The sequence below is a fragment of the Cyprinodon tularosa genome, unplaced genomic scaffold (assembly GCF_016077235.1).
Source record: "Cyprinodon tularosa strain WSP-4 unplaced genomic scaffold, ASM1607723v1 ctg7, whole genome shotgun sequence".
Lineage (NCBI taxonomy): Eukaryota > Metazoa > Chordata > Actinopteri > Cyprinodontiformes > Cyprinodontidae > Cyprinodon > Cyprinodon tularosa.
The window spans coordinates 4746502-4890680 of NW_024039451.1; the positions used below are offsets into that span (position 1 = coordinate 4746502).

Genomic DNA, 144179 nt, shown 5'->3' on the forward strand with positions numbered 1-144179 from the left:
TGCGATAGCATCCGTACAACAGCTGCACAGATAAAGAGTGTTAAAAAGCGCTATGACAAACACAATAAAATGTTTATTTTTTCCTTCCTGCTTAGAGAGGCTGATAAGTAGTGATTATTTAGTGTTCAGTCCCTCTTATCTGGATTTCGCCAGAGCTGGGGTTATCTTTCACAGCCTCTCTGTGGGTGTGGATGTATTTCATTATCTAAAGCAGTGGCGCTTTTGTAATCTTTATTTGAACTATCAGATGGTAGAAAAAGATCTTTTTTTTTTCTAGATTCATAACAGAGGGCTTCTCTTTTAAACACAGCTGTGTGAAAATTTTGCTTTCTACAGAAACTTCACAAACTCTTCCACACATTGTAGTTCTGCAGTTCTATGACATGGAGTTAAAGAGGCATAGTCTTGTTATATGCCTATACCATCCATCCAGTCTCCAGCTGGAGACTTATCAGGGGTCGGGTCGCGGGGGGTAGCAACTTCAGTAGGGAGGCCCAGACCTCCCTTTCCCCAGCCACTTGGGCCAGCTCCTCGGGGGGAATCCCAACACGCTCCCAGGCCAGCCGAGAAACACAGTACCTCCAGCGTGTCCTGGGTCTCCCCATGGGCCTCCTTCCGGTGGGACGTGCCTGGAACACCTCACCAGGGAGACGTCCTAACCAGATGCCTGAGCCACCTCAACTGGTTCCTCACAATGTGGAGGAGCAGCGGCTCTACTCTGAGTCCTCCTCGGCTGACCTAGCTCCTCTCTCTATCTCTGAGCTTGGTCTTGGGATATATGCCTATACAAAAGACAAAAAACAATTTGATCATTTAAAAATAAGACTATACACACCAAGTGTCCATCATGATAGGGATATGATTCTGCCAGTGCTTTGAACTACCAGAAAGCCAGATGGTGGCAATATGCTGCTACATAACAGAGCCTGATTGTCCTGCATTGCCTTGTGGTAAAGCAACAGCTCCAGGTGGTTAAAGGACAACTGGTATTATTTAAATAAACTGATGCACAATCTTCCCAGGAGCCTCCTATCAGAATATCAAGATAATGTCTACAAGAGATAGAGCAGACTGTATTTCCAAAGGAAGCTAAGGTTCTTAGTTGCTCACAGCAAGATGCTATCTTCTTGGGAGAAGAAGTGGAGGACTATACAGTAAATACCTTGGTGCTGACTCAGACAACAAACTTGACTGAAGACACAAATGTGAAGCTTTTTACAAGAAGGGGAAGAGCAGACTGGACTGCTTAGGGAAGCTTAGGTCCTGTTTGCAGCAAGATGCTGCACATCTTTAAGTCTGTTGTGAAGAGTGTGATATATTCTGCTACCATCTGCTGGGGAACAGTATCAGAGCAAATGACTTAATAAAGCTCAACAAGAAAATAAAAATGGCTGGCTCTCTTCAACTAATTCCTCTAGAAACTCTCCAGATGATTTAACATAGAAAAATTCTTAATAACATGAAGAACATCATGGACAGCAGACAGTATCAGCTTCATAAGGCTGTTAAACAACAACAGAGTGTCTTACAAGACAATGCAAGACAGATCACTACAGAAAATCCTTCCGGCCCACAGCTTTTAACACCTGAAACCACTCTGAAAAAATTCAATGGGTAACTTGAACATTTGATCTCAATTTGGAAGAGAATACAGAATATTTTTTAATTCAATTGAATTAAAACCTAACATTCTTACCAAATGCAAACAGGGACACAACATCAGGAAAATAAGTATTTTGATTTGAAAAAAGAAAAAAAGAGATATAGCCTGAAGCCTTCTCACTGGAATGAAACTAAACATTAAAATACCATTTACTACATTGACAAGCCCTAAATTGAATCTGATCTAATATCAGAGATATGATAGTTCCTTTTATTACTAACAGAGCACTTTGCTCTCAATCTGCAAGTTTACTAGTGGTTCCTAGAATTTCTAAAAGTAGAATGGGAAGCAGATCTTTTAGTTATCAGGCTCCTCTCCTGTGGAACCAACTACCAGTTTTGGTCCGTGAGGCAGACACCCTGTCTAATTTTAAGGCTAGGCTTAACACTTCCCTTTTTGATAAAGCTTATGGTTAGAGTGGCCCAGGTTTTCCTCCTGATGGAGGTTTCTTCCTGTTAAAAGGGAGTTTTTCCTCCCTACTGTCGCTACAAGCTTGCTTAGTTTGAGGGATTGCATTTGAGTCAATAAGTCGATGCAATCAACTGGTTTTCCTTAGATAGAAAACTTTGAATCAATTTGACTGTATGATCTGGTGAACTGTAAAGTGCCTTGAGATGACATGTGGTATGAATTGAATTGATCATGAATAAGCTGAATTTTAGCAGCTGTGGCAGAAAACTGCCACAACCAATCTATGTACAATTTTGACTGAACTTGATCTGTGGAGAATAAGAATAGCATTTTTATCACTAGTATCAGTATTGTTAAGGAGGTCAACTCAAACATCCATCAGCATCCCAACCACATCTAAATTCCTCCACAGCTTTAGCTCCTGCTTCAGTGATATATAATGTTTTCTAAGAGCTATTTATCCCTCTTGGATTCAACAATTTTTTGGTGGTGTTTTTTTTTCCGCACAGGATTTTGGACTATAATTGCTAACTGGTTTAGACCACTACTTCCTTGTTTACAGCGTGCAGACATGCTCAGTATTATACCTCTGGCCAAGCTCTGTTGTTTTTGTAAATATATATGGAGTGTATTTTTATACAAACAAATTGAGCAAAAACAAAGTGTAATATACAAAAATAACAGTTAATACAGCAGCATGATGCAATACTGTACTATTTTAAACTCTGCATAAAACCATACATTTAAAAAGTGTCATAGTATGAGATTTTGCCTCGTAAAGTTTCTCCTCAGCTATAGCAGCTAATGTTCATCTTCTAAAATTCATCTGCTTGGCAGTCCTCATGATAGCTTTGAGACTCTGGTGTAATTCATCGATTGTATCTGCCTCTCTTGTCGATGCAAAAAAGAAAAGGAGGAAAAAAAAGCATAACCTCGAACAGCTGCTTAGTCAGCTTTCATGCAGATTAATTACCCCTCAGGGTGAAGGAGGAAATGATGCAGGAGAGGATTGGGAAAAAGAGACAGATGGAAAAACTGGAACACAAGGACAAACTTGTGGTTGATAATTGGCCCTACCTGTAAAAACAATTACCAAAATAGAGAGCTCTGTAGCTTATTTTTGTGTTAGAAAAAAATTATGCAAAGCAACACCTGCAGCTCTCAACATGAATGTAGAATATTCAGAACAGTTATGTGTTTATCTGCTTTTCTTTTTCATCCAAATGTCATATTTCATTGCTGCAGTAATTAATAAATAGCTCATGGTTCCCATATATGCAATCTGGAATTTAATGAGAAACTGTTTTAAGTCTATATGAGTCCATCCATCCATTCATATGTAAAACTGATCACTTCTAAGTGTCAAGGTTTTTGCATTAAGTACATTTTGTATATTGAGCAAATTTCACAAATTTAAAATCACAACAGCTTTGCAAATAAAACAAGAGCAAAAGCCTGAAAGATAAGGACATAAAAGAAAAGAATAAAACAGTTAATAATTAAAATCATCCAGCATTTTTATTCTTGAAACTATTGAACTTTGACATAATAATATACATATCCTGGCCGCTGATAAAGTTTTGCTTACTAATTTTGTCCCATCTTTTCAGCTTAACAAAATCGTCGTACTACTGGGAAACCTGCAGCCTTGAAGGCATTCTGCATAATTAGCTAGATCACAGCACGGTCCTACTTTATCACTTCCGAACAGTGTAAAGAGTACAGATCGGTTTGTTCAATCGTTTTTTTTTTACAATTCTACTTACCCCGCTTCAGGAGACAAACCGTCTTCAGCTGCTCATGTAATGAGGCAATTCAGAGTATACACTGAGCAGTGCATGCACTGACCAAATCATTTTAACGTGTCATTATTGGACAGGCAGCATTCAAATCAGGTACACCAATTACCCTACTCTGCATTTCTGTTTAGACAAAGAGAGGTCGAGTCAAGCAGCTTGGGGCAGAACAGAAACACATACATCTCTCGGTGACCAGCAGGATTAAACCTTCCAGCTGTGAGGCGCCCTGCTAACCACTGCTTCGGTGTGCTGCCCCTGTTCAATTACCCATAATTTATTTACATTTCAGCTCATCGTTGGCGCACAAAGAATATATAAAAAAAAAAAAGATAAACAAGTAATAATATTTATCAAAACTGAAAATAAAGAAAAATCTTTTAACCTTAAACACATTCAGTTCTTAAATAATTAAACGCAATTAAACGCTTGGTATGACAGCCATATCCATTTAAGAAGTACTTTTAATCACAGACATAGACCCTATTGATCGGAGGATTCTTGGCCAATGTCATTACAGTTTTATATTTTACAGTATACCTCTAAGGTCCTTATACATTCCTCATGAACTTTTTCCTATTTTTGTCACGTTACAACCACAGCCTTCAATGGGATTCATACCATACAGTAGATCAAAACATAGAGAAGACAGTTTTTTATTAAATTCAAAATTTTAAAATGAGATGCGCATTCATATGTTGCCCCCTTAACCCTGATGCTCTAAATGAAGATCAGTGTAATTACATTTCAACCTGGAGAGACCTACACATAGAAAAGTTGCAATTAGAAAATATTCATATCATGTATATTGGTAACACAGTCATATTCTTCAAAATATTTCCATTTAAGGAAAACCAGCTATATTCGAGGAATCAGTGACTCTGCAATCCCTTGCACTGAGCATGCATGCAGCGACAGTGGAGAGGCCAACGGGTTCAGGGAGAGGGAAGCTGATAATGACAGAAATTAAACAAGTTATTTGGCTTTGATGCTGTGAATCAACATAAGCTTGGATGAGCAACCTAGAAAAGGATTAGAGTAGTCTTCCCCCGGGGCCTGGACACTGGTGGTGGAATAAGCCAGAGGCTGAGTGGGACTGAAAATTAAAGAGGAGATGGGGTGGAGATGGGTGAAAGTTCACTGGTGTGCGGGAAACAGAAGCTGGGCTAGGAGGTGAAAGAAGGGGATCTTGCAAGATGATTGGTTTCGGAGAAGATGCATTCCCTGAATGTATTGACTGGAGGTAAATGAGTGACATCACGGGTGTCTTACAGATTAAATTTACACTTAAGCTGCATGACTGATATTTTCATTTACATCAGCACAGTAGAGAACAGACTTCATGATGACAAAGAAACATCAGACAGGTAAATGCGACATTTGTAGATGTCAAACAGATTAAGGTTATATAAAAGTATCTCAAGCAGGTGCTTTTTGCAGATTTAGCCTTTGTGGAATGCTAGCAATAACATCACACTAAGGTTTGTCAGCAAACCAAAAGCACCATAAGGTAAAACATGGTGGTTGAAGCATTATAGTGTGGAGCTAAAGAAGAAAGAGAAGCTGGATGTTGGTTTTGAGAAGGTCTACAGAACTCAACACATAGTTAGAGAATGGAAATGCATTGGTCGAAGTATTAGAACCTAAATACAATTGAGAAACTGTGGCAAGAGTTGAAATTTGTTATTCTGAGAAATTCTCAATCCAATCTGACCGTGTTTGAGTTATTTTGAAAAGAGGAAAGATTGAATTTCACTCTCTAGATAAGCAAGTCTGAAGATTTTGCAGCTGTCCTTGCAGTGGAATGGAGTTTAATAACAAAGTAGGCAAGGTTATATATGAATTTAATTTATAAAACATTATTAAAACCATGTATTATTATCCTTCCATTTCTCACTACTTTCTGTTGGTCTGTCAGGTCTAGTGCTAATATGAACTGTGGGTATAATGTGACCAAATTCTTAATATATTAGCAGATTTCTAAACACCTTTTCAAGGAAAACTTTTGAAGACATGGTCTCAGATCATCTTACGTTATTATTGCCTGTAATCTGTCTAGTACATCAGTGCTGTGGTTTAAAAATCTCTCACTGCCCTCTGTTGTCCATTTACATAGTGAGCAGATAATAGCACATAGAGAAGACAGAAATGAGTCGGCACCATATTCGCCCTAAGAGACAGCACTAGTTGAGGTGTGCATTGTTTTTATAGCACTTTTTGTAACCAGTCTCCACATGCTACAGTATGTAACCCACCGTTCGCTCTTTATTGTCCTTACAAAGCTCTACATGGCTCCAGGAACCAACTGTGAAAGTTTCACCTGTTAGATGTCTGCTGCTTTGGTCTGTCAGCGTGGAGCCCTATATAGGACGAGGTTATGGATGGCTAAAGAGCAAACCAACATGACGAAATAAAAATTCTAATAAAAAGTTCTCACCAAGTTTCGTGTTGATCACATTGTCTCTGCAACTTATTTCAGGTGATATCTTTTGGGATATGGACTGTCACAAAAATATTGGAACATGCAAAGAAATCATCAGTTTCAAGAGAAATATTATTTAATCTTAAGACTAAAGCAGTTAAAGAAGTGGCGGTTCTAGACCAAATGTTCCAGGGGGCCAGGAGGGGGCAGCAGGTTTTCATGGGGGCACAGAAAAGCATGAAATAAAAAAACAGGGCAAGAGATTTAAACATATCAAGAGCACTGAATAAAGCGAAATTTCTATTTAATTAGGTTTAATTAAAATTCTATGTCTTATTAGGTTAATATACATTCACAATACAGGAATTTTACCTATTTTTGACATAATTTAAGTTAAATAAAAAAAAAAAAAATCTGAATGAGGGGTCAAGAAAAACTGATAAATTCAGCCATAAAAAATAGAGCAATTTGTTTTGAAAAAAAAAATTTAAGAGATGAAAACTGGGATCCTATCTCAATACCAGTGAAGCTATCACCTTATCATTTTTAAATAATTAGTAAAACAGAATTTGTAAAGAAAAAAAATATATATATCCAAAGGACCTATTAGTAACCATGTCTGTTCCAGTCCATATAATCATTAGAATGATGTATTCGGTACAGGGGCCATAACAGTGGCCAGGACATGATCTACAGGGGCACTGGCCCCCATTGGCCCCTCTCTAGAACCGCCCGTGAGTCAAAGCAATAAGTTAATAAACTAATAAAAATACAGTTTCCTCCTTCACAGACACTATTTGGGGCAAATTCAACTCCTATGGTACAAACAATGGGCATCATCATATAGGAAAGGTTAAAAAATCAGCAAGCAAACAAAAAGGAAAAACGTGATATGCGGATCCATAATTGGATCACATCTGAAAGCATGGATTTCGGTGGCATTAAATTAGTGGAAGCTGGCATAAAACAAACAATTTAGTGTTAGCTCTAATGCAGACTACACAATTATATCAAGAGTTATGTTAGAAGTAGAGAAAGTTAACAGTTTTTTTTTGTTTTTTTTTAAGAGAAGGTTTTTCTTATATTCAAGTTATGAACTTCATGGGCATAAGATGTACCAATTCTTTTTTTATGTTTGTTTGATCATGATAAAAATAGGCGACGTTTTCTCTGCTGCAGATTTCAGTGCATTACTTAAACTTGATTGTATCCAGAGCAACCCAGCGGTATAGAAACCAGCTCTTAAACTTAATAGTATGCATTCTAAAAAGGAAATAAATAAAAACATGGAAATACATTTTAAAAATTGCAAGTGATTGCAGAGGAGAGCCCAAAAAAGGTAAATCTTTAGCTGAACTACAGTAAAGTTTTAATTTTAAATTCATTTAATAAAAAAAAAAAATCACATTTACAGTCCAGATTTGAAATTCTTTTTCAGTATCTTCTAGTTCTCCCTGATTATGATGCTGCAATGAAGACACACAGATACTAATTGGGCTTGCTACAGCCAATTTGGCTTCCTTAGCAGCATTGGGAATACAATTTACCACCAGAACTGACTGCAAAAGACGAGCAAAAAGAACCTGGCACAGAGTTACCAAACTATGCTCCTTCCAGTTCAGAGACCCCCACCCCTGAAAAAAAAAAAAAAAATTATACACAGATAGATGCTTACACATTCCCCTGCTGTCACCCAATAGAAGCATATATCTACAACACAGGCAGACGAGCACAAGACGGTCCCTAAAGAGTGATAAAATAGATGAGAGGATGATCCATGGTGAGTCTGAAGGACTGGATAAATATTGACCTGAATGAATGAGGTTTGTCAAAGTCCCTAAAAAAGGTTATGAACAAATATACCCCCACAAACACACTAGGTAACATCCACGCCCTCCAAGAACCCCTAAGTCTGTAAAACTCACATTTTCTACTTTTCAACTGCAACGAAACTAGGAATCAATATTTCATAGAGAACCTAAGACTTTGCTCCAAGGAAAGAAGTATGAATAATGAAGCCAGTGAGTGTGTGTTTTGCTGATTTGTGTCATTGTCTATATAAGAGTGCAAGTGTGGTTATAGCTACTTTTTTCATTAGGAGCACAGCTGAATTTCAACTACCTACTAGACAAAATCCCAAAAGGATAGAGTATTACATTTCTTTTTTTTTTTGTGCTGGCCTGAAGGGAAGTAGTTGGTGTATCATTAAATCTAAAATGGAAAAAAAAAAGCTGATAAGATCCTTTTTCCTGAAGGTTGCTGAACAAAAGTTTATCAGTGCAAGTGAAATAAGATTTCCAGAAACCATGACAGAAAGTACCCCCCCACCAACACACACACACCTCTTTACTGTAAGTTGAGGCTTTGGCAAAAGAAATTCATTGTCGTATTAAAAAATACCAATTTTTTCTCACACTGCAGAAAGTAAAAGTTTAGGGATGTCTACTCACAATCCTCTTCATTGGGTACACCTATGTGTTTCTTAGTTTCCTGAAGGTCAAAACGAGCCTCAGTTTTAGGGAGGAAAAAAATTAAAACCATTAGGATTGTTGTTTTGTACCATCCCAACCATATATGACAAACCAGATGAATTAATTACTTTTATTGAGCCTCCAACCTGTTAGAGTTGAGCTATAGTTGAAGATGGAAACACCAGGTCCAGTAGTTATTCAAGGGTGTGAAATTGAGGCTACAGTTTTTAAAGGTTTAAGAAGTTTTAAAAAATATATATATATTTTTTTTATTGTGTAATTTTAACCCATAAATATCAGTAAGGTCTTCCAAAAAACTGTTACCGACAATGTTTGTGTAACCTTTCAGCAGATTGGGGAACTTTATCAGAAATCCAAATCCTCTACAGCTGGATTATTGAACCATCAGTGATGTCACTTTTGCTCAAACAGCCGTCACAGTCACCATCATCTAAAAAAAAAAAACTTAAAAAAAATGATGTGCAGCTTTCATACTGGTGCTCCTTCTAAAATTGGGGGGCGATATAAAAGCATGTAGGTGTGCAAAACCATGCATACCCTTATGACTGCACACTTTACCTTAATACATCATAATTAGCCTGGAATTGACCTCAGCCTTGTTTTTTTTCCCACCACCTGAGAGACTGAAAACCAAAGAAAATACGTTCAAAATATGTTAATTAGGCATGAAATTTATGTTTTATGTTTAGGGTTTCCTTGAACCAGTACGTTCTATTGCTGTAGAACGGCACATTGATATGTTTTACAACAAGAAACACATTTCGCATTCAAGAAAAGGCACAAGAGGAAAAAATAACATTCTCTTAATAATGTAAAATAACAGAAACAGTATGGATTTCATTTGGCATTTATTGCAAGTTCCTAATCACATCAAGGAGGAAAGAAAATACATTAAAATTAGATCAAATTTCAGTTCCCCCCTTATTAATGCCTAAAATACACATGACAACCTTTACAAGTCATGATTAACTGTGAATGCCTTTTAAAACATACCGAACAGACTGCTTACACAGACAGTTTTTCAGTTTGGTTACACTTTCACTCCTGATCAGAGTTGTAAATTAAATTGCTATTGTCAGGTTTATGTTCATTGTGCTCTTTGTCAAAGATGGAAACCTCAATTGATCCCTTCAAAAGAACAAGAGTGTTGATTTTACCTGAAATTTCTTTGTTTGTTTTCCTGGAAATATTCATCATTAAATTATAATTTTTCTCTTATACAGTAGATGTGACGTAATTATTTGTTTCTATACATATTCTCTTCAAAATATGCAGCCTCACAATGACAGAACAAGATGCATTGACTGTGTTTACAGCTCATAGGGATTTTATTTGTACAGAAATAAACCACTTTTTTAAAGGCATCTTTTTACTGGTAGGGTTCCAAAAAGACCTTTCCCAAGGATTTAATGGGTCGTTTCACTGGCTTTTTTCTTCTTTGTCATGGTTTGCTCTCGTTTTATAGTGCTCCTCTGGAAGATTTCTTAACTTCTGAGCAGCCTGAGACAAAAACACAGAAATATTCAATCACCCAACAGAGTAATGGATGCAGACCTACACAGCCAGTTTTAGAAAAATTAAACCTAGAATTTAACTTATTCTTATATGCTAAGAGTTAAAAATTAAACTAAACAATAGGGTGTTATTGTTGTTTTTAAAAGGTTTTAGCATTTTGTCACATTTTAACCCCACATTTCCTTTTCCTTTTCTTGGTTATGACCAGAGTGCATTGTGGTAAATTAAAAAGATGCACAATTTTAACATTCCCTCAACGTCTGAATCAAGGGCCCGTTTTTGTAAAACCACCTTTGGCTGAATTTACCTCTAAAAACCTTTGTAGTGATATCACTGCTATCTTTTCATATATAATTCGCTTATTTGGAAAAGAGCATCAGTAAATATCAATTTTCGTTTCAGCAAAGAATTTCACTTGGATTTAGTCCTGGACTTTGACCCATGCTAACGCATGAATACACTTTATTCTAAACTAAACTATATCAGCATTCGGCACCCTGCATCATTCTCTGACCAGATGTCCTGCGTTCTTACATGATGATGCAACCACCAGTATGTTGTACAGTACAAGGGATATGTTCAATGTTTGTGCACCGATAGTCTTGATCCATACGATCACTGCCATCCTAATTTGTTCTAAGCTCCTGAAGGGAACTTTTTATGCATTTGTTTACAGAAAGCCTTTCTTTAGGGTCACTCTTCAAGTTCAAAATTGCCTAGTGAATAACTGGAAGTTGTCCAAAGGACAGATTCCCCCATCTGAGCGGTGGATCTCCTCCTCTCCTCCAGTTAAAATGGGCCTTTCAGCTTCTCTTACACATGCTCTCCTTGTCTGGCGTTTAAATTTAGAAAAACTGCCAATACTTTGTAGGTGTGCAGTTGTGCTTTACTTTTCCCCTTTCTGGCTAAAAGCTGAACTGTGATCTGTATGATTAAATTATGATCTTCAGAATTTCAAAAAAAAAAAAAAAATCTTTTCCATAACTATATTTCCAAACTCTGTTATTTCTTGGTCTTCTTGAGGCCCCGTCCACACGAAGTCAAAACGAACACGAAACGCTAATATTTTCCAGAACGTTTGTCGTAAAGACGGAGACGTAAAATAAATGTGATCGTCCACACGAATGCATGAAAACGCTACAAAATGTATGCCAGGCCTGTAAGTGGCGCTGTCGTGCCAACGCAAAAATAGGCGACGAAATGTTGGGCATGCGCACTAATATTTATACATGGTTGCCCTGCGGGTCCATTTTCGTGGTTCAGTCAAATTGAGGTGCTGAACTATGTCGTCGATATTGCTCTGTTCTTCCTGGAGATATTCCAGAAGAAGAAGATTCTGTTGTAAGCCCGACAGCAGGGTGAGTAGCATTAGTAGCAACCATTCAACACAGTACGGCGCCATTGTTGTTGTGATACTGTGTCGCGCATGCGTGTTTAGAGGCGACGCTATGACGCATGCGTGTAAGAAAAAAAATGCGGTTAGAGCTTAAAGATGGAAACGCGAAAACGGCGTTTCAAAATCTTCCCACTCTGAAGGCTTAATAAAAAAAAGATCGTTTACAGACCACGAAACGCTGGCTTCATATGGCTGAGAGGCTGGTTTGGTGAAAAATTTGTGCGTTTAGGCCAGAGTTTGACTTCGTGTGGACGGGGCCTGAGACTGTTTTCTTTTTTTCCCCCCATCACATCCCATCTCTTTTACGGATATAACAGGTGTCTGCTCCTTTTAAATGTGTGGTTGTAATGTGGGAAATGGTAATAATGCTCAGGAAATATAAATACTTTTATGAGGCACTGATTCCTCCTTCTATAGACAGTATTGCTATATACATAGTACAGTAGATGGAGGGTCTTCTACAATTAGAGTGTTACCTGTTCAGGAGTTAGATCCCTTTGCTCCTGAGCGAGCATCTCATACCCCACCATGAACTTTTTAACTGTGGCTGAACGCAGCAGCGGTGGATAGTAATGAGCGTGAAGCTGCCAGTGGGAGTTGTCTTCTTTCAAATGAGGGCCAGTTGGAGCACCTGAGGAACAAACAGAAGAGAGAGAGTTACATGCTTTGTTCAAACCGACTACTGGCTCTTAAGCTTATTGAGAAGGACTGAGCTTAAAGCAATTTCAAGCTATTAAAAGCATCTAAATGATTTATCGTAAATCTAATCATGCGTATTTGGTTGCTTTTTATAGACAGCATAGTTCCAAATTCCAAACAGGAAGTAAGCAAAGTGATGCAGTTACCGCTAGTTTTACCAGATGTCTAAGACTTTTTTTTTATGATGGCGAGCTTAAAAAATACTGAAATATAATTAAACATGCCAATCTGATGACTAAAGGGCTGGTTATACTCCTGCAACAGTGTGTTGCAGTGAGCTTGACGCAGACATTTTTGATTTATGCCCAGTATTGAATTGTGGTCTGCACTATACGCTGTGGGTCTAGATACAGCCGAGGCGGTGAGGAAGTGGGGTCAAGTTTAGTCCGAAAACGGAGGGACATGACGGCGAAAAATACCGGGAATCCAGGTGGGAAAAGGGTCCCAGCGTTCTCGAGAACCTCGCTCTTCTAGCTGGTCCAACTTCACGAGTTGTTTTTTCCGCAATTTCGGTCATAAAAAACAAAACAAGCCGGCCTCCTGTCTGCGGTCAGTTACAGTTTGGGAGAGGTGCAGCAGAGTGTCTGCGTAGGGGGTGGGGAAATATTTTTGTTCACTGCGACACCTAAGCAGACGACCTAGTTTCGAAGTATAAATCAGCTTTAAAGGTACAGTTAACATTTGTTCTATTCTTTAAATTAAGCAACTCTAATAGGTCACCTTATAGTGAGCTAGCATATGATTATGGAGCAGTTACACTAAGGTTCCTTTAACATTTCATTTATACAATCACTATTATGTCGGACTTACACTGTGCGATTTTTTTCCCTTTTTGGGCCAACTTTCAAGTCGTGCGAGAATTTTTCAATCGGGCTGACTTTCAGTCTGATTGTGCGTTGTATAGTGAACGCCATCCCAATCATGACCCCAATCAGGAATCATGAGGTGGGGAGAAAATCAAACATGTTTGAGATTCAGTTGGCCATCATGGGGAAATCGCTCAGTGCCCAAACAAGGATTCTTCTTCTTCTTCTTCCTCTCAGATGAAAACACAAAAGCATCGTGGGGCTGCAATGAGTGAAATGGAGTTTTCTATAAAATTGACAGACCGTAGTACCCATGTTTGCTCAGCCAATGTCTTTGTCCAAATACGCTGTCACATTTTCTTTTTAGGGCCTTCAGCACAAAATTGCACAAATTGCCAAGGAAGCACGTTTCACTCTAGTGAGCTTCATATTTCTCTTGTACTCATTTCGCTTCCGAATCGACGAGTCAGAGTAGCGCCATCTCACTGGGGTTCTGAGTCCGATGTGGTTTTTAGACGTACAGTGTGATCAGGTAGATCGCATCAGATCGTCGGGTCGCACAGTGTGAGAACATACATCGTGAGCTGTGAACTCAGTGGGGTTTCATCGTACAGTGTGAGGTGTAGCTCCTTGTAACGATTGAAAAAAATCGCAGTATCGAGTATGCCCGGCTTTAGTAGAAAGTCTCATAAAATTTCAAAATATGCATGTTTTTCAAGACAAAGGAGTGAGTGAAAAAGCAAATATAAAGCATTTTTAATGCCAAAAGATTTATTAAATCAGCCTCAGGAATTTTTGCTTCTCGAAAAAGAATAAAAAGCATCAAATGAAAAAATGTACAGATTTTCAACTTCTACATGATCAGATTATGGTCAAATGATGCACGCTCTTTGCTGTAGACACCACTGTAATATCTCATGTTTCTACATTTATTAGGAAATCTGATCTGACAGCAAAAACATTCCTTAATTGTTTCCAATTGTCCTCTCTGTCCTTTTGTGATCGGATGTCATCTGATTAGACATCAAGTGAGAGTGACTTTTCACCAACAAACGCCTGTGCCAAGCTTAGTTTTTATCTTGGCTGCTACACTAAATGCCCATTTCTCAAAGTCATAACAGAATATTCATGTAGACCAATTTACCACAATAGCATTTAAGTAGCTTTTGTTCCCACCGCAAGGTTCTAAGTAAAACAATTAGTAGCGTAGAAAAAGCAGTATATCTTTCTTAAAGCACATTGAAAGTAAAAGAAAATCCATGGAGACATTGAAGAAAGCGCTTTCTCTTGAGTCCATTTACTGACAAAGAGGACTAATCAAACACAGATAAAGGAGGAAGAGGAGCACATTACGGAAATTAATTGATAAAGAAAGAAGGAACAAAGGAAAGCCTGAAGCAGACGGATAAAGAATGAACACAGACGGACACTCCTATTAGAGGACAATTACCCAGTTTTAAATTGTCTCTGGCTTTGTTTGTACATGCATGCGTATTAGTGTACGAGTGTTTTTCCCTAGACTGTCGACCATCAATTGCGGCAGTAACCAGTGTGACAGAAAACTCCCTGAATGTGAAGGTTATCAGGAAATAGCTGTTGTTATCCAGAAACAACATTTGAGCAAAAGTCTAGTTTTCCAAATTAACATTCTGAGGAAGGTCCTGCTCTTTTGAATAATAAAGTTTACTGCCTCAAAGGTTAAATGTCATTGACGGAACATTTACCTCGGCATCGTTTAAAAAGTTCAAAGGATTACGTAAGGCTGATCTGTCAAAAGTTTAAGATGAAGTGGGTGTTGACCTTTTAAGGAAACGATGATCCAAAACACAAAAGGAGATTCTTCTCACGGCTCAACCATTAAATATCGGAAGGTTTTAGGAATGCTGGTTTTAAATGAAGAGAACTTTAATTATTTTTAGTTAGCTGCTGGTAGCTGGTTGCCCAAAAGCAACTCATTGAATACATGTTTTAATAGGAGAGATGGTACATCTTAATATTATACGGCTGCAGTTTCTTTCAAATAAATAGGCTAATAGGTGCTGTTTAAAAAAATAAATGAGTTGATCCTACAGTAGCATACCTATTTCAATCATCCTCCTTTATTTTATTTATAAACTTTACCATGCTATTTAGCTTTAATGATAATAATCATAACTACTGAAAAACAAATTGTGGCTAGTTATAATGCTGATTGGCTTGTAACTTTGGACAACTATCAGCCACAGTTGCTGGTGAGTTTAAGAAACCCTGAAGGCAACACAGGGAAACTGAAAACAGAAGTTCTGCACTAGGCAGCTGGTCTCTGCTGACTCACTCCACCTACACAAGGAGATGCTTAGACCAACAATAAATTAAATGATTTTCTTATAATAAAAAAACAGAAAATAAATAATTTTCTTCATTATAAAAGTTAATAAAAAAATAAAATAACTCATGAAAATTTGACAAAAAAGGAGTGTTCCATATGTTTCGAATCTAAAATAATGCTTTCACATTCATTTTATGTCAATGGGCTAAGGGAACGTTATTGATTTTTGTTCATTTCCGGGTTTGCATGTGTTTTGGATCCTTTTTATTGTTTGACATCTTGCCACAGAATAAATGCCTTGCCCAAATTGCCGCTTGAAGTCTGATTCACATTTTCCATTCCTTGACTATTATGATGAAGTTTTTCTTTGACCTTTTTGCTCATTTTAACCATTTTAACCAATGAGTTTCAAAAACTCATAACACACTCATTTATTTTAAAGGTACATAATTTCCAGACAGGTTTTGGTTCCAAAACTGGGATCACACATCTAGTTTGCAATGATGCAATGGAAGACATTTTGAGCTTAATCCACACTATCTGCTGTATGGTCCAAATTACAGCAGCATTCTATTCTTTTCTATTCTGTTCTTTTGTATTCTGTTCTACCAATTAAAGTTTGTTGTAAAGAAAAACAGATCTTAATCTCAAGTTCAGGCCAAAAAGAGTAGCGGACATTTTCAATGCCAAGTAAAGAACCGATCTAATCATAGCTGACTTTAATCTTTTATATCAAACAAAAAACAATACACTACTGTCACTACATAAGTAATCTAGATCTTAATATGTTTTCAAACATGAAACAGAAAAAGGTCAAAGAAGCTCTCCACTTTTTGGATGCTTTATTATTCAAATTTGCAGAAGAACATGTTGCAGTTTCGGTCTTTGCACCGCTGCTTGATGTACGGTCTGGAATTACACCGCAAGTGAGGACTCTTTACGTATGAGACATCCTGCTTTACATAATAGAGAGCTGTCTTAATGCATTACATATTCCAGTGTGTCTGGATGTGCATTGAAGTGGTAATACAGCAAGTATGAGTGTGACATCAAAGATGCGAGTGTTCTCATAAATTTATTAGGGCGGCGGTGATTGAAATGCAACAAGGATTACCTAACCCCTGAAAGATGTACACTGCACCTTAACTCTAACTATCGTTCCATAACATCTGATAACTAAATACATATTCATATGTTATACTTGTGTTACATGATGGCTGCGTTTACATCATTATTTTTGAGTGAAGACCGATGAAACATTGGGGTGTAGTGCGAAATCCTCATGATGGAAAATCATATTTATGCAACGTTATTTGCGCACATCTAAAGCCAAATGATAAAGGAAAAAACTGAAAAATAACAGAAAAATGTGATCAAAATAAATAAAAAAGGGTGACAATTAAAAAAGAGTAAGAATGTAAATTGTTTTAATTGTGTAGTTTGAACAAGTGTTGGAAGAAGAAGAGTATGAGAAGTGAAGATGAGGATGATTTTGAGCTGAAAACATGCACGCTTTGACTGCCACTCATAAAATCACATTTTCCTTTTAACCTCTTATAATTTGATGTAGCGATGGAGATACTTTAAAATTGCAGGAAAACCTTTCCCTAGCATTATTGATTAAAGTCATGGAGGAACATACTCTTTGGCTAGTGAACTGCATTTGGTTTACCTTTTGAATTTCAATTAAAGCAAGAGAAGCAACCTTTATCTGACCTATAATCATAGCTACATATTCAGACACAGTAATGTATCCCAAAAATGTGCATATTAAATTTGTGATGCACCATTTAATCTGTCTGTTTTTAAATCACTAAAAGTTATCCTTAGATATCTTCTTGCACATACTTTCATCGTCTTACCATGCCAGCCCATTGAGTACGGGAAACATACTTCAAAGAGGTTGTCATACTTGGTCAGCAGTTGCTTCATAATGGCTGCCAGACCTGACAAACATCAAAGAGAAAAAATTACAATAAAAGTTACATGTAAATATATTTATTTACAGTAAAATAAACACATGGTTTTCAAATATATCAAACTGTCCACAGGGTTGATGGACATAGGGTTGTAATGGACAAATGAAACAAATACACAGCCATCATGATTACATGATAAAATGTCATTTTTCCTTCAGCAGTTCAAAGCTTTTAAAGTTTCTATTTTTGAAGATTATGAACATTTTTTCTCAAAGAATTTGTCAAAAACAGGATTCACAGGAGTAAAATTTTTAACTAACCTTTAGGTCTATTCTTAACAGTTCCTTATGTCATGCATACTGTGTTGGGGAATCTCCTGTATATACGATTTTTGTTGGTATTTTCAAAGTATAATTCAATGAAGAGTCATGTCTGAATGTTTGTCAATTCATTTCAAGTCCTTGAAAACTTATGACTCTTATTATGTGTATTTTGAAGTTTTAGGGAGGGAGAGATATATTAAGGATAAAACATTTAGTTAATATTACCAGAGTAATGCCCAGAAAAATAGGTAGTTTATCAAACTTCCCAGACCTGAGCCGCAGAGAGAGTATCTTTTACAAGGATATTTGTTGATATTTTGTTCTTTCGCCAGACTGGATGATACAGCAGAACAAAATAATGGTAATTATATTTGTGGCTGTCTAATGTCACGCACCTCTCATGTTTCCCCCTAGTCCTCTTCTAATTGGCTGATCAGCCCTCATAACAACTGCTTCCTCTAATTCCTGTCATCTTCTGAGTCAGCTGGGCTCTGATACTCAGAAAGGCACATAAAAAGAACCAGAGACAGCAAGAGTTTCCCAGACTACATTAATAAAATGTCTAATTAATTCATCAAGGTCCAGTTTCCATTATTTAGCTTGTTTTGTTCATTTATCTAGTTATATATTTTTTGTTTTAAATTCTTACAATGTTTTATCCTTAATTTTCCTTTGTATCATTTGAGTCCTAATCCAAAATGAAACATTACCGACTGAGCCGTTATCAAAAATTCATCAAAAATAAATCATTTAATTCAATTCAATTCAGTTTATTTATATAGCGCCAATTCACAACATTTAGTATATTTTGGGCCGCCAGAACTTGTGAGCCAAAGTCACTCATCGATCTTACAGAGAGAGGAAATGCAGATGCAAAATCCCAGAGCAAAAGTGCAAACTAAATAGCTCCATCCAGAACTGGATAGCCACTCTACTCACCTGTTATCCAAGGCAAGTTTAGTATGAGGACCTGCAGGATTAGAAGTGGTTCTGAAATGTTGAACTTCTTCCCTTCTTCCCAATCTCTATATGGCCTAAATTAATATTAGTAACTAAAGCTCAATTTCTAGGATGTAAAATTGGTAAAACTTTGATGTGGTTAATATTCTAATTATTTCAGGGAAGGTTTAAATTTAAAGAAAAAAAATCCTCTTTATTTTTAATCTGTCATTTTACAAAATCGAATCATTTTAAAGTGTTTATTATTTTGATTAAAGATAGAAAAAAAATGTATTGCATGCTTTATCAACTAATGGGATTTTTTATTATAATCTTTAGTTGAAGTTTAATTACTTTTGATTGATAGTAAATCATTAAAAAAGTAAGTATAAAGAATGACCTTACCTCTGCAAAAGTGTGATGGCACTTATTGTACTGGAATTAAGTAATCTTTTCTTTGACTGTTATACTGTTAAAGGTATAGAGGACGATCTTTTATTTCCAGGTGGATCATCTAAATGCAGAAAGTGGTTCTCCTAATTGTCAGTCATTCTGGTGATATGTTTACGTAAGGTTGTCCTACGTGCTCTCCCCGATAGCTATCTTTTTCTGCACATGCAAACTTTCAGGTGTATATCTGTGGTGAGCTACAGTACGGTTTCTGACAGTCACTGAAGCTCACCTTTCTCACCGCAGTTCTTTGATAATGGCTGAGGGTTGTAAGAGAAAAAGTGTCTATGAAGTGTATGAGAGGAAAAGAAAGGCATCAGAAGAGGCAGATATCTCCCAGGATGCTTTGCGCGGAGAGCTCTCCTTGCAAAGCACTATGGGATTAGCTGTCACAGCTGCCCGCTGTCACCATAGGCTGTTGCTAAATGACAGCGGCGACTAATAAAGATGTCGCAGGCATTGCACTGGAAAAAAATTGAAATCTAGATAAGTTGTTTTTTCTTAAAATAAGTTTATTTGTTCTTGGATTTAGTAGGTAAAAGAGAGATTTTGCCAATGGAACTAGACAATTTACACTTACAATAAGAAAACACAATTGCGTTGTCTTATTTCAGTTGCATTTTATCTAATTTTCTTATTTTAAGAGCAAAAATACTCATTCCATTGGCAAACTATCTCATTTACCTACTCAAATTAAGCGTAAATACACTTAATTTAAGACATTTCGACTTATTTTTAGATACTTTTTCCAGTGTGCATGGGGGAGGAGGAGTTACATGACCAACAGAGCAAAAAGCAGTGATCATCTTCCCAAACGGTTTGGTATAAAGTCCACTATATAGTCTCTGCTGTATGTGGACACAGTAAGCATGTGTAAGCTATGAGAACAGCACAAATTCCTCCACAATATCTTTAACTAAGGCATCATTAGTTTAAGTTTGTGGTCCTGTTTTTATTTCCTTTATGACTTGCTTTTATTATGTTTATATCTTCACTTGCTTATTGTGCTTTTATTTTGCTTCTATTTTACTGTTTAATTCATGTAAAGCACTCTGGATTGTCTGTGCTGAATTGAGTTTTATAAATAACCTTACCTTTGTAGTATTCTGGAATTATAGGAACATTGATGTAGCTTGCAAAAAGTTATTAATGCTTCATACATGGATCAAAAGTTTTGAGCTGGACAGTACACTGTATTGCCAAACACGTTTGCCTGTATAGTCTATTTGCACATATATCCTAAATGTTCTATAATTAAGTGCCACTGTATTCTTTGGAAAATTATTAAGGATGAAAAACACAAGAAAGAATGTTAGAGATGATAACATTAGATGAAGTTGAGACGAAGAATCTGCTGGGGTTTTTTTTCAAATAGGTTATCTGTGGATGCTGTTACTGACTAAAGGGGAGTAAAAGTTCTTCATTTTCAATTTCAGTATGGAATTCAAAGTAATATCAAAGGATGCAGAGATGTAATAAGTTATGTAACATAAAACAGCATTTTTCCAAAATTTTCAAAGGCATGTCCAAGTTAATTCATTGCCTGACAGAGCAAAACCTTCAGCATATATAGGCTACAAATGTCAACTATGTTGAAATTCAGCTCATACCCATTTTGTTAGCTCTATTTCTAAAAATTGAAAATACCAGCTTCTGTCTTAAATAACTGTAAAAATATGCATTGCATTTGTGTTTCAATGTAACAACAACTTTATTTTATAAAAGTGGTCAAAGTCTTTATAAGTTTAAAAACATGTTTTCTGTTCTAGAAGCTTGAATGTGAATTGAAAAAACACCAACGAGTCACTCTTTCCCTCATCCTAATCACCTCCTCGCTCTTTCAGTCACTTGCCCTGTCAGTACTTTTACACACACTTACTCCCTCTTTCCTCCACTGTCAGGTCATTGATTCTGAGGACATGTCGTCGTGGCAACAGCAATGTCTGGTAGGGCCACGTTGCCCAATAAGGAACCACCACCAGCCAATCAGAATTTTCCACCACCACACGCTCCTAAAAGAACAGAAACATTTGTATACGATTAACATGTGAATTAAATTGCATCATTTAGTTATCTGTAAGTTGTGAAAGTTTTGCGATTGTTCTTAGCAGACAGCAATGTGTTATCTAGTACAATTAAACTCAGAGAGTATAAAAATCAACAGCAGAATTCTGTACAAACTGTAGTTTATTAATATTACCTCGACTAGAAGTTATTTTTCTAACTTCGTTTGGTGTTTCAATGTGGGCAACCGCCTCGGTGTGACCAACTACGGAAGCTCCAATGACACCACGTCTGTCTGTGACAGACAGATTGAGCTGTGTTTGTAGCTCCACCCAAAAACAAACAATATCACAGCCAACCCATCCTACTCAGCTAGTTCTTGCTTTCTTCCAATGTGAAGGCTACAGCAAAGCTCCATCAGGATGCTCTGAATAGCTTGGCTCTGTTTAAATGTTCTCAGATGGCCAGTAAAGTAGCACGTCGCTAAACGCAGTACCAGGAGTAGCCTAGAACGTGCTGGGTAAGACTTGGATAGAAGCATTCGATATTTGACCAAAAATCTGGATTGATAACGACGTATAGGCAAACTGTTCCATGTCATTTAGAATGAATTGTCAAAAATCCTCATTTGTGCAAATTAACACATCATGGTGCTAATTTCTCATATAAGGCTTGCTACAGTTAGCTAATGCATCACAGCAAGCAGACTTCATCAGCTAATTATAAAGCTATGGTGTTAAGATAAGTTTCAATTTAGACAATTGTCATGGCTTTGTCTCCAACTCCTACGAAATGGTCAGAAACAACAGCTAAAGATGATGTATCCCGACTGTGTCTGGCGTCGTGCGGCCCATCCCTTTCAGATATGGACCCTCACCCAAAATACAGGTGCTGGTCATAAAATTAGAATATCATGAAAAAGTAGATTGATTTCAGTAATTCCATTTAAAAAGTGAAACTTGTATATTATATTCATACATTACATACAAACTCATATATTTCAGATGTTTATTTTGTTTAATTTTGATGATTACAAATGACAACAAATGAAAATCTCAAATTCATCATATCAGAAAATTAGAATATTACTGAAGACCAATAAAAACAAAGGATTTATAGAAATGTTGGCCAACTGAAAAGTATGAACATGAAAAGTATGAGCATGTACAGCACTCAGTATTTAGTTGGGCCTCCTTTGGCCTGTATTACTGCAGCAATGCGGCGTGGCATGGAGTCGATCAGTCTGTGGCACTGCTCAGGTGTTATGATAGCCCAGGTTGCTCTAATAGTGGCTTTTAGCTCTTCTGAATTGTTGGGTCTGGTGTATTGCATCTTCTTCTTCACAATACCCCATAGATTTTCTATGGGGTTAAGGTCAGGAGAGTTTGCTGGCCAATTAAGAACAGGGATACCATGGTCCTTCAACCAGGTACTGGTAGCTTTGGCACTGTGTGCAGGTGCCAAGTCCTGTTGGAAAATGAAATCTGCATCTCCAAAAAGTTGGTCAGCTGCAGGAAGCATGAAGTGCTCTAAAACTTCCTGGTATGTGGCTGCGTTGACCCTGGACCTCAGAAAACACAATGGACCAACACCAGCAGATGACATGGCACCCCAAACCATCACTGACTGTGGAAACTTTACACTGGACTTCAAGCAACGTGGATGAAGTGCCTCTCTTCTTTTCCTCCAGACTCTGGGACCTTGATTTCCAAAGGAAATGCAAAATTTACTTTCATCAGAGAACATGACTTTGGACCACTCACCAGCAGTCCAGTCCTGTTTCTCTTTAGCCCAGGCAAGACGCTTCTGACGCTGTCTGTGGTTCAAGAGTGGCTTGACACAAGGAATGCGACAGCAGAAACCCATGTCTTTCATACGTCTGTGTGTGGTGGTTCTTGAAGCACTCACTCCAGCTGCAGTCCACTCTTTGTGAATCTCCCCCACATTTTTGAAGGGGTTTTGTTTCACAATCCTCTCCAGGGTGCGGTTATCTCTCTTGCTTGTACACTTTTTTCGACCACATCTTTTCCTTCCCTTCGCCTCTCTATTAATGTGCTTGGACACTGAGCTCTGTGAACAGCCAGCCTCTTTAGCGATGACCTTTTGTGTCTTGCCCTCCTTGTGCAAGGTGTCGATGGTCGTCTTTTGGACAACTGTCAAGTCAGCAGTCTTCCCCATGATTGTGTAGCCTATAGAACTAGACTGAAAGACCATTTAAAGGCTTTTGCAGGTGGTTTGAGTTAATTAGCTGATTAGAGTGTGGCACCAGGGGCCATCAATTTTGAACCTTTTCACAATATTCTACTTTTCTGATATGATGAATTTGAGATTTTCATTTGTTGTCATTTGTAATCATCAAAATTAAACAAAATAAACATCTGAAATATATGAGTTTGTATGTAATGTATGAATATAATATACAAGTTTCACTTTTTAAATGGAATTACTGAAATCAATCTACTTTTTCATGATATTCTAATTTTATGACCAGCACCTGTATATTGCTCGCATTGTTGCTAAACACACTGAGACATCACTGGTCCCTGTCTATGCCTTTGCGCTTTGAGGACCTAATAAGTAATGGTGAACTCAAAGCTGGTGGTGAAGAAACAGGGTGATGCAAACTCTGCTGTCACTGCTACTAAGGTGAGAACCTGGAGGAGATGAGTCGTCAGCTGGACTATGGGACAACTAACCCTAGTTTATGGGATGAAATATGTTAAATGATCTCATCCTATGCTCCTCTAGAGGTGCCGTTCAAGATTGTTGTTGTGGTGGTGTTGTCTCAGGCACAGGGCTCTGTGGCTAATCATGTCATGCCTTAGTGATTCTAAGAAGGCTGAAATCATGGATGCCACTTATGACACATCAAATGGTGTTTTTGGCCCTTCCTAGGAGAAAAAAAGGGAGATAAGTACACAGGAAACATGAGGGAGAGGCTTTTAACATTTGATTTCCCAATAATGGCGAGCTGTTATTTTTTTTTTTTTTTATAAAAAAATATATATACACTATATTGCCAAAAGTATTTGCTCACCTGCCTTGACTCACATATGAGCTTAAGTGACATCCCGTTCCTAATCCATAGGGTTCAATATGACGTCGTTCCACCCTTTGCAGCTAGAACAGCTTCAACTCTTCTGGGAAGGCTGTCCACAAGGTTTAGGAGTGTGTTTATGGGAATTTTTGACCATTCTTCCAGAAGCGCATTTGTGAGGTCGCACACTGATGTTGGACGAGAAGGCCTGGCTCTCAGTCTCCGCTCTAATTCATCCCAAAGGTGTTCTATCGGGTTGAGGTCAGGACTCTGTGCAGGCCAGTCAAGTTCATCCACACCAGACTCTGTCATCCATGTCTTTATGGACCTTGCTTTGTGCACTGGTGCACAGTCATGTTGGAAGAGGAAGGGGCCAGCTCCAAACTGTTCCCACAAAGTTGGGAGCATGGAATTGTCCAAAATGTCTTGGTATGCTGAAGCATTCAGAGTTCCTTTCACTGGAACTAAGGGGCCAAGCCCAGCTCCTGAAAAACAACCTCACACCATAATCCCCCCTCCACCAAACTTTACACTTGGCACAATGCAGTCAGACAAGTACCGTTCTCCTGGCAACCGCCAAACCCAGACCCGTCCATCAGATTGCCAGATGGAGAAGCGCGATTCGTCACTCCAGAGAACGCGTCTCCACTGCTCTAGAGTCCAGTGGCGGCGTGCTTTACACCACCGCATCCGACGCTTTGCATTGCACTTGGTGATGTATGGCTTGGATGCAGCTGCTCGACCATGGAAACCCATTCCATGAAGCTCTCTGCGCACTGTTCTTGAGCTAATCTGAAGGCCACATGAAGTTTGGAGGTCTGTAGTGATTGACTCTGCAGAAAGTTGGCGACCTCTTCGCACTATGCGCGTCAGCATCCGCTGACCCCGCTCCGTCAGTTTACGTGGCCTACCACTTCGTGGCTGAGTTGCTGTCGTTCCCAAACACTTCCATTTTCTTATAATACAGCTGACAGTTGACTGTGGAATATTTAGGAGCGAGGAAATTTCACGACTGGATTTGTTGCACAGGTGGCATCCTATCACAGTTCCACGCTGGAATTCACTGAGCTCCTGAGAGCGACCCATTCTTTCACAAATGTTTGTAAAAACAGTCTGCATGCCTAGGTGCTTGAATTTATACACCTGTGGCCATGGAAGTGATTGGAACACCTGATTCCAATAATTTGGATGGGTGAGCAAATACTTTTGGCAATAGAGTGTATATATATATATGTTAATTTTAACGTTTTATTTAGATTACAAAAATAAATTGTAATAAAAATAATCCTATTAATGATGTTTTAAAAATTAAGACCTACGACCTGATTTAAGACATTTTAATACCAATTAAGGCCTTAGTTTTATTTTGAAGAATTCAATGCCTTTTAAGACTTTAAGGACTCGCGGGAACCCTGTATTAAGGGCCTTTCAGATAGGAAGCGATTTGCGCTGCGCTGGCCGCGGGGTTCAGCGCATTTGCGCTGCGCCGGCTGGGTTGCCGGGTCTAGTCATTTGTTTGTTGTTCCAGCTTTTGGTCAGCAGCAAATATGTATCTGACCCATGCTAAGAAGCAAGCGCTAGCACTAGCCCTGCTAGTTCGAAGAAAAAGAGCAGCAAGAAAGAAGAGGCTGTGGGTGCACGAAACACTCAGGTCCAGAGAGCAGCTTGGGGAGTTCCCGCTTATGAAAGAAATTGCAAACTTGTGTCATATAGTTCGGGGAATTCAGACACACACAGTATAAGCTTTTCCTCCATTTTGCTTCCTGGTCTTTCCAGCCGATGGTTTCTATTGGCCACGCGTGCATTCGTCACGGCGCGCCGCGGTCAAAGTTCAACATAGTTCAACTTTGACCTGGCCTGCGCGCGAGCTCGCGAAGCGCTGCGCTGCGCTTGCGCTTTGCTCGACGCAGCAATAAACCGCCCTGGCGCGGCGCAAGCCATTGAAAAGAATGGGTTTCACAGCGCAGCAGTGCGGTCGTCGCAGCCTGTCTGAAAGGCCCATTAGGCAAAACAGCAATTAAAGAAGTACTGACAGAGGAGCTTGATCGGGACTTCTACTCACACTATTTTCTAATTTAAAGACAGACTGCGTATCACTATGACCCATACTTAACTTTTGTGTGTTGAACATATACTGATTCAGGTATATTTTCAGACTGCTAACACAAAAGCACAATGCTCTGTGCCATTCCATCTATCCAGGGGATTTGTTTTCAATGATCGATCTCTGACGCATCTTCATCTCGCATTTATGCCGACCACTGAAGGTTTTTTCAGAGGCATAGCTACATATTCTGAAACTGTTCTTTTGCTTCTAAATGGGGGGAGTATAAGGTTTGATTAAATGCTAAGTGAGATTTCCATATACATTCTGATTACTGCTGCATTTTATAAACAAAAAAATAATAATTTCACTGTTGTCAGCTCTTCATTCAGTGTTGAAAGCTGTATGCATCCAAATTTCGTTTTGTATACACTCTGTGTAAATAAAATGACAGTAAAGTTTGTCTGAGTCTAAGTGTTTCAACCTGGTTAATGATGTGTTGGGAGTGGCGGCCTAGTAGTTAGGGCATAGAGCTTGGAATCCTGAGGTTCTGAATTCGAGCCCCACTCATACAGACTGCCACTCTGGCTCTCTGAGCAAGACCCTTAACCCCACACTGCTCCCAGGGTGCCCAACTATAGCAGCCCAAGGAGATGGGTTAAATGCAGAGGTAAATTTATCCAATGTGAAATCAATAAAGTTCAATTACTATTCATGTTGCACAAAACATGGCAGTGCTCAGACTGCTTTGTAGTACATTTATTGAAATCAGAAAAAATCTAAAATAAAAAAAACAATTAAAAAAAGGGGTAGGCTCACGGTGAATTTGATAATTAAACAGGTCAGCAGGGAATATAGTGTCATTAACATAAAATGTTGAATGCAGAATGTATCCAAGGCAATAATTTACCAAAATGATGAGTTGGCACAAATACAACCTGACCTTCATACCAGAATCCATCAGACATAGATGTGCTTGGTGTGTGTGTGCAGAGGGAAGGAAGAGTGTGACAAAGATATGCATCTCCAGTATTATAATAAAATTAATCTAAAGAAATGAATATGAACAACTATGACTAAATGTTTCTTTTCTTTATTTATCTGTCCCAATCACGATATGTTCAATATTTTGAGGTTTTGTATTAATGCAATTAAAATGGTGTCTGTTCCTCTACTTGTGGAGCAGACAAGCAGCTTAAACTTCTTCTTTTAAATAGGGTTTTTAATCCATCTTTCCATGTCAATTTAGGTTTCAACTAACCCTCAAGAAAAATTCAAGTCTAAACATTCTATTTTTTCCTGTTCTTTGGGAGCGAAATGACAGCATACGACTGAATATGATTATTTTTGCCAAAGAGCATCCTGCTGTTGGAGAAAACATGAGCTGTAAGACTGTTGAGTCTAAACTGTCAAGCAAATGCAAAGAAAACAGATAGAAAAAATAATGAGCTACTACCACAAGTTGAGCAGCACTGCAGTAGTCCAGATATGTGTTGGTTACTGCTGGGGGTTTCTTTTTCAAATACATCACATGGGGTTTTAGGATGTTAGATTTCTATTGCTATTTTCCATCTATGTTGTAAGGGATTAAAATGGAACCAAAATTTCAGAAGAGTGAACATCTCTCAAGATAGAATCCTGCTAAAATATATGACAAGAAGCCATTAGTATTGTTAATTATCTATATATTTTTAATAACTACTTTTTCAATATTAATTTTTGTTATTCCTAGTCTAATTTGAACAGTATAAAAAATAAAATGTATTATTTAATCCTTATATAATTAAACAACATTTGAATACTTAGCTGGAGAAAGCATTACCCAATGTGATTCGAGCCTAACTGCATGAAAGCAGCCCAACATGGGACTACTTGGTGATTTTCAATTATTTTAATAGACAGAAACACAAAGATTTTTTCTGCTTTAAAAAAGCTAATAAATCCCATTTTAAAGAAAATATTAGGACACCAAAACATTTTCTTTGATGTTTGGACCGCTGGAAACACAACTCAGTTGGACTCCCAGAATATTGAGAAACTAAAATAATTTAGCTTAACCAAAGCTGAAGAAAGACCTTATAAATGTCCCCTCTAGTTAAGCAAAAACGAGCAAAACCTAAAAAAAATGGCCAAATTAACTTACTGTATTGATTTAAGTGTGCATTATGCAGATACTCAGCATTTTAAAACAGGTTTGCCCAGTTGGAGCCTTAGACATTCTGTGTGCTCTTGCCAGGGTGAATGTGAGAATAAATTAAACGGTGAGACCCATGCATCATGAAGAAGATTAAGACAGCTCTTAAAACTGAAACGATTTCTTTGAAATGTCAAAATTGTTTGAAATTGGTCTATACGTGGCAAGGCATTAGTAAATAATTAATGCATTCAGAGGAGAAACGGGAGTGTTTCAGTAACTACAGAGGAAATACGGTAATTTAACAGGAACACAGATTGTTTAGTTTTTCGGTTTAAGTGCACAACCTGCTTTGATTTCTACTATGAGAACAAAAAAGCAGCATTTAATATATTATTATATATATATAATTAACAAAAAAATATATACTAAACCCAAATGGACAACCTATTATGAACTGGTCAGATTTAGCTAAATAAAGACCTAAAAATGTGTTTTCATAAAGTAAGTGATTCTAATTTTTATATGTATATCTGTGGTCAAGTTGATGTGAAAGGTTAGTTTCCTTTACAGTCAGCCACATTTTTACATTTGATTTTATTTCAGCAGAGCCCTGTTGCTGTTCACCCGACAGGGCTTACGGCATCCTGCCACTTCACATTTACGTGCTACTTTTAGCAAGTCTATAACATAAAATTCCAAATAAATATGTTCAGGATAGTTGGAAATTGAAAAAAAAAATCTCCAAGAAATAATTCAGTAAAACACTGAATTGCACTTGTTTTATGAATTAGCTGATTTAATATTAAAGTCTATGTCTCCTTTTTCTTCTCTTTTTTTCCCTTTTGACCTTAGTTTCACTTGTGCGGCTTCTCTGTTGTTCTATTACTCTTTTAAACAGGATTAAAAAGGAGCAGGATAAAGATGGAAGAAAAGAGGACATGGAGTGGAAGCAGAGGATATCCTAAAAGACACCTGACAGACAGACAATCTCAAGTAGTTTTATTCAATTAGCTTAGAAAGTTTTTGTTTCAAAGTTGAGAGTGTCACCAGGGAACTAAAGTCCAATTCAGAGTCTTCCAACCACTCCAATGTGCCAATTTACAGCCCCTAACCTTGGGTCCGGGAGACAAGTGCAAAGAAAGGGAGACAAATTCACACACAAGCAACAAGAACTATCCAGTTATAGACAAATCATTCGTGGCTACTCGCTCACACACAAACACTTTGCTTCCAGCTTTCGCTCCGATTTTATAAAGGTCGGTGCCCATGAGTAGCTCTCTAGGAGATTCAAGTGTCTACCCTGCTTTTCTCACTGCCTTAATGTTACCTTCCATATCTCACACACATGCTCACACAGTCACGGTAGAACAGGTTAACTTATTCCCTGGTCATTCCTCTGATGACCACATCACATATTTCTCTCTTTCTGACAAATGCATCTGGAACTCCATGCTCTGCTTTATTCTCTTCTAACCCTTTAGTTTGGCCCTTCTTTGGCTCACAATCCTTTAGGTTCATTTTTATTATTTTCTAAACAGACTAAAATCTTTTGAATAAACCATTAAATTGTAGCTCTGACTATTTTCTTTCAAGTTTGTTGTCTTATTAGAAACTGTAACAATGAAAGCTTATAGCTTATAGCTATAACAATGAAAGCTTAGCTTTTTCTTTGTTGCCCTCTGTCGCCCTCTTGTGTTGGTTTCCATTTCCTGAGCTCTTTCCCTAGAAGCCTCAGTTCACACCTGCCCCCAATCAGCTCCTTAGTCCTCCCTTTGTTCAGGCAACCATACATATACTCTCCCTGTGCAGTTCCTCAGTGCTGGCTCCTCGTCTTGGTTCGTCTCTCAAAGAATAAGCTAAGAACTCAAATATATCCAGAAAACACAACAAAATAGGAATTAAACCAATAAAACTAGAAAACATGGAGCAAAGTAAAACTGAATACTCAAAAGAGAACCTAACAGAACCAAGACCATGACAAAAGATTATTTTAGGACAAATGTTAATATTTAAAAAAGAAGTCTAGGGGATCAGCCAAGGATCAGCCAAGGGCTCATCAAGGTAAGTTAGGACATTTTGAATGGCTAGTACTTCCTCACTGGCATACACAGAAAACTGTTCTTGTTGACATCAATGTATTTATCTCTTATGAGTGAAGCAATTGTAAAATAAAAAGTTTGATTGGAATCATACAGGAATATAAAAATATTTTTAATAAGGGCCTTTTATTGTCATTGTGTTATAAATTGACAATGTCAACCACAATATCTTTGCAATAAAAAGCATCTTTTGAATGGGAAAGGCTTTGGTCAATATACACAAAGGTTTAAAAAAAAAACTAATCCAATTGCTTTTATCCTAAACTAGAAGGAAATTATTATTCATTGAATTACATTTTCATTATTACAGGTGAAATCCCTCCTCTTATCCTTGCTGGGTGGCAGGGAGAATGGTATCCAGGAGGCCCAGTCACCACAGTCAACACACACACACACACACACACACACACACACACACACACACACACACACACACACACACACACACACACACACACACACACACACACACACACACACACACACACACACACACACACACACACACACAGGTTAAAAAAACAAAACAAAAAAAACAAGCCAACACAGTCCCAACCCTACTCAATTTAGAGAAATTAATTAACCTAACAGTCAGATTAAGCAAACTGGGAACTCCGACAAAACCCGTGCATGCATTTAAGGAAATGTGCAATTTCCATGCAAAATCAGCTAGCCTGCTATTAAATGCCTTAGGATGCACTGTAGAGGGATAATGATTCAATTTATTTGTTGTTTGATTAAAAGGCTAAACAAAAAAATAAAGAATATAACACCACAAAAACTAGAAAAAGATTTCAAGTGAACCTGCTTATTGTTGTGTTCGTTCCTCTAAACGTTAAAACATTTTTACCTCTTTCAGTAAATACTTTGATTGATTTTTATATAACCTTAATAAAAAAGGAAAATACAAAAATATTGCTTTACTTCTCCCATTTCTCATTGTGCAACCTTTTTTACATGCTTTTTGCATATAAATAGATCTGTATTTTACTAAGCGTATGTGTGTAGATATTAGCACAATATTCGGTACTAAAGATTATAATAGGAGTTCTTGTAGATGGAGGTGGCTGTGAGCAGAAAAGCTCTCTGGAGGCAATAACCATTTCTGCCTCTAACCGAAACATTGTTTTTTTTGGCAGTGTGATACTCATGTTTGTTTCTAATGTTCTTGATTTCATGAAAAAGGTTTGAAAGCTTGTTTATATTGCTGATTTCCTTTGTGCATTCTAATCGTTATCTTTATGATATTTTCTTACAATATGCTCAAGAGAGATTTCATATGAACCTTTATAACACTGGATCTAATGCTTTATCTGTTCTACTGCCTACTTTATTATGTACAGCTGTCCTAATGCTCAACCAAGACCATTCATCTGCAAATCTCAAAGGTTGCTGAAGCCAGATGGATTGAAATAAGTATTCGATTATTTAACATTTGAACAGAAAACCTAGAGACACAATCATGTAGTTATATACAAGTAGCTTTGTGGAAGGTTTTCATCATATTGATGAATCAATGCCACAAAGAATAAAATCAGTTTAAAAGGTTAACTAATGGGTCCAATCAAGTAATATCAAATTATACCATAAAGTAGATGATGAGAATAGATCAACACTTGGATTAAAGTATAGATATCAAAAGTATTAATGTTAATTACTCAAGTAGTAGAATCCTATGTTTTAAAAATACTTTTGTAGAAGTTAGAGTATCACCTTAAGCTTTTTACTTGAGTAAAAGTGGAAAAAGAGCAATTTTTAAAACTACTTAAAGTATAAAAGTGAAAGTAATGCAGAAATGACAGATGCTTTACTGCACTAGCCTGTTAAAGGAAAATTTTTCTACAATCCTGGACGATTATTTCCTTATAATTAATTTTCTAGATTTTATACCTAATGGTAACGGTGTTAAATTTAACTTTGTATCACCTTAAAAAACTATTTATTTTGGTAAGCAGTGAACAAAAAATTTGGTGCAGCACAACAAATAAATGAATTGTCTGGATATAATTATTTTTATGGATTTTATGGATTTATTTTTTTTAAATACCAACAGGTATAAAATTAAACAAAACTAATAAGTCTATTTTTAAAATGTAAGGAGTAGAAAGTAGAGATAATTGCAAAAAAAAAAAATTGTATGGAGTAGAAGTAAAAAGTTGTTTAACAAACAAGTACTCAATTAAAGTATAGACAGCCAAAATCTCTACTTAAGTAAGGTAACAAAGTATAGATTAGTTAACAAGATTTAAGTCTGATTGTGAACTAGCAGGTTGCCCACTGTACTTTAAAATAAATTTATTTTAATAATTACAGGTTCAATATTTCTTTCAATGGCAATATTATTAGATTGTGTTGAGTTTTCAAAGTCTCAAAGTAGCTTTCTTTGAAGTGTGGCTAAAGTGCAGTAGGTATGCTTTGAAGGTATTGGCTGGTAGTGTGGAATAACCTCTGGGGTAGAGGAACTGTTGCGTCGCTATGGTCTATACAGCTGGTTAAGTCAACATCAAGTTGAATAAAATAAAATAATTTGACATAAATTTATGAAATAATAATTTTTGAAAACCTTGCTATTCCTTTAGACCAGTAAATAATCCACATTTTAAAAGGGAATACATTTTTTACTTAAGTTTATTTGGTCTAACAGGCCTGATTTCAGCTCATTAATAAATCAGAAAGACAGCAAAAGCAAATCCTATTACAGAGTCAACACGTTTGAAAAGACTACATCAAGAATCTCATCACCAACATTTCATAGGTTTTCTGCTAAATACAAACTGACATTAGGTATGGTGAAATGAAAAGCCTTTCCCCACCAGTTAAGGAAAATATTCCTCAAATTGTCAAGTCTAATTCGGGTGTAGAGCGTGTTTTTTCCTAGTGCATGCTAATATGACATTTGGTAACATGCTAAACTCTGTGTGAGCACGCTAAATGTGCTCCCACAGTTTCCCTAATCTTCAGGTAGGATGAAGACGAGTTTGGCAGCTTTATGCTAATGAGCATCAATGGCGTCCAATCACACGCTTCGCTGACTGGGAGACAGGCACAGGATGGAAAATCAAGAGAACGAGAAAATAAAGGAAAATAGAGGTGAAAGTGAAAGGGTGGAAGTAGACGGATGAAGGAAGAAATAAAAGGTAGTAACAGCAAGAATTATTTAATTTTTGAATATTTGTACACAGTAAACCATGAATTACCCCTTAATTAAATTAAACAGGTCCTAAAAGGACACCAATATGATGTCACTTTGCTAGTAAAATACATGTACTGATTTAGACTCCATGAGTTCCCCCCCAATAAGAAAATGTGAAGACAAAAGCTAAAAAAAAAAAAAAACACTGCTTCTTAAGGTAAAGATTTTGATAAAATGAAAAATACCATTGCCATAGCAACGCTTCCATCTTTGTAAACCTTTAAAGGTCTTTCAGAAATTGCCCTGAAGGAAACATAGTGCTTTTTCAGAATAATGTAGTGAATATTGCTGCTGCTGCTGCGTGACCTGCATGCTCCTCTTCTCTTACCTTTTTGATTGTGAGGATTTTATGTACTTTAGGAGCTATTAGATCTAAAATAGCTGTTTGTGAAATTGTTTAGGCTTAAAGGTTAAGTGTAATTTTGTGATACAGCAACTCAATCGAAATATGAAACAGAATAAAATATTCCACTGGTGGTATTTACAAGCTCTACCTTTTTCTCTGCCTCTTGCTTTGCGTACTGCACCAGCAGTGGTTCTCCGTGTTTCTGAAAGTATGCTCTTTGGCAGCGGTCCGACAGAGCAGGCTCATTGGGCAGGAAGCTGCTGGCCCACACCTAGGATAGGAAGCAAATGAGAGAAACAAAATAGACTTTTTTTGCACCCTTTTGAATTCATAAATTAACATTTTTTTATGCAAGTAGCACAAAACCAAAAGAAAAAAACTGAATGTGCCTAATTTCCAAAGGATTCCAATTTCATGGCTTTAAACTGCATGTACAATTTTTCTTAGTAGGTGATGTACAAAGATTGCTGCGCAAATGTTAAGACGACCAAACCCCCCCATCCGTATTACTCTTTACATTGTCCTTCAATATTCTTTTTATTATTAAAAATGCCACAATATTTAAGTTCGGCCATTTTTATTATAACGATAATTCCAACGATTTGGTTTGATTGTGTAAAAATTGTCTGCCATCCTGCTGTATAGAAGTTATTTTCTTTATCTATATTATTCTATTATTTTTCTCGGTCCAAACATGTTTCTATGTGCGCAGAATATCTCTCCTTTTGTGGCAACAATGAGTGCAGATATTTTTGCACATCACTTTCACAACCACCAAAAAAAAACAAAAAAACAGTGGCAGCAGTTTAGCTCAAATCTGGATAATCAGTTTACACATGCTTAAGGTATAGATTTGCATTACTCCACCCATGAATTTGCGCCATTTGCTCATAAGAATGCAATCTTGATATAGCTGAAGGCAAGCACGCAAAAAAGGTTTCCACAGGGCTGGCTGCTGAAATGCAAAACAAATCACTTTTGAAGCTCTTTGAAGATCTGCTCTGCGTATCCAACACTTTTGCAGAATGCAAACCTTTTGAAGACAAGGCAGGCCCCATGTGTATTAGCATTTGGACAGGATATGTTGTTTTGATTGCTGTGATGTAACAACCTTTTTAAATATCCACTCTGAAGGCAGTCTTAAAAATACCAAATATCAGTTGGCAGCTAAAAATTCTGGACAAAGAGTAGATTTTAAATCTTTTAATCTTTTTAGAATGCCTAGATTTCTGGTTCATTACATATAAGCTCTTATCTTATGCTTTACCCACAGGTTTTGAGTTAGTTATCATTCATATATGTGGCTCTAAGGAAAAAGGCTGCTCTCTATTGAAATGCTTCCATTTTGAATTTTCCTTTCCTACATATTTTTTTTTAAAGGACCCAGTGATGACTAGTTTTAATTTTAATAGGCCATCAAATTTTTATTTGACATATCCTAGTAAAGATACAAGAACTAAAGAACTTAAAGAACTCAATGTACTCTAGTAAGGTTTACAGACCTTTCAAAGGAGTAAAAGAGTAAAAGCATCATAGATCTTTCAACTAGATTAACAGTTGGAATATTGTTCCACGTTTGTTTTTATTTTTGCTCCGGACCAAATGGTCTCATTCGTTTTGCTGAAAAGATCAATCAAAGTCATCTAGCAAAGGCACATTATTCCAGGTAAAGTCCCTTTAGAAAATCCAATTTGCAAATATTTGGCTTTGACTCTGGTCACTTCTTAAATTTGTTCTCAGCCATTTTATTGACATTCAAGATCAGATGATTGTTTCCACATGATGCCACATAGAGGTTCACCAGCTCCCTTTACTCTGTACTGCTTATTGTCCATCACTAATGCATCCGTTAAGTCATCTGAGTGTTACTGCAGATGACAGGACTCTGTCTTGTATTGGAAGTCAGAGGTGCACAGAGTAAAAAGGAATGGTGAGAGTACTGTCCCCTGTGGTGCTCCTTTGCTGCTGACTAGTTGGTTAGACAGCTGACACTTCAGTCTAACAAGCCGGTCTGTTTGTCAGGTAGGGTTTAGTCCAGCCAATTGTTGATGCCTCCACCTGAGTCCTCTGGAGATTCTGACAAAGTAAGTCAGGCTGAATTGTGTTAAATGCACTGGAGAAATCTAAGGACATGATCCTCATACTGCTGTCTGCCTTGTCTAAATGAAAGTGGGTTTGCCAAAGTAAGTGTATGATGAATCTTAAACTCCAAACTCAAACTCAACAGTAATAAGCAAACTGCAGGGGCTCCTGGTATTTGCTTATTACTGGCAGGACCCCTGACCCCAAGCCTCGGACAAACAGGAGTCTCTCTAGGACGTTCATGCTTTGGGATGTCAGGGCAAAAGGTCCATAGTCACTGAAGATTGTTGGCTGAGTCTTCTTTGGTACTGGAACAAGACAGGAGGTATTTCATCACTAAAAGAAGTGCTGTAGAATCCCACAATGCTGCTCTGCACAGGCCTTCAGGACTTTGGGGCTGACACCATCACAACCTGGTGATTTATTACGGACTAGCCTCTCCAGTGTAAATCATATATTAAGCATACCAGAGAGCTGTCTGTGAGGTCAAACTTTAAACATTTACAATAGAACAGTTTTAACGAGGCTATAATTTTTAACATTTCTTTTTTTGTTTTGTTTTTTTACATGTTTGCATTTCTAGGCCATCAAAATCCATTTTGGCTTTGTAAATGAATGTTCCATCATTTCAATCGGTTCTTTGTTTTATGATGTTGCTTTTATCTTTTCTTTTTCTGAACATGTCCTTCGCTTTGTAAACAACAACCAAACTGTTGCAGATAGAAACAACCTCCTTAGAAGATCAGTTTAATATATTTTGGACTAAGCCCCTACTGTGCACTGCAATGAGGAACAGACAATTAACCCAAACATATTTAAATATGTGATAGTGATATGAACAACTTATCAAGCTAATCTTAATGTGGGCTAAAAATGAGCATCAATACAAAAGTTTTCTAAGTTCTCTTTTGTCCTGGTGCCATTTGCATGCCATTGGTAAGCTGATAAAAAAATGATGGGTAAGGCAGACATTTTACATATTTATTATGAAATTCCTGAAGCATAGCCTGTTTGAAACATGAATACAAAGGTTAATTATGGCTGGAAAAAGGATGTATGGATGACTTTTCCGTATTATATTTCTTCTTTTTGCATTCAACCAGACCTTGAACAATCAATTATCGAATTATTATTGAATTATCAAATTCTGCTTTTCAAAGCATCGTCAGACTTTGTAAGAAATCTATTAGTATGTTTCTGTACAGTCTTAAAATGAACTAAAAATATTTGGTGGGAAAATATTAAATATTAGTCAAATATTAAACAAAGACTATTTAAGTCATTCAAACTAGTAAAACATAAAAACGATCCAAATATTAAAAAAATAAAACCACAGTTCCTTTATAAATATTGAGCTCTTACTGATGTAAGAATAACAACTGGTTGAATTGCTTTCTTAAGAATAATTATGTTATTATGATGGGGTTCCATCTGGTTTAACACAGGCGTACCTAACAAAGAGCCCGGTCAAACTTTTTTATTACAAAACCCCATTTAAATCCCATGCACACTGAATTTTTTATTTCTGTAAAACAGCAATTTTATCTCACTAAGCTACCAAAAAAAATGAATGCGGACAATGTAAAAATGGATCTGGATCTTTTTCCGACACACAAACCCTTCAATGGCGTTTTTTTTTTTTTTTTTTTTATCTACCTCCAAATGCCCTCTGTCTCTTTTTTCCCTACATCTGCTGATTGTGCTCCTCCCAGCACCATTCCCTTCCCATTTCCTCATCTGAAATGTCTTTTTCAAGCTGCTTTTGAATCTCTCCCCCAGATTAGTATTGACTGCCTGCCCACCTCCTGTCACATATAGACGTTGTTATTAAGCCCTTGCTCTATATTCTCTTTTTCTCATTCAATATGGACTATAACCATCAATAATATAGGGCTACCTAAATGTAGAAATATAATCTATATTCAATGTTACACTCATGTCTTTAGTTGAATCATTAGAGAAAACCTACATAGAAAAATGAACAGATTCTTTAAAGTAGTTCCCATAGGCTAAATAGTATCATGCATTCAGAAAAAAAAAACACAAACAGAATTATGCTCAAACTGCGATAGTAGCTCTAAAGCAACAAAGAAGTTTAAATCAGCCATACTGATTGCTTACTGAAACAAACACATTGCTCTAGCATTGCTCTCATCAGCCACCAGCTGATACTCCTTGCAGACTGCATTCACCTTAAACGAGCTTCTGGCAATTGCTCCGATTGAGCAAGTGAGCATCCCTGAAGAAAATTATGCACGACGCTTCAAAACACATGGCAGATATCTGAAAGGAAACATTCTGCTTTATTGTCTTTTATTTAGACACGCTGCTTTGACTTTTGGTGTAGCTTTACACATCCCGACATTCTCTGGGCCTCAAATGCGTTTCAATCACAGTTCAGGAAGCTTTTTATGGGCAACAATGAACATAACAGAAGACATTTGCACTACTTGCGTTGGAGCTTTATGGAGTTTTAATGGGTATTAAAGCGGAAAAGCTGTATGAAATAACCCAAAGATTCAACTAAAACTGTGGTCTGGAAGGTCATTAAAAAAAAAAAAATGAAATATATATATATATATATTATATTACATTTTGAACAAGAGCCACTGGATATCTTAAAAATTAAAATCGAAAAACATTAATGTGCTCATATGTAAGGAAAACAGGAAGCAGCACAGATAAGTACTGTAAATAGGCTGTATCTTCTCAAACTGACGTGTGAAGGTTTTGCAAAAATTTTAGTAGGTTTTTTTTGTTCTCAGGAAGAAAGTATTTTTTTTTCTTCTATTTAATGTGCTTAAAATGTGGGATTTTACTTATGTTTTGAACATTCTCCCAAAAAATATGAAACTTAGAGCTCTGCTTTTTTAGCGCTCCTTGTTAAGTGGAACCTTTTTATTTCATATCTATAATGAAGATAATAGTTCATTTATAATTTGCATTGGTGCCATTTCTATCAACTCGTGAGCTATGCAATAATCAAAAATATTTCCTGCTCCTCTGTGCAACAAAGCTACAATTTCTTTTAGGTAAAAAAAATCCTAATTAATTTTACCCAGAATTCGAATTCATTGTAATATTTTCTCCTTTAATAACCTTTTGGTTGTTTACCAAAACCATTATAAAAGTTGGCTTTTTATATTCTTTTGCTACTTAGCAAAATTGTACAAAAGAAGATATTAAATATACATTTAGTATGAGCACTAGAAAATGACAAGCTAATTTATTGAGTCAATTTTCAATGCCTTGTCAATAATAGAGCCATAAAAAATTTTTTTGCTAAAAAAAATGCTAATGCATTTGCTAAATTTAAGTGCTAAAAATAATGCTATAAATGAAATATTCCTAATACATATTTTTTTAAACTTAAAAAATGTAGTGGTAATATGACTAAAGATCATCATGCTTAGAGGATCTCATACAAGCCAGTGGCTACATACTTATGATATTTGAAGACTAAGGCACACTGTCATTAGATGATCAGTTTTTCATATAGACGATGTACTAGACTTTAAGGGGGAATTCATCTTCTTGATTCCTTCATTTCTGCACCATTGATTCATCAACACTGAATTCTCTCCCAGTTGCTATATTCCCACGTTCTACTGTAATTGATAGCCTTGAGTTTAAAGTCGGCGTCATACCTTTCTCCCTCGACAGCTGCCATTTTGGGGTCCTTACATACACACTGTAATATCATGATGAAGCATAATGTGTATTACTCTGCCATGCCCCCTGACTATGCCTGATGCAATCATGCAGGTGTTGCAGCTTCTTTAGTTTACCAAAGTCTTACTAAAACATTTTGAGAGAGCGCTGTGTACCACACAAGATCACTTCAAGGTCAGTAAGCAAAACTCTGATTAATCCATGCATAAGGCAATATAGATTTGAAGGCTCTGCTATTTTTTAACTATTTTATAAGTGCGCCTTGCAGTGCAGAATACACGGTACTATCATTTAGACACAGGCTAACAAGAAGTCTGCAGGCATGTATAAAAAATATTATTTACAAACAATGGACATTGATAACAGACCACTTCAACATTTAAACGAAATGAACTCCATGACAGCGCTCATGTTTGCATCATGAAGAGTCCAGATAACACACCAAAGAGAAACCAAAATATATTTTAAAACTAGAAGATATAACATCTGAGAAAGGTGGTTCTTTTTGATGAATATTTCAAGTCCATAAGTCTGGTAACTTCAATGTTGATGCTCAGGAGGGAAAGTTAAGCAAATGCAGAAGTACAGAGAGAACTGCATACACTGATGGCTACCGGAGTTAAAGAGGGCCATTACTATTCAAGAAGCATATGTTTCCCTTCCTCCTCTCTGATCCTGTGAGACCAACGTTATCAGCAGCCATGCCGCCTACAGAACAGGATTAACAGTTTTTGTTTCTTGTTCTTCAGAGTTTCACATCTATGCTTTTAAATTTGTGACCGTGAGGGTTTAGGTGGGGGGTGAGTACTTGTACACACAGTTTTAAATACACTTATAAGGAAGTGAAGTAATTAAAAACAAAGGAAAGAAATACCTAAATGTCCTTAGAGCTCCATCATAGATGTCTAGATTTTTTTTTTTTAGTTGTACAAATATAAGACTATTAATACCTTACAAAACAGGGTAAAACAAGTGTTAATATCAAAAGCATTATAATTTACAATCCAAAATTTGTTTAAAATCATAACTGATCATCAAAGCAGTTATTAAGAAGGCGCAGCAGTGGTTACACTTCTTGTTGGTGCTCAGAAAGGACAACCTGGACTCCAAACTGTGGCTGGCTTTCTACCGCTAGTCCATCCATCCTGTACACTATCACTATGGTAGATAGTTGTGCTATGGCAAAAAGGGAGCAGCTTCAGAGAACAATAATGGTATTACAGACCATCAGCAGCCCTCTGTCCTTCCTGATGGACGTTTACTCCTCCTGCTGCCCCAGAAGAGCTTATACTTTGCAAAGGACAACTCCCAACCTGGTTCTGTATTGCTGAACCGGCTTCCCACCGAGAAAGCACTGCAGTTGCATCAGAACAAAGTCCAACAGATTTAAAAACAGTTTCTTCCCTAGAGGAACAACTACCAGATGTACGATTCCATGTATGCCACCCGTCCCACACTCAAACCAACGGACTTTCTTAGCCTTTCCTTTGTGCAAGATTCAGTATTACTGGAAATAACCGTGCAATATCTGTAATACTTTTACTCTCACTGTGAAAAACACATTGAACCATACATGTTTGAGCAGGGAAGAAGCTGCTCCTAATACTATTGTACCTCTAATACAGGTGCTGGTCATAAAATTAGAATATCATGAAAAAGTAGATTGATTTCAGTAATTCCATTTAAAAAGTGAAACTTGTATATTATATTCATACATTACATACAAACTCATATATTTCAGATGTTTATTTTGTTTAATTTTGAGGATTACAAATGACAACAAATGAAAATCTCAAATTCATCATATCAGAAAATTAGAATATTGTGAAAAGGTTCAAAATTGATGGCCCCTGGTGCCACACTCTAATCAGCTAATTAACTCAAACCACCTGCAAAAGCCTTTAAATGGTCTTTCAGTCTAGTTCTATAGGCTACACAATCATGGGGAAGACTGCTGACTTGACAGTTGTCCAAAAGACGACCATCGACACCTTGCACAAGGAGGGCAAGACACAAAAGGTCATCGCTAAAGAGGCTGGCTGTTCACAGAGCTCAGTGTCCAAGCACATTAATAGAGAGGCGAAGGGAAGGAAAAGATGTGGTCGAAAAAAGTGTACAAGCAAGAGAGATAACCGCACCCTGGAGAGGATTGTGAAACAAAACCCATTCAAAAATGTGGGGGAGATTCACAAAGAGTGGACTGCAGCTGGAGTGAGTGCTTCAAGAACCACCACACACAGACGTATGAAAGACATGGGTTTCTGCTGTCGCATTCCTTGTGTCAAGCCACTCTTGAACCACAGACAGCGTCAGAAGCGTCTTGCCTGGGCTAAAGAGAAACAGGACTGGACTGCTGGTGAGTGGTCCAAAGTCATGTTCTCTGATGAAAGTAAATTTTGCATTTCCTTTGGAAATCAAGGTCCCAGAGTCTGGAGGAAAAGAAGAGAGGCACTTCATCCACGTTGCTTGAAGTCCAGTGTAAAGTTTCCACAGTCAGTGATGGTTTGGGGTGCCATGTCATCTGCTGGTGTTGGTCCATTGTGTTTTCTGAGGTCCAGGGTCAACGCAGCCACATACCAGGAAGTTTTAGAGCACTTCATGCTTCCTGCAGCTGACCAACTTTTTGGAGATGCAGATTTCATTTTCCAACAGGACTTGGCACCTGCACACAGTGCCAAAGCTACCAGTACCTGGTTGAAGGACCATGGTATCCCTGTTCTTAATTGGCCAGCAAACTCTCCTGACCTTAACCCCATAGAAAATCTATGGGGTATTGTGAAGAAGAAGATGCAATACACCAGACCCAACAATTCAGAAGAGCTAAAAGCCACTATTAGAGCAACCTGGGCTATCATAACACCTGAGCAGTGCCACAGACTGATCGACTCCATGCCACGCCGCATTGCTGCAGTAATACAGGCCAAAGGAGGCCCAACTAAATACTGAGTGCTGTACATGCTCATACTTTTCATGTTCATACTTTTCAGTTGGCCAACATTTCTATAAATCCTTTGTTTTTATTGGTCTTCAGTAATATTCTAATTTTCTGATATGATGAATTTGAGATTTTCATTTGTTGTCATTTGTAATCATCAAAATTAAACAAAATAAACATCTGAAATATATGAGTTTGTATGTAATGTATGAATATAATATACAAGTTTCACTTTTTAAATGGAATTACTGAAATCAATCTACTTTTTCATGATATTCTAATTTTATGACCAGCACCTGTATAGTATATCCAAAATAAAGGGCATTCTGTTCTGTTTAGCTTTTTTTCAGAGTCATACTGCCATCTGCTGGTAGCTTCTACGCTTTTCTAAGAGAAATAAATGGACTCTGGTTCTGTGTTTTTCGCTCTTATACAAATTTATATACATATTTTATTAGCTGGGAAGTGAATATACCTCAAGTCTGACTAGTTTAATGTCAGGGATGCTGCCAACACCACGATAGGGTGTGTGCAGCTCAATTTTGTCAACCGTTTGGGGGAACTGGACCTTTAATGGCTCCATCAGGCAACTTCTCTACAAAGGCCAGATCTGTGGAGTGGATAACTAATAGATGTCCTTTTGGCAGAATGTCCTACTTAAGCTGTGGATCTTTAAAGCTGATTCAGTGTTTCTATGGGTTGCTTCTCTGATTAATGGTGCTCCTTGCTAGGCCATTTGCCAGCCTACCAGGCATCATTTTCCTCTCACTTTATATAACTACCTTACTTTTTTTTGTAATACAAAGAAATATAATACGTACGTAAAATTTTGGTGATCAAACTTGACAGAAGGGGAAAAAAAATACTTATCTTCTATGGTAGAGAATATAAGCGATATAGTATTTTAAAATCCATAATTCTGCCCCATTTCTTATTGTCTTTTTGCACTTCTCCGGCATCAAACATTTATGTGACAGTTTGACAGGAAACGTCTCTCCCTTACCCCGAGTTGTTAGTCTTGCCTAAATCACCTCATGGAAAGAGGAAAACATAGAGACAAGCGAAACATTGAGCTGTGATACAAGTGTGACTATGCATACGCTCTTATGCATAATGTGGTATAATGTGGTAAGGCCACACTGCAGCGACTGATTTTAGAATGAGGACTCGATTAACAGCTTCACTGCTGTGACATTTCTGACTTCAAAACCTGGACATGTTTTTCTTGCACATTTCTGGTTCTTCAGAGGTGTTTGAAGAAGCTGCATCATAGATGTGCAAATTGGGGCTCTTGTGAATAAAGGTGTTGTGCAAATGTTAGAAAAGTGTTGGTTCCGATGTATTTTAAACTCTGTACTGAAAGCCCATTTATGACACAAAAGACAATAATAACTTACAAGCAAAAATAACACAATTTGAGAAGTTAACTTGACAATCATTAAGTGTAGTAATAAACCGCATGTTATTATCGGATTAAGCCTTTTCCAATTACCATACAAGACTTTTTTAACTGGCAGTATCTAAGTTACTCAAAAAGTAGTGCAACTTTTAAAAATATTGTTTGATCAGCAAAATTGGCTTCTTGTTAAATGGTATTAAAGCAACACTGTTCGATCTTTAAGTATTAATTTATTATGAAATATATTTCATTATTTTTAGGTCAATACACATCACTTGCTGCATATTAATGCTCTTTGAGGGCTACAATTAAAAAGACTTTTCTGTGGAACTGTAGGGCTTTGGATCAGTCACTGAATGAATTCTGTGACCCAAAGCGTTGTTTTACGGCCGTCTGTGCTCCTTCTAAACATGAGAGCTAACTAAGCTAAAAGTTTTAGTTAGGCAACAAAACGGATACGACACCTGATCAAACATACCAAAAAAAAAGAAAATTAAAGACAATCCACTGGACTTTGTTTCCAAGTTTGAAGACGTTTAGCTTCCCACTCAAGAAGCTTTTTCAGTTAAAAATATAAGGAATAGCGTTGAGTTTGAGGCTTTATACAGTAGCTCAACAAAGCCTTTTTTTTTTTTTTTTTTGAAAACATGCAAATGGAAACGACGAGGGGGTCCACCCCTTTGGGATGGGGGTCATTTGGTTTCTTTTATTAGCCTGCAATGCCCCATACCCGTCTGTTCAAATATAGTTTTATTTTCAAATAAAAGCCATTAGTGCCAATAAATGCTGTGTTGGATCTTGCACGAAACTGAAGAATGAAAATGGAGTGGCGTACATCATACCTATTGTTAAGTATGATGGAGGTTCTGTAAGGTTATGTGAGTATTTACTGTGACTAACTGTATGTGCTCTCTTTCCTCTCTTTTAACATGAAAACAGACTCAGAGCTCATCTGCTCAACCGTTTTTTTGTCTTAGACAGCATCGCCTATGGAGCTAGTTACCTTTTCTAACATAGAAAGTATTTATGGATCAGACTCTGTGTTCCTTTAGTATCTCTGCTTCTGTCTCGTTGAACTCCAGTTGGCCTCAGTAGAAGGCCGCTCACACAGAACCTGGTTCTGCTGGAGGTTTCTTCCTGTTGAAGGGAGTTTTTCATCTCCACTGTTGTTGCAAATATCTCCTGTTACCACATGCTCACACAGGAGACAATGACTTGATATAATCATTAGATAGAAAAAATGTAACTAATCTGGCTGTATACCCCAGCTGAAGTGTCTCTCAAGTCTATAAATAAACTGAATTGAATTTATAACAGAACTGTGATGCAGGGAGCCTATTTCCTTTGCAGTCATGAACTCTCTCAAGCACCAGAATATTTTCAAACTTTAAAAAGCAAATTGTACTTCCACATACTAAAACTAAATATTAAAAAAACACAGATAATCAATGTCAGGTTATCAAACAGACTAAACAATCATTAGAAATTCCTTTGCATTAGGATGTCACAATATGTGAAGTTAGGATTATCATCTTCCTACCTGGCAGTGAGGATGTGGATTTGAACAACCCATCATTGCCCCCTTATTTTCAAAGATCTGCAGACAGAAGATAAGAGGTCAAGTTAATTGAAGGTGTTCATGAGACATGGCACATTTTGTTAAAGTCCAAATTGTGCTGTCATAACCGAAACCACATTGAATATCTTAAAGGAGCAACATCTAGTCCAAACATCTAGTGGATTAAAAAGTAGTGGACTCAAAATTTCCCACAATGCACCTTGAAAAGCAAATATATATCTCGGAATGCTTTGCGAAAGCTTTCCTCGCAAAGCATTGTGGGACTTGTTGCGACAGCAGTGACAAAAGACAAATATGGCGCACACACCACGCAGGGAGGTGGAGTCAATGGGGAGCGAGAAGTACTGATCATCTGTCCGAAAGGTCAGTTAACTGAGTTTGCTATAAAGTCCACTATATTGTCCCTGCTCTATATAGTGATTGAGGGATTTAGGGGTTAGGGCATAAATCTCACTGTTTTAGCTGCTTATGAGTTTTCTCAGAGGTACCTTGAAAGTTTTAGCCAGTTAAAAGGAGGACATCTAAATAATAGAAAATAAATAATTGAATAGTCAAAAAAACTGAATGAAAAAGGAAATTTGTTTTATTCACGCTATTTAAATTTATGGACAAAAGGGAAAATCAGATTTCGACATGGAGTTTGCATGTTCTCCCTGAGCATGCGTGGGTTCTCTCACGGTACTCTGGCTTCCTCCCACAGTCCAAAAACATGACTGTTAGGTTAATTGGCTTCTATAAATGTGAGGTGTGTGAGTGTGTGCGTGAATGGTTGTTTATCCTCTATGTCTCTGTGTTGGTGACTGTCGACCTGTCCACGGTGTATCTCGCCTTTCGCCCATAGACAGCTGGAGATAGGCACCAGCACCCCTCGCGACCCCACTTGGGATTAAGCGTGTAAGAAAATGGATGGATGGATGGGAAAATCAGATGAGTGGTGTGAAAATAATACGGATCAAGGAAAGTTGTGCTCTCAGTACCTGAACCCATGGGTATGTTGCACCGAGTTCCTCCGAAAGCTCAGCCCATTTATCGATCACCTTGAGAACCTCTTGGTGTTTCATCAGAGGGAGGGTTACGTCAGACCGGGGGTGGAAACACATTACCTTACTGAACAAGACAAATAGAATAGAAATAAAATAAAATAGTTAGTAAGCAGGCAACAATGTATAATGATAAAATCTGTTAACAGAACTCCAAGCGCCTGATCTTCAAAGATTCCAAATAAGGAGTGCTAAATTGCATGTTCAATTTTTTATTTTTTTTGACATGTGTTGCGGATTATTTAGAAAGATTGGTGCAAAAATGTTAAGACTTGCGAATCGGTTTGGTTGCAGCCCATTAAAATGAGCAGATTCCATGTTCTACGGGAAGGTTGAATGTGGCCGTAAAAGAACGACGAGGTTCAAAGCCATAAAGTTAAAGGTAAAAATTACCATAATCATTTAAATAAAACAATCACTATACTAAATATTATTTATAGTGCACTTCAAATGTGTAGGATATCCCAAAGAGCTATGAACGAAGTAGAAAAATAAAATAATAAAATACAATAAAGTTAAAGTTACATATAAAAAGACCAAATATTAAGAGACATGAGGCAGTTATCTTTTTCTACTCATCAAAACCTGCCACCTCCCAATCCCAACTTAATCATTAGGGAGTCGCAGTCAGATTTACTACAGATTATGCTCATTTTAACAGCAGCTTAACAACAGCATAAGGCAAAACAAGGCAAGCTTTGTGTTTTTGGGTCATTCCTGATGACGTGCGACTAAGACCAAGCTTCTGATACTGCGAAACACATTTCTCTGTAGAATCCCTTGGTATTCCTGATATTTAATTGTACCCTGCAGAGATTCAAGACACCCTTTGCCAGATGAAGCAAAGTAGGCCCAGACTATAACAGTCTCATCCTTGTTTTACAGTAGAGACAGTTCTTTTCTTGATATGCTTAATTTTTCCGTCGTAAAAATAGAGCTGATGCACCTTGGTAAAAAGTTCCCTTTTTGTCTCATCTATCCATGGGACAGAGGGGACCCTGAAGCTTTGTGGTCAACATGGAGCTTGGTTTGTTTTCAACAATGGTGTCCTCCATCATTAAGTCCACTTTGGTGCAGAGGGTGCGATCTGATACTGATGTTACTTGAACTTAAAGTTCATCTTTAATTTATTTCAAGTTTTTTGGGGGGGCTTTTTTTGTTACCATTCATATTGTTTGTCTCTTTAATTTATCATGAATTTTCTTTCTGCAGCCATGTCCATGAGGTTTGGTTATCCTTCTATGGATTTTAAATTTCTGAATAATTACTAAAATATTGTCACAGGAACATCAAACTGCTTAGAAATGATCTTATATGCTTTAATATGCTTCTCTATAATTTTCTGTCCAGTCTCTTTAGACAACATTTTCCTTTGCTCCCTCTGGTCCATATTGAGTGTGGTTCACACTATCTCACCAAACAGCACAATGATTAACTGTGTCCTATATAGAGATTTTAGACCCCTGTGATGCTAATTAGTGGACACATCTCGATTTAACATGTCTCTGTCACATTATTTTCAATCTTTTCTAGAGGTACCATAATTTTGACCAGGACTCTTTCATGCATTTAATTTGTTGAAGCAGGGTTTAAAAGCAAAGTCTGTCTTTCATTTGTTCATTTCCATAGATGTTTTTTTATGTAAAATATAAATATAACACATACACACACCTAAAATGTCTCACTTCCATTAATTTCTACAGCCTAAAACTAAATCCAACTCCCACCTTAGCCCTAAATGTGACAACAATTCCCAGAGTGGGGTCCAAGCATCAGGCCCCACAAGGAGAAGTCCCCAGAACATGCTATTTTGTTAAAAACAAGTGCACACACATAATGTAATATACACTATATTGCCAAAAGTATTTGCTCACCTGCCTTGACTCACATATGAGCTTAAGTGACATCCCGTTCCTAATCCATAGGGTTCAATATGACGTCGGTCCACCCTTTGCAGCTAGAACAGCTTCAACTCTTCTGGGAAGGCTGTCCACAAGGTTTAGGAGTGTGTTTATGGGAATTTTTGACCATTCTTCCAGAAGCGCATTTGTGAGGTCGCACACTGATGTTGGACGAGAAGGCCTGGCTCTCAGTCTCCGCTCTAATTCATCCCAAAGGTGTTCTATCGGGTTGAGGTCAGGACTCTGTGCAGGCCAGTCAAGTTCATCCACACCAGACTCTGTCATCCATGTCTTTATGGACCTTGCTTTGTGCACTGGTGCACAGTCATGTTGGAAGAGGAAGGGGCCAGCTCCAAACTGTTCCCACAAAGTTGGGAGCATGGAATTGTCCAAAATGTCTTGGTATGCTGAAGCATTCAGAGTTCCTTTCACTGGAACTAAGGGGCCAAGCCCAGCTCCTGAAAAACAACCCCACACCATAATCCCCCCTCAACCAAACTTTACACTTGGCACAATGCAGTCAGACAAGTACCGTTCTCCTGGCAACCGCCAAACCCAGACCCGTCCATCAGATTGCCAGATGGAGAAGCGCGATTCGTCACTCCAGAGAACGCGTCTCCACTGCTCTAGAGTCCAGTGGCGGCGTGCTTTACACCACCGCATCCGACGCTTTGCATTGCACTTGGTGATGTATGGCTTGGATGCAGCTGCTCGACCATGGAAACCCATTCCATGAAGCTCTCTGCGCACTGTTCTTGAGCTAATCTGAAGGCCACATGAAGTTTGGAGGTCTGTAGTGATTGACTCTGCAGAAAGTTGGCGACCTCTTCGCACTATGCGCGTCAGCATCCGCTGACCCCGCTCCGTCAGTTTACGTGGCCTACCACTTCGTGGCTGAGTTGCTGTCGTTCCCAAACACTTCCATTTTCTTATAATACAGCTGACAGTTGACTGTGGAATATTTAGGAACGAGGAAATTTCACGACTGGATTTGTTGCACAGGTGGCATCCTATCACAGTTCCACGCTGGAATTCACTGAGCTCCTGAGAGCGACCCATTCTTTCACAAATGTTTGTAAAAACAGTCTGCATGCCTAGGTGCTTGAATTTATACACCTGTGGCCATGGAAGTGATTGGAACACCTGATTCCAATAATTTGGATGGGTGAGCAAATACTTTTGGCAATATAGTGTATATGTACTCGTCACTAAGAGTTGGTGTCTTTACTGTTTTAGCGGTTCACACGAAGTCTGACATTCTGTTCAAGCTTGCACACCTAATCAGTATCTGTCTCCCCTTGTTCCGTCTGTTCTTCTTGGTGCGTCTATTATTTATCACGAGTTCTCTGCTGCGGGTCTGGCTGGGATTAATAAGTAATAACCACGTCATTGCTATCACTGATCTACTTGGCCTGGTTAAATTGATAATCTGTAGGAGGGCTGTTGGTATCTCTAGTGTGAAGTGAGATCACTGCTCTGCAGAGACTCCCTGTCAAACACCACTGCATGTCTACTTTAGAAACATTTTTCAATTGTTCTGGAAGGAAAATAATAAAAAAAATACATAAAATATACACCCAATGTTTAACTCTCTAGGACATATATACAGGAAGAACTAACGAAATTAGAAGATTGTGAAACAAATAGTTTTTGTCACTCATTTGGGAGCACAATAATGATTTTAAATATAGATCATTATGAATAAACTTATAAATTTCAAGCTTTTATTTCTTGTATTTTTATTTTTTTATTATTATGGCTTAAAGGGGGATGTTCAGTGGTGCAGTGGGTAGCACTGCTGCCTTGCAGCAAGAAGGTTCTGGGTTCGATTCCTGGCCCGGCGTCCTTCTGCTTGGAGTTTGCATGTTCTCGCTGAGCATGCATGAGTTCTCTCTGGGTACTCCGGTACCAGTGGACCCCTCTCGCCCATTGACTGCTGGAGATAGGCACCAGCATCCCTCGTGACCCCACTCGGGACAAGCATGTCAGATTATGGGTGGATGGATGGCGTAAAAGTGATAAACGACCCTAAATGTTGTATCTTAGAAATTCTGAAACAAGAAAGCAACATTTTTAAAGTGTTAATGATTTTCAAATAACTTTATATGTAAGTTCCTACCTATATATTCCTAGATCTACACGAAAAGAAGTAGTGGAAATCCTGGCAGTTGCTCAAAAAGAAACATTTTGGTGTTGTTGCCCGCAGAATGCCCTGGCATCATATAAACTGCAACTAAGAGGGAATAGACTGTTGTTGTAAAGACAGAGTCATGGCAGAAAGCAAAGCTCTCAATCCACTGGTCAGTAAACTGCCAGCTATCATTCATTCACTGATGGATGAACTTTAGGAAAAACAATAACAATGTCTCCTCCCAACACAGTAAAACTGAAATTGATTGTCGCAAATTATGGAGGCACAGTACAGAAGCAGACTGGCTGAAAAAACAGAAAGGAGATCCTAATGTCTCTGATGTGTCCGTTGTGCCTTACAGGGACTGTAGTCATACAGATTTGAGGGAGAAGATAGTTAACAGCTCTATTCTTCTCACGCTCTCCTGTTTTGCTGAAAGCGTCTTTAAAAAAATTGGACAAAAAAGATTAATGTATTAATAATCCAGTTTTAGAACTGCATGATTTTACAATATGTATCTGCAAACTACCATCTGTCGATTCTTAAAAGTTTTACTTTTTGATGTAACCTTTTTTTAATGAAAACACTTGAAGAACCTGAATCACTAAATAAAAGAAACATAAAGCCTTTTTATTATTCTAATATTAAGGTGGTGGGATCAAGCTTTGACATAAGAGAGAAAACATTTCTGTATTACGCAGCACCGATTTAAAAAAACATGCTGTGGGTTCAGCAGTCTTAAACGATGTGTTATTGTGTTATAACCGCTTTATAGAGAGAGATCATTTGAAGATATGAATTAAAAAAATACTCTTTGAAGTCTCTGTGGGCTTGAAAAAAAAAATGTCGGTGTTAATACATCTGTTTGCTGTCAGGCTTACACAAAGCACCCAGGCAAACAAATGTGACTGTCAGAGTAAAACAGACATTACGTTTCTATTGACAGCCACAGTCTTTTGGGACAGAAAGCAGCTATTCTGCAATCAATAATTGAACATGGCTTTGGTGTTTATGCTCAGAGCAAAAATGAATGGTCTGTATTTATGAATTGTTCATGAGGAGACTTTAACAAGAGCTGGGAGCTCTCAGAGCGATTGTTATTGAAATCGAGTCCAACCATAACAGCAGGAAAACTAAAGTGATACTTCTTATTGTAAAGGGAAGGGTAAAAAAATATGGAAAAAAATACATTTTTATCATTGTATCTAAATATCACCAATAATGAACATAACAGAATATTATGATCAGAAAACATTTCAAAACAAACGTTCAGCAGTTTTTTTTCAGCTGAATTTAAATACCCAATCTTCGGAGTGATAGGCACTAATGTTAGAGCTTCAAAGGGCCAATCACAGTTAAAAGTATAATAGAGGATTTTCGAACATTTTTTAAAAGACCCGCCCTCTCCTCTTTAAAAAAAATGCATGTGCACAGAGAGCATGCAGGAGCCCATTTCTCCTCGTGCACGCTCTGTTTAAAAGTTGCTGTTTGATTCGCTCATACAAGCTTACTTTCAAAAATAAGATTTGCAATTTTTCCACTATGTCAGACTCAACACCTGTAAGTGTAAGTGAAAATGGGGAAGAGCACGTACGAAGGCCTTAGGTAAACATATCACCAGAATGATTGACAATTAGGAGGACCACTTATTTAGATGATTCACTCAGGAAAAGAAAATTAAATACCTTTAATTGCATTCTCTACCCTATTGGCTCGTCATTTAATCCTTGCTAACAGGAAGTTCCCCTCACTTCCAAAACATTCTAAATGTCTTTCCTTCCGCTGGAAACGTTTAGGACTACAGTCCAAAATCCAAAGGTAACATTTCAGAGATTTGGCAACCCTTTTTGGACTAGTATGAAAATGAGTTTGATGCAGACTCTTTAAATTAGTAAATATATCATATTCTCCTCCGTTTTTGTTTTTTTTGTTTTTTGCTGGTTTGCTTTACAGTTTTGGTTTCCTTTAAAGGAAAGTTATTTGAGATATCTACATCTAAACTCAATTTTGTTTTGATTGGTTATCATTTTGTGGTGGTTATGGTAAACAGAAGTGTATAAAACAATTTTTTCCTCGACTACTTGCCCTAGAATGTTAATAGCGTGTACATTGAGCTGTGTCTTGTATTTACTGATTGCTCAGTTAATGGAAAACATTTTAAAATTAACATTAGCGCATTAAATGCTTATAGTACACTGTGTATCAAACTGTTCCGCCTCATTCAAAATTGTATTTTATGTGAAACCTAAATAAACTATATTGTTTCATAGTACAGATGTAAAAGTATGAAAGTCTTGTATCATAGTTATCAATTTAAAGTTGCCATGTCTATTGTCTTTGCTACAGGTCAATTACCTTTTGGCAGTACGTACTGCCATTTGAAAACTCACTATTTTGTGTTTTCCTTCTTAATTTTTTTTATTTTTTAATAACAAAAAAATATACCTATTTGTACTGTTAATTTTAAACTGTTGGACACCAGTTTATCTTTGTAGTCATGTAGTATTAATTTATAAATACCCATAAAATGCTTAAAATCTGTATAAGTTACATGTTTTCTTCTAAAAACATTCATTTAGGCTCTGATCTCCATGAGATGCGACTTATTATGAACCTTGATTGAATCCAGCTATCAAGAAGCAAATGTTAGTTTGTGTGAATTATTCTCACATAACTTTGTACCTTACCAAACTAATATAAATAGATTATAACTCTTCTCTTTAAATCATCAGTCATCAAAGCAGATATAAAATGAACCTCTTGGTGGGTAGCAGATAGGTTCATTTCATTACTTACTTTTTTAAACTTCCAAACATGCATTCTCTGCAGGCCGTCCCTTTATCCAAAAACGTGACAGTTTCTGATGCTGTCAATCAGTTACTGTAAAATTACCCTCAGGACTAAGTGTATTTATAAATGGTTGTCCTGGTTGGCTCTGGTTGGTGGAAGTAATCTTATATGGCTTTCCTAGTAATTTAATCTAAAGCATAATTGCTACTTTAAATTATGGTAACCAAAAGGGCTGCAACTAATGATTATTTTGCAAAACAATTAATCTGTTAATTATTTCTTTGATCAATAATTGGAGAGCAAAAGGTTCCTTAAAGATTTTTTATAAGATTAAACCAGGTGAAACTAAAATGTTTCCACTTGAGGAGCTCTGGATTTAACACACTGACAGAAAATCTTAAATACATATTTTTTAAATATCTTTTTAATGATTTTGATATAATTACTGCTCTAAGTGGGTCGCTCTGTCAGCTATAGGCATGTTTGGGGTCTCTATAGTCCATTTAATGATTGATTGATTGATTACTAAATTTGTTAAAAGTTATAATTATCATTATTAATCTGATTAAAGTTTTCAGGCCTAGTCACCAAAGAAATAATCTTTCAGCTCTACAGCAAGAAAAAAAAAAAAAAAGTGGTTTATGGAGCTGAAGGAGCCCTGCGATGGATAAATTTAGCAGTGCAACATTTTAAAGTGTCTGAGTGTAGACTGCAAATACAAGTTATTGTTAGGGACAGTTTGAGAGTCTCACAGCTTCTGGTATGAAGCTGTTTCTCAGTCTGGTTGTCCTGCATTTGATGCTCCGCAGCCTCCTCCCTGAGGGTAGCGGGACAAAAAGTGAGTGTGCTGGGTGAGTGGGGTCCTTCATGATGCAGGAGGCCCTTTTCCTGCATCTGGAGGTGTAGATGTCTGTGGTGGTGGGGAGGTTGACTCCAACAGTCCTCTGTGCAGCCTTCACTACTCTCTGCAGGGCTTTCCTGTCTGCAGCAGAGCAGCTACCGTACCACACGTTGATGCTGGAGCACAGCACGCTCTCCACCACACATCTGTAGAAGGAGATGAGGACTGAGCTCCCCAGTCCTGCACGCTTCAGCCGCCTGAGGAAGTAGAGCCGCTGATTCGCCTTCTTGACCAGAGCGGAAGTGTTGTTGCTCCAGGTGAGGTTGTTGCTCAGGTGCACACCCAAGTACCTGTAGCTGGAGACAACTTCCACCGCAGATCCTCCGACAAGCAGGGGGAGATGGGCGTGTCTGCTCCGTCTGAAGTCCACAATCATCTCCTTCGTTTTCTTGACGTTGATGCAGAGGTTATTTTCTCTGCACCAGCCCTCCAGGTGTTTCACCTCCTGTCTGTAGCTGGACTCATCACCGTTTGTGATGTTTCCAACCACTGCTGTATCATCTGCAAACTTCACAATATGACAGCCAGGATGGAGAGGAGAGCAGTCATATGTGAGCAGCGTGAACAGGAGGGGACTCAGCACACAGCCCTGTGGAGAGCCAGTGCTGAGGACTGTGGTGGAGGAGGAGATGTTATGGATCTTCACAGACTGCAGCCTGTTGGTCAGGAAGTCCAGGACCCAGTTGCAAAGTGAAATGCTCAGTCCAAGTGAGGAGAGTTTAGTTATTAGGGTCTGAGGGATTATTGTATTGAAAGCAGATGTGAAGTCCACAAACAGCAGACGGACGTAGGAGTCCTTCCGCTCCAGGTGGGTGAGAGCAGTGTGGACCACAGAAGAAATGGCATCTTCTGTGGAGCGGTTCTTCCTGTAGGCGTACTGGTGAGGGTCCACAGTGACGTCGATGGAGGCTTTGATGTGGGTCATTACCAGTCTTTCAAAGCACTTTGTGACTATCGGCGTGAGGGCTATTGGCCGATAGTCATTCAGACCCATTACTGTGGAGCTCTTTGGAACCGGGATGATAGTGGCGGTCTTCAGGCAGGTGGGAACAGCCGCTTGAGAAAGGGAGACATTATAAATGTCTGCTAGGACCTCGCAGAGCTGATCAGCACAGTCCCTCAGAACCCGTCCGGGGATGTTGTCCGGGCCAGCAGCTTTTCGCGGGTTGATCCTTTTCAGGGTCCTCCTCACTTCTGCTGGCGTCACACTGAGTGGCACCTCTCCAGGTGGGGGGGCGAGTCTGGTACTGGGTGGAGTGTCATGGTCCTCAAAGCGGGCGTAGAACTCGTTGAGGGCTTCAGGCAGAGAGGGGTCTTTAGCGCATTGTGTGTCACTGGTTTTGTAATCAGTGATGCACTTAATGCCCTTCCACATGCTCCGTGGATCCTGGGAGTTGAAGTGTCCCTGGATTTTCTGAGCATATGAAGCTTTTGCCCTCTTTACTCCTGCAGTCAGCTCTCTTCTAGCCCTCCTGAGCTCCTGTGGGTCGCCAGACCTGAAGGCAGCATCCCTGGCTTTCAGCAGAGACCGCACCTCTGCATTCAGCCAGGGTTTCTGATTCGGGTAGCAGGTCACGGTCTTGGTGGTGGTGACGTCCTCCACACACTTGCTGATATACCCGAGGACAGAAGATGTATAGTCCTCCAGATCCAGCTCGCCCTCAGTCTCAGCAGCCTCCCTGAAGATCTGCCAGTCTGTGCAGCCAAAGCAGTCCTGCAGCACCGAGTCTCCGTCGCTGGGCCACACAGTGATGGTCTTCTGTGTGGGTTTGGGGCGGTGCAGTGGTGGGTGGTATGCAGGGACCATCAGGATGGAGATGTGATCGGAGAGTCCGAGGTGGGGGTGGGGGAAGGCCCTGTACGCGTCTCTCATGTTGGTGTAAACATGGTCAAGCGTATTGTTACCCCGTGTTGGAATGTTCACATGTTGGTAAAATCTCGGCAAAGTGTCCGTCAGTTTTACGTGGTTAAAGTCACCCGCCACCACGTAAAACCCCGCCGGGTGCTTGTTCTGGAGCGAGCTGATGTGTTCATAAAGCTCCTCCAGCGCGTTGTTAGCGTTAGCATCCGGTGCTATGTAAACAGCAGTGACGAACACAGCCGTGTACTCCCGCGGCAGATAGTGTGGCCGACACTTTACAGTCACATATTCCGCCGCCTCAGAGCAGTGGCTGTTTTCCAACACGCAGTTTGTACACCAACCTTTGTTTACGTAGGCTGAAAAACCCAACAACTAGTTGGGAATAGGTTGAGGATTGTTTCCCTTAAACAGAAATATAACTTTTACCTTCATTCATTTGTAAGACAAACATGCTTTAGTAGGAGAGTTTCTTTAATTTAAATGAACTGTAGCGGATTCCAAAAAAAGGTTGCTACTTGTTGATTTGGGATTTAAATGGGAAGCCAACCCATCACAGGGAATTGCTGCTAAAGACGATACACTTATTTCCATCCTAATCTTCCACAAGTTTTATCTCATTACATACAATACAAGCCTGAAATCCAGAAACAAATTTAAACGAAATAAAATGATACAGATGCTAACAAGCAGAAAATATGCTGAAACTTTTAATAAAGATAAGAAATGTGGCCTTATACGAAGTGTTGTTTTCCATACTGATAAGGAGATGCGCTCTATCGAAGCCAAAGCCCTAATTAATTCCTATAGTATAATTTGACCTTTCAAGAAAATTTAAGGAACCTTATAATTACCGTATTTTCACGACCATAAGGCGCACCGGACTAAAAGGCGCAGTCTCAGTTATGTGTGCCATTTCTGTATTTAACACACACATAAGGCGCACCGGACTATAGGGCGCGTTTTTTATATACAGGTACATGTCCTCTCAGGTGGATTTTCCCACTTAAAAACATATTAAAACTACTTTATTCCCACTGATCACAGCAAATAAAGCTGCAAGGTGTATTTATTACAAAGTATTATTCAAACCTGGGAACCGGCCGTGAGAGACACATCGCTGATGACACAGGGCTGTGATTACTCCTCTGATACAGTTTATTGACGCATAAATTAACTTAAAACATAGGCAGGATAATAATCTGGATGAACTGACTGCAATGATTAAATTTTCAGGTGGACTTTCTCACTTAAAAAGATTTAGATTATTTAGATGAAAAAACACCTGCGGAGGTGAGCCCGGATGCACCGCGGCCCAGAGGCTGCTGTTGAATTAAGTTTTCAGGTAGAAAAATAGAGCTGGAGCAAAACTGAGTATGATTGTGCTTTATTCAAGTATTTATTACAGAGTATTAATCAAACCCATCAAAGTCCTCATCCTCTGTTTCTGAATTAAACAGCTGCGCTAAATCCGACATGCCAGTTTCCCCTTCTTCTTCGCTGTCAGAGTCACTTTCCGTGCCGGGCGGCTCCTTGGAAATAATGCCGGCTTTTGCGAAAGCTCGAACAACAGTCCCAGCAGAAACGTTAGTCCAAGCATCTACAATCCATCCGCAAACGGTGGCGTAACTTGCCCGGCGCTGCCTTCCACTTTTAGTGAAACTGTGCTCTCCGTCTGTCATCCATCGCTCCCACGCCGCTCGCAGCCTTACTTTGAACGGCCGGTTCACACCGATGTCGAGCGGTTGAAGTTCCTTTGTCAGACCTCCCGGAATAACAGCAAGCACAGCGTTCATTTCTTTGACCTTTTTTTTCACATCGGCTGTGAGATGGGCACGCATGGAGTCACAAATTAACAGAGATGGTGATGCGTGGAAAAAACCACCTGGTCTCCTTACATACACCTCCCTCAGCCAAGCTTTCATCATCTCCTCGTCCATCCAGCCTTTTTCATTCGCCTTAATAACAACTCCAGCTGGAGTTGAAACGCTGGCCCCACTCGTTCTTTGCTCCACGATCCACCGCTCGAGTCTTTCCTCCAACTCGGGCCACCTCGCCTTATGTCCGCGGAAACTCAGCTGCGTCTTCTTCACCAGTCGGAGTTCGTTTTCCAGCTTCCTCCACTTGCGAACCATCAATTCATTTATATTGAATTCTCTCGCAGCTGCTCGATTTCCATGTTCCTCTGCGTAGCTGATAGCCTTCAGTTTAAACTGGGCTTCATAGGCGTGTCTCTTTGCCATTTCCAGGGTTGTTAAGACAACAATGTTCTGCATAAAGCACATACCTGTTCTTTTATACACAAGCCACGCCCACACTTCCCCCTTTAAGGTTCTCACATACTCATGGTGGTCTCAACAACGTCCGCAGATAGGGCGCACCGCACCATAGGGCGCACCCCACATTTTGAGGGGAAAAAAAGACGTTTAGGTGCGCCTTATAGTTGTGAAAATACGGTAAAATGAGGAAAGCAAAACAAAGTGTGACCACATTTTTTGTCACAGCCGGGCTAATTGGGAACATATAACTGAAAGAGATGATACAATAAATCATTAGTGTCTGTCTTATTGTTCCCCTTAACCCATTTCTCTTTGTCTCCCGTGACCCAGATCCTTTAAATCCTGTTTCCTGTGCCGTTTTCCTCACTAATTGACAAAACAACACTGAAACACATGCAGCAGAAGCTGCACAAGTAAATCCAGCCCACACAAAAGCTCGACGAACTCAAGTCTTCTCAACACAGAGAATACTTCTAATATTTAAAAATCAACGCACAACATGTCAATCTCTGCTGCTTCAGTGCTTTTCACAGTACGAGCGGCAAGCAGTACCTGACAGCCCCCACATCTGCCAACACTGGGGAATTAAACCCACAGTTTGGTTTTCAACCGGCACACTTGCTGAAGATCTTTGATTTAATCTATTATTCAGTTGTTATGCAACTCTGCTGTCAGCCAGAATCATCCATAGTCCCAAAAAAATATGCGATTGCTCTTGAGCTTTATCAAAAAGCAGACAATCACATCGTGACAAGATAAAGGAGGAAACAAAAAAAAAAAAAAAAAAATACCAGTGTGGTTTGTCAGTTCTTCTACTTGCTGAAATTCAATCACTGATCTGTGGCATGCTTTAAAAGATGTGGGAGGTCAGGATGGCGGCGAGAAAGAAAAACTTTATTTCTAAAAACTGCGCGCAACTAAACTTTCCGTGAATGGTGAGATGAATTTCACATTAATCATTAAACATAACAGAGCTTTCATTTATTCAGTCAACACCTATTTTAATAGTGAAGGCTAAGAATTGTTGTTTGTGAGATGCTATTGGAACAGGAAAAGGTGGGGGAACAGCCCCATCTACTGGTGGATTTAAGTCTAACATCTATCATTTGTTTTAATGATTTGATGGGATTAATGACAAGCAGAAAGCAAAAACCATTTTAATGTCAAGGAATAATGATACATTGTTTTCTTTTTGCAAATAAAATCAAATCTAAAAACAAATGTCTGTATTTATGTTAATATTGAAACTGTGCCCAACTCTTTCCAGAACTTTTCTAATTAGTCAATAGCATAATAAAGTCTGGAAATAAATCTTTGTGTGAAGTTTGCTGCTACAGTTAATGTATCAACAAACTTCTGGATAAAGGTAAAGGAACACACCAGACGGGTCGGTATAAATCTATAGCATTTTAAGGCAGAACATCTCAGGCAGCAGATCAATTCACGAAACTTCAATAAGTAACGATTTGTTAATTGTTTGTGAGTCGGTCTCCCCTGTCCATTGTTTTTGAGCATCCCCTCAGCATGATGCTAACACCACCATTTAACACCATGGAAGAATACGGTCATGGTGATTTTCAGAATAGCTTATCCACTATTTTAGTCCCATCTGACCATTTAACCTTCTTTCACATATTTGCTTTGTTCCCAATAGTTTTTATTTTTGCTTTAGAAGAGATTTTTGAGCGATTTCTGAACTTTTTCATTGGATCCGTTTCATTGAAGCCAGATCTCAGGATACATGATTAGCAGCCATCTAAATCCACATGCTCCCCTAGTTAGCATTGGCCCTTTTCCCTGATATATGTTTCCCTTTTTAACCTCAGAGGTTAAGAATTTGGCCGTTTCCTTTTCATTTTTAAATTAGGGATTGAATAATGCTCTGTAAGATGTTCAAGGTTAGAAAAATTGTTCCTCCAACCTAATCCTGCTGTAAACATGCCCACATTCTTATCTCTGATGTTTTTGCTTTGTTGCTTGGTCTTCATGATTCTTTTTGTTCCCTTCTGCTCTCTAAAAACTATCTGAAGCAGAACAGATAGTCATTTAAGATTTAAATACCTGCAGTAGGTGGCTTCTTAATAAAATGAGGAGGCTCGCTCAATACTAGGAGTATATGAGCAAAGAAAATTTAATGCACTCCATGCTTTTCAGATTTATATTTGTAAAATAAAATGCTTTACATCATGGATAATTTTTGCAAGGCAAAGAATTGGAAGTTTGTTATTTAGCAGGTAAGCTAAACACTATTTAACAGCAGTTAAGATGGATTTTAATGAGCTGGATTTATTGGGTAAGGATGACTTCACGTTTTCATGTCTACATTCTTACCATACACCTCTGGCTGCTTTGGAGTGGAATAATGGATGTTGATCAGAGCCTAAAGAAGACAAAAATCAAGGTAAAAAAAAAAAAAGACACAGCAAGATTACATTGCTTTTATTTCTATAAATTGAGTCACAGTCAAACCCTAACTCACCAGGATCTGGAGCATCGGGCTGAAGAGCAGGGAAATCATTTTCAAACACAAACGTGCTGTCATAGCTCGGATTTACCTGGATGGATTTATGCAGCAGGTTTAACCCAGAAGGAAGCAAAATACACAAAGATGACTCTAAAACATTTATGAAACAGTGTAGTGACAAAACCAATATTGATGACATCCGTTGGATTGTTCACAGCCAGAGTTCAACGGTTATGTTTAATTTGTTTTATTATTCATGCAAGTCTTCCTACCTCTCCGTTAGCTCTTGTGTTTCCAGGACAGAGAGGATTCCGGGGATCATATCTGGGTATTTGCTCCTCAGGAGGTTTCTCTACCTGCCCAGCCCAGGGTCTCTTCATGCGGTGGGCGGACACCAGGACCCAGCTGTCTCTCAGTGGGTTGTAACGCAGGTGCTGGTGCTCTGGTGATACAAAAGTGGTGAAGTAAAGCAACACAGAGAAACTAAGCACAGGGGATTGTGGGATGCAATCTACCAGATTGGGATTTGGTGCATCTAGTATGATGTTAGAGAAAGGCCAGTCATACTAAATTCCATTAGGAAAACCATTCCAACATCATGATACTGCCATCATCATCGTGGACTGCTGCCCTATGGGAAGAGGCTTTGCAGCATTCGATGAAGGACCAGCAGCTTCTGCAACAGCTTTTTCCCCCCTGCCATAAAACTGTTGAACTGTTTTTAAAATCCCTGTAAATAGAACTCAACTCAGTGTTTTTCTGCATTTTGCACCATATATATTTAATTATTTTGCACTGCTCTAAACCTTCCATATCAATGCCTTTTGCACCGTGTATTTAAACTGGTTTTCCTTTTCTGCTAGACTGTTTACATTTTGATCACCGCTGCACTTTAGAAATGGAAATCACTGCTAAGCTGCCAATTCACTGTTAAAAAAAGCTTTATGCAACGAAATTTCGTCTTACGTTTGTCTAAGTCCAAGTCTATCATCATGCAGAAGGGATGAAAATATGTAACATGACAACTCCCACCATGTTTTGCTGTGTTTCATTTGGTTTCCCTCCACCCTGTTTATTTTCTTGCATAGAACACTAGAATCAACAAAATGGTTACAAGGGATTGCTTAAGGCTTTTGCCAGACTTGTTCATTTAGTAGCTTGTAAGCCTGGAAATGTTGGTTTACAACTGATGCTTGATGTAAACCTTTCCACCTCACTGTCCCAGAGCTTCTTCCCATTTACTTGTGTTTTCTGAGCTGTAAGCTGCTTCTGCTGTCACTGGTTTCACTGGACGTTATTTAAGGTGGTCTGAAAATATTTCACACTTTTCCTATTTGCAAATAAAATCAAAAGAGTGTCCATTGTTTTAGTTCCACAATGCTTTAGTCACTTAGATTAAATCAAATCAAATGAAGAAGCTGATAAATTCAGGATTTTAATACAGTTTTTATAGCGAAGGTAGTAGCCTCAAACAATATGACCGCTTTGTGTCAAGGTCTGAAACCATGAATCTTCAGCTTTCTGTCTACTTTAATGCAGATCCAAACACTGCCGCATTACGTGTTTGTATGTCTAATTGTCTCAGACATACTATCCCAGTTGCTTTCTCCTATAAATAATATTTTACTGGACAGATAAGCAGATGATAAAGACTTAATAGTATAGAAAAGGAAAGAAGAGATTAATTCAGACCCATTTAAAAAATCAACACAGTCTGAAAGGTTACAAGTTAAACATGTAGGAAACCGGTAAATCTGAAGTGTTTTGGGTTTGTTTGTAAACATACACATTAGTACGGAGGAGGATTAGAGCCACTGAAAAAATAAAAAAAGTTAACTGATATTCTATATTTTATTTCAGTATAATATGAAAAAAAAAGTCAGAATTCTGACTTTAATCTCAGAATTCTAACTGTTTCCTGACAGCTAACACTAGGGATGCACGATATTGGGATTTTGGCCGATATCCGATAAGCCGATATTTTAAAACTCATGTAGAAGATAACCGATATCGATACCGATGTTAAAGCTGGACAAAAATAAGTAGTCATTGAAAATAGCAGTTTTGTTATCCATTTCTGACACTTTGAAAAATAATATACTCAAATATATTTTCATATGCTGATATCAAATTGATTTTTAAAAACGCGGTATCGATCTATTTTACTTTCAAAATCTCGTGAAATTTCATCGTTCTGTTACAAACTCTTGTGATACTTTGCAAATTCTTGTGAGATTTTGTTAGTAAAATAGATCGATAACGCGTCAATATATCAACATATAAAAATATGGCAAAATTTCATGAATTTTCGGGGGATTTCGTAGCATAACGATGACATATAGCAATATTTCATTAGTAAAAGAGATTGATATGGTGTTTTTAAATGGCCATATATCAGCATATGAAGATATTGTGATATTTTAATGTATCAACATTTTTCCCTCGTCTTTAGAAGTTTTTAAGTCTGTAAAAAAAGAAGTTTTTGAGGAAGAAGAAGAAGAAATAGTATTTTTTTTTTAGACTTTAGAAACTCAGAAGCTGATCAAATATCGGGTTAAATATCGGTGGGGTGGCCGATGTCCGATATTCAGTTTTAAGGCCGATACCGATAGGGGGCCGATTATATCGTGCATCCCTAGCTAACACACATGTTAGCATCAAGCTGTAGCCATGTCTGTTTTGGGGATGTTCTCTCTTGTTTTAATCCACTTCTTCCATTAATAAAACAGCATCACCGGGGACCCCTCGGGCATGTAAAAAGTTGCCTAATTGCATCATTTTCCACCAATGTGTTACTGGCCCTCCCAAACAACTCACATCTTTGTCAGTGAAGCTGAGTGCTCCCACATCTCTTCCTTTATGGTGACCATCTACATTAAGATCCAAAATTCTGGAATTTAAGTCAGAATTCTGAGAAAAAAATCAGAATTCTGAGATTAAGATCCAAAATTCTGGAATTTAAGTCAGAATTCTAAAATTAAAGTCAGAATTCTGAAATTAAAGTCACAATTCTGAGATTAAGATCCAAAACTCTGGAATTTAAGTCAGAACTCATAGATTATAATCTAAAATTCTGGAATTCAAGTCAGAATTCTGAGATTAAAGTCACAATTCTGAGATTAAGATCCAAAATTCTGGAGTTTAAGATCCAAAATTCTGGAATTTAAGATCCAAAATTCTGGAATTTAAGTCTGAATACGGAGATTAAATTCAGAATTCTGAGATTAAAGTCAGAATTCTGAGATTGAGATCCAAAATTCTGGAGTTTAAGATCTAAAATTCTGGAATTTAAATCAGAATTCAGAGATTAAAATCTAAAATTCTGGAATTTAAGTCAGAATTCTGAGAAAAAAAGTCAGGATTCTGACTTTAATCTCAAAATTCTGACTTTTTCATATATTAAACTGAAATAACATTTAAAAATCAGTAAACTTTTTTGAGTGGCCCTAATCCTCTTCCGTACATTAGAGTTGTGCCTTTTCTTCTATATATATATTTTTTAATAACTCGTATTATTTCCTTCTTCCTGGATTTCCACAGATATCGAGAACTTGCGCCAAAAGTAACATTACAGTAAAACATCGATACAAAACAGTTCAAATCGGCTGGATGTTCAACGTATACAATATAAGCAAGACATGGATTAGCTATTGGGGAGAAAAACTGCTAAAACGGCATTTTGCAGAAATATAAACAACAGGAAGCAAAGTCACGTGAGATAAAGCAGACAGTTGATTCCCTGTCAAACAAAGAGCTTTAATCTAAGCACTGTGACACTTTGATTCCATGTTTTGACCATGAGCTGGATAAACATTCATGTTTAGATAGACTGCAGCAGCAGTCAGGTGTTTGTTGACTCTCCAGCTTGAAATCCTGGATGAATGGAGCTGGAAGCGGAATGATCGGTACATACCTTTGGGATCAAAGCTGGGATCTGGAACACCGCTCATGATCTCTGTTTAAAAGCTCTTCTTCGATGTAGTACGAAGTAATCATTAACTCGAAGTGAACTTTAGCATGGTCCCACACTGTTCAGCCGTAGCCTTTTAGCCTATGGAGGAGCAGAACCAGCGGAAAGGCGTGCCGTTTGGGACTGATCACTGTGTAGAGCAGGAATATGAATGACCTTATTATTTACATAGTAAAAAAACAAGAATCTAAAGACTGTAGCAAATATAAACTCCTGATTCAGGTCTTTATTGATATTTATGTATTAAGTTAAAACATGAATAAACACATCAGGCTTGAGCTGTGTGCTGGTAACCTTGCACCAGCTACGCCCACCGGCTATGAGCCGGTTGCGGTCGAGCCAATTGAATCTGCCGACTCGATTAGGTGAACGATTTGTCAGTGCAGTCAGATTCTTCTTCTTGTGTCGTATGGCGGTTGGCAAACAACTTTTTGATGCATTACCGCCACCAACTGAAATGGAGTGTGAATCTGGAATAACCTAATTCAATATCCTACTACATATTACTAAACTAAAAAAAACAACTAAATCCTCTTTAACAAATTTGTCTTTTTAAGAAATCTCAATAATAAGGGAAAAACCCTCTGATCTAGAATCCAAGTCTAAATGGTATTTTAACTTTAATTTATTGACTTGTAATCTGTTTATCAGTTCAACTCTATCATTTACATATTTAGTGCAAAACAATATGACATTCTCCACTGTTTCTTCTTGAAAACAAAAATCACACTTTCCTGTATCATGTTTCCCTATTTCAAACAAACTGTAACCTTGATATCACTATTTCCTCCTTTCTATTCCTTGCTGTTTTTCTCATAAAGCCAACTTTTCTTTGAATATTATAAAACCATCTACCAGTTCTTTCTTCGTGCAGTTGGGATGCCTCCGTGTCAGCAACCGATAGAATCCTATCCTATCATTAGCTGCATTTAAATATTCAAAATAAGGAGCATCTAATACTTTTGACTTGGCTGTCTTTGAATAATTACATATATTAATAATTAAAGTTGGGAAATAGTTGTAGGATACAGTGATGTTTGAACCGTTTGAACAGTATTGCATGAGATAGAATAGAAAATATTAATAGACAACAACAACAGACCATTATAACTTTTAGCATTGAGTTAATTTGCAAAGATGATCGTCAATGTGTCCATGTGGGCATGCTTCTTCACAAACAAAGGGACTTTAAAGATGGAGTGTGAACAAAAGGAAAAAGTCTTGCAGGACCAAAGCCACAACAGAATCAGACAGGTTTTATTTAGAGGCATGGTCTTGCATAATAGGGGATTCAATGGGTTGCAATTTCAAGCACAACTTAATAGTGATAGTAAGCCAGTAGCGTTTCATCTGTGAAAATATTTGGTACTTGGGCCACTATTAATTAAGGAACTTCTGAATGCAACCTGTGCTGGATTTAATTTAGAGGTATAAGCTTTGTGGAGATTAAAATACATGCATACCAAACTTTACAGATTTTTCTTTTTCCTTTTTATTTTAAAAGCATGTTTCATTCTCTGTCTTGCTTTGGTTTTTTACTACTTCTTTTTTTTTCTTTTTGACATTGGTCTATAAAGTTTGTTGTTGTAACACATAACCCATTTTTGAGATGGTTAAATACATTTCCTATGGCTATGGCTTGCTAAGTGAATCTAAACTAGGTGATATCCCACCAAATGAAGACTCTTAGGGTGGTGTGTGTGAATGCTAGAGGATGGCTAGGATATATGTTTATCTTCTTTACAAGAATATTTCAGATGAAATGAAGTGATTAATCATATGGCAAAGAAGATATTCTAGAATCTAGATGCTTTAATAATGATTAACCAGACCCCCATTTTATATTTTTTTTTTAGAATGATCACTGAAATTAAAGCTAATTATAATTTTATTACTCATCACCAGTTAAACAAGAGTAAAGGATTAGAAATAGTTTAAACAATAATCTTTTCATAGCAATCTAAAACTTTTGTCCCGGCAGCACACTGATTGATTGATCTTTGGGAATAGTCGTCTGGTATCAAACTCACATTTTTCTTTGTCATAGGCTGAATTGGTCATGGGTTGCTCTGTATAAATAATTGTAAAATCTGTAAAATCAAATTAAAAGGCAGTAAAGAAGATAGATAGGTGCAATTAGGGTCCATAAATGTATTTTTTATATAATCACTCTGATATGATCATTTGCAAGTATGTACACACTCACACATGTGAGTTTGATTCTAAAAACAATATCAGTTTCAAGTGAAGAGCTGATAAGTAGCTGAAAGATCTTTGCCAAAAGAGCCAGATCCCCAAAAGTAATCTAAGGTCCCATCATGTTGCCTACGCGGCAATCCGAGATCTGTGATTGGTTGATTTGCCCTGTCGCGCGCTCACGTCATAAGGAAGAATCAACCAGTTAGCAACCTGCCTGCCCGCATGTAGCCTAACCTGCTGCTTTCTTCTTGTTTTGTTAGTAGTAATGGGTTTAATCAAAGCCAGCCTTAGACTGTTATCGCTCTGTGCAGTCAGCGTCCTGCTGGTGCTCCTGCTGCGGCATTGGATGGCCAGTAAGCAGTACGTTTTTAGCAAAGAAGATGTCGCTAAGTTGGCCAAGCAGTACGCAGGTAAGTTTTAAATGTCAGTCTGGTTCTCCTGTTCTCTTGGGTTTTCTTTAGCAAGGCTAAAAATCTAATAATTTGTTCCTGTAATCATTTTCAGGGCAGGACCATGAACAGGCTTTCTCTAAAGTGGTGGTGGAGCTCAGGAAGAGGTAACGATGCCACCTGAGTTAGGGAGGGTCTCCACATGGTTCACTTAGGATGCTTGCATTGATTCAACAGGGGCGAAGCTAGAAGCTGGGGGCAGGCCCCCCTCCTTAGCCAGTCATTAGCCACACAGCTCTCTAATGGATGTTAACCCTCCAGAGGGTGGCGGCAGAAAGTAAATGTTGTAACATAACATTTTAATCGTTAGTATATTAATGATAAGGTGACACTAAAAATACAATAATTATATAAATATACTACCATTAAAGTTATAGTGAAATCATATTTAAATGTGAAATCATTCTGGCTTAAACATGTATATAAGAGTACTTTTTATCAGTCTATATTGTCCCAAAATAAAAAAAAAATCTGTAAAAAAAAAAAAAAAAAAAATCTGTTTTTTTTTTGTTTTTTTTTCCCATTATTTTATGCAGGCCAGTTAGTTATACGTCAGCTTGTACACCTAAATTCAGCCACTACCTCTGGGAAGCACATGGAGGGCTGTGTGGCCCTCCAAAGAAATGCCACCCCACACCATTACTGACCCTCTACCAAACCAGTCATGCTGAAGGATGTTGCAGGCAGCGGATCGTTCTCCATGGTGTCTCCAGATTCTGTCACATGTGCTCAGTGTGAACCTGCTTTCAGCTGTGCTCTGCACAGGTGTTCTCTGGCAAATGCCAACCATCGTACACGGTGTTGGGCTGTGAGCACAACCCCTATGTGTGGTCGTCAGGCCCTCATACCACCCTCATTAACTGGGTTTCTAGCCGTTTGTGCAGACAAATGCAAATTTGTGGCCTGCTGGTTTGCAGCATGCTACTATGAATGGGAAAGCACCACTAACATTCAGAAGTCACCACAACATCAGCCAGAAAGCATAGGTACTTAGAAGTGGTCCTCACCTGCAGCTTATTAACTGTTGCTAGTCTTGCTAATTGTCAATCATTTCTACCTGTTGCCTAACCCATTTGCATAACGGCATGTAAAATTGTTAATTGTGTTCATTTCTAACTGGGCAGTTTGATTTCAAAGAAACTATATATATAAATATTTATGTAATTATATATGTTGATTACTTGTTCTTTTTTTTAATATATTTTTAGCAGTGTATATTAGGGTTGTCACGATACTAAACTTTTCAACTCGATACCGATACTAAGTAAAATATTTGATACTCGATACTATTTTTGATACCACAAGAATAAAAACAAAGACTAAAATTCAACAGAAATATTTTCATTACTAAAAAAATACAATGAAATAAATAAAAAAACAAGAATAATATTTTGAGGTTGTATGCTGTGCACAATATTAAGCAAGCTTGATAAAAAACTAAAATTAAAATTAAGTGTTCCTTCCTTGGCTATGTTTTGCAGACATAACAATGACACTAGCCAAACCGGTTAAACAAAAATAATTCTCAGCAGCTGCACCTGAAACTGAAAAATGCACAGAATTATTCAATCACACAGTGTTCAGAAAGTGCATTTTCCGCTATTCTGCACTTTAGATGGCTGTATCGATACTTTTAAAAACGAGTATTGTATCCTGATACAACGTTTCAGTATCGATACTTTTTTGAGTATCGATACTTTTGACAACCCTAGTGTATATTTGGTTTTAACTGAACAAAATAGGATGAGGCTCAAGGGGGATGAATATTTTCTAGTTATGGAATAGTTGCTTTGTTTTCATAAAGGCTAATAAGTGGATCTGAACCAGGTATCCGGGTCACATCCTGCCAGATGAGGACTTGCAGTGGGTGTTTGTGAATGCTGGAGGCTGGATGGGCTCCATGTGTCTCCTCCATGCCTCCCTCACAGAGTACGTGTTGCTGTTTGGTACTGCGGTGGACACTGGAGGACACTCGGGTAAGGAACTGTGAGGTTACATTAACTTTACCTCTTTTTATATTTATAATTTAGACTTTGTACCACTTTATTTGTTCTTTATGATGGTTTCTGTTTGTCAGGTCGATACTGGGCAGAGATCTCTGACACCATCATCTCAGGTACCTTTAGGCAGTGGAAGGAGGGAACCACCAAGAGTGAAATATACTATCCAGGTAATGGATAAAAAGATTTACATTCACACATGTAGTCGTTGTTGATGTATTTGCAGCTATTACAACTTTAAATTTTTCCATTCTTAATAAAATATAAAGTTTTTGTCATTTAAGAAAAATGAATCGCTTTAAAGCTTTTTACATATTTAATATGACATTTATTTGTTATAATTCAATTTAATTAAAAAAGATGTGGAAAAAGTGAAAAAGACAAAAGCTACAATAACCTTTTTTTTTTTTTTATGGCAACCCAATTTTAAATGTTAACTGATTTAATGTTAAATGTATTGTATTTGCATTTTCTTGACATTTATATCAGTTAGTAAAGCTAAAGTTTTATAAAGGATCTCTGTATAAATGTTTAAAAAAAAAAAAATGCAATAAAATTTCCAGGATTATTTTTAAAGCCTACAGGAAAAAATGGTCGGCATAATTTGGGAACACACTGGACAAAAATGACAAAAACTCCCCATTTCCATTTGAAAAATGATTATTAAGCATTTCTTTACATTCATAATCTTTCCTCTCAGGTGAAACAATCGTTCATGAAGTGGGCGAAGCCACGTCGGTCCAGTGGAGCTCCGGGACGTGGATGGTGGAGTACGGTAGAGGCTTCATCCCCTCCACCCTTGGCTTTGCTCTGGCAGACACCCTGTTCAGCACCCAGGACTTTGTCACAATGTTCTACACGGTACGCGTCTACGTAAAGGCGCTGATGCTGGAGGCCGGCACACTGCTTACAGAGGCTGGCGTCTTCTGAGGGACGAAGATGGACGCACACTTGGAAATCGATACACAATTAAAACCTGCCATTGGGGCGGGGAGTGGTTATGCAAAAATTCCAGCATGTAATTTATGACAATCCAGTTTGCAGTTTGTCATTCGCTTTCAAATCCGGTTAAATATACATTAATTAGTACCTCATAGCGTTAGGACAGGCTGCTCAAGTATAGAAGGTGTTTGAAAATAATTCTGGTTCAATAGTTATTAGGCCTCGTTTCAGATTATTATCGCAAAAATATATCTGAGATGCAAAAATAAACTTTATAACAAGATGTAGTCATGGGTCAGACCAAAACCAGTTAAAATGCCTCAGCACTGTGATATTTTTGCAACCTGCACTACAGATTTAGATTTTCATCCATAAACTTGAGCAATTAAATAATGAAAACCTGTTAGTTGCACTCTTTCTTTGTTGCTCTGATATTGTGGGTGTAGTGCAAGCTAATATTAACTGGGGTAATTAATCTGCAGCTAGCGCCTCTTGTAGCTTGTTTCCCTAAAAGAAGATAAAAGGTCTTTTCAAGTTTCCACACTGGCTCACTCCCTCTCTTCTTTTCATCACCAGAAAGTTTCAATTTTGTTTTTTCTTTTTCTCGGCTTTCATTCAGCTGACCAATCATGTGCAGCATCAGATGGTAGACTGGGAGAACCGCTTTAAACTATGTGCCAAAGCCAAACTTTTTCAATAAAAGACTTTTAAACAGCAGGAAGGATAACAGTAGATCAGGTTTAGCTGCTTTCAAACCATACATTTTAAAAACTAATGAACCATGATACTGCTAACAAGCCCATACCTCATCTTATCTTTATGCAAGTTTATTCTGTGAGGTGGATTTCCTAACGATATTTTAAATGCATCAACCACACACAAACTAGCACCAGGAAGAGAAATATGTTTTTCTTAATGCACTCTTTCATGTTAGACCGTCCTCTATTCCTTTTATTGAAAACCTATTAAATCTGACAAGATATGTGGATGAAATCTATGTAAATATTCGTTGTATTCTATCTGCCAGCTACGAACCCGGTAGCCTTGTAACTACCTTTGATTGTGTTGAGGCAATAACTAAATGACCATTCACACTACATGGGTGTATGCTGTCTATGTCCAATGATTGGAAATCAACTCACATTTATGTTCCGTCAGATTTTAGATGTTTATCTGAATTAGTTTTAAGATTAATTTAGAAATCATTTCACATCTGTGTGGAAGTCTTATTCAGCCCAGGAAACATTGCACTGAAAACCTGTTCTTCCATGTTTTCTTTTTGTGTGTTTTTTTTTTTTTTCACTTGATTGTTCTAAAAATCTTGTACATCTTTTAAGAATGCATCCTAACGAGGACACTAAATGACAAAACTCATTGTGTTGGGCACCACATGTGAACATCTTAGCAGTGAAATTGGTGACTGTAACTGCAGCTGAACCCAGTATCTCTGAGAAACCAGCCTGCTTTTCTAACATAATGATGAATCATTGGTTATACTGTACTGAATCAGTTTACATGCACATGTGTGAGGAACATATTGCTGTATTTCTGTGCAATATAAAGATTGAAACTGATCCTAATGAATATACAAATCTGAATAAAATCAATTCTGTTTTGATTATGTGGGTGTTTAATATTTGTTAAGACTGTAAATAAACCGCTGTGATTTTAAGACCTTTAGGACAGGAAATGTAGTCAACACTACATAATTTTTTATTTCATGCATAAATATTTTCTCTTTGGGTTTGAGTTGAACAAACTGAGTTGGCCTAAAAGCTCTAATTTATTATAAAAGCATTTCAGTGGAAAAAATGCCTATACTTTAAAATAGAGAAAAATAAAGATGACTTGGAATAAAACTAGCACACTCTTTAACTATCCGATGAGATCAGCAACCTAGAATTTGCTTCAAGTTTTAATTTGGAGTCGGGAATACCATGTTCCCAAAGCACTGTGTGAATGAAAGATAAATCATAGTTAATTCAACAGTGTTAAATATGCAATGTCAAAGTACATTGACTCCTAGTTATTACAACAACTGGAGTAAGATATACATTATGTAGAGAGTAATTCAGAATGGGACCAAATGCACTTAGATTGGCATTACTTTAACACTGCAAAAATTATTAGGAGCATTACTCATTTATATAAATATCTTTAAAGAAAAACATAAAACCATCAACTGAGAAATCTAGCAGAAATGTAAGTTTCTGCTGCCATTATAACTGGTTATATAAAAAAAATTATAGTTAATGTAAAAACATCAGTTTTTATACAGTTTGGGTGCATAACTATTTTAATTGTTATTTAAATTGTTTTTTCTTAAGGATTCTTTGGACAGCTGTGTTGGAAGTTTTACCACTAATTCTTTTCTCTGTTTCTTTAGAAATGTTTTTATCAAAACAAAGACAAATGGGAGCGTCATATTTTCTCCAGGAGCTCTAAAATAAAATGTTTTAATATATAATACTTTTGGTTTCCTGTGACGTCCCAACACCCGTGTCCCATACTACGGTATCCATGGTAACCAGCAGCCGCGCCGTCGTTTTGTGGCAGTTTTTCAGCATTATGATGGAACTGTCTTACCAGTCTATGAAAGTCGCCCATGAGGCTCGAGAGGCAGTGAGTTTTATTTCTTTGTATATTTCATATCCATATGCTATCAGGTAGGATATTGAAAACATCCGAAAGCTGGTTTGTTTTTGTAACATATTTTGGGACGCCATTTATGCCTGGATATCAGCGAATAAGGTTCAAATTACAATTTGTTCCCTAGAATAAGTATGAAAACATATTAGTTTCTTTTAAACAAGCAGCACTTGCAAAGTTTGGTCGCTAGCTTAAATTAGCTGTTAGCTAGTCTAAATCAGCGTTCTCTGGTTGCCTAGAAACCGTGAAAAACATTTGAGATTTGTGATGGTTTGTCTCCCCCTGCTGGCAACTTTTGCGTTCTGACATGAACGTTCTGGTAGCTTATATATTATGTTTTTGTGTGTGTTTTTTTATTTTTTATTTTTTTAGAGGAGATTTGGAATAAATTAGTAACTTAGCCTTTTCAGCCCATTTTTTTTTGGAGTAACCTAGATATAATCACTCATTTATTGGATCACCTGTAAAAAACTGGCACCTATAATTGTTAGGATCCAAACAATAGTTAAACAAATCATTGTCTTCCTGCAAATTTAGACAGAATTGAAAGAACACATAAAGATTATAAGCGATATATCTATTATGATTTAAAATGGAAAAAATCAGTTTAATATCAATTTCAAGAATGAAATGCAAAAATCACATATTAGGGTTTGGTAAAGCTTAAAATTCAATTTAATTATTTGTTTATTTAGGTAGGTCATTCTTTAGTTATATCAATAATTGATTAATCATGATTAATCCAATTAATTGATCAGCCATAGAAATGAGTAAATAAAAACAATTATCTAGTTACACAACATAACATATAAAGACTGATTCTTATTAAACATATGCTTTTTTAAATTATATTTTATAAAATTTTATATTCAAAGTATATTCTTTACTTTTCAGTTTTATGATACTTTAACTACTAGTGTGAATTTATCATTTTCTTTAATGGGAGGGTATGTAGACTTTTAAACAACTGTATAGCAGTTATGAAAGCAGCAGTCTTGCAGATCTGATACTTTGCTGTTGCTCTTTTGCAGGATAAGCTGAGGACTGAGATGAGGAAGAAGAGCCTTCTTGTTCTTATCTACCAATATTTGCTTGAACAAGGGTCAGTATGAATTAATTACTCTGGTACAGCTGCTATTATCTAAGACTGAGCTTTATTAGAATATATGGCTTCTGAACAGTTCATCCTAACCTTGTTAGAAACAGGTTAAAAAATGCAGGTTAGGCTTTATATGTTTGTGTGTATATCTGTGTACAGACATTATGATAAATTATGTTTAATGCCTAATATCCCCTATGTTGAATTGCAATCTGTCCCTCCAGTTTGCTGCTTGAAAAGGGAGATTGGTTTTTCACTTCTTTATTTAGTAAAGTCAAATTTCCCCTGTTTGTAGAGTAAATCTGACACTAACTCTGAAAAGCAACCAAAGATATTATTATAGACTTCCATGACAGGATGCAAAAAAGGAAAGTCATTAAACTAATGTAATGTCCAGGGGAAAAAAAATAATGATTACAAAGTAGAAGTACAGAGATACTCTGAATGATAAAAAAAACAAACAAAAAAAAAAACAAACATGTATTTATTTCCAATAGTGAATTAGAAGAACTAACAATAGGGCTAATGGGAATTTGTTTTGTTTTTTTAAATGCTAAACTAACAAAAAACTGCCATCTTGTCTGTGTAAAATGGAAATCTAACACGTGCTCTGGTATTCACCGAGCAGGTATACATCGGCTGCAGTAACTTTGGATCATGAGACGAACGGAAACGTGAGGAAATTTGAGGTTTGTGATAACGTTGATCTGGAGATGGTGCTCATGGAGTACGAGATTTATCACTACGGCAAATTCCAGAAGTATCCTAAACTCATCAGGAAGGCAGCAGAAGCAGGTGTGAGACGGACTCGGTGCACTGAAGTCATCCTCTAAGCCCAGATTAGTCAAGCATCATAAGCCTTTTCTTTTCTTGAAATATATATCTTTTTGTGTAAAGGTGAAAGCAGACTGGCAAAAAGCGCTGCAGTGAAGAAGTAAGTCTGATCTTTATAAAAAAAACAAAATTTTCCAGTTTTTATCATGGATTTTTCTAATTATTCTCACATCCTAAGGGGTTTAAATGTTTTTTTCTGTTTCTGTGACAGGAGTCCTCAGTCAGCTCTGAAGCCTCTTCCCAAAATCATCCAATGCTCATCAGCACCAACTGGAAATTCAGCCAAGAAGATAGCTGCTAGTTCACATGTAAAAAAACTAAAAACTAAAAAAATAAACATTACATAAACTGCCTAAAAAAAGTAAAACAAATATGAAATTATATTTTTTTTACAGGAAAACAACACCTCAGTGGGACCTGAGTCTCTGGATTTATGCTTCAACACGTTCTCCATCAAAAATGGACCTGCTGAGAGGAGCGCCTCAAGCAGGAAGGTACAGAGGAAGTAATAACACAATAATCCTTCCAGTTAGGCTTTTCTACACTTTCTATCTGATATACTCTTTTCAGAAATGAAATATGAATTAAAAGCAACCAGAGCCATGAGCTGTAATACGTTTTTGAATCTAAGAAAATAGCTTTTAAGGAAAAACACCTTTAAGCACACTTTGATTAATGTTTGAAAACTGCCTGAAGTAAATTCTGTGCTGGTGAAAAAATCTTCTGTTTCTTTATAGATTACAAACATTCTACTTTGGTAAACAGTGGTACTAATCTTGGATTCTTTAGTGCATTTCCTAACATTTTGTGTTTTATTAAAAGGTCCCAGTTTTACTGCAGAAACTCATTGGAAAATCTAAGATTAAATCACGACGAAAAAAAAACATTGTTTTGTTCGTGCGATTATGTAACATTGAGCAGTTGTCTTTTGGTCCAGATGACTGATGGCAAAGCGGCGCTCCACGATCCTGTCAATGGATTAGCTGTTCACTCAGACCACATGGTAATTACACCCCAGAGAAAACAAAGAAATCATTTAATTATGATTTCATACTAAATATAATTTTAAAGGGAGCATTAATGTAAGCATATTACTTAAAGTAGTGTTGGTTGTATTTTTTTTTTTTACTTTGCAGGAGCGGTTGCTAAAGCCCCTTAGTGGCTTCTCTGGGATCAGCGGTGAAATGAAGGAACTTGCTGCAATCATTAGTGAGGTACTTACACACACAGACGCAGGTTCAAAACAGTACATATAGGGACGTTTATACACAGACTCCACTAATATTTAGACATGGGTCCAAATGTGTGATATGATGTGAAACACTGCAGACTGGACACCATCTGCAGTAGGAAGGTAAGCCACACAAAGTCACTGTTATAGAAGTTGGTTGTTTATTAAATATTCATTGAACGTTGAGTGGAAGGATAAAGTGCAAAAGAAACAAAGCCTTAAGGAATGTACAAACTAGAGTCTGTACATCAAAAACCACTACACACACATATATCCTACATAGGGTTACCTGGATTAAGGAGAAAATGAATTTCTGTTGGATTGTCAGGCTTCTAAAGACCTCTTTTCATATAAAAGTACAAGCAGCCATCTACAGGGGGATTTTAAAACACTGCATTCTTCCTTCTGCTGACATTTTCTATGGATACGTTGATTTCCTTTTCCAGCATCACTATGCATTTGCCTGCACTGCCGAAGGTACCAAAAGCTGCTTAAAAAACATGGTGTCCATGTGCTTGGCTCACCTGAACTCCATAGTGAATCTATGAAGGAATGGCAAGAGGAAGATGAGAGACAAGACCCACAATGCAGATGACCTAAAAGCTGCTATCCAATCATTTTTAACTTCCATTACACCTCAGCGGTGCCACAGGCTCACCTTACCAAAGCTATGCTGTACTGATGCAATAATTGTATTTAGTATTAAGTAAATGGAAACAAAATCAGTTTTAGAAACCTCAAACATATTTTTTAATATATATTTTTGTCATATTTGTCACATTCTTACATGCATAACTGGGGGTTTACCTACTTTAAGCCATTATTGCTAAAATTACAAGAACTAAAGCCTGGAAAGATTTTGGTCTATGTGAAAAGTATCTATAATAGAGTTTCATTTTCTGAAATAAATGACAAAAAAAGCATTTTTTAAAATAATTTTCAGATTTTTATTTTAGACGTACAGTACCTTCAGATCACCTAATAGCTTGCATTAAAATATGTTTCTGACTCAGTCCACCAGAGAGCAGTAAAGAGCTATGCTGTAAACACGCTGCTTTGCTGTATTAAAGAAGGCCTATTCTTCTATCTATATTACTTAAATGATCTTTCATCCTAAAGGACACCTCTTTAGAATCCTAATTGACCCACAACATTTCCTTCCGAATGCATCCTTCACTGTTTGTGTCTGTGTGTGTTCACCCCTAAAGGACATCTATTTGCACAACCCAAATGTGAGATGGGAGGACATCATCGGCCTGGAGGATGCCAAGCGATTAGTCAAAGAGGCCGTCGTTTATCCCATTAAGGTGAGCCCGGCACCTAGCCATGGCTGGTATTTCGATTCTGAATACATCTCCTTTAGGGGCTTAAAGAGGAGCAGGGCAGAGGGGTCAGGTCAGTTTATTAGACTGACATTAAATCTATATCTGGGATCTTATGGCAACTCGTATACACAGATGGATAGACAGAGAGGTGGAGGGGATGCACAAACATGGAAGGCCATGTAGAATTTACCATACCCAGGCAGGCTCAGACAATTTTGCCTCTGTGTATAGATAACCATCATACACACATTTTTATCATCATCATACAGACCTTTCTGTTGACATCAAATCAGCTTGCATCCTCTTGACATTTTCAGATGAAGATGAGGACTGATGTGTCTATCTTCTTACATATATGGTGTTAGACTCTTTTATTGAATAAAACCACCTCTCTGTGGTCCCTAACTTCTGTCTCCATTATTATTCATTCTCCGTCTTATAAGGTCAGGCGCATTTGATTTGAGTCGCTTCACCACCTAAAATTCAGACTAATTTGTGCCTCATGGCATTTGGAGCACTGACTCAGATTCCCATGCGCTTCAACGCCTTCACCTGCACATAAGTCGGCTGCTGTTGTAGTTAGGAAAATATTCAACAACAGAGATTTATAGATGGTTTGTGAAGCTAATGTTCATAGCTTTCTCAGACTAAATCCCCCCCACCCCGCTGTTGATTCTCTTTTTGTTTAATTTGCCCTCTTTACAGTACCCTCAGCTGTTTACAGGCATCTTATCACCATGGAAGGGCTTGCTGCTTTATGGCCCCCCAGGTAACACTGCTCTTATTCACATTTTTCATGTAAAAATTCCTGACTCAGATTTCTGGATATCTCAATCACTTGTGAGAGAATATTAAAAGATTAATTAAAAGAATACTCTACATCTGAATTGTTTGAAGGATATATTACTGGATGTTTGTGTAGATAAACATTTAAACTAAAGTTTGGAAATCCCAAACTTTTCCTTTTCCTGTGTTTCTTCATACCTGGAAAAGGCTTCAGTAAATCATACAAAACCAGGTACACCTTTTCTACCATTAGAGAAATGATTTAAACGCTTGTTTTCATGTCTCACATACACACAGGCACAGGTAAAACGATGCTGGCCAAGGCTGTGGCTACAGAGTGTAGGACAACCTTCTTCAACATTTCCGCCTCCAGCATCGTCAGTAAATGGAGAGGCGATTCGGAAAAGCTGGTCCGGGTAGGTCTTCATGCAGAATGGAGATTGCTCCTCAATAAATGAGGATTTGTTTTGAAAAATTGATATATTTCTAGACATGGTTCAGTTATATTTACTTACCGTAGTTACATTTACCTGAGTAATAAAAACAGAACAACTTTTTAAATATTTTACAGCATTGTACTTTCTACTTTTTATTTGAGTAATCTCCACTGTTGCTACAAGCATGCTTAGTGTGAGGGATTGCATTCAAGTCACTGATTCGATGCAATCAACTGGTTTTCCTTAGATAGAAAACTTTGAATCAATTTGACTGCATGATCTGGTGAACTGGAAAGTGCCTTGAGATGATGTGTTGTCAATCAGCACTATATAAATAAACTGAATTGAAAGTAATTTGAATTAAATATATAAAAAATGTCACTACTCTTACTTGAGGAAAGTTTCTAGCTACTTCATCTACTGTCAGTAACTTATTGAAAACAAGCTTGTTTCAAACAAATATGCACAATTAAGAGAAACACTTTCTCTAAGGCTTTTTGGTTTAGATTTTTTTTTCCATTTGTTGAATCTGAAAATACAGTAAAAAACATATTGTGACTGACCCTGTTCTAACATACTGTATCAATAATTTTACATTTTTTTAATGTATTTTGAAGAGTGTTCATGACACCTACATTTGTAACTATGTAATTACTGTATGTTTATTTTTTTATATAAATAATTTTTTTTGAAACACCAGATTGTGTACATAACTTAACAGTATTTTCTAAAACATAAAATTACGGTAGTTATCTTTTATAGTACGGTAAGTCGATTAGTTACTCATTACTTGCGTAGAGTTTTTACTAAATACCTTTTCATTCTTACTTGATTCATTTCTTGGATGCCTGCTTTTTACTTTTACTTGAGTAAAATATGAATGAAGTATTGTTACTTTTACCGTAGTACAATTTTTGGATACTCTACCCATCTCTGTGTATTTCTCTAATTCCCCTTAAAAGGTAATGCTTGTATTCATTTAAAGTCGCTGCGTCGCTACTAGGGATGTAACTGGCAGATTAAATAATCTCCTTCAGTTAGCTCTCATGTTTAAGTGAGGCTCTGACTGCCGTAAAGCGGTGCTCTGGGTCACATGACCCATTCAGTGACAGATCCGACCCTTTCAAGTTACATAGGTGAGATTTTTTTTAGAAGAGAAGCCCGCATGATGCATCCATACACAACAAGTTCTGGTTACTGACCTGAACAATATTTTTATACATTTCAAATTAAGCTAATTTGGGTCGAAACTTACTGATTTAAAAAATATGTAAAACTTAATTATCAGCCTGTTCCTTTAGAGCCAAAATAAACATTTGAAATATGTATCAGTTTCTCTTACTGTCAATAGTTGTTGATATAAATTTGTTTCTTGAGGGATTTCTATTCTTAACATTTATTGATAAAACAAATAAAAGATGCCCAGTTTGTTTTTACACCTAAACATGTTTTTGTTTTTGCAGGTTCTTTTTGAGTTGGCAAGGTACCACGCTCCATCCACTATCTTCCTGGATGAGCTGGAGTCAGTGATGGGCCAAAGAGGAACCAGTTTAGGGTATCGGCTGAAGACTCAAAACACCTCATCGTGTGAGTCATGTCAACCTAAACCGGACAGAAACCATGTGTCTGTTTGCAGGAGAGAGCATGAAGGGAGTCGGCGGATAAAGACGGAGCTGCTGATTCAGATGGATGGGCTTGCTACATCAGAAGACCTTGTGTTTGTTCTTGCTGCCTCCAACCTGCCCTGGTAACGCTGCAACGCATACACCTTTATACAATGGTATTCATTCTATTAGTGACTATTAGTGTCTGCGTTACACGCAACTCTTGTTCTATTTATTCCACTATTTTATGTTGTAAAAGAAGAAGTGTGAAATATCAAAGTAAAAACCTTACAAAAGCATCCTTTGTTTTTTACACTGCCTTATTGTCATTATGCTGTCACAAGTACAGTTCAATTCAAATCAATTCAGTTTATTTATATAGCGCCAATTCACAACATATGTCATCTCAAGGCACCAGGTCATACAGCCAAATTGATTCAAAGTTTTCTATCTAAGGAAAACCAGTTGATTGAATCGACCATTTGACTCGAATGCAATCCCTCACACTAAGCATGCTTGTAGCGACAGTGGAGAGAAAAAACTCCAACTGCCCACAGAGCATTGAAACTTACTCGCAGCATTTAAACCATCCCCTTTGGGAGCAGTGGGCTGCCATTTTGGGGCTCCCAGGGAGCAGTGTGGGGTTAAGGGTCTTTGCTCAGTGACCCAGAGTGGCAGTCTGTGGGAGTGGTTTCAAACTCACAACCTCAGGATTTCAAGCTCTATGCTCTAACCACTAGGCCACCACTCCCCCAGTAGAAATATGGCCTTACATCGGGTTTCAGTGTATTTTCATTGAGATTTTAAGTAATAGATGAAAACAAAATAGGGCATGGTTGAATAGTGGACAAAAAATGATTAGTTCTTAGAGTATTTTTAAGAAGAAATATCTGTGTGGGACTTCTGTATCTAAACATTTCAAAAATGTAAATGTTTTTTTTCAAAGATCAAAAGCTCTGTTAGAACCTTTTTTCCCCCCACTCAACAATTCTGCTCAAGTTTATGTTGATCTATCCAATAAAATCCAAATAAAATTGTCTGAGGTTAAATCATGAAAAAAAAATTAAGATCTTCGTAAGTGAGATGATAAAGATATCAGCTGTTTTTTTTCCCTCTTTCTCTTGTTTCAGGGAGCTGGACCACGGGATGTTGAGGAGGTTAGAGAAAAGGATTCTAGTGAATCTTCCCTCCTCAGCAGCTCGCCAAGCCATGATCTCTCATTGGCTGCCTCCCCTCAGCTCCCTTGGAGGTGTGAAACTACAGACTGAATTAGACTACAAAGAGCTAGCAGAGGTGAGTTATAGCTTACAGGCAAATATCAGCATTCATATTATGAGATATATTTAAATCAGGAATAAAATAGTTTAATTTTTTTGTTCTGACACAGCAGATGGAGGGATACTCTGGCTCTGATATCAGATTAACGTGTAAGGAAGCCGCCATGAGACCAGTTCGCAAGATTTTTGATGCTCTGGAGTCGCATCATGATGGTGAATAAAAAAATTCCCACACATTTCTAAATGGTGATCCCTTCAACTGTTCAGGTTGCTGTGATTCTCATCCACAGCAGACACAGACATGCCCATCATCGAGCTGGGAACAGTGACAACATCAGATTTCCTGGAGGTTCTAACAGACACTAAACCGTCAGCCCAAAACCTGATGGACAGATACACAGCCTGGGAGAGGAAACACAAGTCGGTTTGACTGTCAGGATGAAAATAATGCTCCAAACTGGAAATTTTTTTTCTTTTTTAAACCTTTTTATTTTTCGTTTCTTACTACTTTGTATTATAATACCACAGATATTTAATTTCTTCATGAGGGTGTTTTGGTATGTTGAGCAGAACAGAAGCATATTGCAAAAAAAAAAAATGTTTGCCTTCTTTTTTTAAGAGTATAAATCAAGTAGCATGCGTGTGTTTTTTTAAATGTGCAAAATGCTCAAAGATTTCTCTTCTGAGTTTAAAATGATTTGTAAATTGATCACAGTACATTAGCTTTAATATTCGTTTAACAAATATTCCTTCAGAAAAATTTTAGAGCAGAGAAACAACAGAGTTGTTGCAAAGTGGGAGAGTTTATGCAAATGAGATTGGAGGGTAGCAGCCAATGGTGATTTATAGCATATTCTGCAGGATGTGTTCGACTGCGTCAGGAAAACTGTTGCATGTCAGGTAAGGAGGCGGGTCAATTTTCTTCTCATCTCCGTCTCTGTATTTACCTGAAGCATAAAAACACATTTTTTGGAGCTCAAATGAAATCCCAAATAATTTCAGACATCTTGGAGGAACATGAGGATGGAAGAGTAACATTAATTGCTGAGGTGATCTCAGTCATCAGGTTATCGACTCATCTTGCAAATTAGTCAATAACCTTCTATCATGAAATGTATTTAACTCCATTCACTTCCCATTAAATCTAACTAGCTTCCCCATCACTTCTCAGGAAGATCATATTTTACTACAAGGAAAGAGTGTTTAGGGGATGTGCATTGTTTCTTTTCTGCCACATTTCACATGAAGAGTTTAATCTATCCATACATGCTTGCAGTGTCACCTGTAAGACTTTCAACTTTTTATTTGAATTTTAGCATAAATGCACTGAAGTGAGCAGTTCTCACAAGAAAGCTGTGAAGATTTCAAGGTAAGGAGTCCTTCTGCGTGTCCTCGTTATATGAAACATTTGATCAAGCTAATGTGGTGACTCGACTCACCTGTTCTGACCAGAATACCCAACATTCCTGCGTTCTGAGCCCCGCCTACATCATCTCTGGCATCCTGCAGGAAATCAAAGTTAAAATAAGGGTCAGAACTCGGCTGCGTATAAAATCAGGGGAATGTGAATTTAGATTGGTGGAAGATTAGATTAGATTTTGTTTTGTTATATGAAGGCACCAGTGAAATGGTTACAAATATACTCACGTCTCCTATCATGACAGCTTCATTAGGACTGCATCCGAGACCAGACAATGCCTATTTAAAGCAAGAAGAAGAAGAAGAGGTCCTACACATCATTTCATTGCAGTATTCCAGACTTTTCCAGATTTCTGGTGTGAATCAATGGAATTGGAGATTCTGGATGGGTGGACTGAATGATATGATGAGCAGACTAATTGAACTTTTTAAAGCCTGATCCAAGAATAAAACAAAACAGAAAATTACTTTTTTTTGGTTTGAAGTCCTTATTTGGCCTTTTAACTAAATATGTAAAAAGAAAAAACAGAAATAAATTTTTGATATTAATAATTTATTACTATGCGATAAGTCAAGATAATTTTTTGTGTAGTCTTCTGCCCTCTGTTATCAGGTATATCTGATCGTGTACAATAAGATTTTGAGCAAAGTTTTTACCATTAAATTATGCAAAAGGTGTCAGACGCAAAACATTTCAGAAACCATATCTATCAAATATGATACATTTGGCATTACAGGGTTAATAAATTAAGGGTCGTTAGTAAAAAGCACCAAAGCAATATCAGATACAGATTATTCACTGTAGACTGTCCAAAATTAACAAGACGTGGAATACGTGTCCAGACTTTCTGAGATCTCAAAGGAATCCCCTTATTAGTGATACTATAGCAAAGTATGTATTAAAAAACAATCTTCACCTGTGTGAAAAATGACTCTTCAGGCTTTCCCACTACTTTAGCTTTACAGTCCGTGGCATACTCTAGTCCTGTCACAAAGGGCCCAGGGCCAAGGGCCAAACCATCTTTACGTTTGTAGTAACGAGCCTTATGAATGGCAATAAGAGGAGCTCCATCCAAAACCATTCTGGAAAGAAACCGATCAAAATTATTAATAGGGATTGCTCTAATAAAATAACTTGGATTCTTAAGGTTTTAAATGACATCTTTTAAAAAAGTATACTTTTTTATGAGACAGTTATAATCTGTAGTAGAAATTATAAAGAATATTTGCCCCACCTGAAAGCCTTGTTGAGGGTTTGGTAGTTGAAATGATCAGGAGCGAGGCCGATGACGACCGCGTTTGGCTCTGATGTGTCGATTCCTGCAGAAGGGAGGAACGATCAAACAGTCTGCAGCTGTTTTTTTTTTTTTTTATCTCATCTGCTTTCTTTAAACTGTAATAGACTGGCAGTGAAAACAAACTGCAGTAGGGAAAAGGAATTTATGCAATAGAGAAAGGTTTTTAACATGTTAGTTCTTTCAGGAAGTACCAGTGAAGTCCTCCAGCGCGCTGTCCTCCACCAGCAGCAGCGGCCTGTGTTCTTTCTGCTCCAACAAACTTCTCGCTGCACTTAGAGACGTGAAAATTTCTTTTTCCTGCCAGTTCAGAAAAGAACAGCATCCCAGGTTCAAAAAGTTAAACTCATAATTTAAATAAATTGACTACATACAATGTGATTAATGTTAAGCATTAATTCCTTTCCACTGTAGGCACAGAGCCTACACTTTGGGGCCGTGCCATCTGTTGGAGTTCCTACATTTATTTATCAACTCCAAACTTCTTCATCACCATCATCCACCTTAACTTTAATTTTATTTTTTTAGAGCGCTTTAACACATCTAAAATAATAAAACACCCAATAAAACCATAAAATGCAGCATAAACTTAGCATCTACCCGGAAACTGTAGCACTTCCTGATTCCTACTGCTGATAATCTGCATCCATCTCACCTTTGAGCAGGGTTTGCCCCCCTGCCAATACCTCCTGAGGTAGCCTCATATAATGACCACTTATAAATGCTTAATTGGCCAGAAAACTAGTCTTATGCCTAATTTATATTTATAGACATTTATTGAGATTCATTGGCATAAACTGGTTTTCTCTTAACTTATAAAATTGCACAAAACTGGGCAAAAAAACAAAACAACTTGATATTTCACCTGGAGTTCAAAGTTGAGTTTCTGCAGTCGCTCCAGTAAGTTCCTCTTATTTTCCTTGGTGGTGTTGGTAACAAACCTCACAGCAACAGATGCTTGTCGTAGCCTAACGACATCAGAACACAAGAAGACGTCTCAAAGTACATCTAATGTCTGCTCTGAGCAGAGTCAGGGGCCTTCAGTTTGAACAGGGAGTTTGAAAATAACAGGAAATGTAAAATGGTAACTAATCTCCTACCTGTTGAGGGCGTCCTGCGCTCCAGGTACTGCAGTGTCCTCTATGTGGAGAGTTCCACTGAGATCGATGAGCACAGCCTTCAGAGCCCGTCTCCCTGCCATTCTGGAGGTCTGAAGACAAACGCAACTGATTGAGAATGCTTAACAATTTGTTTCTGACCTATAAACAACAGTCAGTAATGATTTACTGATGACTGATTATTAAGCACCTCTGACCGTACAATAAGGTCACCAACTGGACCTTGGGAGCATTCTAGATAAACGTTAAGAACAGCTTAGACTCTGGGTTCAAATACTGATTTTTATCACAGCTAAAGATCACTATGGTCTCCTGCCCAGAATAAAAAGCTTATTCTCCTATTTATTATTTCAGAGATCCCATTTTATCATAATTCTCATCCGTAATGGCAGAGTTTATCAGATTATAGTGTTGATCAAAACCCACATTGGGACAAACTGGGAGGGGATTACTGACCCGTTTCATGTGTGGACTCCTGCCTGGAATCCAGATTTGTCTTTTATTATTAGTATTTGATTTTAAACTGTGATCCCCTATTATTTAGACATGCTTGGATTTCTGTCGTGTAGTTATCAGTCTGAAGCTGCAATTAATGCTCTTAATGCCCAACTAAAGATGACACGCACACAGACGTTTGATCAGGCACTATCTGTAATATTTGCCTTTATCTCATCTGATCAACTGAACCGTCAGGGAAATGTAAAGCTGAGAATAGGATTATGGTTTAATGTCCGTAAAAATCTCTGATATTGTCCGTTTGGGATATTTGATCAAATCAAATTCTGTTGTAAAGGTAATCATTTAGTTTGTTTATTTAGTTTTGTTTCTAGTTATATTCAGACACACTTTTTATGTAATTTAACTGAAGCCACAGCAGTGCTTTGGAAAAGAGTGTTCACATTTCTGGAATATTTTTTATATGTTCTGTGCAATGCAACCCTTATCCTTAGTGTATTTCACTGGGATTGATTTGTGACTGTGAAAAACAAAGTAATGCATAATTGCAAAGAGGAAAGAAAGGCATGAATTATCTTAAAGGTTTTCACTTGAATGCAATAAGAAATCAGGAGCGTAAATTTGAATTCAGCACATTCAATCTAAGACTTTAGAACCACCTTCTGCCACAGCTAAAAGTCTTCAGGAGGGTTAGGTGTGTACGTATCAAAACACAAATCCACTCTGATACATCGAATAACGATGAAAGTGCATTGAGCCAAAATGAAAACATCCTCTCAGAAATCTTTAAAATGCACTTTTATTTTGAACCTCAAAGGGCAGAAGACTAAAGTGAATAAGCTATTTATTTCTCACAATTATAGGAACGCTGATTTTTAATTAAAATTCTGATTCCTCTAAGAGCCTAGAAATTAAATTATCATTAAAAAGAAAATGTCAGATGCTATGAAATCATATCAATGACAGACATGAATTAAACAGAAGGGAAATTATTTCATGACAGACTGTCAGCGAACATGTTGTGATAAAGCTGCTAATTTACACTTTTAGCACCTCTCTGCTCGGTCTGAAAATCAATTCTCAAAATTTCTCAGTTAAATTTTCATTTGAACTCTTACACTACTTTACCATGAAAATATGTTGTGATCTAAATCCTTACATTATAGCTCTGATCCTATGCTTATTGTCCTGATAAAAGCTGAACCAATTCTTAAGTCTCCTTTGGTCTTTTCAGACTCTCCATCTACTCTGACCTGCTTTCCTGTCTGAAAAGCACCCCACAGCATGATGCTGCCACTTAAATAATTACCCTTGATGACAGTCTTATCAGGGTTTTGTGTTAAACTGCAAATAAGACTTTGCTTTCAATAATCCCTTTCTTGCTCTTGTTACTCTTTCATACTACTGTACTAATACTGTACTTGAGTAAAAGTACAGATACCTGTGTTAAAAAATACTCTGGTAAAAGTGGAAGTACTGATTAAACTTCTTTACTCAAGTAAAAGTAACAAAGTACAGGCTTGTAAATTTACTTAAAGTATAAAAGTAAAAGTAGAAACCACTTTTTTCATGCCGTTGCCTACATTTTAAATGGATGTCTGCCAATAGGACTAGATCTCCGTTGTGTTCATTTTCAATCATCTCGTCGTCCATACTACTATGCTAACGCCACCGCCACCAAGCTGCAATGATTTGCCGCGAATGAATACCGCCGAATCTGTCGATCCATCTTGTAGTGGTGCGTCAAATGCAATGTAGATTCCCATCCAATTAGAATTAATATGGTATTGATTATGTGAAAAATAATAACGGTAACTCCATTGAAATGATTCAAAACTAAAGTAACGAGCCAATTTTTTAAAATGTAAGGAGTAGAAAGTACAGATATTTGTGTAAAAATGTAAGGAGTAGAAGTAAAAAGTCGCCATAAAAATAAGTAGTAAAGTAAAGTAAAAATATCAGAAAAATCTACTTGAGTACAGTAACAAAGTATTTGTACTTCGTTACTTCCCATCTCTGTTCATAACAGCCACAAAGGGATGGTAGCTCTGGCTTGGATCAACGTTCTCCTTGCCCAGCCTCTCAGTGTAGATGGGTTGCTACTTGTTGAGGTCGTGAACGAGCCAACCTACTTATATGTTTAGAAACTGGGATGTGCAATTCTCTGCTAGAGATATGGATATTATATAAAAAAAAACTGACCATGTATTATTATAATTATTTTTTTTTGTCACCATAGTTTGAGTCATTCATCTCATATTGTGACCATAATGAAACTTTCCGTTAGCTGTAAATATACTGAAGTTTGTTTTTAAATGGACTAAATGTGGAAAGGTTGGAGGGGTGTGCATCATCTAACAAAGCACTGTCTTCAAATCACTTTTCAATCGGTCAAATCTATTGAAAATGTTGAGGTGAAAAACATTAATTTACCATTCAATTAAAAAAAGTTTGCATATAAGAAAATGTTAAAGAAACTGATTTTTAATACAGAAAAAGTCAATTTAATGTAACTGCTCTGCAGTATTTGTATTATAAAAAGATTATCCCCTCAGTTTGTTTTAGAATAATTCAATAAATCAATAAACTAAAACCATAAATACATAATATACAACCTAATATCAGCAATTCAAGCACTAAAAAGATGAAATTAAAAATTATAATTTTATTATCAACCCTGCATCAAAGTTCTTATATGTCTCCTACAATAAAAATATATCTGATTTAATCCTCTCTTGCAAACACATCGGTTTAATCAGAAAGTAGTTCCGAAACCGATGTTAAAAACTAAGATTAAAAAAACACACACAAAATGCTTCCTTAACCTTACTGCAGAAGATCTCTTCCTTCTTCTTCTTCTTCTTCTTATGAGATTTTATGGCGGTTGGCAGACTTGTGAATTGTGCATTACCGCCACCAACTGATATGGAGTAAAGCAAGAAAACAGGAAACGATTCACCCCCCCCCCCCCAAAAAAAAAAAAAAAAAAAAAAAAAAAAAAAAAACCTGTGTAACTTAAACCAACATAATACTAAATCACATTTGCCCATATAATTTTAATTTACTCTAGGTCATCGTAATTCTGCCAGTTTCTGATGGTCCCATCGGTCCTCCCATCATGCTTCCAACCATCTCCCAGTTCAAATCTTTAATGTCCAGATATTTTTCTGCAGCCTTCACTATTATTTTGATTTTTTCAGTTTTTTTTGTTGTCTGTGCAGTACAATTAATCACTTCTACCATGAAAAGAACAAAATTTGTCTTTTTAACAATTAGTGAGTCTTCATCAATTTTTGGAGATTTCTCTAGAGGTTTGGAATTTGCTGTGTGTTGAACTGTAGGTTTGGGTTTTTCTGACTGAGATGGGATCCTTTTTGCAGCTTCAGCGTAGGTTATTCCGAGCTCAAATTTCATTTTTTTAATTTCCTCAGACCTTTTGCTTGCTTCACAGCCGCGATAAGCAGCAGTATGTTCTCCACCACAATTACAGCATTTTATTTTAGCTTCTTTTCCACATTTTCCGTACTCATGTTCTCCTGCACACCTTCCACACCTCTGTTTCCCTTTACAAACTGCTGCAATGTGACCGAATTTTTGGCATTTGAAACATCTCAATGGTGGAGGATTGTAGATTTTGACATTATAGCTTATGTAACCGATGAATACTTTGCTTGGTAATTGCTCTTCTTCGAATTTAATTAACACCGATAAACTGTCAGATCTTTCTCCGTTTCTTGTTGTTTTTAACCGTTTTACTTCTTTTACTTTTGCACCGCTTATGTTTTCCAGAATCTCTTTTTCAGAAATTTTTAGAGGAACTCCTCCAATGACTCCCCTGCTGATCTTTTTGTTCTCCATTAGGCTGCACTGAACTCTTATCCCGTCAATTTTGTTGATACGTATTGCTTTGCCTTGCTGGGCGCTGTCTCTGCAGTTAATTAGCAGGTCTCCACTGTACAGAATTCTGGCACCTCTGACTTCTCCGACAAGTTTATTGATGGTTTTTGTTAAGTGAACCGGATTCCAATTTGTAAAAGAGTCTGCCTGATTAACGACTTTGAATATGACTTTGAATTCATTTTGTTGTGCTGTGGAATGTATGGATTGATCATCACTGGATTGTTCTGAACTAGATTCCCCTTTAACTGATCTCTGTTTTTTCCGCTTTTTCTCATTTTTTGATGTTGCTATCTTCCAACCTTCATTGTCACTATTTCCTTCTTCCATCCCACAAGAATCGCTTCCTGTTTCCTCACTACTCACGGCCCAGGACATCTCTCCACAGGCAGCTTCAAAACACGCGCCATGCACCACCGGCCTGGTTCCGTGGTTGTCTACCCCAGATCTCTTCCTTCTTCCTGTTGATCTTTCTTCTTCGTCTGTTTTCAGCTGCTCACTGCTGCCACCAGCAGTTTGGATACAGAAACAACAGCTAAAGGTAAAAATCAAGACCTTTTAGTCATAGACTTTATCCTACTAACCAACACATGATGAAATATATTAAAACAATGAACCCTAACTGTTTTATTGTAAGTTTAGCAAAGAGAATCCAGAAAATATTATATAATTTCAATTTTGACACCTAATTTTCTCTAAGGTATGATTGAAAGTCAAACAAATAAATCGTACATTCAGCAATATACAGGTGCTGGTCATAAAATTAGAATATCATGAAAAAGTAGATTGATTTCAGTAATTCCATTTAAAAAGTGAAACTTGTATATTATATTCATACATTACATACAAACTCATATATTTCAGATGTTTATTTTGTTTAATTTTGATGATTACAAATAACAACAAATGAAAATCTCAAATTCATCATATCAGAAAATTAGAATATTGTGAAAAGGTTCAAAATTGATGGCCCCTGGTGCCACACTCTAATCAGCTAATTAACTCAAACCACCTGCAAAAGCCTTTAAATGGTCTTTCAGTCTAGTTCTATAGGCTACACAATCATGGGGAAGACTGCTGACTTGACAGTTGTCCAAAAGACGACCATCGACACCTTGCACAAGGAGGGCAAGACACAAAAGGTCATCGCTAAAGAGGCTGGCTGTTCACAGGGCTCAGTGTCCAAGCACATTAATAGAGAGGCGAAGGGAAGGAAAAGATGTGGTCGAAAAAAGTGTACAAGCAAGAGAGATAACCGCACCCTGGAGAGGATTGTGAAACAAAACCCATTCAAAAATGTGGGGGAGATTCACAAAGAGTGGACTGCAGCTGGAGTGAGTGCTTCAAGAACCACCACACACAGACGTATGACAGACATGGGTTTCTGCTGTCGCATTCCTTGTGTCAAGCCACTCTTGAACCACAGACAGCGTCAGAAGCGTCTTGCCTGGGCTAAAGAGAAACAGGACTGGACTGCTGGTGAGTGGTCCAAAGTCATGTTCTCTGATGAAAGTAAATTTAGCATTTCCTTTGGAAATCAAGGTCCCAGAGTCTGGAGGAAAAGAAGAGAGGCACTTCATCCACGTTGCTTGAAGTCCAGTGTAAAGTTTCCACAGTCAGTGATGGTTTGGGGTGCCATGTCATCTGCTGGTGTTGGTCCATTGTGTTTTCTGAGGTCCAGGGTCAACGCAGCCACATACCAGGAAGTTTTAGAGCACTTCATGCTTCCTGCAGCTGACCAACTTTTTGGAGATGCAGATTTCATTTTCCAACAGGACTTGGCACCTGCACACAGTGCCAAAGCTACCAGTACCTGGTTGAAGGACCATGGTATCCCTGTTCTTAATTGGCCAGCAAACTCTCCTGACCTTAACCCCATAGAAAATCTATGGGGTATTGTGAAGAAGAAGATGCAATACACCAGACCCAACAATTCAGAAGAGCTAAAAGCCACTATTAGAGCAACCTGGGCTATCATAACACCTGAGCAGTGCCACAGACTGATCGACTCCATGCCACGCCGCATTGCTGCAGTAATACAGGCCAAAGGAGGCCCAACTAAATACTGAGTGCTGTACATGCTCATACTTTTCATGTTCATACTTTTCAGTTGGCCAACATTTCTATAAATCCTTTGTTTTTATTGGTCTTCAGTAATATTCTAATTTTCTGATATGATGAATTTGAGATTTTCATTTGTTGTCATTTGTAATCATCAAAATTAAACAAAATAAACATCTGAAATATATGAGTTTGTATGTAATGTATGAATATAATATACAAGTTTCACTTTTTAAATGGAATTACTGAAATCAATCTATTTTTTCATGATATTCTAATTTTATGACCAGCACCTGTAATTGTTCATCACCTTCACCCTTTTTCAAAGTTTTGGTTAAGAAAATTGAAATCTATATACCTACCATTTCCAAGAGTACAAATAAAAAAGCTGTGATCATATATACATGTTTTTGATCACTGAAAATTGTTGTTTTACCCCTTGCATACTTTTACATATTCTGTGTTCTGCAGATTAGATCGTGAATCTTCGCACACTTTTAAATAATTAGATGGAAAGTCAGAAAAAAAAAAAATGTTTGCTTCACAAATGTTTTGTAGCAATCGAAATGGTTCAATGTGATTTTTGGGGTCAAATTATTATCTAAAAGCAATAAGCACAATTTTTTATAATTTGGCACATTTGGAGAATAAATTTAATACGATGACATATGCTTTCTATAAAGCTTGCCTTTCTTACTGCTATTCAAAAAATGCCTTTTATTTTTGAGAATTAAAAAAACAGCTTTTAGTCCTGTTTTAAATGATGCAGGTTAGGCTGTGTTTTAGTCTTTCACTCGTCTTTCATTTATATTTTCAAAATGTAGAAAGTGTTAGTCTTCAAATGATGTATCACACATGTAACTTGGGCCAAAAGTTCCCTAGTTATTTCCTTTTCCATTTAGGAATGCAAAAAAGGCGAGGATTACTTAAAGCGAGGTGGATGTTAATGTTTTCTCCCTGGGATCGAATGTAACGCTGTGCAGGGTTGCCTGAATGGGAAGGTTTTCATTTCATTGGGCTTTTATTGGACATTAGGGGCTTGAAAATATACTTTTGAGTGGGTTGTTAAAATATGAACAGCCTTTCACAACATTTGGCAGGTTTTTAAAAGTATAAATTGGAAAATTATATCCCAGTAGTTGTTATTGTTCAGTGGAAACATTAAAAACTTACACATTTCAACAAATGTGATTTTACTTTGTTAAGCTTTAACTTGATGTTGGAGGACAGGATCATGCTGAAGTAGGAAAATAAAAAAAAGTATCCAGAAAGCTAACATGATTTGAGGATGACTGCAGGAGGTCTTCAAGTCTTGTTCCTTTTCTTATTATACAGAAATTGTTGCCATTTCTATGATCTTAAATAACTAATGCCACAAAATGAAATATATTTGTGTTTCAAGTAGGGTTGTAAATAATATAAGTTTTGTATTGATGCATCGATCCAAGAGCTGACGATCCGATGCATCGACATGTCCACAAGAGTATCGATTCAGTTTTTTTTTCCTCCGGTCTACTTTTATCCATTTGCTCCCGAACGTAAGTCTAACTCCCGTGCTGCGGTGGCGCTAAACCTATTTTGCCCTCCTACCTCGCTTCCTTTAGCCATTACCCTCTTTCCACTTGCACACACACACACTCTCATAAACACAGAGGCTTTATTATTTTTCATTGAATGAGGTATTCATAGGCCTAGGTGGAGAACACTTTGCTACTTCTATCATTTGCTGTTGTTTCTCAAATAAAATTCATAACGATGTTACAGCTTTCACTGATTTATTTAAAACATTGTCAAGCCTGTAAGGTTAAAATTTTTTTTTACCAATTAATCGAATCGTATCACGGTGTATTCTTGAGTATCGGAAATAATCGATTTGTTGGGTCAGGAAATTGGTACTGAATCGAATCGCCATGATGGGTGTGATTTACACCCCTAGTTCCAAGTGTCAAGTTTTCTGCAATCGAACCAGGTACTTGCAACCTTCTCAGAGCACAAGTGCACTGCTCTAGCCACTAGGCCAGCACTCCCCACTACACTCCACTCCACTCCACAATTTCAAGTATTGTGGTTAATTTTGTCTAAGCACCATTAGTGATTCTATAATTCTGACTTGTCAATGAGTTAATTATGTCGTTCATGAGTGATTCATTCAAACAAACAAACAAACAGTGTGAATTAACTTAATCAAATCATGATCATTAGCTGATTTATTAGTCTCTCACTTCAGTTAAAGTCAGTCCAAGCAGGTCAAGAGTGGAACTTCCATGTTTTTTTGACATATACTGTAATGGCATCTGTTACTTCAAGGTAACACCTAAAATTAAGGAACAGAATAAATAAAATACAGTAAATCCCTACATTTGTTTCAGAAAGGCTCAGTCCCTTGTTCACCTCGATTGCTATGTGTCTCTGCTGCCTTTTGGTTAAATCTGACATGAAAAAAAAAGCTGGTTTATGTAGTTTGGGTTTAAACTGTTAATAAAGACTTTAAATTCTGATGTGACTTTTGTTCACTTTCTGTGTTGCTAATGTTGACACTCTTCTATTCTACAGCCTGAAACAAAGCAGGACACAAACATGCAAATTCGGCACTATAGTGACATCTTCTATCAACTTTAGGGACAGCCAATCTCGTGAGGAGCTGGCAACAGAGGCTGAAAGATGAAAAAGTTGTTTTTTTTTTTTTTTGGGCAGATTTTATTTTTAGGTTGCATCCTTTTGCGCCTTCATACAGCCGTCCTTGTATAGCACCCACTCACAGCTGTGGGTTTATTTCAGGCATCCTGCTGTGGATTCTCTGCTGCAGGGCCTACAGTAGATCCCAAGTCATTAACAGCCCTGCTCCCAAAGCAAACACTGGTTACTACGGTATGTTTGTTCTTGTTAGAAAATCTGATCATATGTATTGATATATGAAAATAGACTAAACTCTGTTCATACACTCTCCATCACAAATATGGCCTCAACAAGTACATATAAAAACTCATCTGATCTCTGTGTAAAGTGGTACCGCTCCATGCTAACGCTTGAATTATCTTGCATTGTACAGCTTGTTGAATTAAAACTCTTATTTGACTACGTTTTCATATATTATTGCTGTTATTTTCCCCCAATAACGTATTTGTAATCAGTTAAGAGGGTTAGTCTTAATCACATAATCACCCGGTGGAATAATAAAGAACATATGTGTCCCATCAAACTAACAACTAACAGATGCATCGCATTAGTTGGTCTTTTAGATTTAACATAGATGGGGGTATTATCTTGGCGATAAAAAATATTCCCCTACATGATGCCAGACAACATTGATCCAATCCTCTTTTTATCCTATATCCAGAGTGAATAACACAGTTGTTTTTCACCGCTTATTTTTTTATATTATTGCAGTTTGTTTCCTTATACAGGATGTTGGGGAAATAATCTCACTGCTATGTTATTTGTTTTGGTCAAATATAGTAAATGAAATCATGTTTATTATTTTTTCTTTTTTTGTGAATTGTTTTGCTTCTGATTAACACATCATTTTTAATGCAGGAATTCCCTCGTACCATATATCAATCGGTAATGTTTTTTCTGTTTAGTTTTTTTTCTTAAAAGACTTAACAAAGGTTAGAAAAGCTCTAAATATTTAATTAGAACATTTCTCTTAGAGATTTATTTGGAGTTGAATTGAACTCTGCTTGAAGCTCTCAATTACATTTCTTTTTTAATCATAATACTGATTTTGAAAATATAAAACTAAATGTAATAATAATCATTCATGTCTCATTTTATAATTGAAACATTATAAAATTATAATGTTTTTATAATGTTTCAACCATACAGGTGCTGGTCATAAAATTAGAATATCATGAAAAAGTAGATTGATTTCAGTAATTCCATTTAAAAAGTGAAACTTGTATATTATATTCATACATTACATACAAACTCATATATTTCAGATGTTTATTTTGTTTAATTTTGATGATTACAAATGACAACAAATGAAAATCTCAAATTCATTATATCAGAAAATTAGAATATTGTGAAAAGGTTCAAAATTGATGGCCCCTGGTGCCACACTCTAATCAGCTAATTAACTCACAAACCACCTGCAAAAGCCTTTAAATGGTCTTTCAGTCTAGTTCTATAGGCTACACAATCATGGGGAAGACTGCTGACTTGACAGTTGTCCAAAAGACGACCATCGACACCTTGCACAAGGAGGGCAAGACACAAAAGGTCATCGCTAAAGAGGCTGGCTGTTCACAGGGCTCAGTGTCCAAGCACATTAATAGAGAGGCGAAGGGAAGGAAAAGATGTGGTCGAAAAAAGTGTACAAGCAAGAGAGATAACCGCACCCTGGAGAGGATTGTGAAACAAAACCCATTCAAAAATGTGGGGGAGATTCACAAAGAGTGGACTGCAGCTGGAGTGAGTGCTTCAAGAACCACCACACACAGACGTATGAAAGACATGGGTTTCTGCTGTCGCATTCCTTGTGTCAAGCCACTCTTGAACCACAGACAGCGTCAGAAGCGTCTTGCCTGGGCTAAAGAGAAACAGGACTGGACTGCTGGTGAGTGGTCCAAAGTCATGTTCTCTGATGAAAGTAAATTTTGCATTTCCTTTGGAAATCAAGGTCCCAGAGTCTGGAGGAAAAGAAGAGAGGCACTTCATCCACGTTGCTTGAAGTCCAGTGTAAAGTTTCCACAGTCAGTGATGGTTTGGGGTGCCATGTCATCTGCTGGTGTTGGTCCATTGTGTTTTCTGAGGTCCAGGGTCAACGCAGCCACATACCAGGAAGTTTTAGAGCACTTCATGCTTCCTGCAGCTGACCAACTTTTTGGAGATGCAGATTTCATTTTCCAACAGGACTTGGCACCTGCACACAGTGCCAAAGCTACCAGTACCTGGTTGAAGGACCATGGTATCCCTGTTCTTAATTGGCCAGCAAACTCTCCTGACCTTAACCCCATAGAAAATCTATGGGGTATTGTGAAGAAGAAGATGCAATACACCAGACCCAACAATTCAGAAGAGCTAAAAGCCACTATTAGAGCAACCTGGGCTATCATAACACCTGAGCAGTGCCACAGACTGATCGACTCCATGCCACGCCGCATTGCTGCAGTAATACAGGCCAAAGGAGGCCCAACTAAATACTGAGTGCTGTACATGCTCATACTTTTCATGTTCATACTTTCAGTTGGCCAACATTTCTATAAATCCTTTGTTTTTATTGGTCTTCAGTAATATTCTAATTTTCTGATATGATGAATTTGAGATTTTCATTTGTTGTCATTTGTAATCATCAAAATTAAACAAAATAAACATCTGAAATATATGAGTTTGTATGTAATGTATGAATATAATATACAAGTTTCACTTTTTAAATGGAATTACTGAAATCAATCTACTTTTTCATGATATTCTAATTTTATGACCAGCACCTGTACTTACTTAGTACTTGATGAGGAAGATGTAACAATCGCTCCCTTCCAGCATCTTCTGACATGCAGATGGTGAAAATCAAAACCAGGTCCAATGTTTTCCGTAAAAGTTCAAAAAAATCCACTGGACTTGGTTTCCAAGATTTGAAGATGTTTCGCTACCTCTCCAGGAAGCTTTCTCAATTCAAATGTCTTCCTGGAGAGGTAGGAAAACGTCTTCAAATCTTGGAAACCAAGTCCAGTGGATTTTTTTGAACTTTTACGGAATGACTATGACCTGGATGACTCAGAATCTTCATCAGCAGGTTCAATATGCTGCAACGTAGTTTTGAGACAAAATCTAATAGGATGCCGGAGCGCGCTATCTGTCATATGCTGTACTTATTCCATGTGCTTTTATGTAGTTCCCACAGGCCTGAGAGTTTTAAAATACAGTTCTTTTTTTAAACAACAATCTTAAAAGTGTTGAATCACATCCAGACTGCAGAGGAGCTGAACAGCCACTTTAGTAACAGACTTAAACACCACATGTGTAAAAAGGAGAACTACCGCAGGTCATTCATTCATCCCTGCTGCCATCAGACTTTACAACACCACTGCACCATGACCTGGTGTAATAACACTGCAATAACTTATACTATTTATTTAACAAACCAGAAACCGCACTTTACCTGCCACCACTTTACTGTACATAAGTCACCTTAAACCTCTCCGTTATTTTTTACCATCCACTGTATACATCTGGATGCACTGTGTATACTTCATGCACCTTTTCCTACTTTGTGGGCCTTCTGTTTTGTTTGTTTATAAGAGCCTATGTCATAAGTAAATTTTTTGCATTGTGAGATCAATAAAGTTCTATTCTATTCAATTGCAAATACAGCTACATCTCTGTCCTTGTGTCTCTACCAGCTTTGTGCATCTTAAGATAAACACTTTTGACCATTTTTCTAAGTAATATAAATTCATTTTTTTTAAATAATAGAGAAAATGTTCATAATAGTTTTGGAGTCTTATGAAACCTGAAACTGAGCCCTTCTAACAGGTTAGCTATCAGGGCGGCCCAATATTTAGCTCCAAATATCTTGTTATTTTCCATCCCATCACATAATACTGTTACCTCAATGTTTCAGAGGGGCTGGTGCACATTTTCTGAACATCAGCTGTGTGATCCGATTAAATTATCTCTGTAAAGTGCCTTGAAATGACTCCTGTTGTGAATTGGTGCTATATAAATAAACTGAAAAAATTATGAACATGTGTAGTGTTAGTATCCTACCAGAGCACTAAATGTAATGGTAAAGGGTGAGAAAAGTCAGGAATGTTTAAATCTTATTTTATAAGCTCCCTAATCTCAGGAAATTTAAACATCGGTGTGTCCGATACAGAGAGACACACCGACGCAGTTAAAATGAGCAAAATCATTCATCTGAAGGTAGAATTTATTTAAAAGAAAACCCACTCAATGTTTGTGGCATTGAAAAGGTATGAAGTATGTTTTTAGATGCTTTTCAAATCCATATATTTAATAGAATATGATATTGATAGGTTAATGTAACAGGTAGCAAAAGTTAATGTATTACACAGAACTAATAGTTTAATTGCTCTTTCATTGTGCATCATTTAAGCACCACTTAAAGCTTTCCAAAACATGTCACATGCCCTTTAAATCACCCCTCCAAACAGACAGAATAAGTAGTTTCAAGATGAAGTGAAATTAATCTTAAAAACAGCAAGTTAAAGGCATTGTTTGTTTTTTGATCTTTTTGTGGATGTGAGCAGGTGAGGAAGTCATCGCCATCCATCTTTTTTGACAAGGTGATTAATCAAAACCTCTTCCTTTGAGCGCGTTTTCTTGCTTTACTGTCTTTCTTTTGCAGCCAGTGGTTTTTCCGCTCTGCTGCTGGGGGACAGCAACAGAGATCTTTAAGAGGAGTACAAATTGTTCAGAGTGTGAGGTCGAATTTTTAAAGATGCTCCTTTTTTCAGTTCATCTGTAAGGTTTGGTGGTCAACCAAACAGCAGCAACAGGACGATGCACGATGAGTTCACAATTATCAGGGGCACTGTGAAAAAACAGAGAGCAGGAGAAAATAGTTAATCTTTAATTAAATCTATCTATCTATCTATCTATCTATCTATCTATCTATCTATCTATCTATCTATCTATCTATCTATCTATCTATCTATCTATCTATCTATCTCCCTTCTTTGGGAAAATGGGTTTTATACTGAATAATATAAAGAAAGTGGGGCACAGAATGTTTTAAGCCTAACAAAGATAAAACGTCCCATTAATAGATCCTCACACTGACTGTTAGGTAAATTGATGTGAGACTCATGATTTAGGGGTCAGCTCACCATTATGGAATCCACCATGAATATTACTATTTTACAGGGTGCATAAGGGAAATGTAAGACCATGAAAAAACTACAAATACCTGAAACAGAAGTCTGCAACATAATTGACCCCAAACACACAAGAGTGTTAAATAGAAAAGCAAAGCCCTTAAGTCTATTCCTCAGATACTTTAGGGTGCCTTGAAACAGGCTCTACATGAAAGAAACCCCACAAACACATATGGGTGGCAAACTTCTTTCTTAAGTTATAATTCATATTTATTCTACCATCATGCTTTTTGCTACTTAAACAAAAATTAGGTGTGGTTTACGGACTTCCTATTCCACATTAGAATATATTGACAAGCAGTCGAATGGAGAGCAGTGCAGAGTGCGCTCCTAAAGACCTTCTATGACTGTTGTAGCATCAGCCTTCTTCTATGGAGCTGTCTGTTGGAGCAGTGGCTAATCTCTAGCTGAGAGAAAGCAGCTGGATAAGCTGATCAGGAAGGCCAGCTCTGTGATTGGATGCCCTCTGGACTCAGTGGATTCTAACTAAACTAACATCTCTGTTGGATAATATCTCCCACCCCATGCAGGAAGCTGTTGCAGAACTGGAGAGCTCCTTCAGTGACAACCTGCTGCACCCTAAATGCACCAGGAAGCGTTATCACAGATCCTTCCTCCCAGCAGCTGTAAGACTCTATAACCATCGCTGTTCCCAACAACCTCGATAAGTTGTTACATTTATGCTGATTTTTGCAGTTTTTATCTTAGTTAAATAACATGCTGCTGTAATTTTGCACATCTCTGATGTTGCTGCTATTTTTAAAAATCCATAAAAATATCCATAGCTGTACATTGGTTATTTATTCTCTAGGTGCACTGTTTTTTTTATATTGTTTTTATTTGTTTATTTTTTAACTCTTCACTATAATGTTATTCTTATATATTTTTCTAAGGTCCACATTGGTGTGACCATTTTTTTCTTTTATCTTTTTGCTGCTGTGGGACAATTAAGGATTTTCTATTCTATTCTATTCTATTCTATTCTATTCTATTCTATTCTATTCTATTCTATTCTATTCTATTCTATTCTATTCTATCAATTTCCTGTGAATTAAAAATATTAAGACCAATTCTTATTTATTTAGATGCACTAAATAGTTTTGCAGTGTAGTTGAAGCCATGGATGCACCACCTCTCATGACGGTCCGAACTGATCGGATGAGATTCAGTATCTGAGCTTTGACTCCTGGATCATCCCCGAAACCTCCAACTCCCTGATCAGCACCCCATCCCACTAGAAACACACACAGAGAAAGAAAATATACTAATAAACATATCCGTAGTTTGATTCAAACTCTTTAAATATCTGCTCATCATGTTATTCACAGACTGAGTGATGATGAGACACATTTAAAGTCTTTTTAATTCACATGAACGCTTACTTTTGCTGAGAAACCTTTCTTCATGCAACACGGCGATGGCATTGATGCATAGAATAGCGGTCTGGATGAGGGTGTAAAGAGTAAACGCCATGCTGGCAACTCCTGTTTTAGCCCCGCCCTCTTCTCTATCGTCATCGTGTACGCGGGACATCGCAGCCGTAAAGAAATGGTAAATGTCGGGAAGCCGCGCAAGCTGTAGTTTTTGTAGTTCAACGTCTCTCCCTTTTTTACAAAGTAACCTGTGATGTTCGGTGCATTAGAAACAGGAGCGGAGCTAGATGGGGGGCCACTGGTGGCCACTCTTAGCCATTAATTTGCCACCCCTACCATTTCCCCCCCTCTAATAAAGATGGTGGCAGCAGTAGTACTCTCAAGTGGAATTTTCATTTTAATTTTTCAGATATTACTTACTATTTTTTAATGTATTCATAATTTCTTGACAACAAAAACACTGTGGTTAATTATACACAGCAATTCATTCAGAATTCATGTTCTTTTCAGAACTAGATTTCGTGTTATATGGGGTAGAGAGAAATGTATGTGTCTCTGAAAGGCCTGTTTTCCAGTGTAGTCCTGTTTCTCTGACTGTGGCTGGCTGGATGTGCTCTCTTCATCCTCTGACATGGGAGCTGGCTTGGAGCTCATCTGCCTGGTGTGTTTCCTGGACCGGGCCGCCTTATACAGCTGCTTTTTGTATCTCTGCTTCTGTCTCCTTGAACTCCAGTCTGCCTTGGCAGATGGCCGCTCACACTGAGCCTGGTTCTGCTGGAGGTTTCTTCCTGTTAAAAGGGAGTTTTTCCTCTCAACTGTCGCTACAAGCATGCTTAGTGTGAGGGATTGCATTTGAGTAAATGAGTGGATGCAATCAACTGGTTTTCCTTAGAAAACTTTGAATCAATTGACTGTATGATCTGGTGAACTGTAAAATGCCTTGAGATGACATGTGTTGTGAATTGGCGCTATATAAATAAACTCAATTAAATTTAAATCATAAATAACTATGTTAATAAAAATGTATTAAATAGTTGAATTATGTAGATATTAGTACTTGTAAATATCAATTTTATGCAGAAGGATTATCAATAAAAGTAGGTCAATAATGAGAATTGAAAAGATGTTCGCCCCAGAACTCAAACCTGAAAGAATTGTATCCACTATACCTTTTATCTAGAAAGCATGGATGTTTAAATATATGCGTCTATTTGTTAGCAAAGGATGTAGGAAAGTATAGTTAGTCTTATCTTTGGCTTGACCCTTACATTCTGGTGCCTATCCACTTTCGGCCACCTCTCAGTGTACATTGGTTATTGCCCGGCCACCCTTAAAAAAAAAATTATGGCTACGCCTCTGATTAGAAACACACATCTTCCTGCTAAAATATAATTGATTAGTTCCATAGAGTGTTTCCCAACATTTTTTTACTTCTGTACCCCTTTGAGTATTTTTACCATGAATACCACCCTCAGTCAAAAGTATTAATGATTGTGCAAAAATGTAACATACTGGTAACTAATAATCGAATATGAATTAAAACATAATTTTAACTAATCTTAAAATTTGAGCATTTAATACTGGAGCTCCTCAGAGTAACTCTCTTATAAACACATTTAAACTCAATGAATTGGGAACAAAATACAAACATATATATATATATATATATATATATATATATATATATATATATATATATATATATATATATATATATATATATATATATATATATATATATATATATATATATAATTTGTTTTCATCTGTTTTCATCCAGACACCTGAACTGCTTTGATGAGCTCTGAAAAACAGCCGATCCCAGGCTGTTCTCTACATCCATTCTGTTCCTCGGTTTTGATGTGTGTCACAGCCGAAGGTAAACTCAAACATATAAGAAAAAATTACTTTTTGGTTAATACAAGCTTGTTTAATTTTTCAATTGGCTCCTCACAAATCAAAACAGATCCCAGCCCTGTTTTATTTTACTATCTAAAAAATGAAATATTTTCATGTAGACCCTACCCCTAGCAATGTACTCACGGACCTATGAGTACCCCTGAATGGGACCCACTGCCTTAGATGAAAAGTTTGTTAGTTTTTCTTGTTTTTAGATTATGGGCAGCCAGCTTACTTTGCTGTTTAACTGTTTAAGTTAACGTTTTAATCTGAGGCTTGTCATTTAAACCATTTTGGGAAGGATTATAATAAAACAAAAACAAAAATTGTGTGCTCAAGTTTAATATCCTTGTGGGATAGGAGGATGGTAATTCACTCAGATAGGCTATTTTTACAGAGCCTCTTTGAAAGTTTTAGAGAAGACATTTTTTGCGAGCAAGGTGGTATGATAATTTTGGATGGACATGATTTGGCACTGTCCACATATTCTCAACAGCTTTGAGGTCAGAGCAAACTTTATCCACCTGCATCCATTTCAAAGCCAGTTGACTGTTGCTGGGTTGAAATGTGCCATTGTGTCCAACTTCCAAACATCAGATCTGCTACCTTAAATAAAAAAATCAAAATTTGCCAGGTTTGGGGACCAAGTCCTAAAAAAAGATTGCTAGTCTTACAAAATAAAATTTCCACACAGATTTTTTTTTTTCGTATAGACATTTTTATCTACACATAGTAGAGAAACTACAAGAACATTTGAAATACATCTGCATTAACAGGTTATAATAATAACATATCAGTAGATGTGAAATTCATCAACTCATTTTATAAACAAGGTGAAGGAGATGTAATTTGTAATTTTTATTTTTTTTACATTTAAATGCACCATCTTGTCATCATTGCTATTGATTATCTTACATTGCTAAAATTTATAATAAACAGAATTGTATACTTAAATTTTAAATAAACAAACACATAAAAAGACTGTATGGTTCAATACTCTTATGTGGAACAATTTATACAGTTAGGGGAGGTAATGTACAAAAAGATACACAACAATAATGAACTGCGGTCTTCTCCTGAGGCCATGCACAAAGTAGGATCTCTGAGAAGGCCTTAAATTGTCCGTAAAACATCTATAAACTGATGATATCATAATACTTTAACTTAAAGTGAATGTGAAAGGGAATTTTTCAATTGCCTAAAATTCTGAATTTGTGTCTTCAAGCAAAAATATAGCTGCTGTAAATTCATACAGAAACACAATGACAGTTAATGAATCATAATTTTAAGAAAATTATGTCTTTAAAATAAAATTTCTAAAATGTTAGGACAGATGTGATACACTGGGTATTTAAACAGGAAGTTTCATCTGCGATGAATATAATACTTGCTGTTTTTTTTTTTTTTGTACACCAAATCGATACTGTACAATGTTCTTTCAGCATGTAAAACCTTATAAGGGATTTCAGAATTTGACATTTTTATTCTTTATTTTGTTCCCCACCTTCCTCAGACATCAGTCCAAACTTCTGGGGTAACATGAATTTGCTGATAAGTGGTGGTAACGATCATTGGTACAAAAGGGTCGTAGGTCAACATGCCGAGAAGAATCCGTTTTGGATCAAGTGTTGCTAAATTTTCTCTCTCTGACTGAGGATACCGATGCCACGGCAGTCCTGGGCATTAGGCCAACAGCAGTGAGAGTCACAGTCATTCAGCATTTTTTTATTTTTTCCACAGCTTGTTGATCTTTACAGCCTCTGTCCAGGTGTTTGCTTTGGTCCTGCTTGCAATAACAAAATGCCAAGTATGAGCCCATGTTTTTCCAGACGCTTTAAGTGGAGTCCATTTGGAAACAAAACTTAAGCGAGAGTTGGTCATCTTTTACCAACACTGTAGTACAAAAGTAGCATGAAGTCTCCCAAATGACTTTTAAACAACTGAAAGAATGAGCTAAATCGTTACTGTCCTTTGGAAATGCAAGAAAGATGTGATATATACAGTTTATTTGCTACTTAGTGAGAGGAAATATGTGACTTCCACAAGCAGCTTGGTCTTCGTCCTGAAAGCAACGACTCCTGTGAATGAAGAAATTAACAATTTAGATAAATATTATTTTAGTAGTTTTAAACATGACTTTGGCATTTTCGAATGCTGATGGAGGCTCTGATAGTGAACAATACCAAACATCAAAGGCTTTGATGTTGAGTATGACTTGGTCACCAATATTTATTTAACTAATGTAACAGCTTTTATGTATTGCAAAGGTATTCCTACCCCTTAAACTATAAACCCAAAATGTATGAGTTGGGATTTATTTTATTCACTCATAGAAGTAAGACCGATAAATCATTTTAATTTATGTGACTTCCCTGGCTTTTCATTTTAAAGCGAACTAATGTCTCTGTATATGGTTTGTGCTCTTTGTTCCTGTTCCAGCTTTTGGAGCGGAAAGAAAAGCATAGGGTTTTAAAAACCATTTTAGGGATATAATTTCAAAAAAAGAATGTTTATTTTTATTTAACCCCTTATAATAACACCACAAAGAAAAACCAATAAGTAAACTCTGTAATTTCTCTGCAGTATAGATATAGCTGCTCTGTGAGGCCTCAGAGGTTTGTTAGAGATCATTAACAAACATTAACAAGATGATGTGTGCAGGTAAATTAAACCAAAATGAAACTGTTTTGATCGCATGGCTGTGACTATCATTTTTTTCATTTTTAATTTTGTTTAGCAGGTGCAGAGGAAATACTTGTTAATGAGAAGATTAACAGCTGAAAATTGAAGGAGACCTGATCAGTAATATCAATAAGTTAATTGGAATCAAGTTACCTTTTCAGCTACTTGCTAAGATGAGAGCTGATCTTTTCCTTTCTGATGATATTTGCGTAGGGAATCTGGAAGACAAATAAAGAACCAATTAATCAAATCTTTTTACTATAAATACTGGTTATAGAAACAAAGTTTAAAATCTCTGCTTTACCTTATTTTTAACAATATCATAGTTTCAAAGACAATAAAAAAAATTTTAATTAATTAAACATCATACATAAATAATACATTTGTAAAGTTCATTTGAATATCTATGCGAAATTAATGTCTCATTACTCTCAGACTTCATCTGCTGCTTCTAGACACATTTGTCAGTTACCGTGCATACGTGCCTTAGCGCACTCACAAATGCTCGCAAATGAGCATAAAATCTGTTGTCTGCCTTTGTGTTTTCTGCTTTTTTGGGGACACAGATGTAGTTTGCTCAGAAGTGTGCATGTGTGTGTGAGGGCCATGCATGCAGTCTGCCGTCACGTGCTCATAAGCGAACACAGCGGCGGAGTGTGTCAGAAAGCAAAGACAAACAGCATCTGTCAGCTGATCTGCCAGCTGCTCCTGTGATTGATGTCAGCGGAAACAATCAGACGGCTGCAGAGGAACTTCTCACCCATGAAAGACGAACTGCGTGATTGGTTTTGTCTTTTGGTGGACAAATAAACAACTAAACTAGTGTTGATGTGAGTGCTAACTTAGAAAGTGGTAATTTGATTTCTGGTTAGATTTAGCCATGAATTTCCTTCTATTGATTCTGCTGAAATATTTTGGGAAATTAATGTTAATATTATTAATACTTGAAAAAAAAATCACATGCAAACCCATTTTGAATGTATTTATAGTGCAAGCTTTTCAGCAAAGGAATTTATTAGTAAGTTAAAGCCTATTCCCTTTTAGTATTTAGTAACGTATCAGTTTCCTCACCATCTGTAACTGCTGGACCATTTCTTCTCTGTAGGCGAGCTCTCTTTTCATCTGATCTTGAAAATTATCTGAAAAAAGGGGTAAAGCATTAATGATTGAACAGAGCAGGCTAGATATAGACGGCTATATAACAGTGGGAAACCCTGATAAAGATATTGATAAGTTGAATAAAATAACTTACGAAAGACTGGGAAAGGAGAAGTTCCCTTAAGGGCATGAAACTCTTGCTCCAGTCTCCTCCTGAAGTCGATCTGCTCCAGGAGAACTTTCTGAAGTTCTTCTACAGAAAGACAAAAACAAAGAAATACGAAGACTTGAAACTTTAAAAGAAAAGAAAGGAAAGAAAGGTGTGCATTCATTTTCATGGGTGTGCTAAAATTGGGTTCTTTAGATTTATAAACTAAAAAAAAAATTTACCTTTCTCCATGTTCTCCACATCCTTCTTCAGAGTGACAGGAGAGGCTGCTCCTCTGCTCTGATCCCCTAAAAACACAAAGACTTATTTAATAAACACATTATATAACCCCATATTTTATTTATTTATTTATTCTACAAATTATAAGTTTTTGCCAAATTTTCTCACAATCAATACATATTTTTACTGACAGGTAAGAAAAACACGCTCAGCATATATAGGCTATAAATGAAACATGATGGAAGATTTCTCCAATTTGTGACTCTGGTCTTTGTAAAATGACTATTAGGCGTTCAAAGCTACACCTAGATTGCTTATTCTTAATTATTTTTCGATGTAAGACATGGAAGACATGTCATCTAAGGCTTCTTTTAATGTTGCCCTACTTGTCTCCTTTGCGTGAACTCTAACTTGCTGCAATTCTTCTTCTCTCCTCTGGGTGTCAGTGTAGGATTAAAATAAAGAAAATGTGTCCCAGAAAATATGGACCAGTTGAAAGTTATTGGTTATTGGGAAAAGGAGAGTACATACCTTGAAATTTAAATAATCTATTTAGCACGAGCATAATTTTAACCTAAATCAACTAGAAGACTCCGACATATAATTTGAGTAAAGTGGAGAAAATAAACATATTGGGAAATGTATTTTTGAATAAAATCTCTAATGGTACTATTACTGTTACTCCAGCTTCAAAAATCTAATATAGGATTTCCCAGTGTTGCAGCATCCAAAGCCAGGGGGATCTTTGATATTTTCTCCACTAAAAAAACATCTGCAGTCCTTTGTCAAAGAGTCAACGATGTATGTCATCACTCTAAAGAGTTTTAAAGTAAAGCATTACAGTCTCTCTGCTGTATTAACAGGCATAAAGACTTGAACACACCCAGGGTGCCAGCACTAGTTGTATTGAATCATGGGATTTTTTTACAATCCTACTCACTTTGTGTGTTTGTATATATAAAAAAAGTCTTTACATACATTTATGTAAGGAAGCATTAATGGTGTCAATTTTTCTCCTTGTGACTAGATGTACTTAAACTGAAGGTTGGAGTTTTTCTTTCTGTTTCAGTAGGAGATAACTGCAAGAAAAGATGAACTACTTTTGGATGTCTTTAATGTGGCTGCCAAAAGCAACTAATGTGGCTTTTCCATTTTCTTTCTGTCAAACCCAATTCTATTTACTTGAGTAAATTCATCAGATAAATTACAGATGAAACAGCGGTGCTGAAAATAGGGCTAAAAACAGCCCAACAGGGGCTGACAACTGTTATCGTATTATACCAGGATGGCTGGAGTCTTGAAGTGATGTTTATGGCTCTTTTGACATACTTTACACTTTAGCCACAAAAAAAAAGAGTGAAACATTTTTTTATTTGGAAAGGTAAAAAGAACGATATTGATAGAAAGGATAAAAAAATATATGTTAATTTTATTTTTATTATAATTGTTTATTAAGCTGCACCATTGACTTTTAAATATCTATATTTTTTGGTATTTTACATAACTATGGATAACAGTTTAATCTTCAAAAAATGTTCTCTCCAAACAAACTTTTAACATGTATGATTAAAATTACACATTTTTTACAGCTACTGTTCCTTTTTTTCCTAGATGGGTCAAAAATAGAATCTAGTGGTAAAAACTTGGTTTATTTGGCTGGATGTTCACCTAAAAGGTTACTTTGTTTCGCTTTTTATTTCATTAACTATAAGCTGTAGTTTTAATACTGCTAAAGAATGAATCTCAGCTAGTTTGGAACTTTGTTTTGGCTCTGTAGCAGACATCTCCATCACATGCTGGTTTCTACCAGTTTGAATTTGTCTACACTGTCATGCAAGCATGGATATGTGACAATGAGGCATTTTCTGGCTTAAATGAAGCAATCCAGTACCCTCAACATGTATATTCTCTTGCAGTCATTTCAAGTTCTGGCTCCTTCAGCCTCCCCATGCTTCTTCGTCTTTCTCCAATTTAGAGCTCTCCTCCTCTCCTCCTCGTTTCTCTCCTCTACTCGCCTCTCTCTGTCTCATTTGACAAGCAAATTTGCAGACAGTGCCTGAGGATAACAACCTCGTTTGACAGTCAATTAACCGTGAATAGTCAAAGCCAAGGCGGTTTGCATTACATAAATGGAAAATTAGATTATTTTTTCTCCCTAGAAACAGAGGGAGAGTGTAAAGACAGTGGAGGAGGGAGGGTGATGGTGGGACTCGGAGGAATCAGGCCTTCTAATCACGTAGAGCTTCCCACCGCCCAGGGAGACATTTGGCAATCAGGGGAAAGGTGGTCTCATTTAATTTGTTTCGTGAAATTTTTTGAAATACATTATACATTATGCGTGGGGATTATTACGGTGTCTGCATGTGCATGGGTTGAGCGAATGGGGGGGGTGTAGATATAAATGTTGGCACAGATGTCATAAAGCACTTTTAATGTCTTCCTGACAGATATAAAAAGGCAATAAGCTGCGATCTCTTTCAAACGGGAAGGAATGTTTTGCGCTGAGAAAGGGGAAAAAAGGCAATTATGCTGGCGAAGATATGGCCCTTGGATGGAGATTGCCAGCGCGCTGCTTATCTCTGAGCTGATGTTTTCTTGTTGAACTGTAACAGCCCCCCTAAGAGTAACATTGCTGGTGACAGAGAGCCACCGCGGCAGAGCGGCAACAGAAGCAGCTCTCTGCTGCTTTCTCATTTCTGTGTGTATTTATATAAATCCCTTAACTCCACATCTGAATACAGAGGAGCTTTCCCCTCACTGTGTTAAGCATCCTGAGTGCCATTCGTAACTTAATAGGAAAAAAGCAGCAATGCTTAAACCTGCAGTCCTGAATTTATTATACAAGAAATTTAATAAGCTTTACAAGTGTTTTGCATACCTTTATTTCCTCATTAAATACCTTATGATCTTTTTCTCTTGAATTGAGTGTTGATTTAGGATTTAGAGTTCAATATAAGAACCAAATGCAAATAAAACTAAAATACATAAATTTACCTAACAGTTAATTTTGGGAAAAAAAGCTAATTAAAAAATATATTCCTTCATTTTCCATCCGAAAGTACAACGTTAAACGGTTCAGCTGTACGTTTCATACCTGAGCTCTCTCTCCAGTAGTCGTGTGCTGAGGTTTCATTCTCAGGAACGAAAAAACTTCTCTGCTCTTTGTTTTCATCTAAAAGACATTTAGAGAGAAAGACAGAAAAGAGAAGGTTCAATAAGACCCATTGGTTGAGCCGGTTATCTGGACCAATTGATGTAATTAAGTGTTTCCAACTGAAACCTTAGAAAGAGAGAAAAAGGGACCCATTCACAGATTAAACCCACTGAATAGACAAAACAAAAAAAAAAAAAACATAAAAAAACAAAAGTAGTACATAGAATTCAATATCTGTTAAAAAAGAAGATTTGTATTTGAAATAGCACAGCCTTTCATTTAATAAAATTGTGGGTCATATAAAGGGCATAGGCCCTGTTCTGAAAGGCAAAACACTGATTTAGACAGTTTATGTATGAGGAGGAAAATCATATTTTTCAAGAACAAAAATATTTAACAGTTTTGAAAATCAATATGAAAATACATAATTAAAATTGCATATTGTTATTTTTAGATTTTTTTTCTCTATATTCAGGAAAAAGGCAACGGTGCACTGGTGACCGGGTCAATGATGCACTTGTGGATCAAAGATTTGCTGCATGGTCCCATCCCTCAGATCAACTGATCTAGTTTAAACTGCTGAATAAGTAAATGCTGTTTCTGTTACAAAAGAGTTTATTTGCCTAAATAGATGCAGACCAGTCAGATTAACCATACTGGTCATAATGTTATGCCTGTTAACGTGTTTAATTTATAGAATATTAGAGGCAGTAAATACATCCATGTTGATTACTTTATTAATTTATATTTAATATTTTTTTAGGAGCTTTTTTCTTGCTGGTGCCAGGCACTGCTGACCTGGAAGTTCCACTCAGAAGTTACACAAAAAGAAAAAAATATGAGAGACAAAAACCATAAAATGTCTTTTCTCACCAGAATTGCTTGAATTGTCTTTGGTTGCATATGCAGGCAGTCCTTCATCCCGGTTCTTCTGAGCCTGGAAATATAACAAGCATTTTATATACATGATCTAAACCTCCATACATAAAACATATTTCACTATAACTATTTCTGCTTGCAATGTTTTTATCCAATTGAGCCGTTAAGGTTTCTCTTGTTTTGAGGGCAGTTTTCTTTTGAATCAAATCTAGCATTAACATAGCTCTGATTTATGTGTCCCTTTTTACAGAAGAATTTCGCCTATGTAAATTTAAGAAAAAAATAAACTAGCTGGTTTAAAATGAGTGTATGCTGTTCTTGACAACCCCCCCTTTTCTCCTGTCAGAGGCCTGCTTAATGTAGGAGTCAGAAGGTTAAAGATTAGAGCTGCCCTAACAGGTTGGGGTTACGGGGGGCAGAACAAACACACTGTGTCCATTAAACAATCCACGCCTGGGCCTATTAGCTGAGATCAGAGTGGGGTGGCTGTTTCAATTTCTACTGGGAGAAACCAGGCTATCAATCTGCTTATGCAGATCACAGCATTGCCCGACTGCAGCACCATTTAAATAATAATTAGCTAAAGTGGCCTGTGGGGATATTTACGTTTTTGTACGCTGTGTCCTCTCGGTGGGGCGGGGTGGAGCTGGAGAGAGGCAAGCTAGCGTGAGGGGAGGCAGGTAGGCTGGGGGACTCCTGTATGATGGGATTTGAGGAGGATCCCGGGGAGGTGCCGGGATACATTCCGCCACTCCCTCTGTCCTTCCCTCGTTCCTCTCCAGCACTGTCACTCAGAACAGGGACATACAGGTTGGTCTGAGTCTGTGGTGGCCTCCTCGTAAATCCCCCTTCCTCCTCCTCATCCTCCTGCTTGGAAGACTCTACATCCACTTCCCCCTCTTCTTCACTTTCTGCTTCCTCTGCTTCCCCATCACCTCCGCTTTCACTCCCGTAGCTGCAGCTGCTGGTGGGTGACAGCTGCTGGTGTCTGTCAGTTCCGGGAACCACAACTCCAAAATCCTCATCTTGGGCTCCGTTGACTCCTCCGTTGTTGCCGTGGAGTTTAGCAATGCTCTCAGCATCCTTAACAACTGGGCGGAAGGCAGAGCCATAGCTGGGCTTTCTTGTTTGGAGAGCTGGGTTTTCCAGAAGTTTGAGCCATCCCTCTGACGTCACAGGGCGAAGGTCTGGGGTCGTAGTTGTGCACTCTGTGTCAAACAGGCCAGATCTTGGTGTGGTGGTCCCATTGCTGGGGGCCATAGCTGAACTGACACCATTTCCGTTGCTGCTTACAGCTCCAGCATCACTAGGGTCTGACAAATCCAAAAATGCCTGCCTGAGAGATGGGTTTTCTGTCAGGGAGGAGAGGGTACTGGGCTGAGGCTGAAGGTAGGTGGGGACAGGGATACCTCCTGCTGCTCTTGGGGGCCAAAACATGCAGAAAGGGGGATAAAAAGCGTCCTTCCGGCCAGGCCATAAAAGGCCAGACAGCCCCGGTCCTTTCTGCACAGCAGAAACATCACTGTCCTCCTTTTTCTGCTGGCAGAGGCCAAATGCAGGGAAGGGGTATGGAGATGGGAAGAGAGATGTAGGGGGAAACTTTTGCAGCATGCTGAAGCCTTTGCTTGGGACAGGGATGACAGGGTAGTTGCGTGGTGTTTTGCGTGGGGAGAGACTGCCTCCATCTAGATCATCCTCGTCCTCGAACCGGGCTCTTTTCTGTGCGCCCAGGTCGGGTCCTATCATATGAGGTGCCACAGTACCCTGGAGACTCTTCATGGAACCCATGGAAGCACACTGAACCGATGACGGCAGTGCTCTTTTTCGACTTCCTCCATTGAACATGGCTTTGACGTCTTCCCATGCATAAACCAACTCATCCGCCGGGTGTTTGTCTGTTAATTTGAGGTGTCTTCGCCAGGAGTTGAAGTTGGCAGCATCGGGCTGGGTGTACTTGGCATCTGGTGTGCGGTGAGAGTGGAAAATAAATTTATTTGGAGAAAAGTACATGTTGCAAAAGGAGCACTTGATGCATTTGGCTCTGGAGCTGTTGTAGCGTGCTGGTATGAAGTTACCCCGGCAACCCCAGGCACACTCGTGCGTCACATCGAAGGCAAAATTGTCGGGCAGTTTCGGTGGCGAGTTCTCTCCCAGAAAGGACTTGCACAAGCGCTCGGCTTCACGCTTGGTGATCATGCCACACCGTCGTGATGAGATGGGCATGGCTCCGGCCCTGCGGAGGATCTCCAGCTGAACTGGAGTACACTGGACACAGGTTATCCCCAGTGCCACTCGCCGGTTATGAATCTCATTGTAACTGTAGTTCTTCAGGAGAGTGTTGGAAATCTGTGCCAGGCAAAGTCTCTCATTGTTGTCAATGACAAGTGACACAATAGGAACGCCATACAAGATAACCTGACCCACCTGGTTGGGTTTGAGGGGGGAGGAGGAGGAAGGAGAGGGGGAGGATAATGAGGAGGATGAGGAGTGAAGATGAGCAGGCCTGGGTGGAGTGAGAGGCTCCTGTTGATAAGAGCCTGTTGAGTTTGTCATTATTATTTCACTGGGGCTTGAAAGATGAGCCTTGTCCATGCTTGGAAAAAAAAAAAAGTTTGCAGATGAACCTGTTGGAAAACAGAAATTTGGAGATCATTGTTCTTTTTAAAAAAGTCATCATGTTGCATAAATAACTTCAAATATACACATACTGCCTAACTGTTGCAAAACACAGGTATATATATTTTTTTTTTAAAGGAAAAGAAGGGCGATAAAGAAGTAATGTATTACTTTATCCTCTAAATGGTTTTGGTTCGTTGTTTCAGTATTTCTTAAGATATAATAAAACAAATCAATTTGTAATATTAAAACAATTCTATTTTTTACATTTCTTTTTGGTAATTTCATTTGAATTAATACATTTCCTTTGAATTCAACAAGAAAAGTGAAAAAAAAAATTTAAGCCTCCATCTTCAAAATTTTTATTCTTTTAATTATTATTATTTTTTTTTTACAGATTTATGAAGTTCTTCCACTGTAGTTTTTTTTTTTTTTTTTTTTTTTTTTTTTTTTTTATCAGGTAATTGTGAAAAATTTAACTGGGGTATAAGAAAAGCACATCTTCCTGAAAATCTTCAGAGGGAGAAATATTACAACTAAATAAATCAAACTAACTAAACAAATGAACATTAAATATAATTTATAAATCTCCTCTGTAAAACAAACCTTTAATTTAAATGCAGTTTGTGGAAAGATCTTATTTTTTATTTTTTTGACAGACAAAAGTCGTATAAAGTGAGTCCTAAAGTGTTGGATAGAGCACCACAAAGCAGTACAATTAGAGGCAGCATAAACTCATTTTTGTTTTGAATAAATTCAAAATTAATTAATATAGTCAGTTGTATTGCTTTGTAGTGTTTGCTATACAATTCAGCATCGTTACCCTGTTTCTGTTTTTATTTTCTATTTTTTTTTTTTTATTTTTTTTTTGGATTGCTGTTTTAAAATCTTTAAAATACATAATTAAACTGCATTAAAAGCAAAAGTTTCACTCCATCATCTTTCATCTGTAATATAACAGTGCTTAGAGGAGACCGGTTTCATACATGCGACCTTCCTTTATCTTACTTTTTTATTTTATTTTAAACAACAGTGTATTTTAACTTAGCTGTTGTAGCTTTATTATTATCTGAAGTGTCGTTTAGACTGAATTAAACATATTACTTAGTTTTATTAACCGTGAACCTTTATCTAAACTCTATATTTAACAGCTGGTCGGCAAAAAATAATTTTATCCTATACTCCGACTGTTTAATTACAAACAAAAACACTTTATAAACATTGTTGCCTTCCATGTAGGCTATAATGAGGCCCGTGGAAAAATGTTGGCTTCGCAGGAAGAAACTTTTAAGCTGTTAACCAGAAAGACGCGCAATAAAAAAAACAGAAACGTGAATAGATAGGGAAAAAAAGAAGATTTTTTTTTAATGTATATTCTATTTTGTAATTTAGGAGATCACTGAATGAGAAACGGCCTCTAGCGAAAGCCGAGAAATAAAACAGAAAGGCGCATTTTCTAGGACAATGTTTGGACATGTTCTATTATGATATTTTAACTGTTTTTATAGCAGAGGATATAAACAAATTAAGAAGCGCTTAAAAAAATATAATGTAATATTAATCATTATGGAAGAATGATATCCTAATTATTCTGTTTATATTGACAATAAAAACATACAAATAATAATAAAAGTAAATATTATTGCAAAGTGGTTAAGATAATTTTCATTCATATATATAAACTAAAGAATGATATAGAGAAAGATTTGAAAGGAGCGATAAAACGGTTCTTACCTGTAACTTTCTTTACTTTTTCCGGTCGCACCAAAAGTCACAAACCGAAATAATTCATCCCACACAGCATAGAAAAATCATTTTTCTCTCTCTTTAATATTTCCGGGAAGCTCGCGCTGCTGGTGGCGGTGACTTTTTCTTTTACTGCGAACTGAAGCCGCTGGTGAGATGTGAGTAAACTACGGCGCTCGTGCAGGCTTTATCCCAGCTTTCAGAGCCACGCGCCGCACTAATCTCGCGCTCCTCCTCCTGCTCCTCTCTCTCTCCCTCTCGCTCTCTCTCTCTCTGAGTTTGATTGGCGTGCAGCGTCAGATCAGCCCTCCGTTCAGAGAAGGTTATTCACTTTCCTTGCTCTGCTGCTCTGTCCTACTAAACAGCTTTAATGAAGTCTTTTCAACCACCGATTGGATGCTGCAAAAGGACGTGTAGCAAAGATTTAAGCAAAAATAAAAAGTATAAAAATAAACACTTGACATTATCCATCCAATCAAACTTAGACTTCAGCACAGCTTCATCCACTTGCGTTAATAAACCAACATGGAATGGAAATTTCATAGGAGGGACAGAGAGGAGGAGAGCTCCGATTTAAGGATAGCTTCAGGCAGAAGTAACCGAAGCAGCTGCTTAAGCTGCCAGAGAGCCCCCAAAAGCAATAAGATTGGCACAAAACCCCTTTTTATTTTTTTTTGTGATACATATTTTCTTATTGTGCTAAAATAAACATATAACCCTTGAGGTTTATAAGCTACACTTTATGCAAAAGAATGTTGCAAAAATAAATCTAATACAAATATTGACAAACTGGATAATGCAAATACAAATATTTGCAACAGCCCATAATACCAACTCTGATTCCCTCTTGCAATCCTCTCCAACCTTAAACTAAGCTATTCTTTTAATTTGTCTTAAGTCTAGTAACATTTAAGTAACATTTATAACTTTAGGTCAGTTGAGTAAAACTATGCAAATCTTGCAAAGCGATACACGCCCAAAATCCACTGAAATCAGACTGCTTAAAAAGATGCTGAGATCAGAAACATGAAGCGGCCTCAAATATTTGGTTTGCCTTGGCAAAAGGAAAGCAAATAATCTATTTTGCATTCTTTCATTCTTTTTTCTTGTAGAGAAAAGCTTTAATGTCTTTATGTCTGGAGCACGCTGACAGCAAATACAACTTAAACATTTGTACTCAAAATTTCTTATGGCCACTAACTGTTTTTATCTTTTTCTTTTCACTACTGTTAACAATCACAGATACGACTCCCTGTAACTCTGTGTTGTTACTGTTTTTTTCCTTTGTTTCATTCTTTTTTTGGCCCTCCTGAAGGGATTTTTTGCTAAATAACTGTCAGGTCTGAGAAACAAAAATTAGATTCATTATATCCAAATATCGTACGTCTAATTAAAGTTGGGAAACACCATTACTGTGAAACTTAAAAGATTACAACCGCTGATATATATTTTATTCAATGTGCACTGATAACAAAAATACTGCTGTGTATTTTCACTGCTGGAAAATACACGATATTATCATATTCTATGGTTGCATCTAGCCTGACCAGAGGTGTGGAAAGGAGGTGGTAATGCCTTTCAATGGAGGGACCAAGGAGAGAAAAGGTGTCAGCGGAAACAGGTCAGAACCAATCAAGTAAATATAGATGTGATACAAAAAAATTTAAATTAATTAAAGCTCCTGCAGCAACCAGTTGATGAAATATATCCAGCTCATTCAGCATAATAATAAGCATCATTATAACATTGCTGTGTTGTTGCTGCAAAGTTTAATGATAAAACACTGTTGCATTATGGATAATTCTGTGTGTAAACTCCGGCCTCCTATGCTGTGATTGGACCTGTCTTTTTTAGACCAGCGAGTCTGGGACTGAGTCTGACTTATGTCCTGTTTAAGTAAGTCTAGCTGGTCAGGCTTCGGTACAACAGCATTGAAACCTTCAACCGTGTGAATACTGAGTTGTGGAGGCTCATTTTAAATGCAAGGCCCCCATACAAATCCTGCTCAGGGTCCTAAGCAGCCTCAATCCGTCTCTGCTGGAGTTACAAATTAATTACCATTAAACTGATGTTATAACAGACTGCTGGCACCAGACACAGTCAGAGGCAGAGAATGGCATGAAGAAATGTGTCTTTTAAACACAGAGTCATGGTGAACTAAAACAATGTCTGAACCACAGGAGCAGAAGCAGAAGAGAGGGGGAAATAAAAGCATGCAGCAGCAGACAGACAGGTATAGGCTACAGTCTGGGGGATCAGAGTAATGTCTGTCAGAACAGCTGATACCCACATTCAACAGTGAGAGGGCTTTTGGAAACTTGACTCTCCCTATATGTGCAGGTTGGTCCCAAGGGATCCAAAGCAGCAGGAAGTACACTGTAGCCAATGGGCTATCTGTTGTAATTGAAGGTAAGAGAAGATCAGAAGGGATGTACAGTGCTATATATTGCACCTAAATAAGCTACCAAAAAGATTAGGATCTTTACAAACTCAAGAAGTTTTAGAGCTTTACCAAACTTAAAAAAAAATGATACTACTTCTAAACTACTTACAGTAATTGAATCAGTAATTCCTTCCTTCCTTCCTTCCTTCCTTCCTTCCTTCCTTCCTTCCTTCCTTCCTTCCTTCCTTCCTTCCTTCCTTCCTTCCTTCCTTCCTTCCTTCCTTCCTTCCTTCCTTCCTTCCTTCCTTCCTTCCTTCCTTCCTTCCTTCCTTCCTTCCTTCTTTTTTACAAGCACTGAAAAAAAACTTCTTGGAGAAATCTCAGACACTGTGAGTTATTATAAGAGTTTCATCGCTCAAAGAAATATAAAAGTAAGAAAATATATGTAAAAATTTTCTTATCATAATATTTTTTCTAAATGAAACTAGTAATCATAGACATAAATAGTGCAGGAATTAACTATCCTTCAATCTTACTTTCAAGGCTGCGGATTAAAATGTGTTTTATAGTAGGCTACTGCATGGTGTGTAAATGCAGACCTTTTCACAAAAGTGGATAGTAAATACACACACACGCATATATATATATATATATATATATATATATATATATATATATATATATATATATATATATATATATATATATATATATATATATATATATATATATATATATATATATATATATATATATATATATATATATATATATAAATTTATATATATATAACATATATATAATTTCTTATTGTTAGTGGACTTAAAACATAACTCTCCAGCTTAGCGCTCAAGTCAGGTCAGCTGCTATTCTCACCTGAAATGTTTTCATTTTAACACAAGAGCATCTTGATTAACATCGCAGTGTCGCTTTGAGTCTCAGTCTGTGCGCGCATGCCCCTTGACGCATAAGCGACACACCGAGGGGAGCACGAGACCCCATCTGCTCGTTTTCAAAGCAATTTAGGTTGTCAGCGCGCGCCCTTTTGTCTCGCGAACAGACGCCACGGGAGGAACCCAAGGTGGGACAGGGCGGAGGAGATGGTGGCGCACAATAACCCTAGAATGAAACCAAGGATTTTTTTTTTTTTTACTGTACATTTAAGAATCGAAACAAGAAAAAAAGTATAGATAAAGTGATTAATTCCAAAGAATTTTTTATTTCTTTGATAAACGTATTTTTTTTCTTTAAAAAACGAAAAAAAAAAATTTTAAAACTATAGAGGAGACTTATGGTGATGCTTTAAAAAAACGTTTATGTCCCAGAATAAAGATGTCTGACATGACACTAAACCGCGTAAGGCAGGGGGGAAACTTATTGGAATACAATAGCGCTATTAGCCCTGTTGGAATACATTTCACTTTTTTTCATAATGCATTAGTCGCTCGCCCTACTGAGAAATTAATCATGCGTTTAAAAAAGAATTGCGTGTGTGACCTCCGCGGGTCAGAACAGGAGAGTGGAAAGAGAGAGAGAGGGAGAGCCCCAAAAACATAATAAATTAAGAGCTACAAGACTAAGTGAGCTTGAGACATTTAACATCAAATCTGTCAATAGATGACGCATGCCCCGGGCCAGTGATTTCCATATTAAAACGCTTCACCTCCTTTTGTCAAAACGCTCTCAATCGAGACGCATTACAACACAGTACCGATTTTATTTTGAGCTTGGAATTACTTCTGTAAATATTTCTCTTTTATTTATTTTGAACAATAAGTGTAAAGATCTCAATCCAGACTGTTTGGTTCATTTCTTTATTATAGGATAAATCGGAGTTTATTAGTCAAACAGCCTCCAGTTGGTTCTATAACAACATAGCAGCTCTTATATTAATTTGTTGTGGATTTAAAGGCAGATGTAGGCTCCAATATGGTGTGCAACCGCTCTGCGATCTCCAGTTTTAATCCTTACTTAATGCTGCACGTCTTTTCACTGTTCATCTGGGTCGAAGATTTAGCTCCCTTCTTATGCATATTAGGAAAAAAAACATTATTCTAATTGATATTTTTTTTCATCATTATTATAAATATTTTAAGGGGTTTCCTTTACTGGGCTTGGTACTTTCAGCGTGTGCGCGCGTCTGTGCGCGCATCCCCCTGTGCCAACAAATGCAGGTGCGGGTCATTACTCTCTCCTGCTTCATGGAAGCATCACTACATTATCACAATAAAACAATGCAGACACATTATTGGTCTATTTACAGTATTAGTCTTGCCATGTCACAGCCTATTAAGCTGCATTATTAGGCACTGTGTACCAACAATGGCCCGTCCTGCAAAAACAAACCGTCTTCTTAGGCTATACTCTCTTTATTTTTCAGGTTAAAGTCGGTTCCTTTGATTTCAGATTTTTTTAATCATACAATCACAGTCAAAAAATTAAATTCATTGTTTGCAAACCTATTTATTGTGATTAAATCTTAATTTGTATCAACTCCATGTTAGCCCCCTGAGCGATATACATGCATGGCCTCAGTTTGTAAAATGCGTTTTTGCCCCGAGGCTCTTGTACCAATTAGCTCAGCGGACCATTCAACAAAGGTTCTCATTGTAGAACTGTAATATTAGCGGCTAAAGTATTTAGAATAAAAAAAAATGCATCTGATGCAGTCTTAGATAATTTTTTAAGTTACAAACCAATTCCTTGAAAATTGGATTATGCCCAAAATGTAGAAACTTGATTATTTTTGCATCTTACATAATTATTCATACATTATTTAGATGCACTAAACAATTAGATATTGTTAATAGTGCTGTTTTTTTAGTTCCATAATTTAAGTAAGACTAAAATGATAGTTGTCCTATGCCTGGTACTGACCCTATACACAAGGAGGGCTGACTACAAAAGGTAAGTTTTAAAGAAACTGACTAAAAGATGCATCTAAAGACATTAATGGAAAGTTAAGTGGAAGGAAAAAGTGTAACAAAAAAACAAGCTCTCAGTAACTTTCTAATAACTGTCCAGTAGTCATTGACAGCAAAGCAGAAAAAAAAAACATTGGGAGAAAAAAGGCTTTTACAAAGTTCTACAATCAAACAGGGTGACAAAGGGTTGAGTTGAAGGAAAAAGTGCAGTAAAAAAAAGGCTCAAACAAGGGAATAACGGCAATTTTTAGAATAATGTGAAGTGAACCTGCTTTGTAAGAAAGATTAACCTGGCCCTGTGTCTCAGGAGGGTGGATAATGCAAATTGGATGAGTAGAGTTTTTAAGTTTCATTTTTTAATGAAGATCAGCTGTTAGAAAGTTGTGAGTCTCCATATAAGGAAAACTGCATTATTCACAAAAGTGTGAAAGTGTCAGTGTTTTGTGTTATCCTAAATGCTTATAATGACTTCTTTTTTAAAAGTTAATTAATGTTATACCACACAATAATTAAACCTTATTTAAAAATCAAGTCTCAGTCTTGTTTATTGTGTAAATGATTTCAAACCAAACAAAAAACGGTCATCCATTAAGATTCCTTCTAGTTTGTGAATCATGGTTAATCCCAGTAAAGATTAAAAGCACTCCAGGTTTGAAATACCCTAAATCCGTCACAGACCCCCACTCAGAGAGCCTCCTCCTGTCTGCACTAAATTATCCATTTTGGATTGTGGAAAAAAAAGTCGTCTTTTATTTTGATTAATTGACAAGGCATTGACCTCACTGTTATTCAGACACATCTTCCTCTGAGACAGAAGCTGGTGATCCCCTTAGTCTCTGCAAATGAAAATGGTTCAGTCCTGTAAATTACAGCACAGGGTGCCGAATTATTCTCTAAAATTAAAAATGTCCATCTTTGTTGTGCAGATATTAAATCTATTCATAAATTAACTCAGATAAATCACCAGCAAACACTTTGTTGCACTCTAATTTTGATTTATGTTCAGTGATATGGAACTAATTAAGTATTTAAAGATTTTATTTCAGTGATTACATTTAGAAATAAAAGTTAGTTTTTTTTGACAAAAGAAAAAAAGAAAAGCAAAGATTAAGATTTAATTTTATTTACTAAACGATCAAAGCCTATAATTAAAGGCTTGCTTGACTTTTAATGATCCCTTCACACAAGCAAACTTGTGGAAGTTATTTTAAGTGGAAGATGTAATGAGACATTAGCAGTGAACACTGAGCTGCAGCCAATTAGCTGTGCAGTGCAGACAGACTGCTGGGCGCTACTTTGTGCTTTTAAGCAAGCAAAGCAGAGAGGCCGCACATGTGACAGTTTGCACAAGTGCATGTTTGCATCCATGTTTCAGCCATCAAATTAACTGTATGAAGAGAGACTTAAATTTTGAAAGATTTAAACAACTTTGGAAATCCGTTTGAGTAGGTTTGAAGTTGTTTTTATGGTCAAAATTACATTATCATTGGACCATAATGGATTATTAAGACAACAGTTTCTCCTTTGCTTTAATGTGTATTGCCTTAAAAAAAAAAAAATAAATAAATAAAATAAGGAGACGATTCAATTCAACCTTTACTCTACAATCTAAAACTTTATCTAGAGGTATGAAACAATTGTTTTAAGTCCTTAATCTTTGTGGTTTTTTTTGCTTGTCACAGCAACATAGCTTAAACTCAATTACAGTGCATTGGACAGAAAGTATCTATGATAAGAGCATGATAAAAGGTTTGCCTTGTTTTTTTTGTTTTTTTCCCCTTGCCTTTCTTAAAGGGGATCAATTGGAATATTTTTATCTTTTCTCAGCATTTTTCTGCCAAAATCATGTTTAAGGGGATTTACAGGATCTATTTTCAGGACCAAAATAGCTTGTATTAAAATAAAAACAGGAATAAATGTAGCCAATTCTTCAAAAATATGACCCCCCCCCCCCCCCCCCCCCCCCCCTTTCTAACAAGGTTAATAGATTTACTATGGGAGAATGAGCATTAAACTCCCTGACTTATGTTTCAGGGATAACATGTTTTTCTTTGTTACTTATAAAGCAGTCTAATTTAAACTTCAAAATTATTACTTGTATTAGTTAATCTCTATTATGATGAAATGCAAGAAAAGTCAGGAAGAGTTCAAGGTTCATTTTGGAAGATAATTTAGGTCCTATTGATATTTCAAGAGGGTCTGTGGTGCAGTTTTATTCCAAGTAGGAACACACTAGAAAATTAAAATGGAAGTGTTAGTATTAGACATATAGATGATTGTGTGTTTAAATTAAACATCGGTTTCTGTCTGTCTGTCTGTCTGCCTATGAAACAGTCAGGTAGTACTTCAAACAGCAGTATATGTCAGAGGAGCAGATCTCTGTATTCTTTGACTAGCAGTTTTGTATGCATTTATGATCTGTTTTAATAGGTGTGTGTATATGACACAAACTTGTCATAAGCCACACAGATTTTTGCTAACAAAACAGTGTAAAATATTATTTTCTTATATTTTAAAACATATTATTCCAATAAAGCGATGATTTTAATTTTTTAGATAAGAAAAAAAGAAAGCAAAACAAAAGAAAACAAAAAAAAGGACAGACAGAACTCGAGGTAAGGCTCACATTTTTAGTCCTCTCGTCCAACAGAGTCATTCAGCTCTCTGCAGGGCATTAGAGCGGCACATCTCGGCAGGGAGAAGATAACTAACAGAGATGATCTTGCAGTATCATGGCTTAATTTTCTTTACTGGGGAATTTTCAGCACTAATGTTACTTAAATAGGCTATTGTGGGGCAAGCTGCATGTGCTTTTATGGGACATAAAATCATGGAAACTCACCAAAAAGGAAGATTGGCACTTAGGCGTGCACAATGTGTTAAAATGGATTTGGAATAAATTACCACAATGCCACCCCATAAGACCTGTACCAAACCCCTTCTATTGCCTTTGTGTGTGCTATGCTCAACAACATGTTTTATTGTTCTTGTGTAACCTTAATTTCAGTAGATAAAAACAAATAGAAAACTGAAAGCCATTGATGAAAATGTTCCGTTTCTCATACAATGCGATTAAGCTTAATTTCTTGGAAATTACAGTTAAAGTATTTGAGTCTAGCCTAAGGACACAGTCACAGGCCACAATGGAGGTTATGCTGAGAACCAACCAGCTGATAACAACCAACCAGAAAAAAAGAGCAGGTTAATTAGAAACCTCTTATCTATATTAATGGAGACCAGATGAGAAGGAAAACTACATAGGATAAATAGCTAAAAGCTAAAAGGACTTTGTTTTAAGGCACACCGTGTAACTTTTGGCCAGTAGGGGTGCTAGACCTGTAATGGCCCTTATTTTGCTTCTACTAAACATTGAAAATTATAAAAATATATGACTGCATACTAGGAGCAAAGTGTTAACTGACTAGTTTAATTATAAAGTTGAGAAAAGAGAATCAGTTTTACATCCAGCTTCTTTCTTTCATTCATCCTGTGCCAACGAACAAACTACTTTTCAAGATCTACTCTTGTTTTCCCACGATCACTTTCATGCTTTCTCTTTCAATCCTCCTCAGAAGGTTTAAACTTATTCCCTGCCTCAGCCTGACCAGTAGTTGAGCAGGCGAAAAAATTGTAGAGCAAAAGCCTTAGCGCCATGACTATATAAAAGCCTGTGGCCGTAAAGCCATATGTTCTTCTAGGTCACATGACCTGGGCAATGACGGTGCCTCATCTCCCAACTTACATAGTTGGTATTTCAAGGGGGGAGCCCCGCTTCTAGCATTGATAGAGTCAAGCTCTGTATATTGGCCTTAGGAATTATTTAAAATAACTCATATGCGTCAACTCTTTAGGTTGCAAAGTCTGTGGTGTGCCTTTAACTTGGAAATACCTGCCTGGACTTTAACATGAATGATTAAAAAGAATGGAATGAACATACAATAAACCAGTGCAAGAGTGCACAGCTACAGGCTGTTGATTACACTGTTAGTGGTTGACTCCTAAATCATTTCATCACAACTCGGAAAAATATTAGCCATGATGGGCGATCCAGAAGTTTAACATCATTTGGTGCACTTTTTTTTTTTTTATGCAAAGCATTACGCTCTACTCATCTTCTTATTAACTTTGACCAACTTCCTGCTACCACCATCTTTAAACACAAGGGCAATATTTTGTGGATAATATTGAGCACTAGAAGCCAGTTAATCACTCTTGCACATGACTATGGGCCCTGAAGCATTTAACCCCAAGTTTCCTACCAATGTGCTTATTGGTGTAATTAGCACTGAGTGGTCAGTATGACTAGAACGGATGTGTATGTATATAACTCTACATACTCTTTTCTTTTTTCAGATAATTGATTTTGGTCTACGAGATTTACCAAGCTGATAAGCTAATGTTGTTTTATACCTTAAATCAGGCATCCCCAAAGTCAGTCCTCAAGGGCCGCTGTCCTGCAGGTTTTAGAGATTTCCTTGCTCCAGCACAGCTGATTTTAATTGAAAGCTGATTAACAGGCTGTTGCTCGACTTCACTCATCATAATCAGCTGTGCTAAAACAGGGAAACATCTAAAACCTGCAGGACAGCGGCCCTGGAGGACCGACTTTGGGGATGCCTGCCTTAAATGGTTTTATGGTTCTCCAGGACTTTCTTCCCGACATGTCTGCTGTTTTCCTTGGTCTGTATGGTTTGGTTTTTATTGCACAAATGTTCTCCAGCTAACCTTTACAGAAGTACAGGTTAGTATTTATTAAGCCAGGCTTAACTTGGAATGTAGTGAATTCCACCATGTTGTCTAAGGGTGTCAGAATAAAAGGGAGCTGAACAAAAGGGAACACGATACTTTTCATGTTTTGCTTGGTAAAAATTCTTAAAAAACATCACTTTCCTTTCCACATTGTGTTTATGTGCTACTCTGTGTTTGCTAATCACATCCAAACCTAAAATAATACAGGTGCTGGTCATAAAATTAGAATATCATGAAAAAGTAGATTGATTTCAGTAATTCCATTTAAAAAGTGAAACTTGTATATTATATTCATACATTACATACAAACTCATATATTTCAGATGTTTATTTTGTTTAATTTTGATGATTACAAATGACAACAAATGAAAATCCCAAATTCATCATATCAGAAAATTAGAATATTACTGAAGACCAATAAAAACAAAGGATTTATAGAAATGTTGGCCAACTGAAAAGTATGAACATGAAAAGTATGAGCATGTACAGCACTCAGTATTTAGTTGGGCCTCCTTTGGCCTGTATTACTGCAGCAATGCGGCGTGGCATGGAGTCGATCAGTCTGTGGCACTGCTCAGGTGTTATGATAGCCCAGGTTGCTCTAATAGTGGCTTTTAGCTCTTCTGAATTGTTGGGTCTGGTGTATTGCATCTTCTTCTTCACAATACCCCATAGATTTTCTATGGGGTTAAGGTCAGGAGAGTTTGCTGGCCAATTAAGAACAGGGATACCATGGTCCTTCAACCAGGTACTGGTAGCTTTGGCACTGTGTGCAGGTGCCAAGTCCTGTTGGAAAATGAAATCTGCATCTCCAAAAAGTTGGTCAGCTGCAGGAAGCATGAAGTGCTCTAAAACTTCCTGGTATGTGGCTGCGTTGACCCTGGACCTCAGAAAACACAATGGACCAACACCAGCAGATGACATGGCACCCCAAACCATCACTGACTGTGGAAACTTTACACTGGACTTCAAGCAACGTGGATGAAGTGCCTCTCTTCTTTTCCTCCAGACACTGGGACCTTGATTTCCAAAGGAAATGCAAAATTTACTTTCATCAGAGAACATGACTTTGGACCACTCACCAGCAGTCCAGTCCTGTTTCTCTTTAGCCCAGGCAAGACGCTTCTGACGCTGTCTGTGGTTCAAGAGTGGCTTGACACAAGGAATGCGACAGCAGAAACCCATGTCTTTCATACGTCTGTGTGTGGTGGTTCTTGAAGCACTCACTCCAGCTGCAGTCCACTCTTTGTGAATCTCCCCCACATTTTTGAATGGGTTTTGTTTCACAATCCTCTCCAGGGTGCGGTTATCTCTCTTGCTTGTACACTTTTTTCGACCACATCTTTTCCTTCCCTTCGCCTCTCTATTAATGTGCTTGGACACTGAGCTCTGTGAACAGCCAGCCTCTTTAGCGATGACCTTTTGTGTCTTGCCCTCCTTGTGCAAGGTGTCGATGGTCGTCTTTTGGACAACTGTCAAGTCAGCAGTCTTCCCCATGATTGTGAAGCCTATAGAACTAGACTGAAAGACCATTTAAAGGCTTTTGCAGGTGGTTTGAGTTAATTAGCTGATTAGAGTGTGGCACCAGGGGCCATCAATTTTGAACCTTTTCACAATATTCTAATTTTCTGATATGATGAATTTGAGATTTTCATTTGTTGTCATTTGTAATCATCAAAATTAAACAAAATAAACATCTGAAATATATGAGTTTGTATGTAATGTATGAATATAATATACAAGTTTCACTTTTTAAATGGAATTACTGAAATCAATCTACTTTTTCATGATATTCTAATTTTATGACCAGCACCTGTACATTACAGTTTGTGGGGGTAAAGTAACCACATGTAAAAAGCATCCTGTATATTCAAATGGGTGGTTCTGAATCTTTATTTTGTTCTGTCTGCTTCCTTTGCTTCACACTCAAGGAGAATCCAACGTACGGTAAATGGGCATATTATCAAGGTGTCTAACTCCTGGCAGCATATTACATGCATTGTACTGATGCATTTGTGTGTTTCATGATGTCTCTGACTTGTCTTCCATCTTCCCGAGTAAACAAGGGCTACATTAATGCAGACGTTAAGGGCTCTATTAGTGCTACTGACAGGAAGCGGAACAACCCAGGCTTTTTCTATTTGTCCATTATTAATGAGGACTGGAGGTTAAACTACCGCTTAATCACCAGGCAGCATAGAAAGTGATGCAGAGATACGTAGATTGGAGCTGGTCAATAAAGTGAGTGAGTGGAAAGAGGCTTTTTTTAATTTTCTATGGAAATTAACCATGAGAGGAATAATAAATGAAGAGAGTATACAAATAAATGGTCAATTATATTTTTTACAGGCTTAATTAAATAGTTTGTGTTTAGTGACAAAGATAACGTTTGTTTTAAGATTGGAAAACTATAAGATCTTTCTGTTCTACTTCAATGTTAAGTTGAAATAAAACACACTGAGGTCTGATAATTGGGTAAGTCCTCGAAACCTTCAGTCTAGTGTACAGTACATCTCCCATTAGTCCCAAAAGTATACACATGATTTTGACAGCTACCAAATAAATTTGCCGTTTTTTTGCTTTTTTTATCATGTGTGTAATGATAAGTATACATGCTGCAACTGTACATTGGCATATTTTTTTGTTATGCAATATCACCAAGATAAAGTCGCTTTCACCCCAAAAGGATTTTCCTGTTTAATCCAGCCATATAATCCCCTTGAAAAGAGGGTATACAATGCATACAGTAACAGAAAGAATGCCTTCAGTCAAATTTAACTGAACCTTTGAATGTTGTTCTGCTCATTTAATTTATAAATTTTTGATATAATGTGCAGGTTGTTAGAAAATAAGAGGTACTATAATTGATCATTTCTGTAAGTGACTTCTACTCGTAGTCTGAAGTCTAAATATTTTTTTTTTTTTAAGGAATTTTAACCTTAATAACAGACATGTTTTACTAATGCTGGTCTAATGACTTAAAAAATGCTTTTATTTCAAAACGTAAACATTATTTTATTAGACACATTTTTTTATTACTGTAGGTTTTGAGCTTTTTTGCCACGTTTGATAAGGTGCTTCCTCATTATTTATATACATAGATTCTGTTTCTGGATGGGTATTTTCTCCCCGTTTGACTTGTTTATACACTTTTGACTTAGTTTTTAGTAATCTAGATTTATTTTTCGCCCAACATTGTAAAAAACATAGCGCAGTGATACATAGTGCTACATAAATGTAGTCTACATGAGTAAGTGATTAAGTGTTTTCGGCTGTTTAGACTTCTGAAAATGAATCGTTGTTAATTTAGAAAAAAAGTTTTTTAAAGTCCTTTTGTTCCTGTCATGATTCTGCCCGTTGTGGACTTATGTTTAAGTATCTTTTTGAGTTTTCAGTTATTATATAGCAATTCTGTTTTGTTGGCCATTGTTTTCTTTTGTGTTATATTTAAGCAGTGTTGCATTTTTTTTTTTTAGTTACTCTCTGCTGCCCCCTTTTGCCGGTCTACTTTCCCCTAGCTCCCTTCTAGTTACTTTTAGCCACACCTGCTCCAAATCAGCTAATTAGCCCGTTCTTTGTTTTGTTCCCAATATTTACACCTCCTGTGCAGTTCCTCATTGCTGAATCCTCTTCGTTGCTTTATTTTTTCTATTATGTTTCTACTGAGCGTCTCTAGTTTTTGCTTTCTGAGTTCCCAGCCTGTTATTTCTGGATTTACGTTCTTGTACCATTTACTTCAGCATGAAAACTCTAATGCATTCAAGTGCACAACAACATCCACCAACCCTGACAGTTCCATTTGATACCCGAACTAACAACAGAGGAACACAGTGCTGTTGTGGCTAAAATATATTTTAGTAAATAATTTCTGGCAAAATTAAAAAGGTGGTACCAGGAAAACCAGGTGAGCATCATTTGTTAACAATTAACGTTCAAACACTCACACACACGACGTGCAAAAGCTCACTTTTATTTTTCAATTATTTCACTTTTAATTATTTGATATAAATGTGGTTTGGCTTAAGGGCCTACCGTTTTGCATAGAGGCTGGCTTTTAAAGAGGGGCCACTAGGCAAAATGGTAAACAATGGGATTAAATGGTAATAATTATTGTTCCAGAAAATAATTATTGTTCAGCCTATTATCAGCTCTGGTGTTTAAATAACGTCAAATATTAGTAGCATTTTTTCCATGTGATAACAATGTGAGTGTTTGTGTGTGTGTGTGTAAATCCCGTATGCAGAGCACAGATAGGGGAGAAAAGCCAAGAATGCAGACACACACACATACAAATGCACACACACCAAGCAGCTGGAGATTAAAACACTTGCAGTTGGCAAGAGAAAAATGAAATAAACATACTAGCTGTTAATTTCTCTAACATGTAAACAGTTAACAGTTTAGATTATGAAAACGTTACCTTTTTTGTTTGTCCTCTTTGTGGTTTTAGCTGGTTTTAATAAACCAGTTGAAAACATGAGCTTTATTTGTATATGAACCATCAAAACATAATTTTTCCTAGAGTCAATAACAATCTGCCTACCAAACAGGCTTAGAGACCTCTAACATGTGCTTGGATTTGACATCTGTATTGTTTATGTTCTGTTGATCCTCTGACATTTGAAGCCAACATCAAAACAACTTTTATCACCATTATTGTTTTCCACATTTTTATCTAATCTCTCACTGATCCAATGCTCTATAAATACCCTTCTACACTTCAACACCAGGGTGTGAATGGAGGGATTAACAAAGAGATGCTGAGTGTGTGACAGAGATCTGACGGCACTAATGATGATTGACATTTGAGCCTTTGTTGTTTGTGATGATGCCATCTAAACAAGTATGTGCACAAGTGGACACATCCAAAACATCGATTGCTGTGATAAGCACACACACAAACATCCCATGCAGCAAGATGTTTTTCATGTCTTTCTGACAGATTATTTTCTCTTTTGATAATAATATAATCTTTAGGGTTTTTAACAGATGTTGAAACTAATGAAATCAGGAAAACATCCATTCTAGGAATCATCTGAGAGAGGGGGGTGGGGGGTCATTTATACAGAGCACTTAATATGCAAAACAATTTTCCTTTTCTCATTATAGTTAAGACTGATCACGTGGACTTATTGATGAATCTGGACAAGAGAAAGTGGTACTTTGCCACTATACGCCCAATTTCTAAAAGAAAAACCTGTTCAGGAACAAAAAGAAGAGATTGATGCACATTATAGGGTAATGTTGTTTCAAATTTCTTATATCTAAAAATTTAATTGTTTTTAAGAACCTTTTATGTATGCAACCTATTAAGTTGTTGTGTATATGTCACTGTTCATTGTAATCAGTCAAATGAACAATTCAATTTAACAGCATTTTTATCATAGCTGCAGGTGAAAACAAGGGCCAAATAGATTGGCAAATCTAGGCATGATTTAAAAAGTAGGTATATAAACCTCATACATTAAAGTAAAACTGAATAAATATATGTAATTATTGGATATGAATAACAAACACTGGCCAACCAGAGTGAATTAAGTTCTGTGGATTCCGTCTGGTACATGGCTGTTGACGCTGGTCACACCAATAACAGCGTGGGAGGCGGGATTTTGTGATGTGCCACTCTAAAGGCTGATTTATACCCAGAAACCAGTTTGTCTAAGTGTGTGTCGCAGTTATCGCAGACGTGCCCACGCCTCTGCCGCAGACACTCAGTTAAACCTCTCCAAAATCGTAGGCGACTGTAGACAGTGCCGCAGACAGGAGGCCTCTGATTGGTCAAATCTATATCTGCATAACTTTTGTAACAAAGTACAAATAATTTGTTACTGTAGTTAAGTACACTTTTTAGGTATCTATACTTTACTCCAATACTTATTTTTCTTCCTATTTCTGACTTCTACTCATTACACTTTCACAGAAGTATCTGTACTTTCTATTCCTTCCATTTTTAAAACAAACGTTACTCGTTACTCTTGGCTTCTGTTTAATGTTTATAAATATTTATTTCATGTCATGTGTGCCATCCAATGTAGATCAATGGCGCCATCCACATCTAGTGAAAACTAGTGGAATTGGATGAGTCATATAACGCAAACACGCATTGGTTAGCTATTCTTCAAATTTGTGCTGACGCTAAAGGAAATCATCAGAAGCAAGCAGGTGTTCTTCAAACTGTAAACATGAATTGTCTATGCCATGCTACAATGTCGGATTCAGAAAAAGATGTTGAAATGTCTGAAAGGTGGGACACAGGCGAGAGCGTATCAGGAGATGGAGACCAACAAGACCTCTTTCATCCTTGGCCCTATCTCAAAGGATTTTTCGAATTAGTCGAAAAATTGAGCTTTCAATTCATATAGTGGCATCTGGCAGTTTTTTTTTTAAAGTTTTTTCATACTTTTATACTTTAAGTAGTTTTTGGAGCACATACTTTTTCACTTTTACGTGAGTAAAGAGAGCAAGTTGATACTTCAACTTTTACCAGTTTTTTAAAACTGCAATATCAATACTTCTAACAAATGTGTGTACTTTTGACACCACTACTCTTTTTCACCCTCATGTCCCTCTGTTGTCGCACAAACTTGCCCCTTGCGTTTTCCACTTCCTCATCACCTCGGCCGTATCTAGACCCACAGTTGTTCATCATTGTCCCTCTTGCATTGTGCAGTGGAATAATAAAGCGCAGACCATGCTTCAATATTGGGCATAAATCAAAAATATCTGCGTCAAGCTCACTGCGACACACTGCTGCGGGAGTATAACCAGCCCTTTTAGGCCAGAATTATCCATAATGCAGCAGGGCTTTCTGCTAGCATAATGACAAGCTGGTGACTGCAACAGAGCAATTTTGCAATGAAAATTCAGAAAGTTCTAGAGAGCACACTTTATATCCTCAGATTGTTTTAGGTGAAACCAGCACAAATTGTTCACTGGAGAGCTTTTTAAATGGATTGACATGTTTCACTGACTACAAAATTAGAAAAACGGAGCTTGTTGCATGGAGTTTTTACGTTACATCTGTAATTACCTGACTGGTTCGGACCTGATGACACTGATCCTGTTGGTCCCACCTGTGAAATCATCCACTATTTGCTCTTAACCAGACTGATACGCCATGTGTACATCATATCAGTCTTCCTGGCCAGGCTAGAAAAAAGTTACAAGTGGGCAGAAAACAATAATTATTTGTAAACCTGAATACACTTTCTCCTCTTTCCAATCCCATAATGTAATGTAGTTTAAATTAGTACTTAAGACAACATGTTAAGTTCCAGTAGCCTTAAAATTATTGTGGTTGTCCCTTTAAGCTTTTATACGCAGTGACAGTTTGAGAAACTAAGACCTATGTTTCTTAATCTCTTACAAAGATACGAAAGCAGACATGTTTAGGATATTAAGTTGCTTTGGTTTCTTTAACTGCTCAGATACTTCATAGTTTGGGCAGCTGCCTTAACATCAACATTTTTAAAGGCTGCCAAACCTTTTTTAAAATAGAGAGAAAGAATATTAGAGGATCAAACTCTCCTTTTACCTCAAATTACAAACACAGATCTTTAGTAGCAAAACATGTAGCTAATAGCATTGTTCCTTGATGTACCTGCACAAATCCTTGGCCAAAAGTTTAATCATGGTAAGGTTGAACTCAAAAGAAATGAAACCCCAATTCCATGGAACAACTCTACCCATAACTCCTTGTCAATAAATCAATTAGTGGAAAACTGTCAGTCTCAGAACTGTAACACCACAATTATCTACTGCTAATGCATATGTGAATGAATATGGAGCTAGAACAGTCTCAATAATAACAAACTCAAATATGTGATCCAAACAAGCACCGGTCAAGATCCAAAAATGCACAGAACAAGATCCACACATTCACAGGACAAGATCCACACATTCACAGATCCATCCTTGCATAGGACAACAAAAATGCAATTTGTTAACAAGCTATTATTTGCAATCCTTTAGATAACTCCATTGTTTCAGTGAATTACAAGAGGATACCCTTCATGGACAATGATTTGGCTATAAGCCAGTCATTAGAGGAGTAGATACAAAACTACTTATTTAGGTTCTTGACTAACTTGACTAAACTTTTTCATATCCGTCTTTCTCTGGTTGCTCTATTTCTTTCCAATATTAGCTGTTATATTTACTTGTGAACTAATATACTAATTTAAGTTGTTCTATATCTTGAATGAAAACTACTTAATGATCGACTACAATTGTGCAGTCTTTTCAGGCCAGCTGATGTGCGGAGATACACAAAATATGTCACAGTGTGGATGTTCAATGTTCATGTGGTTTTGTCCACATGCCACATTCTTAAACAGAAGTGCAGCAATGTGAGTTTGAACACCACTATAAGCTGATCCTCGCTGAGTGACTGATCTCTAAATGAAGGCTACATATTTAAATCTCTCTTTCCGTCTCTACACTTATGTTCAAGTGTGACCTGCTGGTAAGCCTGTAAGCTGTATTTGAAGAACAGAGCCCATAAAATACAGAGAAAGTAGATCTTTAAATGCCATGTCTGCTGGCCTTCTCATCCATTTAGCTGACCTTTGCTGACAGATTTCAAGCTGCAAATGGAACCAACAACAAGAGTGACTTTAAATACTTCTTTTATCTTGCGTTTTTAGTGTTACACAATTTTGTGTGTGTGGGTTTAGGACTTTAATACTTAAGCAGCTTGAAGAGAAGATGTTGCTTTAATCCCACAAAATATAGAAACAGTTTAGAAATAATAACATATGCCAGATTCCTCTTTATAAGAGTTAAGTTAAAAATAAAGACATTGAATGCGCAAAATATTAAGATATAAATTTCTGGCACATCACATGTGATGTATAGCCTAAGGATGAGTAGTGCCAATTCATGCATTGAAAACAAATGTGTAAAGAGTAAGAAATTCCAAAAATCAAAATCTCTGCATACTCCAGGACAAATGGGCCGAGACAAAAACCAAAAACTAACTAAAATAACTGGGAATGCTTATAAAATATTAAAAATATTTCAACATGAAATGAAACAAGATTTATGCTTAAGAAGTTGAAAAATATTAATGGATTGATTGTCTTTATTGATCTCACAGTGGAGAAATTTACTTGTTACATCAGCTCAAATATTCAAAAAGGGAAATAATTGGACTGCAGTGATTTTTCAATATTAATGATAAACTACAGATCAAATAAGGTGATTATAGTTTTAGAGCTGCTCTCTTGTGGTATTTTGAGACCTTTCGACATCATGGAATTTTAGGAAAAAACAGAAATACCTTAAACTTAGACAACATGAAATAATAATTTAATATAAATGGCCCTGAGAGAATTAAACTCTTATATACGACATAAATGAAACAAACATAAATAGCTTAATCGATTGAGAAAACCCAGGTAAAATTTCTCATAACTTTTAAATGGGAAAAAGATCCTCTAGAGCCAAAATTTACACATTATCAAGAAATAACTCATTTCTGATTTTCTTTATACTTTGGACGAAATAATCGCTGAAATATAGATTGAGTTTTCATTGTGTTTCAATAATTAATCATTCAGGTAGAAGACATCTACACCACATCAAAGTAATATTTATCAGCTGACTACAATTTCATTACTGGTTATTTCTTAGTCTAACAGTGCACCCCAGAACTAAATCAGGGTGTAATTAACAAATTAGGCTCTCTTACAATACCTTGCCCTCAATTTATAAACAGGAACAGTCTTTGCGCGTGGTCAAACACAGAGCAACCCACTGCTGATTCAACCCAGCTTCATTAGCAGACATAATAGGATGTTATATGCAAAACCAAGAAACGCAATGCATAATTAGAAACTGATTACAGTTTTGATGCCATCACTAAACAAGGTGGTGCAATGACAGCAGAAGCACATAACAAAGGCTGGTGTCATGCATAGGCTATTAGTGTTGAACGTGTGTAACCAATAGCTAAGATAAATCAGTCCATCAGCATTTGACATCTGCTGCGTCAAACTGAAGAGGTTAAAAATTAAACTTGAAGGTTTTGGAGACCTCCAGAAGTACAAAACATTTCACTATCTTAGTAAGTTTCTATAGGTAAGGATATTTAATGAAGCTCTCATTTCTAAAGTGTAATATTTCTAAGAAATAGGCTAAGAAATATGATATCTTGGTATTGGAAACTCCCTGGTAAATCTGCCTGCAACCTGAATTGTCAAATGTTGTCCTGCTTTAATTGTTTACTTGCCAGTCAGATTACAGTATTATGTTTTAAAGCGATCTGCTGAGCCCAAAGTTAAACCAAATTAGAATCCAGGATATTATCTCTGAAAAAAAATATCAAAATAGTAAAAAGCATAATTTTTTGTTCTTTCTGCTGCATTTTAATTTGTTGATTGGCTAAAACCAAAATTTAGTAAGCAGGCACTGGGTGTCACTTTGCCAAAAATTCTAGGAAGGTTCTACCTGAACATTCCTCCTTCCCCCAAACGGATTAGATCCCAGATTAATAATGTATAAACCTAAACCTGTGTAAAGCTAAACATTATAATTCTGGCTTGCCAGGTTAATTCCCTGGACTCTTATCTTGAGAAAGATATGGGTTATAAACCTGGTGTCATTAAGAGATCCAACCATTCAAACCTCATGTGGGGAGAGATGTGATAGAAATAGAGGCACATGACCCAGTTTAAACAGTACGAAAAAATAATTCTGGAGTTAAAATTCTTCTTTTACATTTAGTTTTTTTTTATAGCTTTTTCTGATCAAATAGTTTTCCGATCATAAACACATTTCTAGGGTAATTTGTTTGCCTGTTTATTTATTTTTGTTCACATAAAATATTCTTCCTTTGTCAAAAAGCTTCATTACTAGATGATAGCTGACATCACTTTCTGTCAGCTCATGCTTTCCTCTCTGTCCTTTTTCCGTCACGTCACACGGTGTCCTCCGGGATCCAGGAAATGATTAAGGACGACAGTTTCAAATACCTTTGAAGTATCTCCCTGATGACAATGCAAAGTAGGTGGGCACGAAGAAAGTGGCGATTAGCAAGAGGAGGGTGCCAGTCTGCCCTTTAACCAAAGATAAAATCAAGGATTTGAATTTCTTATTTATTTTTATATATCACTAAGTAGTACGTAGCAAAAGTACATAAAGTATATAAAATCTATAGTTGGTTTGGGGAAAAAAAGCCTATTAATTTGTTGATTTTGAATGAATCAAATGGAGTTATAAAACTGACATCCTGAATGAAATCTTGTTTTTGATCTCTTTTAAATCTGTAAGCCACTCCAGTACCTTCGTTATGACATACTGTACATTCAGGGCCTTCTTTGTAACACTACGTTCACTGTGGCATGACGAGGAGTGTTCATAGGTGAATACACGTGTGTGTGGGAATGTCTCCGTACAGCCTGTGGTTTTATGTATGCGAGTGTGTGCGTATGTGTGCTTGCAGAGATCTGCAAGGGAGAGATAATGAGATCTTGTTCAGCTGAGGCCCGGTCTTGATCCCCAGAAGCCCTGGACTCATTTGAACAGAATGAATACGAGACAAAGAAGTGCCAACAGAAACATTCACTTAGTCTTGTCGAGGGATCATAAAGCTGTGGAGCTCCAACTTTGGTTCTTTGATAGAGGAGAACAGCGTTCAAAAATCCTGTTCTTGAGCTGGAGATTATATCTATATATTAAATAACATCGTAGCTCCAAACCTATGCAACAACAGAGCAGATAAAGTTTGTCAACAGCCTTAAACTCCTCCATTTCAGCCTTGAACTTTGATGTATGTAGTGGGGAAAAAAATGCAAGATCAAAAAATTATACTTTCCTACTTTCGCTTTATTTACTGTAGTGTTTGGACAGTATAACAAAAGCATTTGTGTCATTTATTATTTACCTTATAAAATGTTTACATTTTCAAAAAAACTCCCTTTAGATGTTAATTTAGAATGTTTCGTTTGGGGGAAAAAAACATGATTTAAGTACATTTTCTCTTTTCCACTTCTCAAAATGGGAAAGAAAAGAGAACTAACAGTTAATTGGGGCAGTTTAGATCTTACTTTGGCTTTAAGACCCTCACATGAAATTGTTCATATATGCAGTGAGAGAAATTATTTAAGATTGAAAGAGTTTGAGTTGCAATTTCTCTCCTTGGTGTTATTATATCAATTATTTTCTGCAGTTAACATATAGTAAACTCTAAAATAACAAACTATAATGTCCTAAATTTCAATTCAATTCAGTTTATTTCTATAGCGGCAATTCACAACACATGTCATCTCAAGGCACTTTACAGGTCACCAGATCATCCAGTAAACTTGATTCAAAGTTTTCTATCTATGAAAAACCAGCTGATTGCATCGACTCATTGACTCGAATTCAATCCCTCACACTAAGCATGCTTTTAGCGACAGTAGAGAGGAAAAACTCCCTTTTAACAGGAAGAAACCTCCAGCAGAACCAGGCTCAGGCTGCTGAGAGGTAAAGAAAGTATAGAAGAAAGGATTCTCCGAAGTTTCGCTCAATGACGCTTTAACTCCATTCATATTCATTGTTTTTGTATTTACTTTAAGAGCACTGCTGACGAGCAATCCAAAAATCTTTGCTTAAGAAGTCTGTTCACAGATGGACCAATCCAAACCTTTAAAAGTTTGGTGGAACAAAAAAGGGAGGGCTAAAAATTTAAAGAAAAGCTGAAATTCTAACAAATAAAAACTTAAGACTTTTTTACTTCATGTTTAAGAGTTAGTTTTCAGATTTCAGATATATTTTAATGTGTGACATTTGTGTGATATTTTAATTAATAGTTTAAAGGAATGCCTCTTATGAATTTCCTTCAGAATATTTAGGAGGTGAATCAGAAACGTAAACTCATTTAGATTTGACCTTTGGAAGTAGTGTTAGAATATGTTTGTGTACAGTAGAAGGTGGAGTAGCAAAACTCTGCAGGTAGATAACCAGAGCAAAAAGATGCATCATGCAATCATTACGTTACCCAAAACAACCAAATATTTCATATGTTTTTGTGGAATATTTTTACACCCCCCTTACCTGCCTTTTTTTAAGTAATTGTTTTTCTTAAATTTTGTCAATTTCATAAAGAAACAAAAGGTCCTAAACAATTCTTTCAACAATAGATACTTCCATTGAATATTGATTGAGTTTCTGGACTGCTTCAAATCTCTTTCACTCCTTCCCCCTCCTAACTTTAAAACTTGACAGCTAGATTCACGGTGTGGGTTAGCCAGAGCTATCACTGCTCTCTTTTCTTTTTGGCATTGTTCAAACTAAATGGAAACAAGGTAATTAGCTTGTTACAATTAAAGCGAGACGAGCGGATGAATTGTAATCACCCGCAATGGAGTTCCTGCTTTCTCCCCTGCAGCCTCCAACAGGCCAGCTGAGCTATTCTCATTTGCATAATTAAAATATACAAATGATAATGGATTTTGTAGTCAATGTCCAGAGGCTGCAAAGGCAGGAATGAGAGAAAAAAAAATTATGAATCACAAAAACAACTGCAGCGCTTTCGCCTAGAGGGGAGGTAAGGGGGTGGGGGGTGGAGAAAGAATAGAAAGATGGGTGGAAAGTGTGGGTTTCGTACTGGAAAAGATGCTAAGAGAGAGAGAAGGATGTGAAGATAATGAGAGATAAATGAGTGAGAGAAAAGACAGACTGAACATCATAGGGAGCAGAATAAAGGTGAACCAATTACATTTGCAAATAGCATATGCTTGGCCCTGGCCTGCGCTGCCCTCCCTCTGGGGAAGTCTCTCGCCTGATTACATGAAATTGGGATAGAATTAAACATCTAAAAGTTGTACTAAGACAAACTGAAATGAAATTAGAAGCTGACTTCTTTTTTACCTTGCGGTGCCACAGGGCCAAACGGAAGGCACGTCAGGAGAGACGGAGGGATTGTGCAATTAGACGAGGGACAGCGCTGGCGAAATTAGGCCTTGAAGCTGACTTTATTCTACCTTTTCTTTTCCTTTTTTTAACCTTCATCTGGCTTTTCTAGAGTTTTCTCCCTCTTTTAGGGTATCAGAAAGTTTGGAGGTGAAGCAGCTGTGATCCCTTGATAGTGAGATATATTTGTCTGAACCCCAAATTCACATAGCATACCCCTGCTGTGCCAAAACAGATTTATACTCTGTTGAGCCCTGGTGATTTGAGAGTGACATTAGAGGACTGCATGCCAGGAGCACTGGGCAAGGCCCCAAAACACAAACTGAAAAGCTCTTCTGTAACAAAACGAACTTGTCTTTCAACATTAAATGATTGCAAGAGAGCTTTTATGTGGGAAATGTGAGTTGTACCTTTCTTGCATCTTTCTGATCTTATTTTCTTTTATTTCCATTTCTGTGCCTCTGATCCTACTAATACAAGAGAGAAGATAAAAAGCCAATAAAGAAATACTTTTCAAGGCTAAACTCTTATTCAGAAGAGCATCAAATTAGAGAGCAATGTGCTGTTATTATGATTATAAAACAAATAAGAAAAGTGGATATCTTCTGTTCTCTTCCACTCCATTTAGCATCCCATTCAGTTATCCCACAGGGATCAAAAACAGAGCATTTAACTTCTAATCTGATCGGATTGATCTGAAATGAAGAAGCACATCATACAAATATTCTCATTTTATTACAAGCATCCCCTTTAACTTGTAATAATATCACAATGGCTTTTCATTGCTTTCCATTGCAATTCTTAACTCTGGGATGTTATATTTTCTCTAATACTTTTAGAACATAAGATGAACACTGAAAATTTAAGTCATCATTCTAGGACTCCATTTAATAAATTATAATCAGCAACTTCCAAAAAGGTCTAATGTTTCTAAACTAAAGACCACCATTTCTTATCTAATGGGAATTCTTTATAGGAATGTATTTATTTATGTATAGTTATTGCTTAGGAAATTGTTTGGTGCCATTTTTTCACTTGACCTAAATCTGATCAATTATCAAATCATTGCTAGTTGTATCAGTTGTACTTGGTTTCTTTATTTTGATAGATAACAGTTGATGCTCTAACTATTGTGCCATATTGTGTTTGAGCTGTTAAAGCCATAATTTCTAAACTAAAAGAGGTTGAGCTTGCTGGATCAGGAAACTCCCCATTTTGTAGACCTTAGTTTATTTTTCTCCTTTTTAAAAACTTTGAATTAAATTGGTTGAATTGGTGATTAGTTTTTTGTCACCACAGAGAAAAAAGTTATATCTGTTTATCTGATTTAATTTTTTGTTAATTAATAGAACCTCGTTTTCTAGGGGGTCCATAAAACAAAACACAAGTTACAGATAACACAACACATACTATACAGACAGTATAAAGCACACAACAAGAATCACACAGAGAAAACACAAACTTGCTCCGTAGTTCACCAAACCCCTCCGAAATGTACAAGAAAAACAAAAAAATATAAGCCAAAGGTAACAATGAAATTTGTTTCTTTGTTAGCCTTCTATCCAATTTCTTGATTAATATGTGGGACAGTAAATGTAAGAGAGCGAGTACTTCCCTTATGGTGATGTAAATGAAATAAAAATTTTTTAAGATACTTGGGACAGCTAAAGTAAGTTCATTTAAAAATAAACATACTCCAGTGAAAATGGCGTCTGTTGTTTGGCTGACACCAGTTGAGTTTATCAAACAAAATGTAATGATGACTTCTTTACGGGCATTTAAGGATATATATATATATATATATATATATATATGGGTGAGTGTGAGTACATTTTCTATCCTACTGTGTTGTTTCAACATGTCATGAAGTTATTTTAATATTAAGATGTATGACACACTGGGGTAATGGAGGATGTATCATTGGTGGTGGTGACTTTAAATGAGCCTCACAGCAACGGAAACTGTTTTTAAACACACTTATCTCCTTTTTTGCATATATACACGAGGAAATTGCTGGAAAGCATGAATCCTGCAACATTAAGACTCTTATTGGTTAACCATGGCAGGTGAACATGCTACAGCCCAGACAGAGTAAGTTTATTTCCTGGAGTGAACCACGTACTGTAAGTATAGTTTTCATATGCTTTCCTTTGAAAAAAAAAATGTTTTCTTCTGCTGGACTTATTCTTGTACATTTTAAGCATTATAAGAGATGTTTTACCAAATAATTGTTTACTTACGGTTAATTTATATACTTTGAAACAACCGAATGAGCACGTGTCCTTTGGTATGTTTTCTGTCTCCCCACATGGCACAACTAATCATGGTGGGTGGTCATGGCCAAACACTCCAGGGCTGTTTTTTTTGTCCGTCCAGCAACGCACAAAACAACTCATTAAGTACTTGAATCACTGTCATCTGTCGATTTGCAACAAACATGTATCTTTTCCAGCAGACATAGGATACAGTGCTAGAACAAGTTGAAAAATTTTGTCCTTTTTTAACAACAAAGTGGGTGGAGCTGGGGTTGCTAGGCGAGGAGCTGTGCTTCGCTGGGGTTGTGAGCTGAGGGTCAGGGCGTTCCAACTGTGAAGTAATAGTTGGTAGAAATTGAGATCACCAATAAACAAACTAACTCCATAGTTAACATATACCAGAAACTGATCCTTAATTTACCCAAAATACCAAACTGATCTCAAATATTTAAGTCATTACTTTATTCGCCACTCAGATGTTCTTATAACTATTATTTTTGCAAATCTACTTCCTTTTTTATTATTTACTTAAAATTACAGTGATATGAATGTATTTTCTTCTATAAACATATATTGTATATCTTGTCCTGTATATTTTTTAGTACATTATGTATATATAATTTCTCAAGAAAAAAATTATATATATATATATATTGTTATGTGCTTCGGGCACATCTGGATTTTTTTCTGTCTATTTCTTTTTTTGTTTTCTTACAGACTTTAGTTAAAGGATCTTTTGTTAAAATATTTTGGGATTCTTTAGTAAATTAATTATGTTAATTTGCGGTGCTGTCGTCCGCCTATAAATAGGCTGGCCTTCAGCACGTTAATGCGTTCCTTTTTCCTACCTCGTTTGGGACGCCGCTTTCCACCTGTTCCTTTTGGTTCCAGGGTGCGCGGTGCGCACTTGTCTTTCTGCTGCGGCCTGCAGCGGACGATCCAGCTTGCCATGCGGTATTTTTGTTAATCGTCTTTTTCTTACTTTTTTCTTGAGTTTTTGGCCTGGCGGGACCGGTAGTCCTCTTTTCGATTTTTCTTTTCTTAGGATATTTTTTGGATCTTTAGTCCGGTACCAGTAGGGGCATCAACGGCCCTGTATAGGGTTGGCCCCCTGCTGTACCGTTTTGTTCTGTTTGGCCGGCCTGCCAGGTCCAATTTTCCGTTGTTACTTTGGGTCTTTTTTTTTACTTTTGGGGCACGGGATTTGAGGGCCTTTTTCTTACTCTTCTCTTCACAGACCATCAGAAGAAGCTGTCCAAGGAAAGCTAATTGAAGAGAAGTGCTAAATAAAATAATTTTTTGAACCCTCATTTGTTGTCTCGTGTCCTCAAATATGTTGTGTCCTTGGCGGGACGTAACATATTTTTGGGGGCTTGTCTAACCAACGTTTGCCTTTCGTGTCCCCAAGTATGTTGTGTCCTTGGTGGACGTAACATATTTTTGGGGGCTTGTCAAAACAACGTTTGCCTTTTGTGTCCCCTATTATGTTGTGTCCTTGGTGGACGTGACATATTTTTGGGGGCTTGTTTAAACAAAGTGTGCTTTTGGAGACAGGTCGTGTCCTTCGGTTGGTTCTTGTTTGTTGGTGGTTGTGCTGGGTTTGTGTGTGTTTTTGCGCAGCTGACGCGCGTTGTGCTGATTAGTTAGGGCACTCGGTTCTGGTGGTGCTGTAGCTTTGTTTGTGCGGAGGGGTTTCTGATTTGGTGTGGCTTGATTCCAGTGTTAGATATGGAGTTTGACCTGGATGAGTTTGTTCGAGAGCCCACGTTGGATACTTTGCGTAGCTGCACAAAGGATCAGTTGCTGTTAATAGCCGAGCATTTCAAGGTTACCGTAGATAAACGTGTTAAGAGACGAACAGTTGAAACTGAGTTGTTAGAAGCACTGGTGCAGATAGGAATTTTTCCTGCTACAGTTTTACCGAAAAGTCCTGTTGGATCGCCATCGAAAGCTTCTTTGAAGGATGACCCGGTTCGTTTGAAGGAACTGGAAGTTGAATTGGGTCAGCTTGCTTTGAGAGAAAAGGAGCTTGCTTTGAGAGAAAAGGAGAGAGAAAAGGAGCTTGCTTTGAGAGAAAAGGAGCTGCATCTTGAACAGCGACGATTAGAGATACAAGCTGATACAAGCAAGATACAAGCCGAACTACGGTTGAAGGAACTCGAGCTTGGTGCTGGGTCTTCACATCCCAAATCGAATGATTTTGACGTGAGTAGAAATG

The 144179-nt window shown here is 37.2% G+C and overlaps 6 protein-coding genes across 9 annotated transcripts; 2 read left to right on the plus strand and 4 right to left on the minus strand.

The window, feature by feature from the left end:
• Nucleotides 1-9615: 9615 nt before the first annotated feature.
• On the minus strand, nt 9616-65170 carry galt (galactose-1-phosphate uridylyltransferase). The gene is made up of 11 exons (XM_038268236.1): nt 64944-65170; nt 61303-61472; nt 61046-61121; nt 60898-60946; nt 46644-46773; nt 45628-45684; nt 34148-34270; nt 21019-21151; nt 17371-17454; nt 12172-12326; nt 9616-10284 (listed from the first exon to the last, which is right to left on the minus strand). The coding sequence occupies exons 1-11, from the start codon at nt 64978-64980 to the stop codon at nt 10204-10206; spliced, it is 1095 nt and encodes a 364-aa protein (XP_038124164.1). The 5' UTR covers nt 64981-65170; the 3' UTR covers nt 9616-10203.
• A 2222-nt stretch (nt 65171-67392) lies between these two features.
• sigmar1 (sigma non-opioid intracellular receptor 1) lies at nt 67393-70610 on the plus strand. Its single transcript, XM_038268359.1, has 5 exons — nt 67393-67609; nt 67704-67755; nt 69476-69624; nt 69726-69818; nt 70349-70610. Exons 1-5 carry the CDS (start codon nt 67465-67467, stop codon nt 70576-70578), a joined length of 669 nt encoding a protein of 222 aa, XP_038124287.1. The 5' UTR covers nt 67393-67464; the 3' UTR covers nt 70579-70610.
• A 2504-nt stretch (nt 70611-73114) lies between these two features.
• katnal2 (katanin p60 subunit A-like 2) lies at nt 73115-82420 on the plus strand. The gene is made up of 16 exons (XM_038268257.1): nt 73115-73212; nt 74271-74341; nt 74967-75133; nt 75236-75272; nt 75384-75480; nt 75568-75666; nt 76110-76175; nt 76309-76386; nt 77612-77710; nt 78434-78497; nt 78812-78930; nt 80415-80506; nt 80588-80698; nt 81686-81848; nt 81943-82045; nt 82123-82420. Exons 1-16 carry the CDS (start codon nt 73159-73161, stop codon nt 82260-82262), a joined length of 1560 nt encoding a protein of 519 aa, XP_038124185.1. The 5' UTR covers nt 73115-73158; the 3' UTR covers nt 82263-82420.
• Nucleotides 81487-90507, minus strand: hdhd2 (haloacid dehalogenase-like hydrolase domain containing 2). Of its 4 annotated transcripts, XM_038268254.1 has the most exons (10): nt 90466-90507; nt 88946-88960; nt 85647-85756; nt 85412-85514; nt 84741-84846; nt 84487-84571; nt 84169-84334; nt 83480-83530; nt 83272-83335; nt 81487-82779 (listed from the first exon to the last, which is right to left on the minus strand). In XM_038268254.1, exons 3-10 carry the CDS (start codon nt 85745-85747, stop codon nt 82676-82678), a joined length of 780 nt encoding a protein of 259 aa, XP_038124182.1. In that variant the 5' UTR covers nt 85748-85756; nt 88946-88960; nt 90466-90507; the 3' UTR covers nt 81487-82675. The 4 variants fall into 4 exon arrangements, with proteins under 4 accessions (XP_038124182.1, XP_038124183.1, XP_038124181.1 ...); XM_038268255.1 differs by lacking the exon at nt 90466-90507 and having other exon boundaries at nt 88951-88979; XM_038268253.1 differs by lacking the exon at nt 90466-90507 and having other exon boundaries at nt 88946-88978.
• An 8764-nt stretch (nt 90508-99271) lies between these two features.
• On the minus strand, nt 99272-101442 carry ier3ip1 (immediate early response 3 interacting protein 1). Its single transcript, XM_038268338.1, has 3 exons — nt 101302-101442; nt 101052-101153; nt 99272-99576 (listed from the first exon to the last, which is right to left on the minus strand). Exons 1-3 carry the CDS (start codon nt 101390-101392, stop codon nt 99521-99523), a joined length of 249 nt encoding a protein of 82 aa, XP_038124266.1. The 5' UTR covers nt 101393-101442; the 3' UTR covers nt 99272-99520.
• A 2583-nt stretch (nt 101443-104025) lies between these two features.
• skor2 (SKI family transcriptional corepressor 2) lies at nt 104026-115954 on the minus strand. The gene is made up of 9 exons (XM_038268356.1): nt 115743-115954; nt 111999-114016; nt 111387-111450; nt 110454-110531; nt 107362-107427; nt 107126-107224; nt 106945-107012; nt 106027-106091; nt 104026-105269 (listed from the first exon to the last, which is right to left on the minus strand). The coding sequence occupies exons 2-8, from the start codon at nt 113982-113984 to the stop codon at nt 106035-106037; spliced, it is 2418 nt and encodes an 805-aa protein (XP_038124284.1). The 5' UTR covers nt 113985-114016; nt 115743-115954; the 3' UTR covers nt 104026-105269; nt 106027-106034.
• Between the last annotated feature and the right edge of the window lie 28225 nt (nt 115955-144179).

Excerpts from the sequence above, each read along its gene's own strand:
- galt (XM_038268236.1), bottom strand. The coding sequence starts at position 64,980 with ATGAGCGGTGTTCCAGATCCCAGCTTTGATCCCAAAG. Across the intron at positions 17,455-21,018 it reads GACAGTGGAGGAAAGAGGGA|GTCTGGCAGCCATTATGAAG; the intron begins GTAAGTGTGTGT and ends GATGTTTGTCAG. Across the intron at positions 10,285-12,171 it reads GGGATCTAACTCCTGAACAG|GCTGCTCAGAAGTTAAGAAA; the intron begins GTAACACTCTAA and ends TTTTTGTCTCAG.
- sigmar1 (XM_038268359.1), top strand. The coding sequence starts at position 67,465 with ATGGGTTTAATCAAAGCCAGCCTTAGACTGTTATCGCTCTGTGCAGTC. Across the intron at positions 67,610-67,703 it reads GTTGGCCAAGCAGTACGCAG|GGCAGGACCATGAACAGGCT; the intron begins GTAAGTTTTAAA and ends AATCATTTTCAG. Across the intron at positions 67,756-69,475 it reads GTGGTGGAGCTCAGGAAGAG|GTATCCGGGTCACATCCTGC; the intron begins GTAACGATGCCA and ends GATCTGAACCAG.
- katnal2 (XM_038268257.1), top strand. The coding sequence starts at position 73,159 with ATGATGGAACTGTCTTACCAGTCTATGAAAGTCGCCCATGAGGCTCGA. Across the intron at positions 78,498-78,811 it reads GCTGCTTTATGGCCCCCCAG|GCACAGGTAAAACGATGCTG; the intron begins GTAACACTGCTC and ends ACATACACACAG. Across the intron at positions 80,699-81,685 it reads GCTGCCTCCAACCTGCCCTG|GGAGCTGGACCACGGGATGT; the intron begins GTAACGCTGCAA and ends CTCTTGTTTCAG.
- hdhd2 (XM_038268254.1), bottom strand. The coding sequence starts at position 85,747 with ATGGCAGGGAGACGGGCTCTGAAGGCTGTGCTCATCGATCTCAGTGGA. Across the intron at positions 84,335-84,486 it reads ACCCTCAACAAGGCTTTCAG|AATGGTTTTGGATGGAGCTC; the intron begins GTGGGGCAAATA and ends GTTTCTTTCCAG. Across the intron at positions 82,780-83,271 it reads GGGTATTCTGGTCAGAACAG|GTAAATACAGAGACGGAGAT; the intron begins GTGAGTCGAGTC and ends TTTATGCTTCAG.
- ier3ip1 (XM_038268338.1), bottom strand. The coding sequence starts at position 101,392 with ATGGCGTTTACTCTTTACACCCTCATCCAGACCGCTATTCTATGCATC. Across the intron at positions 101,154-101,301 it reads AGAAAGGTTTCTCAGCAAAA|TGGGATGGGGTGCTGATCAG; the intron begins GTAAGCGTTCAT and ends GTGTGTTTCTAG. Across the intron at positions 99,577-101,051 it reads AGTTCGGACCGTCATGAGAG|TGCCCCTGATAATTGTGAAC; the intron begins GTGGTGCATCCA and ends GTTTTTTCACAG.
- skor2 (XM_038268356.1), bottom strand. The coding sequence starts at position 113,984 with ATGGACAAGGCTCATCTTTCAAGCCCCAGTGAAATAATAATGACAAAC. Across the intron at positions 110,532-111,386 it reads AGACAATTCAAGCAATTCTG|ATGAAAACAAAGAGCAGAGA; the intron begins GTGAGAAAAGAC and ends AATGTCTTTTAG. Across the intron at positions 107,225-107,361 it reads TGTGGAGAACATGGAGAAAG|AAGAACTTCAGAAAGTTCTC; the intron begins GTAAATTTTTTT and ends GTCTTTCTGTAG.